The sequence below is a fragment of the Vidua chalybeata genome, chromosome 6, assembly GCF_026979565.1.
Source record: "Vidua chalybeata isolate OUT-0048 chromosome 6, bVidCha1 merged haplotype, whole genome shotgun sequence".
In the NCBI taxonomy this organism is placed as follows: domain Eukaryota; kingdom Metazoa; phylum Chordata; class Aves; order Passeriformes; family Viduidae; genus Vidua; species Vidua chalybeata.
In genome coordinates this window covers 43,326,849-43,448,744 of record NC_071535.1, presented here as the reverse complement: position 1 = coordinate 43,448,744, position 121,896 = coordinate 43,326,849, and the positions used below count along the sequence as shown (strand labels likewise).

Below are 121,896 nucleotides of genomic sequence, written 5' to 3'. Positions count from 1 at the left end.
TGTCTTTACCCAATGCTTAATCTAATCCACTGTTTGTCTATATCAACATAGCTGTCCTCCTTTGCCTGGGGTTTACAGCAAGGAGAAGAAATTGTTCAAGATCTGGACCTCTCGCATCTTTTTTCTTTTTCCCCCTGATGAACAGTTGTGGTTAGCTGATTGACTCACAGAGCTGGTGATGCCTTCAGAGGGCAGCAGCAACCTCTCTCTACTCCTTCTCTGGCTTGAGAGTACTTACCAAGACTCAGCTCTACATGAAACAGAGAGTGAAGGTCCATTCAGCAGTAGACACTGCTGTTTGTAGGGACTGTGGAGAGACCAGTGGAGCAGAACTAGGCCTTTGAGGGAGTGACTTTTTACTTTGCAGATGTGTTCTTCCTACATTGCTTGTTTGGGATTGCCCTTATTGGGGAAGCCTCCAATGGGCTTTTGAGAATCTTAGAGGAAAGCAAATTTGTCCCTGTCTCTTACCCTCCAATCCTGCCCTCCCTTCCCGAGGCTCTGCCTGGGACAGTGGCACTCCTCACCTCCATCCCCACTGTGTGTATTGGGTGCTGTGGGGCCTCTGGCTTGGGTTGTACCTGCAGAAAATGTGGGTTTGGGAAGAGGAGGACAGCAGAACCCATGGGCCAAGCTCTGACAGTCTTTTCTGCAGTGAGGAGTCCAAAACTGAACACAGGATTAGAGATGTGGCTCAAAGGAACTATGAGTTAGTACAATTCCATGGGAGAAAGACTTTTACCCTTTCTCATTTTGGCAAGGACATGTGATGGTGTTGGATGCACAGTTCTGGCTCAAAAACCTGCGGATAGTTGGACTGGGGCAATTTTTGTTAGATTTTATTTTTCTTATCTTCGTATAGATACATTATTATGTATTATACATGATCTATTTATAGCATACATTTGTATATATTTAATACAGTACATCAATATAATACTACACTTAATTTAAACATGTCTTTTTATGTATATAATATCTTTTTAATTTTTTATTGAGTTTTTGTAATCTTTATAATTATTTATCTGAGACTATTATAACTGGACTGAGAATATATAGGAACCAGAAATAGGCAGAGGTTAAAATATGGTTCCTTTGCATTCACACCTTGGTTTCCACTGCTGTTTGAAAGCAGCTAAGGAACCAAGTAATTCACTGTGGCTGTTCATCACTGTCCTGGCTGTTTGGTGGTCTGACCTCCCTTTTCCCAACAGTACTAACTTACCTTTCAGGATAATTATGTTTCTACCCATAAAAAGTCTAAATCCCTTCCATTCCCAGAGGATCCAAAAGCATACACTGTACAGACCACCAAGATTAATTAAAAATATTCAGTCCCTGCATTTTATCTAGAAGGATGTATACAGGCACATGCCTCTATAAAGGACTTTTGCATGAAGAAACTCAAGCTCAGGGGGTTGTTTCTAGAAAGTGAATCACACTGGAGGCACTTTCTTAGGCAAGTCTCAACTCCACACTGTGAAGTTTATCACACGTAGGTGTGATACTGAAACTAGGAACACTTGTATGTGTCACTTTTCCCTGGCAGTACCTTCGCTCCTTAACACTGTTAGCAAAGGCCAAGGTCATACCTGGCTGAAACTATTCCTTTATTAAAGGCAGAAACAGAAACAAAGTTCAATCTTGGACAGAAACAGGTCCATGCAAGCAGGAATACCAGAATGGAAATACAAGTGCTAACTAAGCATACTGTTGTAGGATTTAACAGGTCAAACTCCTGGACTTGACACCTTCACTTGACACCTGCTGTGTGAGCACACAGCGAGAGCAGCAGCTGCTGCTGAAGACAGAATGGAAAACCAGCAAGTTACTAATACTGGTCTGTAGCAGGAGTCAGGATTCTGCACATCAGGTGAGACAAGATTTGTGTTGTTGCCTTTTTTTTTTTTTTCTCCAGTGTGTCAATTATCTGCTGAGTTCCGTGGAAATCAGGTTCTGTCTGAGAGGACTAAGAAACTGAAACCTCACATTTTTGGACAGTTTATCACAGTGCTAGAAAGATATCTGTCCTGCTTCTAATCAGCTAAGAAGAATGGAGGAGGGGTTTTCTTCAAAATTGTCAGTACCAAACTGCAAAAACACTGTTCTGTTTATGCACTGCTCCCTTCACTGATGAGTGGGATAAATCTCTGGCCAAAAGCCATCAGAAAACACAGCCTACGAATCCATTCTGCCCCAGGCCAACACCTGTCAAGTCTGGCCAAGTCAAGTCAAACTTGCTTGGTGCCTCAGTGAGAAGCTCTCAGCTGGAATATTCAGGACCAGGGGGTAGACCAGGGCTTTTCCCCTGCTTCATCAGCAGGTGACTGGCTGCAATAACCACCCCCCTGGTGTGGCAGAGCAGCCAGCTCCTGAAGGCAACAAAGGAGCAGCAGGAAATCACTGAACTTGGGAACACTCGTGCTGCATGGCCTCAGAGATCAGTCAGAGCACAAACCAAAAGGAAAAGAAGGCTCATTAGTTGAGGCTGGGACTGTAGCTAATAACTTATTTTCCTATTGCACAATCTCCTCCTCGCACACAGTTTCATGAAATTTCCTATTCCATCGGAGAGGAAAACTCCCAGCCAAAATGCAACTTTCAGAGTGTGAAATGCAAGTGGTTGTTTCAGTGGAGCAAACATGTTCAAAGAACATGATCACCAGAAGAGCAGACAGGGAAGCAGGGCCCCAGCATTTGAGCAGAAAGATTATTTTCATGATGCTGTAGCTCAGTCTTTATTTGCTCTGCATTCAGCATACACTAGCAAGGTAAATTATTTTTTACAGTTTTTTTTTTTTTAACTGAAAGAATTGCAATTTTTTAGAAGGGTTGAGAAGTGGTGGCAACAGGTCCACTTGGGATGAAATATGGATGAGGAGGGACTCAAGATATGACCACTACTTCAGAATCTTTCTGTTTCTGTGCAGACAAAAGGAAATGCAAAAAAAGAGAGGACAGGAGAAACAAAGATAGTTCTGGCTGGGAGTTGGATTTTTTAATGCTGTTGCAAACTGGAAAAGACTGCAGAACTACCATGAACTCTTCACCCATTCTGAGCCCTGACAAGCTTAAAATAACTTAAGCATGTATCTACCTGTGTGTTCAGAGATGTATATTTATCAAGGTGGTTAGTTTAATTGTAAAAACTTAAAACCAGTAAAGGAAAAAGACTTGAAGGCCACAGCTCCTGACATTTGGTACTTCAAGTTTACTAAGACTGTCAGGTCTTGTGAGGGTGTTGATGGCACTCAGTCCAGTGTGGTCAAGCTCTCCCTTCCAGATGGAGTGGACAAAGGCTCAGTGGTGGTAAATGACGAGGGTGAGACCAGTGCCAGGGAAGTGTTTCCTTTGGTAAGCTTTTGTGCTAGCATAAAAATTTCCTATTTGAGTGGTATGAGATTATTATTATTATTTTTTAATCCAAGATGAGTAACAGGCAGAATTCATCAGCCCTCTTACTCATTTCATCCACACGGGCTTTAGATTCCCTCCTCACCATTTTTGGTCGATTAACCTCCCCTTGTATTGCCTTCTATTTGCTGTGTATGCCAATACCACGCTTGACCTTTTTCAGGGCTAATTCAGGAAGTTTTTTTGACTTCTGTAAATGCTGTCTTGGAACAGGCTAAATAGTCACAGTTCCTAAATGAGAGACAGCACAGAAGAGCTGAAGTTTAGCTGAGTGTAGTAAGGAATGGCACAGAGACTTTCTCTTTCCAGCCAGAACAGCTGGAGTGCTGGTCTCCTGCTTTTTGGGGATGAGGAAGGTAGCAAAGCAACTGGTTTGGCACTACTTAAGGATTTTAGCTAGAAGAAGCACATTCTTCTTGTGAAGTCACTGCAATGAACTAGTATTTGTTCAGGAAAATATCCCATCAGAGTATCCTGGTCCATATCTACTTCAGCCATTTTTTTTTCAGAAAGGTACATGTACATTTGTACTTACACAGGTGTGAACATGCTCCTATATTGCTGCTTTTCTGCTTCCGCACATGGACTTTCCATTCATTCCTGGGGCAGCTGCAAATGCCAGCTTTTCCTGCTTAAAGAAAGGTCATTATTATCTCACCAAAAGATTTTAGTGCGCTTAAAATATGGAACACTAAAAATGGATTAACACAACAGATAACCAATATCTGAGCAAGCCTTCCTACCATGGAAACTATTAGGACCAACCTGGATGAAAGACAAAGTCATAATTAACTTGGCATTAACAGCACATTACTGCAATTACCACTAATGTTACTCAGAAAAATCTTAAGATTTTGAATATCCCTTCCTGCAGATGCTATTAAAAACAGATCCAGATTGAGATAAATCAGAGATTGCAATAAAATCTGTACCCCTCTTACTGATAGGGATTCCCTCTGGTTTCTGATCTCAATCTCCTGCAACAAAGTTTCAGCCCATAGTTGCTTTTATGACAAAAAAAACAAGCAAGCAGATGTGGCCAGAGAGCTGATAGTGCAGCTTTTTTTAGAGTTACATCTTAAATTACAGGATGATTATGGGAACACTTACTTTATTGTCTATTACATGAACTGTATCTTTCAGTAATTAATAAAGCTATCAACACTATAAATGCCAGAAGTTTTTTATCTTGAAATATATTCTTTGCCTTCTTGATGCTGTATGATATCATCCACCTCTGAAACCCACAGGACAGAGAAACTACCACAGCAGTCCTGTATCAGTTAATATTTTTTAATAGACCTCCATATGAATAAAGATGCAACATGCAGTGCACAGTTTAATTAGTTTATTTTTTAAAGTTCTGTCAGAAATATAGCTGTGCATTAATTACAAAATATATTAAACTATCAATCAATTAATCCAAGGGAACAGGAATACTTCCATTTTGTTCAAATGCAAACTAATACAAACCTTTAACATTGACACAGAATAATCATTTGCATCCATCATCAATGTATTTGGTCTGCTGCCCTCTCTAAATAAGAACAGAAAGGTCACCCTGATTTCATTTCATTAGCAAGTTTAATCCCTTGATAGCAAACATGACGAGACACATCATGAGACTGCTTAAAAAACAACTCTATACATCTCACACTATATGAGCTCCCACATATACATTACATACCAACATTTTTAGCAAAATAATTTTCCCTGCCCTGCAGGGGAAGACATTCAGAGGCAAAGAGATAACACATTCATCATATATTATAATTGGAAAATTTGTGCCATAGCAGCTTTGCAAATACACGTACTAAGAGTCGGTGACTTAAACCATGTTAAAGACAACAGAAATTTGGAAGATAAAAGAAGCGAAGCCATTTTTTAAACCACCTTGAGATCTAGTAAAGCATTGGTTTACAGAACGAAACCCCACTGCTGAACAAATTACACAGGACATGGGTTAATTAAAATATTTCTTTGATTCAGCGACAACTCAATGCTGCAGACCTTTCTCCTTCCATTTAAATAGTTCTATCAATTATACCTCAGTCCACCATAGTAAAACAAGTTCTCAAAAGAAGATTTGAATAAAGGGAAAAGAGGAAAATGGAACAAGTACATGAATAAATATTTCATTAACATTTATAATCTTTTTATGACAGTAAGATTTAACTGATACTTAGAAAATTATCTCTGACAGTCTCTCATGTAATACTCTGATATTACAGTAATTTGTCATCACTCAGAGTTCTAGTCGCTAATATAAAAATACAAAACTAGTAGAATAGCAGCAGTGAATAAAGCATCCATATTACTGTGGCCAATACAGAATTATACATGCAGTAGCCTTCTATTCCCTATTGGCTTGTGCTATTGTACAATTTTAACCTGAATCATTTAAACCCTGCCACCACAAGGAGCTTCCTCCTCAGAGGCAGAAGTACATCAGATCTAGCAGATAAGGCTCAAAGCAAAAATTCCATTCAAAATGCAAATCATCAAAAGCAAAGAAAGTGTTAATGCATTTAGTGGGTCTTGGGTGTAAATTATCTGAACAGAGAATAAGGACATTTTTCTTATTTCTAGGGTTGAGGAAGGACCTGGAGTAGGAAGAAGCTCTCAAATGACAAATGTTTTTTCTGACTGCCTCCCCCTCCCTCCCCTCCAAAAAACAAGAAGGGACACAAAAGAGAATGGCAGTTTTTGAGCATCTTGAAAAAACACAGGTAACACAGCCTGAAAGTGGAGAACTCATGTACAGTGCCTTCTGTGCAGAGTGGCTCCGTGCACTGCCATGGATATTGACAGCTCTTGGCTAAGAATGGCTTCACTGGGAATGCTCCAACTGAAGACACTCCAGAACAATTCAGCTGATAGGATGAGGCTATTCATTATAAAATCTGCTTTGGTTTTAAAGCTGAGATCTTTCCCTGTTTTGAGTAACATATGCTCACCTCTCCCCTAATGACAGAGAATGAACTAAAGTCACCAACAACTAACTGCATTTACCATTAATCGGGAAGTTCATGTTTCAGTAGTGACAATACTCCATTGAACGCAATCCCTCTTCTATCTAATTTCTACAAGCATGTTCTAATAGGTTCTACTAGCAGAAGAAATTTTACTCATCTGGATATGATGAACAAAGTGGTAGGTTGGGTCCTGGAACTTTTACCTCTCATGCAGGCAGGCAGAGTATCCTCCCAAACCACTAAAGTATAGTAGTCTTTCTTTAGTCTTGTTTATATTAAGCAATGTGCCCTTTTCCCCACTGGTATTGCTTTGATCATGCCAAATAGTTGGACCACTCTTCAGTATCTCTTAAGCTGCAGTGTCTCCAGTCTTTATGTTGTTCCACTAGCCTGGATAATGCATCATTTAGTTCTTTCTTCAGTATCTGGACATGTACTTAGATTATGGGGTGAACAAAACTTTTTTCTTCCCTCCTTTTAAAGACAAGATTCAGAACTTTATCAGCACCATGAAAGTTAAAATTTTTAGCACCAGTGAACTTGAACTATTCAGCTTTGACTGGTCAAAACTAACATTTACATGGCATACAATCAGTACAGAAAACAATACACACAGCATTAGGAACCTTTTTGACACAGTGAATCTAGTGTTTGATAAATGAGTATCTATGAAAGCCAGATGTTGTTCCAAAAAGCAAACAGGATTACTATTTTTCCTCACACTGCTGAATTAATAGGCTTTCCTTACCATCCATATTGCTGAGTTGGCCCAGTTCCAATTGTCTAAAGGGACAGGTAATACCCACAGCAGTTGGATGCTGATATGGCCAGCTGCCCACAGAGAATTCACAGGGGATGACCTGGGTACATCACCCACAACACCAACAGATCACTTGAACAGATGCAGGTCAAGAGTTCAGCTTTGGTACAAATTCGGGTTTCAACAACAGAAAACAAATTCTGCATCACCCTCTCTGTTTAGTACATCCCTTTGCTCATGTGTGCACTCACAACCTGAAACATGTCCAGCACTAGGAGATCCCACCAGCACAAAGGGATTTCATTCAAATGCTAAACTTTCATATCTCTTGATGATCGTGGTTAACATTCTGGGCCTAGAGCACACACTTATAGAAAGATTTATCAAAATAAAGAGAATTAGGGAGGCACATTCAGACCACACTACAAGTATTTCTTCAGTGAACTCAGCTCCCAGTCATTTAGCCTTCTCCACAACACTACCTTGCACCTTTTGGAAATACCACCATTAACTCTGCATCAACATGCAAATTCCTGAAGGAGGAAAGGGTCAAAGCATACCTGAACCTTTGGTGACATGAACAAAGTCTTAACCCTAACTTCAAACTTCAGGAGACACACAGCCAATGCAAAATTCTAGATAAGTCAATATAGAAACTCTCTCAGCTTTCTCAAGCAATTGTGAAAAAAAAAAAGAAAAAAAGAAAAAATCCCTCATCTTTATTAATTTTGTTCCTTCCTTGCAACAGCATCTATTCCAAGGCACTGAGGTGAAAAGACTTAGAGGTCTATTCGATATGACTAAAGTTTTACCAAGCTGAGATGCACAGGTTCTGCAATAGGATTTTCCTATAGGCAGTTAAGTTTTGATTAACACTTCATTTATTTAACTTGCTGCAGAAGTAGTTTATTATTTTAAGAGAGAACCTTACCAAATATTTAAACATAGAACCTCATATAGAGAAAAAAATACCAGCAACAACAAAGGTCCATTCAGGTGAAGATCAACTGTGTTGGCAACTATGATCTTTTACAAAACCATTGTGGACAATGAAGCACTTTTGTGATCCGTGTGGAAAAACATGAGTAAGGCACCATTGCCCTGGTTAAGACTTGCAGGCTACATGGCTCCATCAGTACTGCGGGGCTGGAACCCTTCTCTGCGGACACTGTTCAAGTCCAGGCGCGTGAGGACCTCACAGCGCACCAGGAGTGTGTCATCCTTGATGAAGGTTCTCTGTTTCAAGGTCTCCAGGTGCATGAAAGTCACATATCCAAAACCTTTCGGATTGCGGTGAACTGTCGGTCTCTGGAAGGCCAGTAGCTCTGGCTTGGCTTCCATCACCTCTTCATGGTTCTGCCTTTCTGGGCCTTCTGATTGATCCAAAATAGAAAGTCGAATGGTGCCTTGGAAAGGCCAGGGCAGGTGGCTGTCATATTCCCCTTGCATAGTGTGCACAAACAGAGAGATAAAATTAGCACAGCGCTGAGCATTTGGTAACTGGATATGCAGGCGCAAGCACAGCTTGTAGCCAGGCTTCCCGGTATAGAAGCCAGGACTGTGCAACACTACAGGTCTCTCTTCTTCCTGGGCTTTTTGCAATCCACTGAAGTTCTCAATCTTCCAGATATAAATACCATTACATTGTTGTGCCTCCATTTCAGTAATCTTTCCCTCTAAATTGCGGATAGTACGTTTGAGTTCTGCCATGTGAGTGTTCTGAGTCTCCATTTTAGCAATGAGTTCCCTGATTTGGTGATCTTGTCTCACCAGACGACCTTCCAACTGCTGAATAGTTTCCTTGAAGTTTTCAACTTCTGGATTGCAGTTGTATGCAGCATGTGACACGTGTGAGAAGAGGGCAGGCTCAAAGGGTAGGCCATTGATGAAGGGTACAGGATTTGCAGCAGTAACACTGATATTTTGAAAACTCTGAGCCATCATCCTCATGTGAACCTGAGTGAACTCCTGCATATGTCGTGCCAGTTCATTCCTTTGCATCTAGGATTTAAGAGATATGGCATTAGGAACACATCAAACATCTGCAATCACATTTTAAATGTGGCTCTGAAGAAAGTCAAACAAGTAGCTGCTTTTGTCATGTGAGAAAAGCGGCAGTGTGAATCAAGGACAAAGGTGTGACAAAACAGCACTTTACCAACAGAGAGCTCCAAATTTAAGATCACTGTTAGGAAAATGGAAAAAGAAGTTCAAACACTAGCGGGCAAATCACAGAATCATTTAGGTTGGAAAAGCCCTTTAAGATCTTTGTGTCTTTGGCGTGATGTTGATACAGCTAGGGTTCAACAAAAGCATAGATATGAGGTGATTGCAGCACAGAATTGTTAACCTGAGAAGTTAAGATAGAACTGACATACATGACTGCAATATAAATCAGATATGTGCATTATTGTTTTTGTTGGTGTGGGACTTTGGGATGTCACATATTCTTGTTAGAATATTTATCATTAGTAATAGCATATTGTATAGTTGCATAATTCTATGTAATGTTTTAATAATGGAACCTTTGATTGTATTTTTACAGAAGCTGCAGCATCTCCAGGAAAACAACAAAATTTAAGTTCTCCGGAAAAGACTGAGAACAACTTCTTACTAAAGACCAACACCCACACTTCAAATGGAGGCAATTCTGAGTAAAAAGTTGAAGTATTTCAGTAGTTCATACAGTGAGAAATAGGAACAGTATATTTCAAACTGTGCACCTGAAAGTAAAAGCAAGATATGAAGAAATATGGAGTATTTTATACTGAAAGCATTCTAGTCAAATATTCCAAAGGGCTGTATTCAGGGTCACCTTCTTGTTAATGAGCATTCATGATAAAAAAATCCAGGTTTTGTAGGAGTGAAAATTTCCCAATGAATCCATCATTAATTATGGTGCACATTCTTAGTAACACTGTTCAACTCAAAATGAAGACATGGTGAAAGACTGTTAGTGATAAATATACATAGATTTTTTCTGTGTTTTAAATCTGTATTCCCTTCACTGATTTGCTAAAATGCTCCATAGTACCAAATAGTGTATGAAAACTGATGTGGAAATGAAGGGGAAAGACCCATTTTTACCAAGAGGTATTAAAAACTAGAAATAAGAGTATCTAGATTAATAATTTTAGAATTTAATAAAATTTCTTTATGGAGCTCTAGGAGTCATAAGTGTATCTGGCCACAACTTTGGAAGAAATGCTAGAAGCTACTTTATTGACGTGAAAGCTGAGAAAGCATGAAATAATAAAAGCAAGGTCATCAAGCAAATTGTTCACAGAGCTTTTTAACTTTGAAAAAGCAATTTTGAAATGAAATGTATCAACATGCATTGTTTCAGAATTAAGATAACTCAAAAGAAAAAACCCACAACCATAAATCACTGAAGATTTTGGGTTGGTGAATGAGACAAGAATAGGAAAGCACATTACAAAAGCAACAGACAAAATCATGCAGAAGGTTTGCAATTCAGAAGGTACTGATCAAAAGCTTACCTTTTCAGGACACCCAAAGGCACTGTAAAAACATGGCACTGGGGCAGTAGGACAATCATTGTCATAATGGTTAGGCATCTAAAACAAATCAGATTTGATATTACTTCTCCCTCAAGAGTATTCTCTTATCCAGAAAGGATACAGCTGGATGGATTTTGAACAGGTACCTGAAGTCAGATCAGTTTATACCTACATAAGTTCTTAAGGGAATATGGAAGTTTTGAACAGAAATGTTAGCTGATGATAAAAATTATACATCCCACTTGTATGTACTGTAACAATTCATTGACTTTGTTCTTATGTTAGGTCTCAGAAAGCATTCAGGTTTCCTTGCTAGACCAAACACTTTTTGTTTCTAGCCTATCCTCCAGCCAGGTCACGTTCAATTCCTTCCCTTCTGAAGGACTACTTGCACATACTTATTGTGTCCCTCTTTATTATCATCTTCCTCAAAAAGTTCAAGTTACTTCAATTTTTTTTTTGTGGTCCATGTTTTCCAGATCCAGATCAATCATCTCACTGCTCTGGATCCTCCCTATCCACCCTCCCTCAAAAGCACAACAACTTCAGCTGATGCCTTATGAGCCCTAAACAGAGCAAAGGATAATTCGGTATTTCACAGGCAGAACCCCTATTTATATAACCCCAGGTGTTTGCCTTGTTTAAATATCATGATGAAGCACAAGGCTAATAAAGATCAGCTATTATTACAAATGTTTAGCATTCTCTGTTCCCCACTTCTTCAATTCATTATTCTACCTAACAACAGACTTTTTCTTTGTTATTATTAAGCTCAGTCCTGTTTGTCAGAGTACTTGTGCAATTTTACAAGATCATTCTTTATTTTAACCCAGGCCATCAACATAATTGCCATCCCAAATTAAACAAATCAATATTTATCATTTTCATGCCAGTGAAGTTATTATTGAACAGAAGAAATAATAATGGCTATGATATCAGTAATGGACAAGCAGAATTCCAGCCAGCATCCCAGTTTGATAGTGAATTTACTTATAGCTACTTTGCAATAGTGGCTTTCCAAGTACAAAAACTCCTCCTCTCTGCCCAAATCAAAGTCTCTTCTTGTAATGTCAGCCATAACCACTGGCAGTTGTTGGTATTTTTTCAACTCCATTCAAGATCAAAGACGTGACGTGGCTCCTGTCAAGAAGCAGTAGAGCTGAACAATGTGATGTGCAGCCAAAATCCTACAGAGGTTTGCCAGACTGCAACTGCAAGCTGGAGCAGCATTTAAGGGAGTATCACATCTGCACTGGACACTTTCAGAGAGAGGCAGGTAGTGATTTAGCAGCTAGTAGACAAACTGTATCTCCAAGTTTAATTTCAGATTAAAGAAGCAATGTAAAAACAAAGTATCTTACTTGGAATAAACAGAGAAAAAGGAGATCTCTTACCTGCTCTCTGATGAGCACCGTGTTGCAATATTCACAATATATATTGGCAAGTGGGCAAGTTTGGTCATGAAGCTTAAGTGATCAAACAGAAAAAAGGAAGGGAAGAAAGCATCAGTAAAGGTTACCCAATTTAAGAGAGGGCTAATCACCCTTGATCAGACATAAGATTTTTATTAATATACCTAATTTTGCATTTAGCAATATGCAACCGTGAAACAAAGAGAATCCCTTTACCCTGAACAGTATGTTTTCTGTTACTGCTTTTTCCTGGACTTACATAAGAGCTTCATAAAGTTGCAGGTATTTTATTTCCTAAAGCTCTTTTGCTTCAAAGAAATCTGATTTTAACCATAAGTTTCTAAAATTCATGTTCAAGTGTACTGGAACTATATGAAAGCACTTTTTTTGTTTGTTTTTAATTGTATTGTTGGACTGTATGAGGTACATTTGATTGACAATTCACAATATTAATATCCAAGAACATTCAATAGTCACTGAGATAAAACACATCCATATATAGATAAAGAAATGGTAACAGTAAAAGTAAAGTATTATCCTCACTATCACCCAAGTGAAAAATGCAGAGCCAGGAGAAGAAATCAGAAATTATCTTGGTCTTGTGTGGTAGCAGATATCCCCAAAATATTTACTTCCTGATACATTCTCTCTCCCAGGAATAAAAACTGCACATGTAAATTCTGCTTTTTGTGTTCCATGGGCAGTAGATACAGACTGTCTGATGGCAAGGTCAGAAATCAGTGGTTCTTACACAAGTCCACGAGTCTCCTCACACCACGTGGTTCCAAATAAGTTTGTATTTAAGGACAATCTCTCCCCAGCTTTTGCCTGTTCCAGGCTCATGTCCTGAGTTTGCAGCTTCTCAGCTGTGTAGCAGCACAAAGAGCTCTTCTAGACCAAAACCTTTTACTTTTTTTTTTTTTTTTAACTACTGTTCCCTTTCCAAGCAAACCCATGTGAATGCAGGTTGACAAACTGACACTCCTGCTAAATACCTCTTTATCTTCATAGGCCATAGATGTGGCACAGTTTGGGCAACACACTTGACGCCTCGGACACTCTTGGGTCATGTGCTCTTTCAGATGGTTCTTTGGGAAGGTTCCTTGGCACTGTAGGCATTCCACAGTGGAAAAATCACACTGCAGCTGGTGGTCCTGCAGAAGGGCAGAAGAGGGATTTGATACTTCAAATAAGAACTATCATCTCATCTGTTTTCAAGAGAAAGGACAGTACAAGACAAATGAATCCAAATCTTTCCTTCATGCAAGGAAATCCTTATACACTTATGCTGTTTCTACCAACAGCCTGTTACTATCCCACTACTAAGGTCAGGGTTTCATGTATTCAGAGCTTTAAGAAAGCTCTCAGTAAAAATTTAGTTTTATATTTATTCTTTTAACTGCATATATTATTTTCCAAAACAGTTATTTCAACTAATATATGTAGCTACTTTGAGAGACTATTCAATTGACTTTAATAAACTTGTGTGAAGCATGGTCATAGCTGATCAAAAGGCAGACATGCAGAAAGCTGCATTAGTACAAGTGTGGTGCACTGTGATGCTCCCTTGAGAATCACCTAACTACAACTAAATACAAATATGTGTAACTACAGTCTTGAAAGAAAAATGCATGGAGTCAGCATAAATGAGTATCAGGTATGACCATCTATATAAGTTATTTCAGATTTTTACTTGCCCATGAAAACAAGGTTCCATATTTTCAAAGTTACTTCTTACCTCTAAGTGCCTGAGCTCCATCTTCATGCTGCAGCCCTTGTTGGGACATTTGACCATTAATGAAAGGATTTCCCGTTTGGCAAAGTTGTCAGGAAAAAGTTGATTTTCAAGCAGAATTTCATTGTCTACAGGACATTTGTGACCTGCATCTCTAGAATGTGGAAAAGCAAGAAAAGATATTCCAATATTATCAACAGATTTCCAAGCACTTAATTTAAAATATTTTTACACCAGCAAGACATTAGTGGCCAAATAATAACACAGCAAAAAGATCTTTAAAAACAATGCTATTTATGTGGCATAATCAGAAAATATAAAATGTATTTCAGAAAAATTGAAAACACACAGTTTCACTGGAGGTGGCATGACTGGGGTTGCAGCACTACTCAAACACATTTTATTTGTACAAATGGCATGTTAAGTACTCTAGAAATAAACTTGAGGAGTATGCAAAGACACTAAGAATTTACAGTCCTGTTTCTGCAAGTACTTCACATAGCTCCAACATCAAAAAATAGTTCACATACTACTTCAAAGCAATTATTTAAACTTTCTTAGACCTCCTCTCATTTCTTTCTCATTTTATAAACAGCCAAGGTGATCACAGCTATGAAAAAAAGCACAACTGTCTTTTTTTTCCAGATTGACTTCATCTGTCTGGCATTACATTACACACTGCTCAGTTTGCTGGTTTTGTTATACAACCATTTGATCAGCTGGTCATCCTTCAATTTCACTATACAGCAAACAGGGTGAAAACCTCCAGACACAAAAATTATTAGTAACTATGAAAATTACACTGGACTTGGAACTGAGTGTTGCATCTGAAGCCATTTCAACAGCAAACAGACTGGAAGTCAGTGCTAACTGGTGAAGGTTTGGAATCTGATGGAACATGGATGCCTGCAACCTGCACAAGGTAACTAACAGCCTGCTCCAGTTCATCAGGTTCTGTCACCTGCATGTATATACAAACATCATTAGACATGGAGTAAAAAAGGGGATCACCACCATCAAACTTTCCAGTATCAGCTCATTCTGAAAGCAGTAGGCCAACATATTGATTCACAATTAAGTAATGCAGTTAAAGAGGCATGAGGGATCAAAGCTCCTGAATGCTAATGGAAACAGCAATAAAATGGAAAAATACATGGGGTGGAAAAATGTCAAAGAGCACTTGTGGTGCAAGGCTCAAAGGCCAGATCACCATCACTGCCTGCAAGCACAAGGGGAAATAGAACCTAGTGGGCTGTGGAGACCAGGGAGGAATTTATGTTCTTTGTTGGAAAAGGAAATAATTGCTCAGCAACTCCATCAGCAATGCTGCTAGAGGAAGTGGAGGTAAAGTTGCCACTTCAAAAAGAAGTAATGAACTTCCTTTCACAAGTTTTGCTTGCAGAGCAAGCTCACCACATGCCTGAGAATCATACTCCTAAACAAGTAGAAGAAAGAAAACACCTAGCTTGCCTTGTTTCAGAGTTCCCTGAGCTATGACCAGTGTGATCTTTGTCACAAGCTAGAAATGTTCCCTCACTTCACAACCTACAGGAAATCAGTTTTCACAGGTATAGCTTGGTTACAAACACCCTGTTTAGTGGAGCATGAAGACAGCTCAATAGGCCTGCTGATAAGACAGCAGCTTTATTTCTACAGAGAAAAGCTAATCATAAATAAGAGCGAGCAGCCAACAACAGATTAATTTGGAATAATGATTACCAAATCCCCAGTTTAAATAACTAGCAGATAAAGGGCAAAATAAGAATGAAATGCATTTTTCCAAAGTAGGAAAGTGTAGTAAGGAAAAAACAGTAACTCATTTTAGGATATTAAACAGGCTTCAAAAACTATTTACAAGGATCAGGATTGTGTTTAAAACACTGCTAAGGTCCATCTACAGACAAAGATGTTGCTACATATTTCCTGTGACAGAACTGAGTTTATGCACCTCAGTTCTAGCTTACATTACATTGAAGGTTTTCTTATGCTGGAATTTTTTATCACACTGCACTCTGCCACTCACAACAGTACCTGTGAAACAATGGCCATCTGCTACAAAGTACAATGAATAGTCCTGTAAATTCCCTTCAGATTAAAATACAGGTATCAAAAGTAAAGCCAGAATAATTTTGAAAGAAAAGCCTGCTCTGTGATTTTAACAAGTGAGCGGTTTAGCCGAGAAGCTGAGACATTTGGCAGAGGCTTTAACTGCAGCCATGCCAGCTGCTGGATGAACTGCCAGCACCCAAAGATGTCCCTGCTGCCCCTTGGTACCTCACAACTCTGCTTTTCCAATAAACAGAGGTTCTGATATTTGGCAAGCTCTACTACAAACCCTAAGTCAGCCTTGCCCTAAGATACAGGAGAAGACATGAGCGAATTGAATTAGCTACTGCACCTGCAGTTAGTTCTTCTAAAATTTCCAGCAATATATTTTGTTGACAAGTAACATTCATAAACACATTTGTAGTTATTTCTCTTCCATGAATTATAACACTTCAAAGCACTTCAGACAGCTTTATTTAAAAAGCTGCCAAGATTTTCTGGGAGGCAAACGTTTACTGTGATCAAATCTCATCTAATCATGTCCTTCACACTGTAAGATCGAAGAGTCCAGTTTTTAAAAGGTTTTCCATTTTTTTTTCTAGTTGCAGACACAACTCCTTCCACACAAACAACTACAATTGTTTGTGTAAGTCATAAGAAGCAATTACTCAAAAAATGCTTTTGCATCCTTCATCATTTAAAATCCTTAATCTCTGTGTTCACTTGAGTTAAGACAGTGGAGAAATGAGGAATAAAGAGAAGCAATTTTTCCTGATCAAATGAAGGCTGTGACAATCAAGTGAAAAAAAAGCAGTATTTAGAGAATATAAAATATCCCTTTCTGTTTTCATTTTAGTTCTGTAGAAGCTTCTCAATACCTCAATCAATCTGGTACTGTAGACAGTACATACTGCAAATCAATACCATACTGTAGACACTACATAATTCAAATCAATAGCTTGAACTATGGATGCCAATTAAGCATGCAGTTCAGCCCTTCAGGGATTCAGAGAGATCTGGCACTTCAAGCTGTCCTCCCTGCTTTCACAGTCACTCAAACTGCCCTCCAAAGACAGGGTTCAGTGGGGAATGAGGGAAAACTTTTACTAGCAATGAAACATCTGAAATATTACACTGATGATCTACAGTCTCAAAAGAAAAAAATGCTTTCCATCTTGTTTAGTATTCACTGAAACAGTCATCACTATTCACAGAAATGAAGTATAATACAGAAAAGGTATAAAAGAAGCAGAAACTTCTGGTCATGGTCCTTTCCATGGAGAAATTCTTCCAGAGAATTTATGTAGCAGAAACTACAGAGAAGCCCACAAAACACTGTATTCAGAGAACATCCAGGTTTAAGGCAAGTGCTCTCTACAAGGTACTCTCTGCCCTTTCTTGCCCTTTCAATAATCCATTTTTATAAGCCTAGCCTGTTATTTATTGCCTTTGTATCTTATTCCCAGGCCCTCATATGCCACCCGGTTTCCTCTCTCAGTGCTTTGTTCAAAACTATTCCCTCATCACATTCTCTCTTCCAGCTCAAGAAGGAAGCAGCTAATTTCAAGTGAAGAACTGAAAGCGTGAATTGCCTTATCTGCACCAAGAAATCAAGTTGGCTGTAGTTTCCTGTAGTTATCAAGAGAAACAATCATTGGCAAAAGACAGGTAGTTATATAATCCTGAGCTGGAAATGGAACTTATTTGGGGGACTTGTCTACCTTTCCTTTTTTAATTATTATTTGAAGTTTAATCAATTTTTTAGATTCATAACCTGGTTAAATTTGTGAAAATGGCAAACCATCTAAAACTCATAAAACTTCCAAACTTGTGACATTCTGGCCATATATAGCACCTTTAATGAATAATAAATTTCCAGAGTTCTATTAGCACCCACTCGTAATGCATCTTGGGCAGCTCTATTCAGTTTATATTGACCTTAAACTGCTCTGCTACATGAATTTTTTCTTAAAAACACCTTCCACAAGTTTTCCTTTACCTTATTGATTTGACAATGCAGCCTTTGCAGAAACGGTGGCCACACGGTGTCTGCACTGCTTCCCGGAGAGCCATCAAGCAGATGGGACACTCATATTTACTTTCCAGCGGCGGATCGAACTCCACGTCATATCCCTGCGTCTCCTCGGTGAAGGAGCCAGGCGCGTTGCCAGCACCACTGCCCACGCTGGAGCTCTCCTCCTTGGCTGTGGCGCTGCAGGCGCTGGCCATGGCTGCGCAGCAGCCGCTCTCCCCGTCTCGGCCTCCACAGCTGCTGTCACTGTGCAGCAAGCTCATGGCAGCTGAGCGACGGCTACACGGCAGTGTGCTGCAACAAGGCAAAAAGATGTATTAATTTAAAGCACTTCAAACCCTCTCTCCCAGGCAAGAACAATATTTATTGCCAACCAGAAATACTGGAACAGAGTTACAGAGATTTGGTTCTACTCAAAATCACTTTTGTTTTGTCCGCATTATCTTTTTTTGCTTATCTTGTGATATGTAGGAAAGGATACTGAATCCTGTCAGCGTAGTTCAAACACACCCCCCCACCCCTTCTGTAATCTCTTTCATACGACTATCTGATTTCTGTAAAAAGAGAAATCATTCCTCTTTGTCCTTGCTATGTCTACTGTTTCTTTACCCCTTCCATATTATTTACTTCTAAGACATTCAGATAGATTTTATGTGGAAAAAAATACTGTACAGAATCAAGTTTTCTTGGAGGACAACAGCTCAATTCCATATTTTCCTTGCAGTGTATATATGCTATTTAGCATTTTCTTTATCGAGCAATTCACAACATAGATTTCAAACCGACTTAACTGCAGGAACACAAATAAAATATAAGTCCAAGTACCTAAACCAAGCAGCTGATGTGCTGTAAATGAAATTCAAATATACAGCACTGCTGATAACTGCCAGTAAGACTTTAAATTGAGTAAGAAGCTACAAAGGAGATAAGGATAATAATTCCACAGCTCAAAAGCTATCTACAAATTACTAGTCTACTCAGAGCTCTTGCTCTCCTTTCCCTCTTGCAGGCTAGCTGGCAGGAAGGACAAGGGACATGATTGTAAGAACAGAAGAAAAAAAGTTCCCTTTCCCTGAAGAGTGGTGGGTGGCATACTAAAGCCTGCTTTTACAAGAGTCCTCCAAAGCAGGGTGAACTCATAGGTATGAAATGAAAAAGTGCAGGTATCCCCAAACAGGTTGCTAGTGTTCCAACACAGAATGAGAGAACCTTTAAAAAAGGTCTTAACAACAAATACAAATTCTAAAGACCAAGAAACCTTCCTCTCTCCTGTTTTTTTTTTTTTTTTTTTAATGTTTTTTAATTTTTTTTTTTACAATAATTTTCTTAGAATCCTGCTGTGGTTAGTTTTCTATAAATTACATTTCTTTGAAACACAGAGATTATCACCAGGTGCAAGGCAGTATGAGTAGTCTGAGGGTTATGGAGCCAGGGATGCAAAACAAGCCCAGTAAGCCCAGATTTGATAAACTTTTGCAAAGCAGCATAGGCAAAAGTCTCTTGCAGTGTTCACCTAATGAATTCACTGTAATAACATTATGTCATTTAAAATATATTACGGATGGAAATCCAATCAAGAGACGAATCATACATCACTATTTATCTACATCACTACTACAGATGCTGAATACAGAAGAATGAATAGGATTACCTTGACCATGAACTCACAAAACTGAAAACTTGCTTGCCTATATCAGAATTTGAGTATCTGAACTCATTTTTACAAAACGTTCATGGAGGAGGAGGACATACAGGTAGTTTTATTTGCATATTTATTTTATGACATCTTTAGTGTTATAAAATTAACAGAAATATTAATCACACAAGGTCTCAACTAGCATTTATGGGAAACATATTTTGAACACACGCAAAAATCACAGGGATGTGCTTTAGGCCATTTACATGATAAACAACTGGCAATACTGCCCATGATAACACACTATGAGCTATTTTTTCCAGCTACCCAGACCAAAAAAAGAGGCATATCTATCTAAAGAAAAATAAAATTACCATATTTTGGTTAGATATAGTTACAATAATCAAACCAGAACTTTTATTCTGCTGTATAAATATATGACTTTCCATCTTGTTGGGGTATGCAGGAGTATGAGAAGTATCTGAAAAGCAACATTCTTGACATTTCCAAAATACCATTAAGGTACAGAGCCTCAATGCACAGGCTGACAGTCCTGAGTTCAGTACTGAACTCACCAGCAGTGCTCCCTTTCTGCAGAAATAACTCTAGAGCAGAACTGTCTGGAACTGCAGCCAAAGAGTGCTGCTCATTTCCACTCCTGTTTTCCACCTCAATGTACTGACCCTATACATTATCCACCACAGCAGGCTTTAACACTGAGGCTCCTAAACACAACAGCAATACAAACTAAACACTGAGCGTGCTCCCAGAAGCCGCTCCAGCCATAGTCCAGACATGAGCAGTTTAATCCCAAAAAGGCACCAGCTCCCCCAGTGACTTAGAATGGATGCAGAGGAATCAGTGCTTAGAAAGATGCTCTGTGTGATTTTTTTTTAGCCTGCCATCAGTAGATATATTCTCTCCAGAGAAGAAACCCAGCTTTTTTCCACTGTTAAACTAACACAACTTATTTAACAACTGCTGCAGAGGATGATCAGTCCATGGGCCACATTTCATGAAAAATCACAGGAACTAAATTGGGTCAATGGAGTGGGAATGTTGGTATGCAGGACATTAGAATCCGCAGGCCAGCCTAGGACTGAAAAATCCACATTACTCTAAGCCACAGGGATATATTTAGTGAGACTAAGAAAGGGAAGAGGAACATACGTCCCTTTAGCAATGTCACAAAGGAATTCAGGAAGTCACAAGAAGAAATATAAAACAACTTTAGTCAAATTCAGCTGTCACATTAATTGCAAAGAAGTGCATGACTCTTCTCTTGGGCTGTTCCCAGGAAAAAAAATCCCATACTATTTACAATTCTGTTCTTATAAAGAAAAAGCCATGATCTGACTTGGTATAATCTAGTGAGTTGAACACTTTGTAGATTTAAATGCTATGCAAGCAGTGCCTCTTTGGCCATTTGAACTGTTTCTACAGACATAGCAGGTATGTATATTCAGTCTACAGAAACAAACTGCCATACTAGAGTCAGTTAATGAACGAGTCACTGCAATCAGTCAACATCCCAGTCTGACACAAAAACCCCCTTATTCAGTGATATACTCCACTCCTACATGAAGCTTTTTATCTACATATGACCAAGTGGTTCACAAAAAAAGAAGTGCAAGTATCTTTTTAACTTGGGAAATTCAGGCACAAAGAGACAACTTAAGATGATTAAGAGCCAGATTTTAAACTTTGTTCATATTTTATCTAAGATAGGATTCTTGCTACTACTCTTATCCATTTCATCTTATCTGTGAGAAAAATCCTCCTTCCTCCACACATATTTTAGTTGCGGGGCAAGGCACAACTTTCCAAATCAAAATCCACACTGCTGTTACTTAGACAATTAACCAAGGCCTTATTACTCCAGCACAGTTTAAACAAATTTCTCTATATGTTGTAAGTTCTGTACTAGGACTTAGACCTATCTCTTGTGGAAGTTACTTTATCCTCCAAGAGTAGAACATAGGTTTAATCTTTTTGGACAGAGCAGTGCTAGGACAAAAACAGCCATAGGAAAGAGTACTTTGAATAGTAATGACAAGTCTTTTCCTCAGTGAAGGTAGAGCAGACAATCTGTGAGCTTACTGTAGCAGTTTTTCACCTTCCTCTTGCGGGGAATTCAAAAAATGCTTAGGCTGGAAAAGGATGGATTTTAAACCTCAAACTAGGATATACCCCAAAATTCAAATCAATTCAAAGACTACATCAGTTTTTCTTCTTATTGATAATAGTTGCTATTCTTCCTCTGTGCTGAACAAAACTAAGTCAAATGCAAGTACAGGAATATCCAAATATTAATTTAAATACCTTGCGTACACCACAGCATTGAGAACTTATCCTTTTTTAAAAAATGTTAGTAGTTTAACACATTAAACACTTTTCTAGACTGCTCTCTGTACCTTTTTTGTTTCCACAACATTCGGCTTTCAGAATCAGGAATAACAGCAATTAAACTGGATCATTACATGGTAATTCTTGCTTTTGCTAGTGTGAAGTTTCTAAGGCAGAGAAAGTCTTAAACTACATTTGGTAATGTACCTGAAATGCTCTTTTCTAGAGCTAGGAAGTGCTGCCAGACCTGCTGACACTGGAGATAATGGGCTTTAGCTTGGGCACAGAGGTACGCAGGCCTTGGGCTGGCAAAGGTGGATTTCGCTCTCCAAGGCAACAGCTGTGTTGTTTGCCAACAGAAAGGAAGGTGCTTTCCATGCCAAGTGGTAATGGACAGAACTTGTTTGATCATTACCTGTGCTGCAGAAGTCTGGGAATGCCCTAAGGATGAAACTTTCATGCCCAGGAAAGACAGTTAAAGGACAGTTAAAAGAAAAGGAGTTCCCATTCCACTCTTCCAACTTTGAATCATAATGACACCTTTCTTCACTAAGTAACCTGTACTCTGCTGCTATTTACACTGCTACACTACACCGTGATTAGGCTGATGTGAGATAGCACAGTCAGGCAGAAGAGCAAACTCCTGCAAGAATAATGTACCTTATGATGGAAAAAAACTAATTCAAAACAGAATTTAAACTGCCCATATTTTAAATTAATGCATGCAACAAAGCTCAGTACTCTGATTTTTCAACTCCCATAGTATAATGAAGTTGAAGTAGGACTTACAGATTTTCAAATGCCAAACTCCTCTAAATTAAAAAAAAAAAAAAAAAAAAATCACTGGTATCAGAAAGTATCTTCAGATTGCCTGTAAAATCCCACTATCATTAAGAGCATTAGGGAGGAAGTAAAAGTAGTCATTGTATACTATTTACACTGAAATATAAAATCATATTTTCAAGCATTAACTTAAGGAATACTGTGCAAGGAAGTATCAGTTGCGATATGAGAAATTTTTTATTATAAATCAGGAAGTACTTAATACAATTAATTTCCACATGACCTTTTCTGGAAAATTGACACTTGACTACCCATATAAATAATGAATCAATACAGAAGACTATTCCAAATCCTTTTCCTTACTCAAAGTTCACAAATATAATTAATTTCCTTGCAGCCTGGACAGCACACACCCAGCAGGGGAAATGCCTTTAGCACTGCATTGACAGAAAAACTGGCCAAACTTTTCTCTCTTCAGCTGCCTTGTATATGTATGTATAGATTTCTGGGTCATGAGACTGACAGACCAGTGGAGTGACTTTGGATAATTTGTTTATGGAGTAATACTTGCAACACTTATTCCCAGGCACATTAATCAATGGTCTACTGATAACTGATAAGCACCATATGTTTCCACTAGGAGGTTTCTAGCTATCATCACTATGGTCTCATCCAGGCAGAACACATGGAATTATGCTAATGACTTTTAATTAATACCTATAAAACACTTCCATTTCAAAGCTATCAAATGGCTAGACAAGCTGAGGCAATAGGAGATTCAGGCAGAACTTTTAACTGCAAAAACTAAATTCTTATTTTTTGTAAGAGTCTGCTTATTTTGTTGAGATACAAACTTTCTTTTTTTCTAATAGCAGCAACCTTTCAGGCATCCAAGTCTTTTGGACAATCACCACGCTCATATCATTTTAACATGTGAACCTAAAGACTTGAAAGAAGAATTTTTCTTTGAGGAAAAATCAAACAGCATTCAGAGCTCACTAGACTATCAAGAGCTCCTGACTAGAGCAGAGCAGCCCTTGGGAAGCTTTCCAGGTGATTTCTCTTTATTTGTAAAGAATGCTGTCAGGCTTTAATAATTTTCATGCTTGAATGTTACTTAGGAGACTAGATGGTGGCACACTCACAGTTGCATTCATATTTTGTCCTATTTAAGTATGTCAAAACAAATTTAATTTTAGTGAGCTGTGGAAGCATACTATACTGCATTTAAGACCAAGATATTCCATGGGTTTTTCCATAACCAAAAAACAAACCCAGGCTAAAATTCCCTGAAACTTTCTTCAGTTTATTAACTTTTAGATAGAATTTACTGGGAACTATTCAGAATAACAAATACAAGGAAAGCACTGTTAGTGAGAAGAACAGTACTATTTAACTCTTTACTTTGGCAGTGACTCTGGCTTCTGTTCTCCCTTTGCACACTGAGAACACATTGAGATATGCATTATTTCTTTCTATACCCCTCAGTAGATCTACAGAGAATGTAAGATGCTGCCCTAGTGGGGACAAAGTAAACATCCATAAAGCACTTCAAAAAACAGGCAGGGAGAGGTATGGCTGTGAACAAATGTGATTTCCACAAGGCACAGGCTCCAGGCTACACTTAATTACCATCCACCTCTACAGGCATGAGGCTTGTATGGGGCATTAGTAAAATGATCTGAGACCCTGGGAAAACAAACAGTGAATTAAAGACACATTCTGAAACAACTAAAACATTACTCCTTTTCACTCCACCTTACATTTACTTCTGTTTTCTTTTTGACATGCTTTATACCCGGAAAATTTTATAGCCAGTTTTCACAGCCTGGATCTAAAACTTTTCTTTTTTAACATGTGCTTAGATAATCTGTGCTACTGAGATACAAAAGTTCCTCTTCTTGACATAGTAAACTCATGGAAGTTCAATGGGTGAAGAAAAGAATGCATGTTCACCATGATATTTTTTCATCCTGAAGTTCTATCAGCATAGGTACCTATTGTGTGTCTTGTCTTTCTAAATACAGTAGCAGTTTTCTAAGATAGAAAGCAGTACTGCAGTGTTGCAATACTACAAAACTTAAAAATTCACTTATGTCTTGACAAGTTCTCAATTCAACAGAGTCTGACCGAACTCCATGAATCTTTACTCAATGGGAAAAGCTGTAGGTAATGTGGAATATGCAGAAGAATTATGCCCAGAATTATACCATGAAAAAAATTCAAGTGCTTTTATCAGTATACTTCTGTGACTTTTTCCCCCCTTTCTTGTATTAGAAGGAGATGTTTAATGGCCTTTTCATTCTACGGGAAGATAAAGCAGTTTGCCTGCAAGTCATTTAACAGCTGGTGAACACAGTGCAAAATTCACCCAAAACTTCAAATCAATACTTTATTAATCACTCACAGTGGTATCTAAGACACCACAAATCCACACAGCTGAGGGGCAGCGTGCAGAAGGTGTCAGAGGCAAACATGGGGGAATACTTTCAGCAAGCTTTAATGACTAGGTCTAGGGGATATAATTAGAACATTTTCCTCCCACTTACAGCTGAGATTTCCGTTTAAGTACGAAAAGACTCAGCGCGACCTGAGACAGACGAAACTGATGGAAATTACTACTGAAGTCATAATTTATTACTCGTGTACATAAAGATACCGTAAATATTAAATACTGCCAGACTCTACTAGAAAAAAAGGAGCTATCGGGTTTAGAAACAGTAGCTTGTCTTGCAAATTACCCTTTAAGGCGTTCCCGAATTATTTACTGAGTGTCTCTATTTCACCCCGGGAAAACAGAGCCCAAGTTCAGCTGATGTGCTCGAGACAAGCGGGAGTACAGCTCCAAGTTCCCGCTGCTCACGCTCCCGCCGCTGTGCGATGGCAGGACAGTCATTCCGGCCAGGCTCCCACCCGCCAGGCCAGCCGGCGTGCCTGGAGCCCCGGGCCGGCCGGGCTCAGCCCCGCTGCTCTGGCCGCGCCGCGGTTTCAATTCCGGAGCAGCGCAGGCCGGCGCCCCAGCCCCACCAGCGCCCTGCCCCAGCGCAGGCCGCGCTCCCCCGCACCCCCGGCCCGGCCCGGCCCGGCTATGCGCCGAGCCCCGATCTCGGTGGAACGGGGCGCAGGGCTCCGCGGGGCAGGGCAGGAGGCGGCTCTGCTCCCCAGCCGGCAGCCCCAGCACGGGGAAAAACGCTCCGCGCCGGGCGCCGCCACAAGCCCGCAGCGGCCCGAGTCCAGCCGGGCCCCCGCTCCCCGAGTCCGGCGTCCGGGCCCGTCGCAGCACCCGCCCTCTCGGCCGCCCCGCGCGTCCCGCCGGACTCACCGCGACCCGCGGCCGCTCCCAGTCCGCCGCCGCTTCCGCTTCTGCTCGGGAAGCGCCGGAGCAGCCGCTCGGAGCGAGCGCGGCCTCCTGGGCACCACGGCCGCTGCAGCGCCCTCCGCCGCCGCGGAGGGGCAGCGCCGGCGGGGCGGGCTCGCAGGGCCGCGGGCGCTGCGGTGTCTCTGTCCCCCGTCCCCAACGCACACAAAACTGTCACCATCGGCGGCTGAGCCTTCCTGCCGGGGCCGTGTTCGCTCCGCGCTGCGGATGCTTCTATGAAGAGCCATTCGGATGCGCTCCGCTGCGTCCTGAGCGCCGTTAAAAACGAGGCGCGGAGAGCCGGGGCTCGGTGGGGGTGGTATGCGTGGGACTCACGGCTTGGGAGTCACCAAAAAGCCCTTTCTAAATGCAAACCAAACGCTCCCGAGAAACGATTTCCTCTGCCCGCCCCAGCTGTGCCGCGGGGAGTCCTGCAGGCACCGAAGCCGGGTGCGCTGCCTCCCCCGGGGGCTGTGGCCAGGACAGCAGGCAATTGTAAGAAAGTGAAATACCGGGACAGTGTGAACGCAGACAGCTTCATTGCCTTAGGAACGAACGAGGGGAATTTGGTTGGTTGCATTAGGCATTTTCTTGGGAAGAATCTCTGATTAACACACATTTAAATCCAACAAACTGTTCCCACTGTTTGGGGGGATATAAGGGGTGTGTGTTGTGTGTGTGTGATTTGCTGGGGGGCACAGTTTTCCAGGGATTTTCAGTGTTTCTGTCTGCATGCCATGCTCCCTGGGAGTTGCAAACCAGTGGATTGTTCCATGGCTAGAGTACCTGTCTCCCTCTGCAGGGTGCTGCTCCCACAGGCAAGGCCATGCCAGACCCTAATGCACCCTTCCAAGCACTGCTTGTGCCCAAAACATACCTACATTTTTTTGTTAGGACCTGCCAGGAAGCTAAAGAGGGAGAGAAATACCTGGGCCATCAGATAGGGCTCCAAAGAATCACAATAAAGAAGCAACAACATTAAGGACAAATAAATAAATTGAAACTTTGTGGACCTGCTCCTGGACAACTGGACAAATTTCTCCTGCCAAGTAAACATACTGTATACTGCTTTCATGAGCTGTAAAATGAGGAAGCTTACCATGGCATGGCTTTGTAAAACAGATATCCTTAGATGGAGGGCTTTGTATGTCTGAAAAATACTATTTTTTTGTAATCTGCAAGCTGTCAAGGACACTGATGTCCAACCTATTTTAACTGAGAATTCAAGGAATTTAGCTGGAGTTTTTATTCCAAGAATAAATGAATTCTTTTATTCAGAAGGATTTCCAAATCTGTAAGGCTTAGGCCCATTCTCACGTCTTAATTTCCATGCTGTAACAGAGACAAATGCAAAAATGCTTTTCTCCACTCGGTGGTGCTAGCTGCACAGGGAAAACATTTTCCAGTACAAGATCTGTGCAGCTCAGACTGTTCAGCAATTGTGCTTTTATGGACACAAAACACACCCAAAGCTGTAGCAATTTGAGATTAATTAAAATCTTTAGCTGCCTGCTCTATCCCTACAAGACAATATTTTTCCAAGGTGTACTTTTCTTCCTGTGTACTTGGAAGAAAAGCACTTGACTAGCTTATCTATGCTCATGTGGTTCCTTTGATAAGGAAGCTGATGCCTGTACAGTGGGGTTTTGCACTTTTTGCATGGGAACTCAGGCTCCCGAGGGGACAGGACAGGCAGCCAGCCACCTGAGTGAAGTTTTGAATAAGCACCCCAGAGGGAGAGATCTGCCAAACTTTTCAAAGAGCCTCAAATTCCTCAATCCTAACAATGCACATTGTCAGGGAACTGTGCCTGGCATTTCAAGATAAGAGAAGGAATCAGTCTGTGACTGCAGAGAGTGATTTTGATTGATATCTGGCATTGCAGCTCGACTGATTTTTTTTTTTTAAAGGTCTCTCCAAGTGCTAGGGAGTGAATAGTAAAATAGGTAGGTTGTTAGGAAGTTCAGGCAAAACAGCAGAGTAGTGAGTTCAGGCCCTAGCCATCTAACGTTCTCAGATGTCCAGAAATGCCTCAGCCATGACATCCTTGTCTCACACTGCCTTGGCCTGGAATGACATCTAGGGCTTCTGTTCTACTTAATCCTGACACTCCCATTTAGATGTTTCTGATTGGGATTTATTTCATATTAGGATTTTGTGTGTATCAGAATCTCAGCAAGAATATCAACATTTGTCTCTAAACCCTTTTACTTTCTCCATGTATTGCATATTCCATAAACACTTTGTTTCCTTTCTCCATACATTACTTGCTTCAGCATGAATCTTTACACTGGTTTGCAGGTGCTGTTAGCCTCTCATGCGGCAGAAACACTCAGAACTAACCACTTCTCCAAGACATCATCTAACAAGAGCAGCTTGAGTCAGAATAGCTGGAAAAGGACCTGGAAGTGCTGGTTGACAGCTCAAAATGAGCCAGCAGTGCCCAGGTGGCAAAGAAAGTCAATGATATCCTGGCCTGAGTCAGCAATAGTGTGGCTTGCAGGACCAGGAAAGTGGTTGTTGCTCTGCACTGGGCACTGGTGAGGCTGCACCTTGAATCTTGTTCAGTTTTGGATGTCTCACTACAAGAAAGACATTGCTGGGGCAATGAGAGTGGTGAAGGGTCTAGAAAACAGCTCTTATGAGGAGCAGCTGATGCAGCTGCAGTGGTTGTTTAGCCTGGAGAAAAGGAAGCTCAGGGGAGACCTTACTGTTCTCTCCAACTGCCTTTCCTTCAAGGACATTGTACCAAGGTGGGCTCGGGCTATTTCCCAAGCAACAAATGATTGGACAAGAGGAAATGGCCTCAAGTTCCACCAGGAGAGGTTTAGATTGGATATTAGTTCTTCACCCAAGTTCTTCACCAAAAGGGTTGAAGAGTATTGGAACAATCTGGCAACAGAAGTTGTTGAGTCACCATTCCAAGGGGATATTTAAAACACATGCAGATGTGTCACTTAGGGACAAGATTTAGTGGTGGACTCAGCCGTGTTAGGTTTGTGGTTAGACCTAATGATCTTAAGAGCCTTTTCCAACCTAGAGGCTTCTATGATTCTAAGAACTGAAAGCATTGTAAGATCAGAGTAGATAAAAGAGTATGAGTCCTCTCACCTATTTTAGCTATAGTAAATATCAAGTATTACAACTTTTGCTGATTTTCCTCCTGGCTGACATCAGATGCTGTCAAGTAAGAGGTGCATTAACTGGGATATCCTGAGCCACAATGTAAGCCTCCCTCAGCCACCTTCTCAGGGAAAAGTGTGCAAGTCAGAAGTGGATTTTAAGTCCTGCAGGATCACAAAGTCTCCAGAAAAAGGGAAATGCCTGGGTGTTTATGTAATTTTTCTGCTCTTGCAAATTCCTGCTTCTGGAGTATGAACTTATGTTCATGTTTGAAAGGACCTGATGGATCACTAGAATTTTTGCACAATGTTGTGTGTGGAGATTGAAAACTTTCAGGGTGCTGTTATACAACAGCATCTTTCCACTTTGAGTCAGTTTTTGAGATAGTTGCTTTCTGGAAGTTTTCTTCTTGGAGAGATAGTTGCTTTCTGGAAGTTTTCTTCTTGGACTTTCAGGAAAAAGACTCTACTGGCCGCTGTTTGTGGTCACCTATGGCCCATACCTGCTGTAATACATACCAGTTGCTCAATAAGTAGGTAACTATCTTTTATATTGATGATTTGTCCTGCCTGCTTAGGGCCTTCAAGACTCTAGATACACATTACTAAAGAGGTAATAGCCATTAAAATTAAATACTGGTATCAGAAGCATGGACATTTTGTGGTCCCTGTTGTCATTCACCCAAACTGCAGAAGGCTGGCTGGGGAAGTGAGACATTGGTCTTCAATGAAATAGCTTTGATGTGGAACACTAGGGTGATGAAGACTAGATTCTCCTCTCAGAGAGTTAACAGTGAAGAAATCAGTTATGAAACTATAAAGAAGAAAGCTAAATGCAAACTTTGTGTTAAAAAACAGTGCAGGTGCTCCTCAGAGAGAGTCTGCATACTTATCTCAGAGCCCAGGAGTCTCACACAAGACGACCTTGTTTATATGAATTTTGTGGTTAAGCCTCATAAATTGCCAGGTGCCACCTGGATTTGAGAGTTCTGTATTGTGTTCAGTTCAAATAAACTGTGGTTAGCACCAGTGTTGTACGGGGAACTCAGAGGGAGAAGGATAAGTGAGATAAACAGCACTGCAGTGTCTTTAAAAAGCAGAGGGAACACAGAAAGAGTGAGAGCACGCTTGAGAGACAGCAAACAAGCTTGACATTTGGAACAAACTGGGCAGGCACCGCAGCAGCTCTACAAACTCACAACGAGCTGAAGGTAGGCTAGCAGTATTAATGACAGCATCCCAGATGCTTGCAGGACATCCCAGTGTTGGTTTCTTGTCCTGGTTTAATGGGCAGGTCAGTGATTTTATATGTGCTTCCTCACTTCAGAGGTTGTTCTGTTCATTTTGGTGAGCTTTTTTATAAAGTAAAGTCTTCCTTGGTGTGAAGAAAAGTATTGCAATCTTGCTCGTCTTCAGAACTGTATGAAATACTGTGATCTGGGGGGAAAAAAGGGATTTCTTTTCCCTTTTCAAGAGAAAAAGAGGTGAAACTGAACACAGCTGTTTGAGTTGATTAAATAACCATGGCTGGAGATTCATGCCTGGGGCTCCCTCTGTAAGAATCTAAGTGGGGTAGGCAGGGTGAAAAAACATTGTTCAGCATGACCCCCAACTAGAATAACAGAACACGGGCATTTTGCATGAGTAGCAGGAAATTCCTAACACTGGGAAAATTTCTTGCTCTCCCAAGAGAGCTGCTGTAATCTCCACTGCCTAGAAGCTAGACAATTCAACAGCATTTGATGAATAGCCTGTTGGCAACAATTAACCACTGCAGAAGGTGAAGGTCTGGTAACCTGAGAGCGCATCTTTGTCATTCATTTCTTCCAAGACATGTTCAATGGAAGAGGAAAAGAAAAATCTGCTTGAACTTTCATTTAGCATGGGTAAACCCTGTGGGATTCATTTGAGCTGGTGATTAGTAGCAAGAGTCAGGTCATGGCTTTGGAGATGAGTGTGGCACTGCAGTGGCACTTACTCAAAGGGTCAGAAGAGCAGAGAAAGTATTAAATATTTTGCATTAAATGTATTCCGTGTTGGCTGTTTCTTTACAATGACTTTGATGTTGTCCTGTAGAGGCATTACTCATGGTTTAAGAGATTCTGAAAGTGTTGCTGGTGATGGTGAAATTACACTAAACTGCATAGGGTGTTATGTAGAAGAGAAGGATCTGTGGGCAGTATAGGGCAAGTAGGTATTCAATTACTCTGCAGGTGGTAGGAGCACAGAACTATTCAGGGAAAATGGGTTACTGGTCAGAGCATAGATTTCACCAAGTCTGTCATAAGATGCAGAAAAGAATGTGAGACAGTAGTAATGCTCTGAATACATCTGTGCACAGCTGCACCTCACAGATCTGTGAACAGCAGAATACAAGCACGCTCATTGCCAGGCTGGATCAGCAATGGACAGCAGGGGACTGCAGTGCAGACAGAGAAATTTAGGAGTATAGGCAGCTGGACAGAGCAATGTGGGCAGATGGGGACAGTGGTATGGGCAGCTTGTTCTCAGTGGGATGGAGTGAAGAGAAGCGGGGAAGAAAACAAACCTAAAATTTTAGTTGCCAAACCTAATGAATTATTTTAAAGTAAAACTCAGCTCTTCAGGAAAGAGCTAATCAGACTGGTATGTTATTCTGGATGTGGAACTTAATTAATGCATGCAGTCCTTTCCCAACAGATTCTGAAGGGTTGTACTGAAATGATGCTTTATTGAAAGGTTATAGATGAAATAATCTCAGAAACCCTGGGCATCATCACTTTGGACCTTGACTTGGATGTATTACCTAATGAAGGACACTTTCTGAAAAGACACCAAACTGAGATTTCTAGCAAGTTATGTGGATTACTAAGTGCTGATAACATTAGTAACAGAAATCACAGCTATGTAATTTCTAGTTCTAGTGCATTGTCTTAAGGTAGAGTCTTCCTCATTTTTTATTACTCACACCAACCAGAGCAGTAAAACCAAAATAAATCAGAAAACATAACTGAATTTGCTCTATAATGTTTGTTTACCTTGTGCACTTCTCATGCCAGGTAATGAAAAAATAGGGTAGTCACTCTTGTTGTTTCTATACAATTTTATTTTCTGGGTCTGATGCAGTAGCAAAAAGTTTCTATGTTTGAGGTGAAAGTCTTGTATTTATTTTTATACACACCATATTTCCATGGAAACCACATTAATATTACTTTTGGCTGCACCTCTATGAAAGCTAAAATTAGGGTCAAATTTACACAGACATTTTCAGATTTCCAGTACCAGCAATCCTTATAGAGAGATCTCAGCAAGGTACTTAAATGAATGACTAATATACAGTGTATAAATATTATCTCACAATCAAATCTGAAGCCAGTATTCATTGCTATATCCCCTGTGGAGTTCAGGGAACTGTAGTGCTTTGCATCAACAGAGGACACACTCCTCCTGCTTTAATGGAGCTATTCATTAAGCACATGCTAAAGTACCTTACAAATCTGGGGCCTAAATAAAGTCTACACTGGCATTGAGTAGTATGTGCTGCTCTGCCCATGTGGAATGCTGTGTATGAAACACTTCTGACCAGATTCAAAACTAACAAGGAACGTGAGAGCAGTGGGTTTGCAGATTTAAGATAATACAGCATGAGCACACAAAATTCTACTTTTCAGACACCAGTTGAGTTCAGTTTCACATTAAAAAAAATCACCAGCTTCCAGAATGTAATGCTGTTGTCTATAGTAGCTTTACTTATGGTAAGCTCCATCAAGCAAAAGAAGGATGGGGCAGATTTGGATGTTTACTACAGGATGAATAATGGCTTCATTGATGTTTACTATAGGATGAATAATGGCTCACACAGGTGAGCAAATAGACATGTGATGCCTCAGGATCAAAGTCAAAATAAATTTGGAAATTCATCTCATATATTGAGTGGACAGCCTTTTAATTTGGAAATTAAGCTAACTTACATCTTTCTGTTTCTCAGGTGATCTGGTTTCTGTGAGACTGCAGATGTCAGGAGCATCACAAATGGACCTACCTGAAGAACTTCAGCATACATATACAAAATTTTCTGAATGGAAATTCAAGCTCTTTAAATTGCGATCATTTGAAAAAACACCCTCTGATGGCAACCAGCACATACACAAAGATCAAGCAGAAGAGCCTGTTTCTTCAAACAAAGAAATAATCCTAAATAAAGATGAAGCAGTGCCAAGAGGAGAAAAGATGGAGTTAACCAGCAATAGGCAGGGACTTGAGGAAGATGCCCATGCCATGAAAACACAAGACAATAGAGCTCATCAGAACAATCTGAAGCAACTCTGTCGCATCTGTGGGATTTCATTTAAAACTGATTATTCCAAGAGAACTTACCCAGTGCATGGGCCAGTGGATGACGAAACTCTGTGTGTTCTGAGAAAGAAAGAAAAAACAGCAACCTCTTGGCCAGATCTTATTGCTAAGGTTTTCAAGATTGATGTGCGAGGGGATGTTGACACCATCCATCCCACTCAATTTTGTCACAACTGTTGGAATATTATACATAGAAAATTCAGTAATACTCTATGTGAAGTGTATTTTCCTAGGAACAGCACAATGGAGTGGCAACCCCATTCCCCAAACTGTGATGTCTGCCATACTACCAGACGAGGAGTCAAGAGAAAAAGCCAGCTCCCAAGTGTGCAACGTGGCAAACATGTCAAAACCACTGGGGAACGTTCTCAGCTAAACAGAGGTGTAAAGAACCAACAACTCAAACAAGCACAGATAAATAACAAAAATTTAATGAAAGAGATTGTAAATTGTAAGGATATACATCTCAGCACCAAGCTGCTTGCAGTTGATTACCCAGTAGATTTCATTAAATCTATTTATTGCCAGATTTGTGATCATATTTTGGCAGATCCAGTGGAAACAACATGCAGACACTTATTTTGCAGAACTTGCATCCTTAAATGTATCAGGGTTATGGGCAGCTATTGCCCCTCCTGCTGGTATCCTTGCTTTCCTACTGATCTGGTAACCCCAGTGAAATCCTTCCTGAACATCCTTGATAATCTGAGTTTAAGATGCCCTGTAAAGGAATGTGATGAAGAGATCTCACATGGAAAATATGGTCAACACCTCTCTGGCCACAAGGAGATGAAAGGAGAGCTGTATAGCTACATCAATAAAGGTGGCCGACCAAGGCAGCACCTCCTGTCTTTGACGAGGAGAGCTCAGAAACATCGTCTGAGGGAACTGAAACGTCAAGTCAAGGCTTTTGCTGAGAAAGAAGAGGGCGGTGACATAAAGGCTGTATGCATGACTTTGTTCCTGCTAGCTTTGAGAGCAAAAAATGAACACAAACAAGCAGATGAACTGGAGGCTATAATGCAAGGGAGAGGATCTGGACTTCATCCTGCTGTCTGTCTGGCCATCCGAATTAACACGTTTCTCAGCTGTAGTCAGTATCATAAAATGTATAGAACAGTAAAAGCTGTCACTGGGAGGCAGATCTTCCAGCCTTTGCATGCTCTTCGCACTGCTGAGAAAGCCCTCCTGCCAGGTTATCACCCATTTGAGTGGAAACCTCCCCTGAAAAATGTATCCACTAACACAGAAGTGGGAATTATAGATGGACTATCAGGACTGCCACTCTCAATTGATGATTACCCAGTAGACACGATTGCAAAGAGATTCCGATACGATGCAGCCTTAGTTTGTGCCTTAAAGGACATGGAGGAGGAGATCTTGGAAGGCATGAAAGCAAAAAATCTGGACGACTATTTGAATGGCCCCTTCACTGTGGTAGTAAAAGAGTCCTGTGATGGAATGGGAGATGTCAGTGAGAAGCATGGAAGTGGGCCTGCTGTCCCAGAGAAGGCTGTTCGCTTTTCTTTCACAGTCATGAACATTTCTCTAGCACATGGGAATGAAAGCAAGAGAATCTTTGAGGAAGTAAAGCCCAATTCAGAGTTGTGCTGTAAGCCCTTGTGCCTTATGCTGGCTGATGAATCAGATCATGAAACTCTGACAGCAATCCTGAGCCCCCTCATAGCAGAAAGAGAGGCTATGAAAAACAGCGAACTGCTGCTTGATATGGGAGGCATCCTAAGAACATTTAGATTTGTCTTTAGAGGTACGGGATATGATGAGAAACTCTTGCGGGAAGTGGAAGGGCTGGAGGCCTCAGGTTCCACTTATATTTGTACCCTGTGTGATACAACCCGCTTGGAGGCATCCCAGAATCTGGTCTTCCACACCATAACCAGAAGTCATGCTGAAAATCTGGAGCGATATGAAATATGGAGGTCCAACCCATATCACGAGTCTGTTGATGAGCTCCGTGACAGAGTGAAGGGTGTTTCAGCCAAACCTTTTATTGAGACTGTTCCCTCCATAGATGCATTGCACTGCGACATTGGCAATGCAACAGAATTCTACAGGATTTTCCAGATGGAGATTGGTGAACTTTACAAGAATCCTGATGTTTCTAAAGAGGAGAGGAAGAGATGGCAGTTGACTCTTGACAAACATCTCAGGAAGAAGATGAACTTGAAGCCTATGCTGAAGATGAGTGGGAATTTTGCTAGAAAGCTCATGTCCAAAGAGACTGTAGAGGCAGTATGTGAATTAATTAAGTGTGAGGAAAGGCATGAAGCTCTAAAAGAACTAATGGACCTTTATCTGAAGATGAAACCAGTGTGGCGATCCTCGTGCCCTGCCAAGGAGTGTCCAGAACTTCTGTGCCAGTATAGCTACAATTCACAGCGTTTTGCAGAGCTCTTATCTACAAAGTTCAAGTACAGATATGAGGGCAAGATTACAAATTATTTCCACAAAACACTTGCTCATGTTCCTGAAATCATCGAAAGAGATGGGTCCATTGGGGCCTGGGCAAGTGAAGGAAATGAGTCTGGAAACAAATTGTTTAGGAGATTCCGAAAAATGAATGCCAGGCAGTCTAAGGTCTATGAGATGGAGGATGTCTTGAAGCACCACTGGCTGTATACCTCCAAGTACCTCCAGAAGTTCATGAATGCTCATAAAACATTAAAAAGCCAGAGCTTCAGCATTGATTCAGGGTGTAGTTTAGGTGACTCCTTGCCACTGGAAGTCTTGGAAAACCGTGATTCAGCAGAACTCTAAATGTACAGCACCTTTGGTGTTGGGTTTGTGATGGTGTGTCCCTGCAAGGAATCAGATTCTTCTGTAGAGGTACAGAGAAGTCTGAAATTTACACTCCCTCTTAAGCTGCTGAGAGGAGTTAGTTTAATAAACACCATGTGTGTTGGGCATTCTCCAAGAGGCAATGCACTGGTGCATTTACCAGTTGTTATATGAGATGAAAGCAGAAAAAATTGCAAAGAAGGGTCTTTGTTTTGTTCTGGTCATATTGTTTCTAAGGGATAAAATCAAAGTAAACAAGGTTTTATAGCAAGTTTTAGTTGGGAGGGAATATGATTGTGGAGAGTTGTGACAGTTGCTGCAAAGGAGCATTGCTGTTTGTTTTGTTTGCATTTAGTTGAATATTTTGTTATTTACATTTAAAGAGGGCTTGATTATTTTCGTGATGGTTCTTTGGGTTTTATAAGTAAAGATTCGTCAGTGAGACAGATGGATAATTGTTTTGGATAAAGTTCAGTTATTTTTGTAGAAAATACTAAAAATGCAAGCTTTGATGTCACATACTCCAGGAATATTATTATTTAACATATATATTGTAGTACTGCTTAGGATCAGATGATGGTATCATCATGCTAATTTACTGTATGAAGATATAGGAAAGGTAGCTGAAGTTTTTAGAAGACATTTTTATCACAGCCTGTTTACTCTGAAAGGCAAACTTGTGCTCCTAAATCAGGATTTACAGCACCTTGTGGTTATCTCATTATATAAAATACATTCAAGCTCTGCTGTGTGGCTTGTTGCTTCATGAGCATTTGCTTCTATGGTAACTTCAGTATATAGTACAATTTACATTTGTACAGTTTTATTGAATGAATTCCTGGCCTCACTGAAGTCACCAGTAAATCCTCATTAATACCAGTAGGTGCACAGTTTCACCAAGTGACTTTAGTCACAGCAGTCCTATTTCTCAGGAGATGGTTTTTACCCTGATCAGATACATGCCAGTAGGATATTTCCCTGACTGCTGCTGCTGTACTCCAGCTGTATCTGATAGCAAACTTTTTCTTACCTGGGATATACCTCATTTTCCAAATCTGTAAAAGAGGGATAATATTTATTAATCGCAAAGATAGTTGCTTACATGACTAGTTAAAAAGCAATAAGCTCTCTTGAAAATTCTGCATGCCATATTTTTCACCATTACAGCAGTGTTTAGTTGGTATTTGTTTCTGAAGTGATACATAGTACATTCATAATTCATAAAATTATGACTTTAATTCACTGACGTATTCATGAAACATACTCAATCTCATACCTGAGATGCCTCCAAATCATCCAGCCTTTCAGATCTGCATCTGTGGCTAGGGTGTTACTGTCTTTGCAGTAATGTTTCTGAAACAAGATTAAATGTGGAAACAATCAAAGCACAGATCTAAAAGAATCCACTTTTTTTTTTTTCATTTTGATGTGGCAGAAGTTGGTTTCTGAGTATAAGTGAACAATTAATTTAAAATAATTAATGGTCTGAGCTTTGTTCTCTAGTATCTTGTTCCTGTTGTTTACTATATCTTTAAGGGTCTGGCATTTACCATTTATGGACAATTAAAAATAGAATTAAGAGCTAGTAATTAGTACAAATATTAATGTAATTCTAATTTTGCTTTTCTTTTGGTTTCAACTAATTAAACCACCATTTTAAAAATAGTCTAATTTAGGATTTTAATTTAACATGATTTCTTTAAACATAGTTTAACACAATGTCAAAATCTGCAGTTGGAAAGAATGTCTTTTTTCTAAGCAGTCATAAGTGCTACAGAATTTTCTGTTTGGTGTATCATATATATCTGCACTTACTAAGTGTTCATTTCTAGATTAGTATTTTTTAAATTTTTTTGAAAACAAGTATTTCCTATATAGCATAAAAATAGTTTTGCATAACTATCATTCTTTACCAATAAATGCAGACCACAAATAGACCTGTTTCCTAGGGTGTATAAATAGTAGGTATAAAGAACATTCTCTAGTAGTTATAGTTCTGCAGATATAGTTTTCATATTTGGTCAGCATTTATTTCATTATAGAAATAGTGGCACACTTTTCTTTTTTTCTCTGTATGTATATTTGGGACAGCTGTTTTACCTTGTTTTGTATCCTTGGGTTTGCTTGAATGAATTAGGGGTTTGTTTAACAATCTTGACTCATCTCATGGTGATTTTCACTCCATTTAAGTGGTATATATAGTTTTCATTACCTTTTGAACAGGAATGGATTTCAAGTAATGCAAAGTCATCCATAGCAATCCATTGTTACTGATATGCATTTGTGTCATGGAGGGACCAGACTTTGTTAATTTTGTACATGTAATTTCAGTGACTCTAACTGAAACATGGTCAAATTCCAAATTCAATTTAACAGACTGCTGATACTGATATAATAGCAAGTGATTGGTCTCACTGTCTATGAAAGGGCTGAGTAAGTTTGATCCTTGTACATATGGCTTCTTAAGACAAGCTTTACATCCTGGGGTAACTCATCAAAGTGAACAAAATGTAAGTGGGGACAGAGGAACTCAATGTCATGTGGCAGTATTCTTTTGTGAGTTATTTTAAGCTATAAGGTCATATTTCACACTCTACCAGCTCCAGGCAGGATAGCTGACACAGAGAGGTCCTACTATGTTTTCCCCCTTTTGTGTTTTTTCAGACTTGAATCTAGTTTAATCTTCTATTTCCCCATTGTTGACATCTTTCTGTAAATCAGTTGAGAATTCTGAGCTCATTAGAACAAACACTGAAAGGGTAGGTACCTGGAAGTGAAGCTTTTGTAAACAGAGCTGAAATAATGATGCTGCATGCACAAAGCCATGCACTGGAAGACCAACAAATCCTGACTGCAGACAGGTGCAGTTTTTGGTTATGCAGCCTGTTGTTAAGCTTGCTGACTTTGAAGAGGCTTTAGACATATGGAGAGACTTATATTCGTGGTACTCTTTCAAACCTTCACAGTCTCTTTTTTACATTAATAATTGGTACAAATCCTTCAGTAATTCCAGTAAATAATTACCACCTTGTTCTGAAATTGTATTGACTGTAGTTTTCATACAATCACATTACGTATCTTGTTTTGTTTGGTTTTGTTTTATTCCAGGGTTTGGTATTGTGAATTGCCATGTTATAAATGATGTGAACTATGTTAGAAGCCACTATTCTGCTATCACATGTTCTTCTTCCTCACGGGAATAATTATATTGTCTTTACATAAATTAGCTTTGATTTTTAATCAAGTAGCTCAGAAACAAACTCTAGATATTTAAAGGATCCTAATTTCTGAATACACTGAGTTATTTGCTTTGTTTCACTGCATAATTTTCCTTTTTATTAATGTATTACAGTTTCTTATTTCATCAAACCATTTTAAAATAAAGGTCTTATAAATACTTACGTTTCTAACTTTTTATTTCTTACAGTTTTTCAATGATGCACATAATTTCCTGGTGGTAGTCTTAGTTTTCATTTAAATTGTGGATACTTTTAACAGGCTGTTCTAATACCCAGAGGCAACTGTGATTCCAGCCCTCTTCTGGAAGTCACCAATTTAACAAATGAAGATTACTCTGTGAATCTCAACAGTCCTTTCAGCACCCTTCCTCACAGGCAAATTTTGACAGAACACTAAACTGATATAAAACCAGTTTTATTTAGTCTGTAAATGTCTTTTGGTTCACTTGCAAATACCATCACAGATTTTTTTTGTAAAATCAGCCTTGCACTGTTATCACCATGCTAATACACTAAGTATCTTTTGCATCAAAGTTTGGCTCCTCACTAGAGGTTAAGCTGTAAAGTTTAGTTCCAATCTACCTTTCAGTCCATTATTTGTAGCTAGCTTTATTCTACTTCAGAAAAACCCTTCTTTCTTCGTTAAAATGATATCTACAGGTTAAGAGATTTATGTGAACGAACTGGTTTGAATGGAACTAATGATAAGCAAATTAAGCTACCTGATTTCCTGTGTAATCAGATAACCAGACATCTAATATCTATCTGGACTTTATATCACCAACTCAGCTTTTTCATCTGGCCTCAATTAAAAAAATTGTTGGATGGAGAAAAACAGAGCCCATATAAAGCAAAAAGCTAAGCCTCAGACTGTTTTCTAGTAAATTAGGATGATATAACTCCTTAACTCCTAAATCTGTAATAACTGACTGAATTTTACTTTCCATGTACTTCTGTGGAGATAAGATGAAGAACAATGAGGCCTGTCACAGCTCTTCAGAGTACTGCTTTAGGGGACTGAATATGGTGTAATGGTCAAGCAGCTGACCAGCAGCAACTACTAAGTGTTTCCTTAAGTGTTTAAGGAGCTTTTATACCTTTTTCATCAAGCTTGATATTGTCCATGATACAAAAAGACACATTAGGGAGGATTTAATTAGCAGCTTTTCTAGCAGCATCAGGAGAGAGGTCAAGAGGTGCATTTTTAATACTCCTTCTCTGGAGATGAGCATTCTGAGCAAGTGGACAAATAACTACCACCTCTACAAAGGAGGTCTTGCACATCTGTGGAGTGGCCAGAGCCCCGTTCTTCCTGTACATGTTCATGTATTGAGAAACTGGAGAGTTTATAAGGTTATTTTCTTGCTTTTTTCCCAAAGTAAAAATGAACTCCATAGTGCCACAGTTTTCGAGGTAGAGACAACAAATTGGGAGTTTAACTTTCAAAGGCTCAAGCATTTCCCAAAAGTTAGTCATGTTTGAAATGGAATAAGATAGGAAATCAAATATAGAGGGAGCTGAAGCCACCAATCATGAAAAAGAAGTAAGCCAATCCTTCTGTCTTTAATACATAGGGTACAGCAGTAAATAACTCAAGAAATTCCTTTTCAATCTGAATTCAATATTTTCCTTTTGCTTTTGGCTCTCACTTGCATTATTTCCACTCCTTTCAAAGGTCCATTGGTGCAATGAGTCACTCTGAACTACAACACATGCTTTAGTGCTACCAGTAAAGTTTGTGCTGTGCTCTTCCTGTAAATTAATCAGGTACTTCAAGTTCCAAGCACCTTTCAATAGCAGTAAAATCCATATATTCTTCTCTTAGAAGCTGATAATAGCAACACAGTTTTACTAAAATGTGTCTGGGAACCATGATGCTGCTTACTGTGGTTACAAAACACACAGGTCAATTGGATGCAGATATAATAGATATTTATTTCTGCACTTAAATCTACTTCATCTTATCTGTTAATTATAACCTGCCTGAGCAAGAAACATCTTGTATTGATTAGCTGGTTTTGAAGACAATGAATGCTTTTGAAGTACCTGTCTCAGGAAATTAGGTGCTTTCTGCAGTCTTGAATGCTATGTCAAATATCTTCTTTACAGGCTGAAGTTTGTATATCTTTATGTTCAAGTCCTTTCAAATATTTTGTGTTTTACTTATTACTTCTTTTTCCTGCAGTAGCTACAGTCTCTGAGATGTGATTTAATGCTGCTTGTACAGCCTTTCACTGTGAAGCTGGGACGTGCTTTAACCAAGCAATTTTCCCCTCCTACTCAAATAAACCATACATTTAAAAAAACCAGCTCAAATACACAGTACACTTATGTTATGGGCCCAGTGAGGTATAACATAAAGTCTGACTGTGAATTGCTTTTGTCATAGACACAGTGTTAAGTAAAGAACAACAGCTCAGGTAAGAACTGGAAGGTTCCACACAGTGTGCTTGTGCTCCCAGGGATTCAGGGACTGCAGTCACTGCAGCTGCCGGAGTCAGTTCTGGAAATACAGAGTTGCTCCCAAGATCCTGCAACCACACCACCAGTGCCTGAGCCACAAGGCTTTATCTCAGGCTACATGTCACTTCTCTTAGGCCAGTGTCAAGCTTTCCCACTACAAAATATTTCCATTTTTTTGGTCTGTATGACAAATTTGTCATACAGTGTGCTGTCCAAGGAACTTGAGATAATGGCAGTAACTGAGAGAGGTAACAGGCACAAACTCAGACTGGGTATTGCCAGGGAATTCAATAGTTATGGGCAGCCCAGTAATTCTGGGGAGTCCTTTGTTGTTGAAAAATGGCAAAGTGGCAAGGGGGGAGTTTTGTTGTATGAGTATATTGTCCCTTTTTGTTGGTGTTGAGATGATGTGGCTTTAATGTAGGTGTGGATTTTTTTGGTTGATGTAAATAAGTGCATGATGAAGACATATTTTAATGACAATTCAGCTCTCTAAGACCTATGACTAACCTACAAAAGGGGACATTGACTATTTAATTTCATCAGTTTGAAGGGACTTTACCTGAACATGATATTAACTTACTCCTTGGAAAAACATATAGCAGTATATACTATGAGCTTACATAAAGTAACATAACAAAGGAAATGGGAAGCTGGCATTGAAATCTATGAATTTATACCCATATACAGGCTGTAGAGAGGGCAGTCAAGTTGATATACTTCCCCTTTAGAAGCTCAATCCAAACTTTAAGCTCCCTCAGCACATGAAAAGTTTATAAATGGAAACTTTTTATGGTTGCCCATTACTTTTCTTTGCTGTTCACTTGGGGTGCTAAGGCTTTAAGGGGAGTACTGTGCAGACACATCTGTGTTGACAGGAATACTGTGCTCTACACACTGCTTTGTAAAGGAGTGGTTGCTCGGGGTCTGCACATAGTGATCAAATAGCTGACAGCTGCTCCTGTTTTTCTTTTTATTCAGGGATCCAGCATAAGAGTTGGACTGTGAATACTAAGCTATTATTGTTGGCTCACAAATGTTGAGCTGCTGGTATTGATTTTCTGAAAAGATGTTTGGAGCAATAATAAAAATAAAAAATAATGTCAAGAATGATGAGGCTTCATAAATAGCCAACAAAAAAATCCACAAAAATCTTAGTAAACTCTTTGGCTATTCAACCTTGACATTGTCCTTTTCAATCTGAATCCAATCTTCTCCTCATGTTTTCAGAAGCCAACTGCATTTGTTTTTACCCTCACAGTGCTCCACTGGCTCAATGAATCACTCTGAGACACAGTTTGCACTTCTAAGCTTTAACACTCTACATAGTCACCCTGGGAAAGCAGAGAAATAAATGGGTAGTGGAGGACCCGGAGTAAATGATAAAAGTCCTGTTCATCAGAAGGAATTTCTTCTGAAGTCAATGGGAGCTCACAGCATGGGCTGGCTGTCAAGCTAGACCCCTCATCAGGCTTCATATGGACCTCCCAAGCATATGTGCTGTCCTTTTGTAAACTTTAGGATTTACAGTATTTGATTTACCCGTGAATACATGAAAAAAACCTGCAGTCATTTTCATTATAAACTTTATTATCCTACTAAATTTTTAAAAATACAAACACAAAGAGAAGTTGATGATCACAGTAGTTTAAAAAAAGCAATTTAATTTTTACTGTGAGATGATATTCTCAACTGTAGCCAAAACTGACATATAATCATTCCATAACTCTCAAAATAAAAAATTAATTATCCAGAATTAAATGCTCCATATGTAAGCTTTCCATAATGGAAGTCCCTGAAGAAAACTGACCCTCAGTATCTGAATATTTCATTATTTCTGACACAAGGGACTTAAAACCACTACTTTTGTTTAAAACCAGAATAATTAGTCTCATTTTCTTTCATTACACCAACATAAAACTAGAGTAATGCAGCTATAAATTAGGTCAAATATTTCTAGAACTACTGACTAAGATAAAAAATTTAAATGGGCAATATAATGTTCTCAATGGAGAGAGGGTAACAGCACTGACTACATGGGACAATGTCTTACCCTACCAGCAGCTCCATTAAACATACTGGAGAGTAAGTTATAGCCTAAAATTCAGCACACAGTTTACCAGAGTCTGGCTGTGTGTTTGCACAGTGCCCTCTAAGTTGGGGTCCCTATCTGGGTATTACAAAAATACACATAAGAGACAGAATAAAATAATGTGGTTTGAAATGTAACAAAAACACTGAGAAAACTGAAATAAGAAGATCTCTTCAAGATCAAATAACCCACTTTGCTTCAAGCATTGTTGCCTTTGCCTATGATTTCATTTCCTCCCAGGTGAATACAAATCAGCAGTGTAAATCTATTCAAAAAGTCTCCGAAGAAAGGACTTTTTCGTCGATGTTGATAACTTCATGGTTTTCTTTTTGCGCAGTGGTTTCATAGGTGGCTTTTTCAGGCACATCACCTTTTGGGGAGTTTGTAGCCCTTTATTAAGGTCAATGTGCTCGTTGCAGAAATACTTGACATTTGCTTCTGAGAGACGTAGAAGCATGGTCTCTGAGAGATCCATACACTGTGCGTGGACCCAGTGGCCAGCCCCACTGGAACACAGGATCATTGCAGGCTTGTTGAGTTCTGTTGAATAGAAAGGGACCCAGGTGTTGATGTCAATATTGCAACTGGCACAGCAGGTGATCCAGTAGCCTGTTTCTGATTCATCTTCTTCATCATCTTCATTGTAAGTATCAGCATCATCAGCATCAAAACTATTGGCTTCCACACTAAAACAAAACTCCTCCAAATCTTCAAATGGAGTGGAGTCTCCAGGGTCTTCACTTGATGTCTGACTGCAGGTTTGTGTTATCAATTCTTCTTCCTTGTCTTCTGCTCCTTTGCATCTCAAAATGTAAAAGTAGTTTGCATCTGGGATTATTTGTTTGTTGGCCCCTGGAATGCCCAGCAAAACAGACCCTTTACCCATATCACAGCCAAACCACATTCTGCAGTGTTTAATATCTGGTGTCCATTCTGGACCCACAGTTTCAACAATCTCTATCTTACTATCTTCCAGAACTATGGTGTTACACGCCAGCCGTTTCTGGTTGTCTGAGTGGTAGCCACCAACAAGGACAAATTCATTGTCACTGATCTGGCTCACTATAGCACTTGACACTGATATCCCCCCTGGCAGGATGGTGCAGGTCACAGCTGGGCTGCCCAGGGGCAGATCAATTTTTAGCCTGTACAAGTTTGGGGACCTGGTGTTATTTTGAAGTGAGTGGCCTCCCAAGATGTAGATTGTATCATCTCTGGCAATTGAAACGTGGAAAGAAAGTCCATCTTGAAGCTCTGGAACTAAGTATGATGTACAGCATCCAAACTCAAAATCAATGAGAAACACAGATGGCAAACAGTCGACTACGCTGTTCCATGTTTCCGTGGTTCTTTGTGCAAGAGGAGTATACGACCTCCCTCCAAACAGAACACTCATGCTTTTTCCCCGGCTATGAACTATATTCATTGTATGCCCATATCTAGCTTCAGGGACATCTCCACCTAGGTCTTTCTCAGTGCATTGGAACGTAATTTTCTTGCTAGTTTTGCTTACCAAACTTATAAAATAAATCTTATCAGAAAGGTCATTGTTAGGTGTTTTACCACCATGGATGATATACTGGTACTCATCAGCCCTTGCATCGCTTCTGAGTGTGCACAGAGCAGGGTAGCGAAGAGGGGGAAGGTAACATGAGTCTTTAGAGAAGAAGACAGGTTTCATTTTGAGCTCATCCTGCTTTATATCGAGGAGGAAAACACCAGTGGGACAGGATCTCTTTGGCCATCCTTTCTGACCAAAAAAGAAAACATGCCCATCAAAATTTAGGAGAGAGAAGCCCGGCTGAAGCAAGGATGAGTTACTGACAGTGGATACCATCTGCAGCAACATTTTGTCTGTTGACTGGGCCATGCCGTGGCTGAGAAAATAAAAAAGACAAAACAAACAGATCAATTAGATCCTATCACAATTATTGTGATTAGATCCTATCATTATTATTTAACACAACTTGAACAAATCCTATGGAAGCTGCGCAGCAGTTCACTCTCTGAAACTCATAAAGGCACGCTTCTCTGCGTCTCAAGACACGAATCAAGCATAAGGTGTGCACCACTTCCGCGGTATTTTGGGGATTTTCTGCACACCACGGGATCTTGGCATACGGACCCTACACGCAGAACGGCCGCAGGTTGCGCTGCTGCGCCTTCCCGGAGCGGGCGCGGCCGCTCCCACGGGAACGTGGGCCTGCAGGCTGCTGGGGCCAGTAGTTCTCGCTGGGTGCCCGGCCCGGCCCGGCCCGACCTGCGCTTCCTTGTCCCGGCCGTGGGGAATCGAGACCGGCGGGCTCAGAGAGCCGGCGGCGGTGAGTGCGGCCGGGGGGGTCGGGGCCGGGCTGCTGGCTCAGCCCCGGCGCGCCCGAGGCGGAGAGAGCGGCGCCGGAGATGCCGCAAGCCGAGATTTCCTGCCCGTTTGTCGCCCCGAGGCGGCCGGGGATGCCGGGCTGGAGCCCTCCGGCCGCCGCAGGGCCGGACCCCGAGTGCGGGAGCCTCGTCCGGCGGGGCTCGGGCTCGCCCGGGGCGGCAGGAGGCTCCCGGCCGGGAACCTGCCCCAGGGCCCCGCAGCCAGCGGGCTGGAGGACCGGCGTGCTCGGAAACATGAGATACACGTTATGTTTACAAGGCAAACGTCAGGATTTGTTGAGTGCCTTTAGAAGGAGGAGGTGCCCGCTGTCTTTGCAGCCGCGCAGGGCTGGCTGGAGCGGCGGGGCCCGGGGTGAATCGCAGAACAGCCCAGTCGGGATGCCGGGCTTGCGAGTCCCGCTGCCGCGGGGCTTCAGGGGGCGCGAATCCTTTGTCTTTCATCTTTGCGCTTGCTTATGCTTTCATGAGTAGGTTTCAAGGGGTGTCTTTTACTCTCAGAAACATGTTTGTTTGAAGACAGAAAGGAGTTCATATAATCAACCTGGATATTGACTGTGAAAGAGATTTGAAGAGCACAGATACTAGGGGGAGAAATAACTGGCTGATTCATTTGCAGTGTCCTTTGGTGACAGTAGACTGGCACCTTTAGCAAATGTCTAAGTTTCCTGTCTCAGCCTTTGCCAAATCCCCAGAATTTAAAATTTAAAATATTAAGAAAAACCCACTAAAGTCTATATTTTAAAATGTAATAACTTTAAAAAATATTTAGGATTCATATTTTCATAGTTGCTGCTTTTCATTTTGCTGTGACAACAAAATCAAGACACATAGGGTTTCTTTTTTAAGGAAGGATTGGTATCTTCTAGTTATGTGATGTCAAAACCTGGGGGGATCTGAACAATGTCCTGTAGAGGAAGAGTTGCTGTAAAAACATGGGAACTGATGACGGTGACTACATCAATTGCCATGTTGTACCATATTGCTGCACTGCTTGCCTGTAAACTGGTATGGAGACTGCTGTGCTAAAATAGGGATCTGCCATGGAATATTTTTCAATTTTGAGATGTTTTCGGGCCAGAGCACACATATAGGGTAGGCATAGCCATTACTGAGTCTATTTGAAAAACAATCCATGGAATGGTTGTCTTACCTTGTGGAATCTTCCAAAGTTCATGGTTGAGTTCTTTTCACTATATAGCTTAATGCCTCTGCCCTGAGTTTTTTTCTACATTTAAATTTCTTTTTAGAAGTACTAGTTTTTTTTTACATTTAAATTTCTTTTTAGAAGTACTGTACTTCTAAAGTTCAGGTTATAAGTTAATTAAATTCGTGAACCTTTTTCTGAGCATGTCGGTATACACAGCAGGTTGTGTCCTTATTATGCATGAAGAAAGACTTATGAATTTATTTGCCTTCAGGTGATACGCTAAACAGGAATCTGCTGCTTGTTTCTTACAAGCATTCAAAAATGGCATCATCAGAGGAGCTTGCACTAAGTTAGGTGTACTTGATTAGATGTCATTTGTCTCTTCTTTCATATTGTCTGGTTACTTAGCTTATTTGGTTTTTTACAGGATCTTTAGAAAAGTAAAATGCCTTCTGTACTGAAGATGCTGTAAGAAAATTTCTGTTCTATATGAGAAAATTAGAGTTCTTTATCTTCTACCTCTTCTGTTCTACATTTGACTGCTGGTTTATATTTGAAGTCAGATGAGGGTATTAAAAGTGGCAATCAATTTAACTGACATACTGGTAGGCATCTTACATTTTTACATATACTTAAAGAATCTCCAAATAGGGCAATTATTAGTGTCCACAATGTCACAAACTATTTCCCAGATATTGAGTAGTACTCACTTCTGAAGAGTTCACTATCTGAAGAGTCTGCAGATACAGAGTGGAGAAAAGATCAGTGAAAATTTTTTGATTGGTAGACACACAGAACATACTGGGTAAAAACACTTAAACACACTTCCTTGTCTCATAATATTTCTTGAACTTTCCATAAGCAAACAATTCAGTATGTAATGGAGGGAATGTTTATCTGAGATTTTTGGACAGAAGTAGCTCCTTAGGCACTGGCTGGAATTGCTTTGGCTTTTCATGTATTTTCCTGTTAATTATAGTGTGTCAATACAGTGTGGTTGCTCTTTGGCTATGCTGACCTCCAACTCTAACCTTCCAATAGCACTGATTCCTTTGGGCTGTGGCTCATCTAACCCTGAACAGCTTCGGGGAGCCCAGAAGATCTAACCTTATAACAAAGAGTTTGAAGTGCTTTTTTTGTGGCTTTATGCTCAAAACTGGAGTTGGATTAGCAGTATAGCTAGTGTAGAAGGAAACAGACAAATGCCTTTGTTGTGGTGCAACACAGGATACCGGGGAAGAGACACTGCAAGGAGTAAAGACAAATAAGAAGAGAAGGGGGGAATTACATAAACAATTGCCAATTATGATGACTTGAGTCATGCTTCATCATATTTAGTGGTTTTTAGAAGGTTAAACTGTAAGGATTATACAAGTAAATGAGAATCTCAGCATTACTTTTATAAGCCCCCTAATTGGGAAGCAGTAGAGACCTGAGCTAGAAACTAATCTAACAGAAAGAAAAAAAAACAACAACCCACTGATATTCTCCCTGTGTTTATTTTAAAATCAAACAATATTTTGAGCAGGTTTTTCAGGTAAGAGTTGTTTATATGGCAAGAAGAGATTATAAGGAATTCAGGTTTTGATGGATGCATTGGGAGATACATTTATAGAAGGATCAAATGAAGACAGAAGGTGTTTTTTAAAAACACTAGTTAATGTAATTTGAAATGTGCTTGCTATGGAAATAGATGGACAAAGTTACAATTTTGGGTGATGTACCATTTCAGAAATCCTATTAGGTGTTCATGGAGAAGTGCAGGATGAACATCTTTTAGAGGCAAGGGGTAGCACTGAATGACCTAAACAGCAACTGACATTTCATATACCTTTGGATAGTCTTCTTTGTCTTCTAGCTTCTCCTATGGAAGCAAGTCTACCATTGTTACATGTCCTACACCCTAGTAAATGTAGGATTTATGAAATGTCACTAGATGACAGTGTGGCACTGAGTCACTCACAAACTGTGTTTATTAGTTAGTGTCCTCTTTGACCCTATGCAGAAATGGTTTGTTCACCTATGTGCTTTGCCTGTTACCTGTTAGTTAGGCAACAAAAATATTCTAATCAGGAGAACAATGACTAATCAGTGCTGCTGTTTAGTGTGACATATTTTTCAGCATTGAAAGTATTATTTGTAACAATTTCACAGTAATTTGAATGCTGCAAAATAATGAATGACTAATGAGTTGATCTTATGAACTGTAGCAAATACAAAGAACCTTTTTCATTTATACAAAAATAAGATATTTGAGCTGTACTGATTGGACAATGAGAGAATGAAATGCAGGATATCATGGAGTCTTAGCTGGTAAACACCCATTGCTGACCATTAATTAGTTTGCAATTATTTTGATGAGAACATAGATACCTAGTATAGAATTAAATTGTTTTTGCAGTATTGTGGTTGTTTTTCTTTGACAGATCTGTTTTTTCATTTCCAAAATGGAAAAGCGTACCCCTGAAAAGCAAGTGCTGTTTCCATATTATCCACAATCAAAATCATATCCAGACGCACAGAGAAGTTTGAAGTCCTCCATAGAGATGCTTAAGGAAGGAAATTTTTTATATAGTATTTCTCAAAACATTTTCTAAGTGTATCAACAAAGTTTGCTTTGGGCAAAACAGTAATTTAGACGTACCTGGCTGATAGCAGTTTTTTGTGTCCTCTGTAATCTTTCTGTGTAATTGGGATTCAAATGTGAGGAATCTTCTGTGACAGCCCAGGGGGTCTCGTGGCGTAGAGAGACAGCCTGATAGAGGGGATTCTATATGCTTAATTTGCAGATGTGCTCCTGAGAACTCAATCTACTCTGGCTAACTGGCTGTGACTGGTTTGTTTCCTTTCCTCTCTTGTCTTCAGATGGCACAACAAGAAACCCACCAGCCTCCAGAAGCTTTAACTCTTTGCTGTGGAAGAAGCTCAGAGTGACAGCAGGTGCCTCTTAGGTTGTAAATATCTGCAGCATAAGCTTCTTTATGGTTGAGTTTTTTTGAGCTTTTTTCTTTTACACCTATCAACCTTGTGATCAACTTCAGAATTTTTCAGTGCTATTTTAAAATGCAATTTAAAATAAATTTTGAGTTAAAAAATAATTTCAATAGGTAGTTAAAGAAAACAGCTGTTGCTGATTGGCATACTACTTTACCCAGGAATGCTACAAGTGGGCAATGACATTGAAACAGAGCAAAGGAAATGACAAATGCATGCAGTTCACTGAGTGAGGGCTAACTAAAAAGTCCAACTCAAAGTCCACTGAAGTAATTAGAAGTGTCTTTTTTTCTCCTTTGGTGGCCTTCTGATCAGACCTTGAAAGACTAATAAAACTTTGCACCCTTCTGTGACATTTTTCATCAGTTTTGCAGTGCTTTTCTCCAACACCAAATAAATAATGAGACGCTGGGAAGTCCTCTGGGAACATATCCTTTCAACAGCTAGCAGTGCTGGGGCACGAGGATAAGCCACTTACATAATACAGCACAACAGACAGAAAAACCTGGAAAACAATTTACTCTTCATAGCTCCCTGCTTTTGTTTTCCTGGCCCTACTTCACCCACTCCTGAGTTACAACATCTGCTGCACAGTATTTTAGAAATATCTCAACTCCCATTTGAAACTGCTGTGAGAATAGAAATAGAAGGAACTTGCAATGGAATTTGATTAGTACAGCAAAGCAAACACACCAAATGTTTGTGATAATTGTCTTGAGACAGTGAATAACTGTAATGCAGATAGGATGTAGTGATGTTTCTCATCTGAAATACAGCAGTGCTAAGGCACTGTGCCCTGTAGCATCCATATGGGCCTTTTCTACTGAAACAAAGATAAAAGGAACCTGTAGTGCAGAGTTGAATGCTGAAGAACTTCCCCCAAAATTAAGGGCATTCAGATCACATCTATTTGTATTTTCAGTAGGGCCTAGATAATACTCAACAGCTTTTTATCAAAGTGTTTGATGTATTCTGACCCTTGTTTGGGTCTACGGTCAAAGATCTACTGGCAAAAAAAAAAAAAAAAAAAAAAAAAACCAAAAAAACCACACAACCAAAAAATCCAAGAAATATTTAAGTGATAAATCCAGTCCCCCAGTTGTGTCACTTTAATATTTTACATTCATTTTAGACTTTTTTTCTACCAGTTGACATGCCTTATCTTTAGAAATTCTTTTTCTAATTACTGTAGTTGAGAAGATAGAGAAATTAATTTTTTTTTGGCAACAGCATGTCATTTTTGGATGAGGACATGGTCTGTCTAAGCTGATCTCTGTCAATGACACAGGGCTTTGGAGAAGCTGCAGCAAATAGCTTCAGAATAATGTATCTACATGGCAGGGAAATTATGTTCAAAACTGTCCTGGTCATAGCAAGAAGGTCTTGGATTTCCATCCTAAATTTAACTGGCAGAGAACCCATGTGAAAAGGAATAAATAGACTTTTCCTTCACAATTTCTATTTTAATAACATGGACAGAGCTTGTATGTTTTCAGCAGATTGCTCACTGTTACGGAAATGCTTTATTTCACTTGGTTGTCTTCTTCTACAATTAATTTCTTAAAATAATGTATTGTTTGCATCTTCTTAATCCCAAATCATTCTAAATTGCATTGAGATATTTCCAGGCTTTTCAGCATATTTTCTGCCAGTACGCAGTCATCTCTGAGCTGAAATGTAGCTGGCTTCCTGTGGGTTGCAGTAATGCACTCCAGCTCAGCAGGAAAAGGGAAGGCTGCCTTACTCATTTGTGTAGGGTTTGCCAGCCAGAATGGAAATATGCTGGATACTTAGCCAGGACCCACAGGCTGAAACCTATAAAAAAGGGCACAGGGAGTCCAGCATCCTACAGTTTTCAATTTTCTGTCTCATCTAAAACTGACAGTAAACAGTATTTAACTTGTGAGGGAGAGGGTTTTATTTGGAGGGCTTATCTAAAATATCTGATTGAATCCAGCTGTGCTTTGACTGTCAGATCCTGGACAATTGCATTCCAGGGGGCAGTGGCTGCAGCAGTTTGGATGAAATGTTAGCCTTACCATGGGCCTACAGGTTGTCTTTAAAGGAAGCAGTACTCCTGAAGCCATTGAAAATTCATAAAAAAAAATTCTGCTCAGGTATGGGACTGGCCTAATAGCACTGAAATCCAAAAGGATCAATATGCTTGCTTGCAATTAAAGCCCTCCGATATATCCTTTAAAAGCTCATATGAGCTGGGCATGAGAGGCACATGTTTTTGTCCATCTAAAGGTCAGCTCTCAGGCTCAGTAATGCACTCAGGCAAGCAGATGCAGCTCCCATCCACACAAATTGCTGATGCATTAAGTGTTTGCCCTTAAGGCCTCCTGCTGAAGGCAATGGCAAACATCCAGTTGATTTTAACAGGATTAGCTGTCATAGATCACGTTTCCATCTCACATGAATTGCGAGATATTGGAAGGAACCTCATCTGAAAGTTTTTGTCCTTTGTAACTTTTAGTTTTTTCCTCCAGCTGGGTTGGCCTGCACCTGCTTGTGGCCAGAACTTTGTGCCTTTGTGTTTGCTTCTGGAGCTCTGCCTCCCCACAGGTGGTGCTTGCAGGGAGGAGGAGGGAGAAAAGTAGGGCAGGACAGTAGAGAAGGGAGAGCTTTCTTCTGTAAGTGTAAATTTGCAGATGTCTAGACAAGAAGGAGGCAATTTTCTGCCTGCAGGAAAATCGGTAACTGCTTGACTCAAAATGTTCTATATCTTTTTCAAGCAGGAATTCCCAGAATCACACCTTTCACCTGGCCTACTTTTAAAGCAAGGTCCTGGGATGTTTGTTAAGGCAGCAACCTCGGTGCATAGCTAACAACAAGCATTTGTTAAGGACAGGCTTGAGTTCCAGCTTTGCCTGCCTCTTTGCTCCATGGGGGCTGATGATCTGGAGCACTGCAAGCTCCAGCTCAGCACGGTGGGTGTAGGAGTGCCCTGCTGACATCTGCTTTTGCAGTGTGGAGGAGGCACAGCTTTCTGGGCCATTTGTAAGGGTGTTTCTGATGAGGCCGTGCTTTCAGGGTTGCATAAGCAACTATGACAAGCTGCCAAAAGGGAAATCCTGCATCCTTCGCTTGCCCATATTGCACATTCCCATTGTCCCCTTGTATGGGCAATCATGATCATAGAGGTGAAAGGCAGATTGGAAAATATATCTTTAAAACAGAATAATATATGCATTTGCTCTGTTTACTCTCAGGTTTTGTATTGGTAGTTTATTTTGTCTGCCCAAGAGATGGACTGGAGTGGTAGACCAGGAGGTGAAGAGGAAGTAAAGGTGGTGGCAGCCTTTTTGGGAGCAGCCAGAACCTAGATAGACTTAAATTGATTCTGAGTGTACTTGTCTGCTAAAATCTCATTCTTTTTGCAAAGCTGCTACCTCATTCTTCATTGCTGCAACAATTTTGTTAAAGATGTAGTTACTGTGATAGTTCTATAGGGAAAAAAGATGGGGCATTGTCCAGTGGTAATAGAGTATACGATTTAAAAATAGTGTATTTATGTTCAATCTGATTTTTGCAGACATAGATTATAAAATCTTGATAACAGGTGTACCTAGTGGATATTTTCCATGAACCTATGGTTGAACTATTAAAAAACCTCATTTATTAATCAGCCTTTTTTTAAATTTGAGAATGACTTCTAGGAGAACAAATCCATAGTGTGAAAACCTGACTTGAAGCTATGCTAGAAGTGCTAGTAATGACTTTTTTTCCCTGAAAAATAAAATTACATAAGATTTTATTGAGTTTGTAGAGACAATTAGCTTTACTTCTCTTTCCTTAAAAAAATTCATAATCTTGATTTTTCTTTCATTGCCTCTATTGTATTTTAAAGAAACATAAAGCACTTAAAATGCAACATAAACCAGGAAGTTTTTATTCCACCACATTTTGTGTTGTTTAATAGAATTAATCACTGTATAATTGAAATAATGCTAATACTCACTTGACCTGCCTCTGTGATTCAATGCAGAGACTTCTGATTTGTCTTAAACTGCTCAGAAGAAGACTGTGTTTCGATAAATAAAATTGATTTTGCACAATCTGCTGATGATCAGCAAGGCTTAATGAGTGATCGCCTCAAGAAACTTCATTAAAGTCATTTGGATGGATAAGCAGGAGTGAATTGCAAAAAGAAGAAAGCATGGTTCCTGCTTGAATGCATCACTTACTGATATTTGACTCTAGAAGTTTCCAAAGCTAGCACAAGGAAAGGATCAGATACCCTTGCTTTACTTTCCTTGACACTTCCAAGTTAGTTTGATTCCTTTGGGGAAAAAAGAAGATACATTTTTGATTTTAGTAGTATCTATTCTCTACCAGAACACTGCAGTAATTTCATTCCTTGAAGTGTCATTGTATCAACTTTTTAAATTGTGGAGGATTCCAATCCATTGCTGTGTATTTTTTCTTTTTTTTGGGATAGTTTAAAAAAGTAATTTCCTTGAGGCTGTGAATTCGGTGAAACCTTTTCCTTATGTAGAATTTACTGGTTAGCTCCTTAGCAAAGGTGAGAGTCTTCTGACCAGAAGCCTGGTTTCATCTGTTCACCTCACAAAACTTTTCTGTGGCTGACACAGTGTGGTGATCATTTAAGAGAGACTCTGGAATAAAGTAGGTGGGAAGCAGCAGAAAACAAAGTAGAATGAAAATGAAAAAAATACCAAAGCCTTGATGGGTTGAAATAAATTTTTGAACAGCCTTCTTGTACCATCCATCCTAAGCACATGTTCAGTTTCAGGGGTAGTAGATACTTCCCACATACCATCATCTGCACTTGCTGTTATTTAGGGCCATGCTACAGCACCAGGCAGTTCTTGAAAATGATTGCAAACAGGGAACAGGTAGTTCTGGCTGCCAGTCTCTCCTTTTCTGTTGTCTGAGAGAGTGGCTGTTTTTCTGACAGAATCTAGGCTTTCATTAGGACCTTGCTGGTTTTTCCTCTCCATGAGGAGATGATTCTGTAGACCTCAATAACAGCTGTGCAGGGGAATATCTGAAGTGAAGTTTCCCACATTCTGTAGGAAGTAGAAGCTGCACAGCAGAGTAAGAATCGAAATACATGATTTTGGTACCACCTGGTCTGGGTGCTGAATCTCAGGCTGGTGATCTGGTGGCTGTAGAGCGTGGCTTTCACAGAGAAAGCTGTCATGCAGATAGTTAAGGATATGATTATGCCCCCAAAATGCATACTAATTTTCTAGTTGCCTAGAGCATTTTAGAGTTAATTAATGTAAGATTGGCCATCAACCCTCCACTAACCTATTTTTAAATAATTTATATATCTGGTGACTCATTTTTTTTAATCTGTTATTGGAATAGTATTTGTTTTCTCTTCCTTATGGGAATATTTTTAAGTTTATTATGTTAGTGTTTGTAAGGGAGTTGGAGATCCTAGACACCAGACTTCAAAGAAAAACAAAGTAATTAACTTTTTCTTGATTAGATATGTATATTTGCTCTTTTACGGTAGCCTTACAAATCACAGCACTATTTCAAGTAATGATTTTAATAATGATAATGAGGAGTAGAAGGCACTGCTTGCCTCTCAAAGCCCTGTAATAGACATAAACAATGCTGAGAGTCTGGTGAGTTATATTCTGCTTTGTCAGTCCACAGAGAGATTAATAATGATTGGAATTTTGTAAAACATTAGAAAGCTTAAACTTTAGGTCATATGGGTATGCATGTATTTTGATATCTTCAGAACATTAGTCTTCCTTGGTAGCAGGCAGTGCAACAAAATTAGTGTTTTATGTTAGAAGTCATGCTTTATTTTCTCTCTGGTCTCCAAACAATTCTTCAATCTTAACTTCAGTATGAGGTTGGCAGCCTTTCCTTAGTATCATTGAAGTTTTGGTGAAGAATTAAGCTTTCATTCCCAAAATCTACTTCTTAGTGTTGTGGTAAATCAGGAGAGGAAACAGAGGAACACATGCAAATCAAGCACTTTGTGTATAATGCGTTCCTGCATCTTGATCAGGTTTATGTGTGCAAACTGATTCTATTAGTGTGGACCTATGTGTATGAAAAATAAGTAATACTGGTAAGTGTTTAGCATCATGCAGGTGTTAACATGCATTTACACAGATTTTATGAGTTAGGAGCAAGGTTAACTTCAGCAGGCTTCACCAAGGGCTGTTCAGGACCTATAGATACTGGTTTAGTGATGAAGGTGGGCTGCAGAGCTGTTGCTGTGTGACCGGAGAGTGGAGCTTCTTTCCTTCAGCTCTCAGCATTTGTTCCCTTCTCAAGAGTGGTCCTCACATTCCTGCATGGCTGTCCAGCTCCAGCATGCTCTCCCTGTCCTGTGTGCTGCCTCAGCATACACACACACAGACAGACATGTGTCATTGTGATTTAACATATGGTCCAAAATCTGGGTTTGTGGCTTTGATGGTACAGTGAGCGGTGCACCTGAAGATGATGGATTCAGTCCAAAATTTGAATGTACAGCTGTGTCCTGATTGTTAAATACAACATGCTGATGAGGGGTGTCACTGTTTCTGGAAAGAAGGCAGGGTTTGAAAGACTGAACAACTTAAGGAAATGAACAACACCAAGAGAAGTTGGCACTTCTGTGGTCCATATTACTCAAGGTCATAAATTTCAGGCATAAATGATCACAATTTCTCCCTTTGTACTTAAAATTTTTATGTCCACATGAATTTTGGGGGAAATATTTACTTGAGTAAAGTTCCACTGACGAGATCAGAACTTCACAAGAAGAGAAGAAAAATTATACTTTCTAGTGCCCATCTATGTGAACTAGGGACTTTTCTGTTGATTTGTTTTCTGCCTGCAGGTGTATATAGCTCTTTTCTTTCTATTGCAGAAGCAGCCTACAAAAACAGATATACCTATTCGACTTTCAAGGTGTGGATGATCATGGGAGAACAACTGTTAAAGAACAGCATCCTTGATCAATTTATTAGTAGCCATGAGCAGTCATATGAGGAGTTTCTAAATACATTCACATATCTTTTGAAAGGTATGTAATTTCCCAAATCTCCTGTTAGATACCACAGACAGAAGGAAAGATAAAAAGCAGTGGTATTTGGTGTCATTGTGCTACTCACCTGCTTTGTGACTTCAGGCAAATCTTTCTGATGCTTTTGTTTTTCCACTCAGTAGTGGGAACCCTAAGGACAACTTTCTACAGATTGTTTCCCGGGCTGCTGTGTCTCTACAGGTGGTTAGCCATTTATGCTTGCTTTAGGGAGGCAGGGGGAACATGCACTCTTTGGAAGGATAGATGTTTTCTAAGTACATCTTGCATTGTTTTGCTTGAAAAGTCTCCATAAAAGAAGAGCCTAAGGAAAGTACTTAATAGTGTGAGATGGCCTGAGATTAGGAGTGTGCAATTTGGGTACTTTTACAGCTTTACTAACACTAGCCCAGTGTGCTGTGCCTGTATGTGTGCCTTCTACAAAGTGATTGCCTTCTGTGATGAAACAGCTACCTGCAGGGATGAATATATTGTCTAAATTGATTTCAACAAGGCTTTCAACACTGTCCTTCACAAAATCCTTGTAGGCAAACTCAGGAATTGAGAGCTGGATTAATGGACAGTGAGGTGCATTGAGAACTGGCTGAGTGGCAGATCCCTTAGGGTCATGATCAGCAGCACAGGGTATGGATGGAGCCCTGTCACTGGTGGTGTCCCCCAGGGTTCAATACTGGGCCCAGTCTGGTTTACCTAATTCATCAATGACTTGGAGGAAGGGGCAGAGGCCTCCTCAGCAAGCTCCCTGCTGACTCAAAGCCAGGAGGAGTGGCCCATACCCCAGAGTGCTGTGCCACCCTTCAGAAGGGCTTCGACAGCTTGGAGAGATGGGCAGAAAGGGACCTTCTGAAATTGAACCAAGGCAGGTGCAGGTCCTGCTCCTGGGGGAGGAATAACCCCCTGCACCAGCACAGGCTGGGGGCTGAGCTCTTGGAAAGCAGCTCTGTGGAGAAGGACCTGGGGGTCCTGGTGGAAAACAAGCTGTCCATGGCCAGCAGTGGCCAAGAAGGCCAATGGGATCCTGGGGTGTATTTGGAACTGCATTGCTAGCAGGTCAAGGGAAATGATCCTGCCCCTCTCCTCAGCCCTGGTGAGGCCCATCTGGAGTTCTGTGTCCAGTTCTGGGCTCCTCAGGACTAGAGAGACTTGGAGCTCCTGGAGAAGGTCCAGCAGAGGGCTACAGAGATTATTAAGGAACTGGAGCATCTCACTTAGGAGGAAAGGCTGAGGCAGCCTGGCCTGTTCAGCCTCCAGAAGAGATGAATGAGAGGGGACCTTATCAATGTCTATAGGTATGTGACAGGAGGGTGTCAGAGGATGGAGCCAGGCCTTTCTCAGTGATGCCAAGCAATAGGACAAGAGGCAATGGGCAGAAACTGATGCACAGAAGTTCCACCTGAACATGAGGAAGAACTTCTTTACTGTAAGGGTAAACGAGCACTGGAACAGGCTGCCCAAAGAAGGTGTGGAGTCTCCTTCAATGGAGATACTCAAGATCTCTCTGGATACAATCCTGTGCAAGGTGCTTTATGATGACCCTGCTTGAGCAGGGAGATTGGACCAGGTGACTCACTGTGGTCACTTCCAACCTGACCCATCCTGTGCCAAGCTAACAGGTAACTTGGGTGAAGGTACAGCAGGACATCAGATAGATAATTAGGCTGAAAAGATCTCATGCTCTGCAGATGAAATAAAAAGTGGAGCTTAACCTTGATCTGAGTGTTGCTGAATTACAGAATTCCAATTCTGTAGCTCAGGTTCACATTTTTTAACCATGTTCTGACAGGTGCCATAAAAATAAGTGCAAGCTACATATTACTCACAATTCTCTTTACCACTGCTTTGCACTAGAAGTGATGTCCTCATACTATTGCAGAAGCACTGTATTTTTCAATTATGGCATGTGGCATGCCCCATTGATTGGTACTCAGAAGTCTGTCCTGTTCTTATCCTTCAGGCAGAGCTAAGTGTCAGTCACAGAAAACCAATGGGGGAGCTGAAGCTGCCCAGAAATAATCTTGTGGCAACTTTCTATCTCTCCTGGCTATAAAATATAGAAGAGAAAGGAGACCCTGAGGGATAAGAGGATTGAAAATATGGTTCTGGTCTTATGTATGATTGATACACTGGGGACAGCTCCTATCATAGAGGCATGCTGCATATCATGATGCTACTTGCAAAAAGCCTCAGTATGTATTTCAGTCACTTTCACTGTCACTGTAGGCATTTGCCACTAAAATCATATAAAAGGTAGAGCTTTACCTGAATCAAATGCTTAGAAATGCAGGTTCTTATGATGGTATGAACTGAACAGCTCAACTTGTTTTCCTCCCACTTTCATTTTCCTTTAAAAGTACCCAACATGCTGGTTTGCATTGTAAACTAGTGACCTGCAAAAATTCTACTTAAAGCATAAAACATACATTATCATCTGATAAATTTTGGCTGTCATAACACTGGAAACAGAAAACACACAAAACTAATTGGATCCCATTGATTTCACAGAATAATGTATTTACAGAAGGTGATTTTCACTTGTGCATGAATTTATACTAGGTGTGGCATCGCAAGGATATTTTCAGCTGAAGTTTCTGTGTTATTCTTGAAAGCATCTGATAAGAATCTGATACCCTAGTGATTTTTAAATTTTTATTCATATGTTAAATTTACAGACAGTGAAGCTATAAGGAATATACCTGGAGTAGAAAGACCCAAGCATCCTTGGCTGTTCTGGCCTAGCTAAAAAGAACTTTTTGAGGCTCTAAACAGGGTGGAGTGACCCCCCGTGAACACATTAGGACCTTCTGCTGAGAGTATAGTTTCATTCTTAAAAATGTGGGAAACGGGATTAATGAATTTTTACATTTCTGACTTCAATTTGTCTTTTTAAGAATTGCTAATATCCCAGTCAAGAAAACCACATTTTTAGAATGTTGTCTTTTTATTGTGTCTGAATTTGTGATATTACCTTTGACTACTTCTATTCTTCCTTGTGTATTTGGAAAGATACTCTCTTAGTTCACATAGAATAAGATCTGGAGTGAAAATAAGTCCTTCTAAATTCTATGTAATTGGTTTCATGATGTGTGTTTGGTTTATCTAGCACAGAGATATGTTGTAACTTAGCTGGACCATAAAATTACATCTTTGATATGGGATTTTTTTAAATCTTACAGATTTTAGTTTTCCTAAAAATCCAAGTGGTTCTGTTTTTTAAAATGTGCTTGGTGCAGTGAGAAAATGAGAGTTCATGGACTAATTGACAAGTAAATCCTATAGTAAGACTATTACTTCACGTCTACAAATCTGATGGAGAATGGATAAACATATGTAAATATATTTTAAAAACTCTGACTTCAGCATATAAAACATACTGCTCCAACAGGACATGACCTATATAGCTTAAATAAATAATATTTTAAGATTATAGGAGTACTTCCTCCATAAGAGGAATTTTTTTAAAACCTTTTTAATTGATTCTGTAATGGATGGGCATTTGATGGCTAGGTTCAGATTCTAGTTAAGTCTCTTTATTTTTCCTTTTTAGAGTATCCAAAGTATGTTTTTTTGTCATAGGGATAATAGGAACTAGATGAATATATGGGCAAAAGGACTGATGAACCCATGGGAATGTAGTTTAGTAAATTAGAGCATGAGTCCAGGAAGATGAAATCTTTCATACTCGCTGTAAAGCTTTGCAGTTGAAGGAGTCTCAAAAGAGCTGAATTTATAGAGGAGTGGGTGATACAGATTTCTGCAGGTATGGTCAATGAGTGGTATGTTCAGAGCTACACACTTTCTAGAAAAACTTTGGACAAAATCTCATGGAAATCTATCCAACCCTGCTTTTGAAAAAATTGCCAGAGGAGAAAAGCCTCTTTCAAATCTTAGGGAGAGTGTTTGAAATCTGGTGCAGAGCTATGATGCTCAAAATCAGAAGGCAGCATCTGCTCATTTTTTAAAACTCAGAGGGAAAATGCGAAATTCACTGGAGCATAAAATATCTCATTTGACCTTGTACAAAAAATACAGAAAAACCCCCCCCAAATGTTCCAAGCTTCAAAAATTTCATCTAGATTTTAAATTACTCCTCTTTCACTTATAAAAATATGGGATTAGGGATCATTCAGCTGGATAAGAAAATGCTACCATGGACAAATTTTTTACCGGAATCCAAGTTAAGATTTGCATTTTTTTTTTCATGATTCTGGGCATTTGACCACTAGTATTAAATGAATTCCATTCCTGCTGTTAATTTTGCTGTATTTCATATACCTCTCACTGCCTCCCAGTGTGATGAAGTCCAGGGATCTTGTTTAGACCCATCTAAGCAAGCCACATTTTGGATTGAAACTTCTTAGCCTTGGTGCTGTTGTTTTGATGCTTCTGTGCTGAACAAACTGTCAAGTGGAGGAAGTTTGGAAGTGACTGATCACTTCTGTGCTTACAGGTGGCATGCCAGGGCCATATTCTGTGTTGTGCTCAGATTAACTTAATTCCCCAGTGAAAGCTGGGCAAGGTATTCAGTTCACAGTCCATTTGACTGTAGCTGTCTGCTTCCTTTTTACTTTAACCACATTTAGGAAAAACAACAACTTTAAACTTCCTATATAAGTGTTAGTGGGGGCACTTTACAAACATCAGTCTTCACAGCAGAAAGCATAGCACAGAACTATATGAGAAGTGACAGTGAGTGCACTTTTGTTTTAAAAATGGACCAGTAGGACAATGGTAACCCCAAGAGAAATTTCAACCTATGAGTAGATTTGCCAATAAAAGCAACTAGACAATTCAGTAAAACAAATTAAATTAATCTATCATCCCCAGGGAACTTAAACAGGGAATGAAATAGGGAAACAGCATCAATTCAGAGCTTTTTATTGATGTGTTGTGCTTGATCATTTGATTGAATTGGTTGGGAGACAAAATTTGCAATTTTCAATTGATCATAAATTCAGTAGCTATCTCTGTGTAGCCTTTATTCAATATAGTATGAAATCAAATACCATACAGAGCCCCTAAATGTAGAAAAAATCCCAGACATAGAAATGCAAACTTAATAGATTATTTTTGAAATAATAATAACTGATCTATTTTATGGATATTTGTTGTCCCAGTATTTGCTCTGCAAGATACTTCATCTCAATTGTATAGACAGAAGAAAATAGGCTGAAAGAAGGCAAATGACTTGTCCATTTGCAGAGTAGCTCAGTGGCAGCACCAGATAAGTATAGAGGCACTCAGACTCCTGGAAACTTGAACAGCCCTTGAACAGTAGTGCTTCCCTAATAGCAATTCTTTGTTTTCTGTGATGCCATTATTACTGAACAATTTCTGAAGAGTATTTCAGATTAAAAAAAAAAAATGTGTTTTCATTCTCTTGCATAACTGAGATTCTTTAGAACATCAAAAGGGAAATATTTAGTAATTTTGCTGTTGATACTTTGGTAGAGGTTCTATCCTATAGTGGCATATTGGCAGTGATTGAATTCTGCTAATACAAAAAGTAGTAACACTGAGTAAATTCTGCTGTACCTCATCACCTTGTCTAGAAAGGCATCGAAGTGCACTAAATGCAGCTCTTGGCTTAGTTTCGTCTGTTGCAGTGAGCCTTCTTTCCACATGTGGGAAGGATACAAAGCAAATAATGTCAGAGATCAGAGCTATGTATAAGTGACTCAACAGGACAATCAGGAACAGAAGTTCCAATTTAGTGCTGAATGCTTTGTAGAATTGGGTACTTTTCAGTGTTCAGTATAAAATTAAATAGAAGTGCCTAATTTCAAGAAAGTAGGCACTTGCCTTTAAAAATTAAGTCAGGCATTTTAGGGATGCCTTAATGTTGTGATTATAATGTCCATATTCCAGCATTTTCAAAACTCTTGGGCCTTCTGACATTTTATTTTGTTCCCACCTGCTGTCACCTTTTTTACATTACTTGTTAAGAAAGGAATACTTTGTATGAAGATGTCAGATGCTTTTCATTATATACAATTTGCTTGTTTCTTACAGCACTTACTTACTTGTCTCTTAGTGCTGAATTCTTCTAGGATGCAAGCACACAGAAAGTCTTCAAGATTGATTCTGCCCTGATTTATTGGTACATCACATGCTCTTTTAAAGTGCTCCCAACATATGTATTTAATGTAGTTTCCTTGTGCTGAGGAGATCTTTAAGCAAACTTGCGGTTTCTTTGACTGTAAAAAAAAAAAAATCAAAACCCCAAGCATTTAAGAAATAAACTCAAAAGGTTCAAAGTATGGCTTCGTATAACCCAAACTCAGAATGAAGTGCAGAGTTCTTGTACATCTGTTGAAAGAAACAGGATTTTGCTTGTACAAGCTACTGAAATGATGAAGTGCACATTTGCCTTGCTATTTAACTCCCAGCATTAGTATTCAAATGGAGAAGGTATCCAGGAACAACACTGCTGAGCTGTCAAAGAATCATATGAATTTTTAAATGATCAGATGGGATGAACGAGGAATAAACAGGAAATACCACTCCTTTTCTAACACTGAGACTATCAAAAGAGATAGATATGGATACAGATAAACACTACATAAAACCAGAACACATACTTTCCATTAAGTACAAAAGGAGAGATACTGGTACAATAAAAAAACAGCTAAATTTTTGAAAATTAGGAGCTCAGTAAATTTTAGAGAAGTATTGCTGTACATTAAGCTAGAGCAGGTCTGTGAGAGTGGCTGAAATACACTTGAAGTAGCAGTCATTCATCATTCCCCTGAAGGAGTGCATAATAAAGTTCTCTCCTGACTTATTTTTAAACATAAGTATCCAAAAATGGCAGTCAAAAGTAACTATTAGGACTTAAGAGTTTATCCTTTTAGGTTAGAGTTAGTCCCACTGAAATTACTTGTCCCAGTCCATGGAATAGGTATCCTGGCTGAGGAGATAATACAGTGGAATTTTCTTCCTTCCTTCCTTAAGAAATTTTCCTTAAGAAATTTAAATTAAAAAATCAAGCCCATATTACTGATTATAGTGAAACTTGACCTCTTCTGAAGGGAAAAAAAAAAAGCTAAACTATACTTTGTGCTGATTGTTTGTCGTTTAATCAGAATAAGATCAAAGACTTTAGGGGAAAAGGCTGCACCAGCTGAATTTTTGTGTTACAAATATTAATTTGCACACTGAGGTAAATGTTTTAGGCAAGTTATTTGCTGTAAAGGAGTTCTGCTTGCTCAGTATTACTGTGAGATCTCTGCCATTGAAATTAGTGTGGATTTTGATGGAGTAAGATAGGAATGGACCTTACAGGAGTTCAGATAGTAATGAGATAGACAATGCAGATGCTGAGTGTGGGCAAATATGGTACAATATCTGTAAAACATCCACTGCCTTTTTGGGTGGCATCAGGAGGCTAAGCCCTTAGACTCTTAAAACAGGGACTACATGATGAAGTTTAGGTGCCTGAATTACATCTGAATTGCTCCTAATTTTGGACAGGTGTGTGGAACTCTAATACTGAAATCCTCCAGGTGCATACTATATGGTATAATTCTTGTTTTGAAAAGTCAAACTGCATTGATATACAGCAATTTATACATAGAAATACATGGAAACAGAAAGGTATCTGGTTGACATAAATCAGAATGGCTTTTTTAGGCTAAGTAACTTCAAAATACTATGTATTGTATATTGAATTCCCAGCAGGACAATATACAAGCATAGAGAGGCTGCAAATTTTGTTAGGGTTACTGTGTCATAGGGATACTGCAGGAAATGTGAAAGGTACTTTGATTGAGTTAACAAAAATCAAGAAAAGGTTCTAAAAATTACTTTCTCAGCAAAATGGATTTTTAACCTTGAAATTCCTTGTTTTCCTATTACAGCTTGTAATTTAGGGTAAATGAATGCAGTAGTATTTGGCTTGTAATTTAGGGTAAATGAATGCTTGTAATTTAGGGTAAATGAATGCAATTGTGAACATGTCGAAGTGATATTTTATGGAAACATTTCAGTGACAGCCTTTTTTCTTGTTTTAAAATGTTTGCTGATGGTGTGTTTGAAGAATGGAGAAAGTGAATGAACATGACATTTGTATTTGTTATCTCTGCTCAAGACAGTTATTATTGTACTGTGAGTAAATTTTTTTTTTTTTTTTTTTTTGTTCAGCGGTCCTGGAGAAAGTCACTGTAATATTTGAATTCCAGGTTTTCAATCAAAGCATAACTTGGAAGAGATTTAAGGGATTCATAGGCCTTCTGCTGGCCCTCAGTCCAGGATTTGAGGACAAAAAAGTAAACCGGAACTTAAAATAGTAGCTTTGCTGTATTTGTTGTTGTTGTTCTTGGTGGTGTTGTTTTATAGCTAAAGGGGCCTGTTTTTAAATCTCAACAAGTTTTTATTTTTGAAATGAGTTAATCCAATTGAAAAAAGTGGGAAATACTTGTTAGTTTGAATTGTTTTGTCCAGTGTATTATCCCAAGCCAGGTATTCTATGGTATGTTTTTGGTTCCTATGTCTGGTCTGGCTTTGAAATGCTTCAGACCATGAGAATTTTATCATTCTTCTGAGGCTGCTATGTCATCTGAGAGATTTCACTGACAGTAAGTTTTTCCTGATAATACAGATAGCTCTCTTCTTTGGTTTTGTGATAAGTGACTCCATTACTCTTTGAAATATGTGGTAATCACTAGACATTCTCAAAAAATTCCCATCCAAATTGGAAGACAAAGAGAATTTTAGGCAATATAGAGGATAGATAGCAGGAGAGAAAAAAATTTATCAAGTCGGATATCCTTTTTGATTGAAACATGTTTCTGAAATCTGCACCATACTTGTAGTGATACTCAATTATGATGGATAGTGCTCTTGAGAGACTCAGATGTACTTTTCTAGAGATCTAAGTTGGCTTGTTATTTCATTTTTAAGATACTGACAGTGAAATGACTAAAAAGTGAGACAGAATCTGTCTGCAGAATAAATATGTGAATCTTTATATCATTTCAGCTTTCTTCCTCTGCTACATTTTGTTGTGTTTGTATCCCTTATTTTTGATTTTTATCACATATTGTGAAGGCCAGTGTTCTACAACAGGATCTTGGCAGGTTGAGAGCTGTGACTCTGAATCAATGAGTCCATTATCACTTAGTCAGGGGAAAGGCAGAGTGATCCTCTTGCTGGCTTGAATGTGATCTTTCCTTCTTCCCCTTCTCTTCAAAAAGTAAGGACAGAAGTGGTTGAAATTCAGAACACTATCAAAGAAATACAGCTGTGATGCTTGTCTTCAGATTGTAGTTTCTTTAACTTCAAAACAACTTTTGTGTGTTTTTTTTTTAATAATATTTTTAAAGTTCATTACTGTTACTGTTTCAAAGGGGCCAGTTATGTGGTGAATGCATTGGGAGACTGTAGGTGTCAAGAGTTGCTTTGGGCAGCTGAAGTTGGCTCTTACAGGTCCTGAGGGACTGTGCTCAAGGCTGGCAGCAAAATGTTTAAATCACCTGCCCCCCTTTAATTCATATGGCATGGCCTCATTATGCACATGGTTGCATAGCTGATATTCTGTCCACAGGATTGCATTTAACAGCTGCTTTGGGTTGCTTAGACATTTTTCTTCTGAATTTTTCTTCACAAGCAGTCATGAATCTAGTATCACATTGCAGTGCTGAATGTTTCATCGAATGTATTGTTTAATATTCTCTAACCCAATAAGTTTGCAATTGTCTTAACTAGAAAAAGGTTTCTGTCAAAAGTTTATGACTGATCTCTTAGGAAAAGGGACAGTGCTTCTAAGCTGTAGTCTGGGATTGGTAAATGGCACATAAATACTCTGAATGCAGTTGATTTCTTACTAGCTCGTTTAATCTATCTAGCTTTTTAGCTGTGACAATAGCTCAGGTGTCCAGAAAATATATAACCTAATAAAACAAGTTTGTCAGCTTATATGTGTGCCTAATTATAACTGCCCAACTATATATCATAGGTCTTTTCATGTTAAGAGTGGTATTATTTTCTCTGGAGAATTCAGAAACTATATTTTTGAGAAGGATGATCCAATTTATAGCCCAGAAGAATGACCACAGTGGTATACAAGAAAAGCATGGGCTAGTGTAGGAATATCATGTTTACTCAGAGTCTGTTGGCTCTATGAATTATGCTTCTGATCATTCCAGTGATGATTTCTTTTGTCTCTCTGTTGGTCTGGTGAGAAAAGTGTATGGCTTCCAGAATTTTTTTATCACTTCTCATACAGAAATTCTCCTGAGGAGAGACCCTGGGTTGGTCCTCAGACCCTGTTGGTACTCTGCTGCTCTGCAGATGTTCGGCTGCGTTATTTGCCAATAAAAATTTGCCCCAAAATACATTAATTTTTTTTTTGTGGCTTATCAGTCTTTATGATAAAGCTTGCAAGTTCTTAGGGTAAAACAGGAAGCCCATCGTGTTTTACTGCTAAAGTAAAAAAAGATGGAAATTTTTTGAGCTAGCCATCTAGTTCTTCCTGTAAAGTAGGGTGACAATGAAATTATCTTCAAATAGTGGGTGACCGTTTTACCAGTCAAGAATTTAAAAGAGAGTTTCATGTCTAATACTGCTTCATTTCCATGGCTTAAAAAGAGAGTATGTTGGAAAAAAGTGATGGCTCATATATACTGCCGTATCCAAATACTGTTTTAGGAAAACACTTGCAAAAGAAGCAGGGAGAAGCAAGATGTTACAGAGACCTGGGACTTAGGAATTACGCAGAAGATCCATCTGTTATCTGAGCATTGAAACGTGTTTGCTGGATTGCTCTGGTGTGGTGCAGTTTGCTTTCTATGAACCCTGACTCTTGTGAGTGTGTACTTCAGGCTATGGCCAGCCTGCCAGCCCTTTCTGCGTGTCACAGAACTGCAGCACAGAGCTGTCCCAGGGGATTAATAATTCTTTGCTGTATGGCTTAACATAGCAACCCCAAAGGCATCATTAAAACTCTCCACAAGAGTTACTTCAATGCTTATAATACATAATTAGGCTTTAGAAATGCAGCACAGTGTTTCTTATTGTTGCAAAGTAAATTTTTCAAACTAAACCCAAAAAGCTTAATTAAATGAGCATTTATTTTTCATTAAGAACATGTGTGAAGTTCATTTTAATTGACTGACCTATAACTGCTCCTTTTTTGATAATGGGACTTTTAAAATAAAAAGTACTGCATTTTTATTTTGGCTGTGATTACTTTATTTTTTGCCAGGTTGAAGGAAAAAAACCCAACTATTCAGTGTGGGTTTGGAAATCCATACTTCCATGTACATAGTAGTCAGCTTCTAGACGCAGTAAGGTGTAACCTTACTGTCTTGCTTTTTGGGGTATTTATATTCTTGGTTGATTTTCTGAAGTTTTCTGTATCTTGCATAAGCTTTTGTGATAATGAATTCTTCTGTATTGAGGAATAGGTGAGACTCTGTGCAATTGAAGTTCAAACTGCATATTCAGTTTTATGGTAATGTCTGGTAAAGTTTTATGCTAAAGTTTTATTTTATACTTAAAATACATGTATATGTTGTACATGGAAGCTTTCATGAGAGGAAAAGTTAATGTGTAAAAAAGTCAATATTAAATGTAATTAAATACATGCTTTTCTTTTTCTTGAATTGTGCATTATGTTATCTGATCTGGTGTGATTCTGCTTGCAGAGAAAGAAGGAAAGACAATTCAGGGAAGTAAAGTGGACTCCTTAAGAAAAAGAAGTTTTACTTCTGAATTACCAAACAGAAATAAACGGGATGGCTTGCCTGAAAGAAGCAAAGAAATGTGGATGTCATTTCCACCACGGATGCCAAATGAGAAGGAGGTAATGAGTTAACATTTGTCCATGTGGACAAGCACCACATTTAAACAGATGAAAATATGGAGAGATACACTGTCCAAATGTTAGAGGCTAGTGGTATTTATCCTATGTGAGGCAAATATTTAAAATGCTACCTAAGTGTTAAATACTTAGAGAGGCACCTGCAGAGATTGTGTTTGGCAGTGGCATTTGCCCTGCTGAAGAGCTGCCGTAATCTGACTAACAAATAAGGCACCCTGCAATGAGCTAAGTAATGCTTTCACTGGAGACTGCAGTTTGTGGTAGAGGTTGGCAAAAAAGAAAAAAAAATCCTGAGAGTATGGATGCCACCAGCATGGACAGATTTATTTGTTTCTTGTAGGTTTTAGGAAGTACAGAGTTCTGTGTTCCTGAAGCTATGTTACTGCCTGAAGTAAACAGTAGACAGGCCAGAGGCATTTTTGATCTTCTGAAACATAAGGGATTAGGGATTTAATGTGTAGGGACAAGAAAAAAACAGACATCATCTGGAAGGGAGGGAGATGGAAATCTGAGTCAACTTGTTAAGAACTTCTGCCTTCCTGCCCGAATAACAAATAATTAGGCTGTGATCTAGTCTGTACTCAAAATTGCCCTTCATTAAACTTTTATTAAAAAAGAAATAGCAGGTCCTTTTATGAAATACACAGAGTAACACACTGGAGTGCTTTGAAATGATGGGCCTGCCAGGCCTCAGAGCATAAGCTGCCACTTTCCTCCTTGCTAGGACATGTCTTTGAGGTAGAATCAAGCAAGGCTTTTAAAACAATTATGTTCTGTCAGTTGATTTTGTAATAATAATGACAATATTTTTTGCCATTTTTTTCATAAGAAGTATTGTTTCCCCATTGGTATTAATTTGTCTTTGTGTCTCTTACTTTAGCCACATTGAATTGTCTTTCTGCCACATAAAGCAACATACAACTTCCATTATCTTTTATGCGATGGAACTTCCATAAACCTTTATGTGTGTTTTTGTTTTTAAAGAAGAAAAAGCTTCAGACATGCCTGCACATTTTTGTCACATTAGCAGTTTAAGAAGCAAATACAATAATAGTAGAATGCTGCAGAAAAATTGCAGTGTAGTAGCAGGAAGCGGCCATGATGCATTAAGTTGACCACTGTAACCTTTAAGCCTGACCTGAGAAAGGAAAAGGGGGAAAATACTGCTATTGAAAACAGTGCTACTATTCTAAATGTTGCTTTTTAGACATGCTATGATTACTTGCACTGTTGTTCCAATTGATTCAGTCAGGTCCTGTGTAGGTTTTCGGAGAATTAACCGTACCTGTTCTGTTTTCAGGAGCATTCCATTAACTTCTTAAAAATTTTTATATACAACATCTATAGAGCTGAGGAATGTGTTCTAGGGGACCCTTCTTGAGCAGGGACAAGGTGACCTGCAGTGCTGCCTTCCAACCTTACCCATTCTGTGATTCTGTGAACTGTGTATAAATCAGTAGGAGCTTTGGTTGTGATTTTGATTCTGTTTCATGCATGTAAGTATTTCTGCCCATCTATCTACAGACAGTGATGAGTGAGAGCTCAACAGCTGGTGTCTTGGATGCAAATAATCTCAGTTTGTCTGAAAGAGTGAAGGTGAGGTTTTCTTTGATTTTCTTCAAAGTGGGGATTATGAGTAGAACATGACTGATTTTTCCTGTACTAGTTTACAAATTACTTGCAATTTGTTGATGTATTTCCCATCTGTGGGAAAAAGAATGAGAGCAGTCCAAATTTTTTTCTAATGTTAGTGAGTACTTTTAAATTGTAAAAGTTATGTAAGTCTTGAGACTGTTTTCAAACCAGGTTGGAAAAAAATTATCTGAGAGCATCTTTAATTACTTCATGAAAACACAGAAGAAAATTCAGGGCATGTAGTCAATCCTCCATGGTAACACTATTTGCAGATAGGCTGGGAAAAACCTTTCATTCTCACCCTGTGCATCCATTCAGAATGATACCTGAAATGAAAAATGTCTTGTCTTTGGGTATGTTTTAAATAGTTTAGCGTGTTCAAGGGACATTAGCCTGAGAAAACAGTTGAGTAAAGCCCCAGGTGAAGTATTAGCAATGTAATAATTCTTAGGGTTTTTTTTTCCTAATCAATTCACCATTAGTGAAGGATCAAGCTCTAGTTTGCCTACAGCATGTATTCTCTTTGTGCCATATGAAATGAGCTTGCAAAATTGCATAGTAAATTATGCATCATTTTCCTATGAAAATATTTTACTTCTCCATCTTCCCACTAACTCCCTGAGAAAGTTACTGTACACCTTGAGCTTCCTTTCCATCACTTAAGCTGATACATGGCAATTTTGGCAGTAAAACTTTGACTATACCTAAAAGTATTTCCTTTGGGTTGCACCTTTCAGAGAAAACTCATATGCTTTCTTGGAAAAATGCAGGGGAAAATGGAGAAGATGAAGTAGACAATTTAATGCATTTTTGCTATGCTCTAGATTGTACTATAAGGAATGGAACTGATATACTTTTATCTATTTTCTGATTTGGGTTTTCATGGCAGGTGGACAAATACTTAAACTTGGAAGATGTAGACACAGATGAAGAGATGTGCAATGGTAGGTTCCCCCCTTCGTATTCACCATCGTTTTCTGTCTTTGAATGTAAGTGTGTGAACATTGATTAAAGAACTGCTTCTCCCCTAAAAGAGATGATCGTGCTCAGTTCTTCTATTGCTTGAAAATTCCCCACATTGCCCCAGTTCCCCAAACTGAAGTACTAATTTCCTCACTCTAAGAGGTAATGAAACAATAAATTAAGGGGAATATTTATTGTACTTCGTCCTGGTGAAGATTTTTTTTCAAGCTTTTCTAGAAGTGCAGAGAGCTTCTTGTTAGCTACATCTCTCCATATTAATGCATTTCTGTTTTGTATTGAAATTACTGTCATTACAAAAGTTGTTTTTTGTAAAGTAATGTGGGTGCTAAGAGACAGTGCTGTAAATATTTAATGAAAAGGCTGTCCCTACCTATTAAAACAACTTCATCCTGGGCTTAAAATAGATTAGACTAATTTTGAATTCACAGTGAACTTCTTTAAAAATTCCAATTAGGAGCATTTTGAGTTGTCTTGAACTGTTATGTACATCTATAATAATTTTAACTCTTCCACCTCCAAAAAGTAAATGGAATGCTAATGTCTATACTTATTTGTCTATCATAGGTCCATCCTTGTATGGTCTTTATTCCAACCAGAAGTGACAACCTTTTAGTGTTTAAATTCATTTTCCTCATCTATACCTGTGACTGTACAAGGAAACCAGGCCACACAGATTAAGGGATTTACCTGAGGTCACAGACGGAAGCTTGCAGGGCTTTGATGCTTGGTTTCTTAGTTATTGCCACTTGATTGATCTCTGTTGCATCCTGGAGTTTGGGTTTAGATTAGGGTTTTTAATTTATGTTAAAGTAAGTCAAGTTCTGTAATCCCGCGCTTCCCCCGAGTTGTTTCCCCCCCGCGGTTTCTGGCCCCACGCTGCCTGCTGCCGGATCTTCCCCCTGTAACCACCCCGCCGTCCGGCCCCGGGAAACCCCATGCCTGCCACCCCAATCCACACGATCCCACTCAGCCCGAGGCTCGGTGCCCGCCCCTGCGGAGTTCTCTGGTTGGTCGCTGTTGCTGGCGTCACCGCCACGGCAGCCGCCCCTATTGGCCGGCAGGCCGTGGATCCTCTCGCTCCGCCCCTCCATAAAGCCCTATCCCGCCGGCAGTCAGACGCCGTTTTCTCCCATGCGAGTGCCGGGAGCGGTTGCATCTTTCCATCGAACCGCGCCACGTGACCAATAAACCGTTCCTGCCAAGCAAGGAGTAAATGACAAATTTCTTACCTCTTTACCAGATCCCTAGCGCACGGTAACAGCGGCTGGCCAGCCCACGCGCCTGAGACACGGAGCTGTGTCCAGGAACCCGTGGCAGCAAACCCCGGCAGCACGTGGAAGCTACGCCACAGCCGGGCTCCCAAGAGCCGTGTGCAGCCGGGGAGAGCGAAAACCCATGCCGCAGATCTCTCCACTCTAACAGTAAAGTTTTGATTAATCTTTCCTTTCTGAGTGTCCTGAATTCCTGTGAGGTCTGAGGGCTTAAAGACTTCCAGTATCTCACAAGAAAATAATAAACCAATGTAAGTCAGGTTTATGGCAAATATTCTTTCTCCAACTTTTCAGAAAGGAGGTAGTAAAACAGCAGTCCCAGATCAGGTACAGATGTCAAAGATTTTTTTTTTTTAGTGTAATGTTCAAATGTGCCCATTTTTCACTTTGGAGGGCATTGTTCTGTGTGTATGACTTAAATTCTGGCATTACCTATTAAAAAACCCCTGGAGTTTACTGGTGGAAGCACAAACCCACATTTCACTTGTGTCATAATGAAAGGAGAAATGCCTATATCCATTTCATTAAAGTATTGTTAGATATCTCTAGTTCCAAACAGGCCACAAATTGGTTGATGAAAATAAAGCCCAACGCTTTACCAAGCAGAACAGTGAGGAAAAAGAACTCTGCTTAAGCTTGAGGATAATTTAGTGCATTCAGTACTGTGACAGACCTTGCCTTTCTCCAGCTTTTGGGTCATTTCTGTATATTTGTGTCCAAGAGTAAATGTTAATCACATACATATGGAAAACCCTTTAAAACACGCTTCATTTGAGGCAGACTGCCTCAGTGAAGAATAAGACTATATCAACAATGCTCACTAACAACGTTAGGCTTTTAGATTGTATTTTCTAACATTGAAACATGCCTAGCCAGAAGTTAATTTTTCCTTCTAAATGCTGCAAGGAGAGTAAGCAGCATCCAAATTTATACCTGGGAAATGCACAGCCTGGGTCTTTGAAGATAGTGGTTGAGTTAGGCTAAAAATTTTCTCCTTGACTCTTAAGTGCAGAAAATAGCACTTATGGTTTGATAGTTGTCTTACATGTCAAAATCCACTCAATAGCTTCATACTAAGAGAGGTAAAATCTTAGTACTGTAGAAACCTTAGCAACAAAACGCAATTTAAAATATAAAATTATGTCACTTCTATTGCCTGTTAAAGTAATCTAGAACAATATCACTAGTGAATATCATAATAGAAGAATAATTCTGAAGAATTCCAGTTAGTTTATAAATGAGGTAAATTGTGACACAAATTAGAGACATTCTGTTGTTGACCTTTTTAAATGCCGCCACCTTATGTCAGAACAAGTGATTGATTTAAGACTTCATATGGTCAAAACAAGCTTAAAAATATCATAGTTTATTTTACCCAGTAAAAAATACCTTGCTAGTAAATTGCAACAAGCCTTTATCTCTCCTTGTTCTTGGCAGCATTTCAATATCTCTGTGCTTCACTTGGCTTTAAAGGGCAGATCAGTTAGCTGAGTTAGCAACTGTACATTAATACAATAAATATTCACACTTAAGGGCAACTGGCTCAAAGCTGACAGTGTGAGAAGCATGGTAGAAAATAGGTGTTAAAACATCCCATCCAACCAGTGCTGTTTGGCAGATGTCCTGGAAGAGTCATTCTAGTGATGTTTTTTGGGTATTTTGGGGGGGGTTTAGGGTTTTTTTCCAATTTATCTGGCAAGTTCAGTGTCTTTTAAGGTGTGAATGAATGTGACTGCTTCTTCAGAGTAGGAAAAGCAGCCCATAGATTTGGCCAGTATGCAAATTCATTGTAGCTGCTTTTGTTTGACAGCACTGGGCTGAAAGCTTGAAACGGGGGCAGTGCTTTGCATTGTGGGACTTTAGCACCATAAACCATGATTGGCAAAGTGAAATTGCTGCCCTAAACCACAGCCTTAATGCATCGTGTAGAGACAGCGTGGGCATGGTGTACTGTAATCACTCTCCCTGAATTTAATCTCTAACTGTAAGGAGCTTAAGGCAACAATAGAGATGATTAGGCTTTCTCCAGGGATGGATGGATGCTGCCTAGTGCCTATGTTTTGGCAACAGGATTTTCCGGGACTGTGTACAAATTTCTTACTGCAGGGCTTGAGGGGTAGCTTGGTAATAATAGGTAATATTTGAGTAAAGTACCAAATATGTTAAAAAATGTCTGGAGATCTTGAGTGTGCTATTGTTTAAATACAAGAGAAAATTAAAACAGGACCAATTAAATGTGTGGGTGAGGCTTCATAGGCAAGGATATAATTGTCTCATCCTAATCCAGCATGGGGCACTGAAGTACTGCAAACTTGTCTTTTCAAGGTCCCAGTTGTCTGTAACCCCCCCAGAGACTGAGGAGAACCTGATTGACTCAGTTACTTTGAAGCTGAGGCCAAGCATAACTACTGATTATTTAATTTTTTTTTTTTGGCAAATTGTATCACCATCTGTTATTTTTCATAATCTGTGCCTCTCCATTTATATTTTGAGCCTATCCTTATATCCAGAAAAATCATGTTGAGGAAGAGGATTCAGAGTTAAATGAGGCGGAATTTTTGAAGTATGGGGCTCCCCCCCAGCTGGTGAATCCCTTTCTTGTTTTTCTTCTCTAGTCTCTGCAATCCATTTAACACTGCCTTGAGATGATTTCACACTAGGCAGCTCTTTGGGACTAACAGCCTGAAGCATGAGAATTAGGGGAGACTGCAAAATTCAGCTTTTAAGCTTTTTTTGTTATCACTCTCTTCTCAACTCCCCATCAACAGCATTTTTGTGAAATGTAGTGTCTGAAAGTGGTAAAACCTGTGTCAGTGTATATATAGCTGTCAGTGTATATATAGCTGGGCATCATTTGGCTACAGTAAAGTTATAGACAAAACTTTGAACTTGCTCACTCTTGAAAGTTAAAAGCAAACTTGTGCCAGTAGATTATTTTTTTCTGTACTCAAAATTGATGTCGATGGTACACAATAAGGAAAAAACTCCAACTCAGCAGTGTTGACAGATTTAGTAATCACTTTCTGGGATGTGGTAGGGAGGGACTAAAGAGTGTTGTTCACTTTCCAAATATGCTGTTATTAAAGTATGCTGGACTTGAGTAAAATTGTCAGCCATATCATCCAGGGAGTTGATTCTTCATGGTATGAGAGGTGCATTTCAAAATATCTTCTGCGTTTTTTTGGTATCACTGCCTGTTGAGTTATCTCTATATATGGTGCCGTTGGCAGTATCCAAGGCTCTCCTGTTGCTAATTAGTCACCTCCACTGAGAACATAATTAGCAGCTTAATTAGGATCATCCAGTAGTACTGTAGCAGCAGCTTAAACAAGCTTTGAGGTACTGGCTAGAACTTACAATGGCCTGGAGTTCCTTTGGGTGCCCCCACTGAGAAGGACGACTGTCAAAACTCTCTAATTTTTTCTCACTGAAGGGGTTTCTCTATTAAACATTATCAGGGAAAGCAGTGTTTACCAATTAGACTTTCATATGCTGTCACACAGCCAGCATAGAGACAAAGCTCATTTCTGGCATGTCTACTGGCAAACAAAGGTTGATTACATTCTTACAGGGTGATTGAAGGGAATTTGAAACATTGTTTGCATTACTAACAAGCCTTAAAAAGTGGAATTGACATTCTGAGTATGACAAGCACTTCTTGCTAAAAGCAAAAATAAATTTCCTTCTGTTGTCCTAATTCTTAAGAGTTATCTTTCTGAGCCATTGCCAGGCTGTTGCATAACAGTGCTTCCTCCTCATCTTCTCTCTGCAGATTGGTCTGTTGAGGGGGAAAAGCTCTTAGTGCAGAAATAATCAGTGTTTATATCAGTAGGTGATAAAAACGTCTTGATGTACAGACTTCCCTTACTTTAGTAAGGATGTAGATCTAGGTTGCCAGTTTGAAACAATAGTGGAAGATGCCATTGTCTTTAAATGAGCATTCACATCTTCCTTCTGTCCTATAAATACTTTTGACCCAAATGATGAAAAAAAGCAGCTGCAGAGCATGTGTAGACATAGCCTGTGGATTGTACTGTCCTTTTCAGAAAGTTTTCTCATATAACTGGTCTGAACAGATGCTATGCTGAGAACAAGGACTGAAAGCACTTACATGGCTGGAGACAGACATAAGCAACCAAGAGAATAGGGATGAAAACAAACCCACTTACCACGAAACAAGAGACAAAAATCCAGAAATTAAATACTCAAGGGAACTAATTCAACTGTTTTAAAAAGAACATTCTACTTTGCAATTTGAAGCCCTGCTGGCTTTTAAATAGTACACTATTCCCAGAAGAAAATGAAATTAAGAATTTGATCATGGATTTTTTATGAAGATCTAGCTAGGAAATCTTTATTTCCAAATGCAGGTTTACAGGGGAATGAGAGGTCCATAACTCCACTACTGTGGTAAAATTGTGCAGGTAGAGATAAATAGACACTATCTGTTTCACCCTGGATCTATGTCCTCTCTTGTTGCTTCCATTAAAGTAACATTTAAGCAGTGCTTTGAAAATTTATTCTGAGATTACAAGATAAATGTAAATGCAGTATAAAACTGTAAAGAAACTTGTGTATCAGCTGAAAAAAATGGTAGGTAGATTTACATAATCCTTTGACTAAATTGCAAGACATATGGTCCCCTTTGTCGCCTTCTGGTGAGAAGGCGGGCGACCTGGTTCCAAGATACAGCATGGCGACCCGGCCTCCCCCAGGTCACTCAGTCCACTGACATGCACAGACACCAATGTGGTGGATGGTCAAATGGCGTTTATTATCTCATCTTGTGGGGTTAAATAGTCAAGGGGGCTTTCCTACGTCAAAAGGGGATGGTGGGTCTGGCTAGGGTTAGTAAGGAGTGGAAAACTACAGAGTTAGGAGGGTCTGCATGCTTCAGGGGTGATTGATTACCTATAGCAGGAAGAAGGGGGGGAAGGGTCTTGCTTTCCGTCACATCCTGAGATTTTCCGTTCGCCTGTCCCTATCTACCACATCTCCCCCCCTCTTTTTTACTAATGAATGAGGTAGTTATAAACATAGGCACTAAGGTGAGGTACAAAGTTATAATATGATAAGGGAAAAGGGGTTTTTGGTAAACCTGAGTAATCTTCGCAAGGGAAGTTTAGAGAACCTTTGCGACTGGCAGTGTCCTCGGTTTTTGGTTCACAGCATTTGTTGCTGACCTATAAACAGGATGTTGGCCCGTTCTAGGCGAGCTTGAACAAATGAGACCAGCCTGTTCAGCAAGCATGGTCCGAATGTGAAGGTTAAAAGCAGTATCGCTAGCGGACCTATTAGGGTGGAAATTAGAGTGGTGAGCCATGGTGATTGATTGAACCAGGACTCGAACCAGCTCTGTTGGGTTTCCCTGTCTTTCTTTCTTTGAGCCAGTCTATCTCGGAGTTCTGCCATGGAGTCTTTAACGACTCCTGTGTGGTCCGCGTAGAAGCAGCATTCCTCCTTCAAGGCGGCACACAGACCTCCTTGCTGCATGAACAAGAGGTCCAGTCCTTGCCTGTTTTGTAAGACCACCTCTGAAAGCGAGGAAACTGATTTCTCTAGAAAGGAAATGGATTTCTTGATCCTTGGTAGGTCCTCATCGATGGTCATTTGCAGCTGAGCAAGCCCTTGGTGTCAGGTCGCGAGGGCCGAGACACCTGTGGCTGTGCCAGCTGCTCCCAGGCCGAGCAGCATTGCGATAGTCACTCCTGTTATTATTTCTCTTTTGTGGAGTCGGCCGGGCTCTTCAAAGATGTGGTATACCTCCTCGTCTGAGTGGTACAGGACTCTAGGAACAATCAGAACTTGGACACAGAAGTCAATAGCGTCATTGAACTTGGCAAGGAACACGCAAGGACTCACCCCAGATCTCTGACAAACCCACATCCCAGATGCGGATGGGACCGCCCACTTGTTGACCTTTCTGTTGGGCTTGACGACTTCGGTGCAGAAGTTGCCTTTCTGCTTTGCTAAGGCTGCATTGCCAAAGCATTTGCCCTGGCCTGTGACTTGACTCAGGGTGATTCCCCTACGGGGAGTGTCCCATCTGCACTGGTGAGGGGCTTTGGCTGTGGAGTAACTGAAGGGGGTGTCTAGAGCAACTCCTTCGTAGAAAGGAGGTTTAACATCGTAGCAAAGCCAGCAGGAATTGGTTAGGTTCGGGTTGGGTTCGTTCAAGGATAGAAAGGTAGCCTCTAGCATACGGAAGATTGGGTCTGAGTCCGACTCGGCTAAGTGGCCTATTTGGAAGGCATCCGCATGGCTGGTCGGGATATCAGTGGCCTTTGTGGGTAGTGGTTTGGGATGGGTTATGTTTCTCCCTTTCAGCACATCCTTGATAACCTTATTGGGTCCTACTGGTCGGGGTGCCGGTGGTTGGAGCCTGATAATTCGCACATTCACCCACTCTTTTGGCCCCTTGAGAACTACCGTCCACGTTCTGCCTGTGGCCCAACTAGGGTGTTCTGGCTGCAGAACCGTCATGTTATAGTCTGTGCACTTCCGATATTTGGGTTGTGTATGATGGTTGCTATAGACCCCTCCCTTGAAGGCGGGCTTTTTACAGCCGGTAGGTGCCCAGGTGAACTGCAAGAATCTATCGGGCTCCTGTGGTTTCCACCCTTCTCCCGATGGTCTGGCATCTGTGACAATGGTTTCACAGCCCCAGTGTCTGCAATATCCCCACCCCGGGTAGTTACAGTACTTCTTCCCAGGGTTGGAGGCGGGACACCAGTAGGACAGGTACATGTGCATGATGTGTGGGTGTTGGGGTCGTATTTTTGGTCGTCCTGGAAACAGGTCGGCGATATGGAACACGAAGGATGGGGTGCCTGCTGTGGTGATTTCTTTGAACACCTTGTCGCCTGAAAGATGTTGCATGACCCACCTGAACGGCTGATGGGGGTAATAGTCTGGGTTGGCTCACCCCTCGGCGACGAGCCCTAATAGCAAGATCACACAAAGCCACCGTTGCTGTCTGGGTCTCACCGGTGTAGGACTCTTGGGTGCTGTCTGGCGTTTCGGTGGTTCGTCACTTTCCTCTGGAACTGGGATGTACGCGTTATGGGGACGACCCACGAGCATGTCCTGTAAACAGAAACTCGCAATTCTCGTTAGTCTCATTCTGAAGGTCTGGCTTGATTGACTTAAGTGGGCACCACCTGATCTTGCCCTCTTTTTTAACCACCACATACCCTCGTCCCGTGAGCACCAGTCTCCAGCCCCGTTCCCATTCGCCCAGCTCGTTTTTGATTACAACCTGCGGGCCCTCCTCTAGGGCTTGGGTGACCCAGTGCTTTCGAACAGGACTGTCTGCCTCATCTCCTCTAGGGAACTGATTCAGTGCTAGCAAAGCTGTTGCCAGTATACGCGCTTGGTCCCCTGGGGGAACGGAATTGGCAAAACCCTCCGCCTTTGCCAATACTTCTAGCTTAGCTTTCAGGGTCTGGTTTGCTCGCTCAACTATGGCCTGCCCGGTGCTGTTATACGGGATACCTTGTACTAAGGTGATGCCCCATTTCGAGGTGAATTCTTGCACTGGTTTGGAAATGAAATTGGAACCGTTGTCGGTTTTGATTTGCTTGGGGATACCAAGCCATGCCATAGCTGTCAGCCAGTGCTGTACCGTGGCCTTAGAGTTAGCTTTGGGGTGCTGTGTGGCCACGATCGCTCTGCTGTAGGTGTCCACCGTCACTGCAAGCCATGCTCGGGGCTTTAGCAGTTGACATAAGGTGAAGTCCGACTGCCAGATTCCCGAGGCCTTGAGACCTCTTGGGTTGACCCCACTGGTCCACAGGGGTGACTTCTGGCAGTGAGGGCAAGTGGCCACTACATGTTTTGCGTCCACGGTCGAGATCCCGCATCTCTTCGCCAGTGCTTTGGCTCCGATGTGGAGCGACTCGTGCAGCTGCCGAGCTTCCTGCAGTGTCCACACTCCCTTTGCTGCGGTGTCCGCTTTGTCATTGCTGGTCTGGAAGAAGCCTTTGACTGGGTTGTGGCTGTTGACGTGAATGACAGACACGGTGCCCCGTCGCGAGGAGAGCGCCTCCTCCAGCATTGAGGCCGCTGCCGGCGTTGACACGCCTGGTCCTGACATGGCCAGGCAAAGCCTTGCCACGAATATAGAGTCCGTTACGATGTTGAGGTGTTCGTCTTGGAAGAGTCCGCACGCCAAGACCACTGCTGCTGCTTCCAACTGTTGCACTGACAGTGTGGGGTCACTTGTTTTGACGCAATGCCATTGCTCTCCTGCCTGCCACACTGCCGCTGCAGTAGAAGTTGTGGAGGAAGCGTCTGTGAAGACCGTCAGTCCCGGCTGTGGTCGGTCCACGACCTTTGGTGGCATGTCTATATCGACAATGGTCAGCAGCTGAGTCCAAGGTGGCCTGGTGGCGTAGGAGATTTCTCCTCCGAAGCCGGTGAGAGCAAGGGCCAGGTGCTCCGATATTGCGGTCGACTCCGTGGTTGGCCATTTGCGAAAGGGGAGGTGGATTCTTGTCGGCTCGGTTCCCAGGTGTCTCAGGGCGAGTCTCCCGGGGAAAACGCACGAGTTGGTCTTCCGAGGACCACCCATTGGATTGGCCGGGACTTTTCGGAAGGTCCTTGGGCTAGCGCTCCCACTCCTCCCTTTTGTGTGAAGTGGACGTATAGATCGAGTGGCGCATCTGGGTCCCACCTGGCAAGCGTGCCAGTAGACATCTGGTGCTCGATGAAGTCGAGGGAGCTCGCTGCTTGCGGCGTCAGCTCCTTGGGGTCCCAGGGGTGCTTTCCTTTCAGGAGGTCATATAGGGGTTCCATGACCTCGGGTGGAATCAGGATGATGTTGCGGAGCCACTGCAGAGAACCCACAAGGCGCTGCATGTCATGGAGCGTCTTGATGTCTTGGCGGACCTTCACCTTGGGAGGTGTCACGTAGGAGTCCGTGATCCCCACTCCCAGGAAGGTCACGCAGGGTCCTCTCTTGATCTTCGTGTTCGCGATCTCAAAGCCATTGGTCTGGAGAGTTTCCGTGATCGCAGTCACCAGGTGATCCACTTGTCTCGCCGATGGTGCAGCGATGAGGATGTCATCCATGTATTGAATGATGGTCGCAGTGGGGTAGGACTGTCGGACTGGCGTCAGTGCTCTGTCCACGGTGATCTGGCATATGGTCGGGCTGTCCACGAGACCTTGCAGCAGCACCTTCCATTGGAAGCGGAGGTTAGGTCGCTCGCCGTTTGGGAACACAATGGAAAAGGTGAACCGTTCCTTGTCCTCAGCGTGCAGGGGTATTGAAAAGAAGCAGTCCTTGATGTCCAGCACTGCGCATGGCTGCCCTTTGGGGATAGCTGAGTTCGTGGGCAGCAGTGTCTGAACTGGACCCATGGGTTGGATTGCCCTGTTCACCTCCCTCAGCTCGTGGATGAGGCAATGACCCTCTCCGGACCTTTTGGGGATTACAAATACAGGGGTGTTCCACGGGCTGGTGGAGGGTTCTATGTGACCCTTCTGCAGCTCGCAGCTGACCAGTTCCAGCAAGGCTGCCATTCGAGGCTTTGACAGGGGCCACTGCTCGACCCATATGGGGTCTGACGATTTCCAGGTCAGTCTGATTGGCAGCGGTGGGTGTACGGCAGTGGCCCTCAGGATAAATTTGTGATCCTGACCCCTAACATAGCGAGGACATCCCTTCCTATCAAGGGTGGAGAGCTTTGTAGAATGTAGGGGTAGATTGCCACCGTCTGTTCCGGTCCCTTTTTCGTGTGGAGTGTTATAGCCACCAGCTGGGTGCTTTTCCACGCCCGGGATGGCCCTTCCACTCCGTTCACTGGGGGGACCTCTTTACATTGCCAATGCTGAGGCCAAAGAGCCTGGGGAAAAACTGAGCAGTCTGATCTCGTGTCCGCCCAGAACTGAAGCCCTATGACGTGGGGATCCTGATTGCCATAAAGGCGGCATGTCCCCCACATCTTCAGGGGCTCCTTCCCTATTTTCATGGCCAAGGCCACCCAGGGGTTCCGTTCTGGGGCGTCCCCTGCTGGCCCTGTGGCACAGGCGCGGCTTGTGGCGGTGGTGGGTACGAGGGTGCCACTGGCGGCACTGCAAAGCTCTGTGATTGTGTCGCTGGTGGGGGTGCGAAGCTGGCTGCCTCCTGTGGGGGCATGGGGTATGAGGGCCCCCCGCCCCACTGGGGTTTGACATAAATGAGCCGCTTCGCATTCACAGCGGGAGGAGGCTGAGTGCGGCCAGTGCGCCCCCTCCCTTTCCCGTTTCCCTGAGGCTGGGACCTGCAGTCCTTAGCGAAATGCCCCTTCTTCCCACAGCTCCAGCAGGGCCCTCTCGGGCGTGCTTGAGGTGGGGGCACCGCCGTGGACTGCTGTGCCGGCTGGGGACAGCTCACTGCAATGTGGCCTGCCTGACCGCACTTGAAGCACGCCATGGCACTGGTTAGGGTGCGAACGGCTGCTTGGACGGGTGTTAGGTGTTCCTCTCTTACGACGTGCCTGATCATGTCGGCTAGGCTGGCCCCAGCTGGCAGGGAGCGCAGGATGTCTTTGGTGACGGAGTTGCATTGCTGACGCAAGCAGTCTGCTACCACGGGACCCTTTGCCTCTGAAGGCAGGGTAGAGGAGTCTACTGCCGCCTGCAGGCGGTCTACGAACTGCGTGAAGCTTTCGCTCTCTGCCTGTCTTATAGTGGACCACGGTGACGGCTTGGCCACGACCAGAGAGGCAGCCCGAATAGCCTCCCTAGCAGCTCGAGTGGTGGCCCTGACTTCCTCAGCTCGCATCTGTGCGGCTTGTTGCTGAGGTGTAACCATCTCGTCTTGTTTCCCCAGCAGCCTGGATAGGCTCGAGCCGTGCAGTGGCTGCCCCGCCCCGGAAGCCTGGGCTAGAGCTCTTGTACAATTATCTTCCCATTCCTGCTTAAACACGATCATTCCCGCACCACCGAGTATCATGCGGCTTATTTGTTTGATATCAAAGGGGAGCAAGTCGTCATTGCCAAAGAGGCCTTCCACGAGGGTGGAGACCATAGCCGAGTTGATCCCTTTCTCTGAGATCGCTTTGACAATTGCCTGTACGTCTTTGGGGTTTACCAGATTATATATCCTCTGTTGATTCCCCTCTGGCCCGGTGATCCTAACCAGGAAAGCTTGGACTGCACCTGAAGGAGCCCACTCTGCACAGGCTATCTTTATCCTAGCCCAGTCGGTAAACTGGACTGGTTCGCATTGTGATTGCCTTTTGATGTGGCTTAAGGCTTTATTAGTTTTTGTTTTAAACCGTGTTAGCTCCGCTTTTTCCGTTTCTGAGTCCCCGTCGGCATCCGTCAGCTCTCCCGAGCTGTCAGAGCTGGTGGAGCTGGTCTCAGAGCCGGAAGTCGAATGCCAGCGCATTTCCGGGTCGCGGTGCCTTTTCGTGCGGCTCCGGCCCCGTCCCTCCCCCTCCCTTCGGGGGTGGTGCCGTTCCCGCCCCCTGGGCTTGCCCTGTCGCCCGCAGGGGGAGGTCTCTCCCTTAAATGGTAGCAGCGCTGAGTGCGGCTCCCAATTGGGCATGCGCTCTCCGCCGCCCCCCTCCTCCTCTTTTCCTCGCGGATGCGCACTAGCAAGAATCCGGGTCTCTGGATTCTTCCCGCCGAGAGTTTCCGTGCCCCGCCCATCCCTTTGGTTGCCGGCGCCATGTTCGGCTGGGTATGGCGGCGGAGCCGCCCGTCCCTCTGCATCTCTGGCTTCCCTTGCCAGTTCCTCCCAAAAGGACTGCGCGCGCTGCTGCGCCCCTGGCGCCGAATTGCTGATCTGTGGTGAAGGGACAGATGGGTGGTCCGCGGGTTTCTCGGGAGGTCCTGTGGGTTTTTCGGGAAGTCCCGCGGGGGGGGGTTGGGCTTGGGCTCGGGGAGGGGGGGAACGCGCCCGATCCCCCCGGGTCCCCGCTCCTGGGTACCTCGCTTTCGGGGGCGGTCTGCATTGCCGCTCCTACCCCCAGCTTGGGTGTTGCTAATAAACATGCGCTTGCCGCACTCCATGTTTCTTGCTCCTCTAGCGCCTTGCGCAGGGCCCACTCGACCTTTCCCCAAGCCTTAAGGCTTTTCCCGCTGCCTGAGGTCTTTGTTTCCTCGGCTAGTGCGGCCGTGCATCTCCCCCACACCTCCGGGTGTAATATTTCCACGGGACGTTCAATCGCCCCAAGCTCTAAGAGTCTCACAATAGTGAGGTAAAAATCCTTGAGCTTACATTTAATTCCCCACTGCTTATAAACTGAACTCACGACCTTCGCGATGGCCTCCATGATGATCGCTGGTCCGGAGACATCTCCCCCGCCAAGAATCGGTCCAGCCGTTCTGGCCGCTGTCTCTCGTCCAGGAGATACCCGCTACCCTAGGGTTTCGGCACCATATGTCGCCTTCTGGTGAGAAGGCGGGCGACCTGGTTCCAAGATACAGCATGGCGACCCGGCCTCCCCCAGGTCACTCAGTCCACTGACATGCACAGACACCAATGTGGTGGATGGTCAAATGGCGTTTATTATCTCATCTTGTGGGGTTAAATAGTCAAGGGGGCTTTCCTATGTCAAAAGGGGATGGTGGGTCTGGCTAGGGTTAGTAAGGAGTGGAAAACTACAGAGTTAGGAGGGTCTGCATGCTTCAGGGGTGATTGATTACCTATAGCAGGAAGAAGGGGGGGAAGGGTCTTGCTTTCCGTCACATCCTGAGATTTTCCGTTCGCCTGTCCCTATCTACCACACCCCTTAAGTTCTTTCATAAAAACATTACTGAGACTCGATGGACACATCTGTGCTGTGGCAGAGCTGAGATTGATTCATGTTAGAAGATATTTCTCAACCTAAGGCATATCCTTCTGATCTATCACAGAATGCAAACCCACTGGTCCCTGTATGAATGTTTTGCTGAATTTTGTAAAAGAAAAGTGATTCAGAAAAGCTGTTCATTTGTGAGCTGTGGAACAAATCCTGGCTGTATGGAAAGGTTACATGTCACTCCATCCCAGACAGGGGGAAGTCCTCTCAAGTACCTTTTTTGGAAAGCTCAGGGAGAAACAAACGTCCATGAAATACCCTTAGACAAGAGAGTCATCTGGCACTGCAGTGGGGAATATTAGTTGTTTTACCAGGTATTTTTACTTAATGTTTTTTGAGAGTCATACTAAGATGCTTTGCAATGATTCTTTATGCCCAGTGTACAGGTGGTGAAGCTCTTGCTAAAGAGAAATGAATGAGCCTGCTCAGCTCATCAATGGCAGACAAGGTGTTTTATAACTTCTACTGCAGACATCTCTGCTGAGGACCTTCCATCTTTGTTCTGAAAAAAAGGAATGTAATCCCAGGTGCTCTCTGAGTTTAAGAGCATATGCATCCAGATTTCAATTCAGCACCTTTAAGAAAGAAGAGGTACCAGACATGTTTGATTTTTCCTTAGTACAGTATTGCTACCTATATTTTATCTCAGGACTGCGTGGATCTGTTTTAATGATAGCTTATGCAACAATAGCTACATCACACTCTAACAAGCTACTTCCCATGTCTGAGCACTACAGGATTTTAGCAGGATTTTGCTAATTTATGCATTGAGTGGAAGGTTAAGGTTGACTCTCTTTTATTCAGCAGGATCATTAGTTCTTCCAGGAGAGGTGGAAGAGACAGTGGCTTGCTGTACACCCTCCTTTGATAAGCCTATTCAGCCGAAGTTCAGAGCCTGGTCAGTTCCCCAGCCATCAGAAAGCAAAGCCCAAGAGGTATGAGGTCAGATGTATTCATTCAAACTTTGGGGGTTTGGAGTACTGTTATTTTTCCTGTTGGCTTCTACTGTTATTTCCACAAAACCAGAGGGATATAGATGTAGTATGTGGAACTGCTGTGAGTTAACAAGTCATATTATTAATTTTTAAATGAATAATGAATTCTTAAATATGTTAAGAATTGAAACACTGCTACTATATAAACTTACATTTTCAAAATGTGCACTTCAATACTTCAAGTGGTATGTGGGCTTTTTAATATTTAATTTGTGTAACTCACAGAATATTCAAGTAAGCCTTTGCCCTTTAAGCCTTTTAGCTACCCTTGCTTATGTGGAATGATGGACCATTTAATTTTCCAGTGATCTCATGATCTTATGGCATACTCATTGGCTTAGTATAGGAGACATTTTCTGCAGCAGGGAGGTAGTGAATGATCCCTTTAACATGACACTTCAAAGAAAAAATAGATTTTAGAATATATTGTGGTCAGAATAAAGATCTGGTCCCTTGGAAATGAGTAGTACCAAGATGCTGCTGAGAAGGTGCATTGTCAAGGTCTGATGTGGAGAGGTTTGCTTTATGGCCTCTGAGCCTTTTAATCAGACACAGTCAGTGCAAGCTTTAATTTAGAATTGCTGTCTTCCTTCAGAAATTCAGTTCTTCTCAAACTGCAGCAGCAGGTGTGGATTGCTTACAGGCTTATTTTAAGTCATTAAGCTTCCTATCCAAACAGTCTGTGTGAGCATTAACTTTGGGGATGTTTCTATTGCAGAGGATTCTTCACTGCTCTTTTCCCCTGCCTGATCATTGCAATTGAAGCTGAAGTTAGCTTCCAGCTAAAGTGGGCCAGTTTTGATAGTTTCACATGCTTATTGATGTTCCCGTGAGGATTAAATCAAGTTTATAAATGACGCGTGACCAGTGAAGGGTTGGTGTTATAGCTCTGCATATGGTGTCTCCTTTCCTGGGCTCAGTTGTGTTTAGTTCCTTGCAATAAACTCTTTACTATAAGGAACAAGTCTGCTTTGGGAAAAAGTAGATGTTCTAAAATGACCTTTCAAGCTTTAATACCTACCATTCTGTGAATAAAAATACTCACTCTTTTCGCAAAGGATTGACATAATTCAAGGTTTTGCCTTTAGATATATCCATTGGACACAAAATAACACCCAAAAAACTAGAATGAGGCTCTATAGCTTTCTCATTTCATAACTTCTCTAGAGAAGAAGGGTTGTAGCAGCCTGCAGTGTTCATAAAGGACTGGATATGATTCTTTAAACTATAGTTCATGAAAAATAGATAAAGATATGACTGCATGCAAAATTCATTTCCATTTGAGGGAAATTTGGGTTATGAAAGAAACTGAGTATTATTACATTGGCTAAGAGTTGCTGCATTTTTCAAGAAGAAAGACAATTTCCACAACCATTTGGTTGGTGCCAGGCTACTTAAAACGAAAGCAGCCTTTCCTCTAAATTATAAACATATTTTTGCCTTCATTTAGATACTATAACCGTGGCCTGATTTTTAGAACCATCAGGACTGAACAGGTCCATTTTAAAGTCCCTCAGTGCTTCAAATTGTCATTGCCTTGAAAATTAAGTCTTGCATTGCTTATGGCAGGACTAGTTTTGAAAGAGAAAAAGATTTTCCCTGGAGACATCTCTGCTTTAAAATGAGACTGTTCTCTGTCCATCAAAACAAATCTGTTAGGGCAGGGCAACATAATGTGGCTGCCTAATTGGTTTTCTTAGAGAATGGAATAGAGAATTCTGTAGGAAAAATGGCAGGAGGAGAAATGTCTGTGCTATGGAAACACTTGTGAGGCACTTTAGGGTAAATTGTGTATCTCTCAACATATTGCTAGGGAAAGTTTAAAAAAAGAAGCTCTGCTAAGACCCAGTTTATAAGTTGGATAATTGTTGAAGAACAACTTGTCTCCCTGAAAATGTTTTTCTGTTCAAAAGCTTGTTAGAAAGTGGCTTAGTGAATGACACAGCAAATTATTTGTGTTGTCCACCAGTGTTGTTTCATCTTTCTTTCCTCTCTTTAGACATAAATGTATTTCAGGATTTTACTATTGACAGTGGAGCATACATGACCTCCCACAGGCCACTGCAAATTGAATCAGCATTCATTCTATGTTTGAAGTACATTATCACAGAACATTTCCCTCCCCTACCCAGAAATTTATTTTCTCCTTTATTTCTACTTAATATATTTTTTCATAAAAGATATTATAGTATTTTTATGTCTTAATTCCTGCTTCCTTGTGTCTTTATTCATTCTTATTTCCTTCTCTGCGTACACATGAGTGCAGTTGATGCATACTTTTCATCCACTTGCTACAATCATGCATTCAAAGTGGGATTCATCTCACCTAACTTCAGCTTTAAATGTAGTTTTAGTCCTCCAGTCACCAAGAGGCAGAAATAAGCAACTCCAGAAACTGATTAATCCCACTTGCTGTAGGAATTTGTTGTAAGATGTAATGTATCTCCATCCAATATAGCTCAGGCTGGGCTATTTTTGGCTAATTGACTACCTTAGTCTAGAAACCTAATTTTTGTATGGCTCCAATTAGGAAAGAAGAAATCTGTCCTTTTATTCTCTTTTATTTGTCTGTAGTTTGAGCATTCAGAAAAGTACTTAGCATATCTGTAATTTTATCTTAATCTGTGGCATAGCAGCATTTATCCCCTAAAATACAATTTCCATTGAGTTCCTTTGGTTAAAGTTTTACTGCTAGGCATCACCTGAGGTTTGTTTCTGCTACATGCTATGCATAAATGCAACAACAACGCGGAAGAACTTAAAGACAAGATTGACGAAGTCAAAGAAGATGGAAGAGTTATATCTTCTCAGAGGCCAGTAAAGACACAGAGATTGAATGACTTGTCCAAAATGATGAAGCAGAAGTGGAAAATTGGCCAAGATTTATTGACTTCTAGTCCAGTGCCCCAAGCTCAAATAAGCTTTTTTTCTCCCAGGTACTCCAGGATATAGTAAGCTTATATGAGATCATAGCATATATGCCTTCCCCACACTTTTTTTTTTTACTTATTTATTGTTAGTGAACTAGTTAGTTTTCCCTTGAGCATGTAATGAAATCACTGGTGAGTGTACATGCAAGCTTTACATAAGTTGAACAAATGAATCATAGAGTGCCATAATTACACAGAAATACAAGTTTAGAAGGAGAGAGACAAGCTGTTTAGCTAAGTGTAACTCCTCACAGATTAATAAAAGAACCAAGTTGCCAATTATTAATAGACTTCTGAAAACATCAACTTTAAGGTATTTTATTTACAATATTACTTGGTAGAACAACCTCTAGCAATATATTTCAGTTGTTAATATGAATATTGCATTCTTTCCCTCCTTTAATTTGGACATGGAAATGTAAATGAAAGTGATTTTTTTCTTCAGAGAGTAAATCACAGAAGCAATCTTAAGCAAACTGGCAATTTTCTAATAGATTAGGATTCTATTCCCAGAGAGTTCTCAAAAAGATTTCAATTAGATGTTAAATTAGACACCTGAAATTCACATATTTCTCTCAGCTCCTTAGGCAAAAATAACAAGATAATAACTTGATCAGCTCAGAGAATTCAGTATTCTACTGTAAAATGTCTTCCTTTTGACATAGAATAAAATTGCAGTTTGCAGTATATAAGTTTTAGATTGCTTGTCTTCATGGAAATTTGAAGTCAATGACTTCTTGGAAGAAGAAGAAGAAGAAAAAAAGGAATCCCTAATGCTTTGAGTATTCATTTGAGAGATGAAGCACACTGATAAATAAATATGCAGTATGAATAAACTTTTCAAATGTGCAATGAGTGGGTAACAGAGAAATCGTTAACAGAGTGAAGTTGGGTATGTTTTATTTTGGCATCTTATTTCAGTTAGCACTGTAGGGTCGAGTTTTGTAAACAAAAGTTTTTCCAGTATTATGCTGTGTCTGCATAAAATGTTCATGGAATGACATAAGGCCAAGACAAGGTCAGAGTGAATGTGTGTATACTTTCTGTAACTCTATTGAGAGGGGAAAATAGATTTGCTTTTGTAAAATCCCTATAAAAGCTTACTGTACTTTGAACTCTTCTTAGCTCAGTTACCTTAAATGTGTGTTGTGGTTTAACCCTGGGCGGACACCAAGCCCCACAGCCACTCACTTGCTCTCCACCAACAGGATTGGGAGAGAATCTTAAGGGTAAACTGGAAAACTCATGGGTTGAGATAAAGACAGTTTAATAGGGAAAGTAAAAGCCTCACACATAAGCACAGCAAACCTAGGAGTTAATTTGTTGCTTCCCACGGGTGAGCAGGTGCTCACCACCTCCAGGAGAGCAGGGCCCCACCCCACGTGACAGTCACTTGGGAAGACAAAGAACATCACTCCAAATTCCCCTTTTCTCCTTCTTCCTCCCAGTTTATGCCCTGATGACATATCATGTAATGTGGAATATCCCTTTGGTCAGTTGGGGTCACCTGTCCCAGCTGTGTCTCCTCCCCTGCACCCCCAGCTCCCTCACCACCGTGGCTGTACAAGAAGCAGAAAAGGCCTTGACTCCGTATGAGCCCTGCTCAGCAATAATAAAAACATCTCTGTATTACCAACCCTTTGTTCAGCACAAATCCAAAATACAGCCCCCTACCCGCCACTGTGACAGAAATTAACTCTACCCCAGTCAAAACCAGCACAATGTTGTAAAAAATATTGTTACAACCAAAATAACTGAAAAATATTAATACCTTGCATTGCATTTTAGAAGAGTGCTTTGGATTTCTGCAAATGAAAGACAGGTAGTAGAACCCTGGTTGCTGCTACCATTTGTTACACAGTTGCTGGTAATCATACTGACAAGGAATTGTACAAGGCTCTGCCTGTGGAAGAGATGGAAATGAGCATGAATATGCTGAGGAGGTCAAGGAGTTGGCTTTATCTCTAATGGGGATGAGAGTTTGTGTGCAAGCTTTATCTCCTGTTAACATTTTTCAAGTGGGCTATTTATAAAAGTTAATGATGGTTTACCTGAAGTAGTCTATGGACATAGGCTAGATAATCTGTGTGTGCAGAATTAATAGTTTTTTTATAGACCAACTCTATCTACAGGGTTTTTCCCATTTATAAATGCCCATGATCTACTCATCTGCATCCAGGATTATTTGGCAGCTCCAACATGTAAGCCAGATCCCTAGAAAACTGAGCAATATAGATGATTAATAAAATTATATAACCCCATAAAAACTATTTCCTGATTAGTCATGCAAATTACAGTTTATTAATAAAGGATATAGATACTACCCAGATGCTCTCTGCCATGTCTATCGGGTACTTGGCCACCAGAGAGGAACCCAGTTACTAATTGTCTGACTTACTAGATGGCATTAACTGTGTCAATGCTTCTTCTTACCAAAATATCACATCAAATTGTGCAGGATTGTGCCTTCTAAACTGAGCAGTGATCATAGGATGCTGAGTGTTCTTCCTGCTTTTCAAGTACATGTATTCTTAATTTCATGGGCTTCATCAAAGACTTGTCAAAAGCTTGGAAAAATAAGCATGTGTTTAAACATTTTGCTAATTTGGTGCTGAAATATTTAAATCTTTGAAACACATTTCTAGACAATTTATATTAACTTCTCAAGGGATAGGGAGCATTCCTACACAGTTTTAATACTGAAGATGTGTCTCCTGTGTTGTCCTGGAATTCATTTTATGTAACTGCTTACCATAAACCTTTCTTGTCATGGTCCCCTGCAGTTTCTTATCAGCATGGAGCCTGCCATAGTTATTTGTTTTCATTGGTTTATTTTATAGGCAGAGTGGTTATTCTAAGATATTTCAACCAGAAGCAATGCAGAAATGCTATACAGTATGTCAACAAAGCACATATTGGCAAATGCAGTAAGATTCTTATGTTCGTCATGCAAGAAATGCAAACTAGCCAATTCCGTGTCTCTGAGATGGTGAAGAAAATTATTGGAGTCTGAAAATTGATTATGTGTCATTTTGTTCATTGCAGGCCTTTCCGTCACTGAAACTGTGTTCAGGGAAGCATGTTACATTAGTATCAGATGCATGTATGCTGCAGCTTTATGTAATACTAACCCAAATTTTGATGATATGGAATCTGTCTTTGAAATTTAACATAGCTGCATATAACATGTCCATATCCCCACAGCCTTGATGCTACAAGTGGCAGGAATGTAATAGATGTGTGCAAGGGAAGTTTCTAGATTCCTTGCCTTGAGCAAAATTAGTTAATGATATTCATCCAGATACAGTACAGTACAAATGTGGCACATTAAATGGCTTAAATTAGGTCAAATTGAATAATTGAATTTATTCTTTTACTTAAAAAGAACTTAATCAGCTGAGAGTGTTAGAGTCAGAAAAAGACAGTTTAATTAAATATTAATTAGAAGTTTATATTTTGAGCTTCCTTGTTATCACTTGCAGCACTATTATTTATGTATCTGTTGTTCCTCATTACAGCTACTGGGCGATGATGTTCAACCATTCTCATTTGATGAAGAATTTGATTATGACAATGTGGCATTGACCCCGAAGTTCTCTGAAGCTGAGCTGAAGGCCATTATAGAGTTGTCTGAAGAGAAAATGGGTACAAATGTCAAATCAGCACAAGCTGAAGACTGAGTCAGAGGTGTTATGTGCAGGGCTGTTGGAATTACTTTTTTATGGGAGGAATGTAGCTCCTCTTTGTACCTTTATTTGGTGTTCTTATCTGCATGGCCAGTAAATGGCATCCCTGAGATTTGTCATTTATTCTGTCAAGGTGCCTTGGATCCTGTATTGGCTCAGGGTAGGTGTGCTGGAGTGACTTCTCCATGGGAGCAAAACAAGCTGGTGGATTTCAGAATAGCATCGTGGCTACTCTTGCTTATATCTGGTACTCACCCAGTTCCTGTGTAGTACAAAGCTGGTCCTAAAGCTTACCTTGTTCTTTCAGTAAAGCAATTAAATTTTTTTAACAGCTGACAAAACAGTTTATGAACTCTTTAAATGTATAGAGATATATGAGTGAATAAATCTGGGAATATGTTTTTTTTTCCTCTATCTTTTGAGTTACTTCAGTTCTGCAAAAAATAAACATTCCAGTTTCCAACAAACTTCTTGTCTTGATCAAAATTGACATGGTACAACTCATAAAATTAAAACAGTAACTGGTCAAACCACCTGCCGCCACCTTCCACACAGAGGAAAAAATAGCGATCTCATCCATTAAAGGAATTGGCATTGAAAGGCTGTCAGATTTTAGATTTTTTCACAAGAGATGATTCCAAATAACAACTTATAGCTTACACTCTGCATCACTGAAATACAGCAAGCTGGAGTTGAGTAAAGGTCAGCTATATGGGTGGAAGAGAAGAGTGTGGCACCTCTGACACAAGGTAGTATGTACTCCTGCTCTGAAGAGTTCAGAATCCTTTGTTTTCAGTAACTGTAGAAGCTTTGCCAGTTGAGGCTTCGTTTAAAATCGCAATGCTGCATTGTATTTTTGGTCGTTTTCTGATATAACTGCATTCACTAAAGTTTACTGACCAGCATTTTGTCCTTGACCTCTCTCTATTATTTCTGAAGGGGGTGATTAGCAGGATAAATGCAGGAAGAGTGCCCAAGCAGACTGACAGGGCACCAAACCATAGGTTTGTTTAAAGGCTGTGGATGAATTTACTGTGGCTGGTGGGCTGCTTCATTGACAGTAATTTATGAAAGCAAAGAAAGATCTTCTGATGTTCCAAAGGAGATTTTCTGGATTAGTGATTTTGTAAACCATAATAATGCTCCACTGAAATCTGAGTAGCATTGGTTTTGAGGAATGGTATTTGAGGAATGGTACCTTGATTAGGGGATATAATTTAAGGGTGAGATTCAAAAAAAAAAAAAAACAGAAAAGAAAGAGCTCTCACAGAAGATATTTAAGGAGACTGATACAAAATTACAAGTATGTTGTATAGAAAAACTGGTTTGTACAGGACCTTGCTGGTAGAAGGTATTGGGAATTTTTTTTAACATCCGCATTCAAAAAATTGCCTGTGCTGTAGTTAAAATGCTTTTAAAAATGTAATTGGCTGTGTAGCAGATTCTGGTGGGTTTTCTGAAACTTTTTTTAAATGTGAATTTATTTTAATTCAATAAAGTGTTTTGTTGGACCCAAGGTATTTTAAATTAAATGGTTTAGATGCAACTGGAGTTTTCCACTGAAACCTTAAAGTTAAAAATTTCTGAACAGATGTAATTATTAATTCATCTTCTGAAGGATACAGATAATGTGTATAAATTAGAAGGATAAGAAGTAAGTTCTGGAAGAGCTCCATCACAAATCTGGGAGAAAGAAATGGAGAAGTGCTGTATAATGATAGCAAGGTCAACCTTTGAAAGCCTCAACAGAAAAATAAGGGAGACCTCATTAAAATATGTATGTATATATATGTCTGAGAGACCTCTCTGTAAAGAGTTTGTTATCCTGCAGACAAGGAATCAGCCATAAATTTGAACATTTGTGGCTTTGTGGAATGGTGAAGTAGGGCTTCTTGTGTGTGTTTTTTTAGCAAGGCGAGTCACACAAACAAGAGATCAGTCCTGTGGGAATCCTATCGCGTTTAGAGTCGATGAGAAAACTTACTGAGTGGTTTATAATATTCTTCAGGCCACATCAGCTCTGGAATCTCTTAAGTGCCTTTTCTATTCATTTCATTATCAATTTTTCACTGTACATTAGGGATACATCCAGCCATTCAGTTCCTTCTCTCATAAGAAGATGATTCTTACCAAATGTTCGGGGTACCTACTGTGCTTCGTAAGTGTCATTCAGTATAGTCATTATATGGTTTCCTTTGATATGAAGAAACACTTTGCTGCAGAATACCCAGCAAATCTGGAACTCTTTAGTGACAGTTATCTTACACAGAGAAATGGGAATAATTCACTTACATTTACACCACTCATGAGTTATTTTTACTCTTTGTTAACAGGCATGAATATCACAGTGAAGATTAGGCAATATAGGCTACATTTTCTGTACGCGACATTTTACTGGCCTGCCCCTGTGGTTGTTTTTGGCTTGTACCTTTCATTTGATTACCTTTCACAGAGGAGGCATATTTTACTCTTAGCCATTACCAGGTTGTCATTTTTAAGAACATACTTTATGTGCATGTTAAATTTTATACTTGCTCATGGAGTTAGTTACCTGGAATTGTTTTAGTGTTTGTGAGGTGGTTTGAAGTCTGAATAATATATATCTTTTCCTCTTGTAGCTTGTATTCTGTTTAATATTTAATATTTTCAGCAGGGGCTGGCTAGGGACATGAATCTTTTCTATTTATGGCCTTTTCTAAACATTTTTCCTGTTTTCCGAAATAATTAAAGGCAAAACTCTCACATGGAACAGGAAATTTGGAGTGCTACTTGGGATCGACTTAGGGCTGCTGCAGTAGGGAACAGCTTTCTCCCTACCACACTGACAAGGATTTTGAACTGCAAAATCTCTGACACTGAGTGAACTCCTGGGGAGTGAAGGCTGTGTGATGCATCTCCCAATCCCTTTGTACTAATGATTTCATTGATGTCTAAAGTGCAACAGAGATGTGCATCCTTATCAGTCAGTGAGTTTATCTGTTGAACTTGTGACTGCCCTTGGTGTTGCCAGATGGATACTGTTTCTCTCCACAGTCTTGATGTATCCTCAGTTATGGGGAGGGACTATTTGTTTTAGTAACTCTTTGAATTTTATGAGGAGTAAAATAATTTTTCCACTGGGGATGGAAACTGAAGTGTTGTTTCCTTGGCTGGCTGAGGTGAAAGTTTGATATTGCTAATGTTCAGGGTTAATGTTCACTTCTCACGACTGTAAAGGGAACTGTAATTATTTGTTGAGATAATGGTTGTGGAAGAACGAGATAAAGACTGAAGAAATGAAAACATATGTAGGCAAATCTGACTCAGACAGTTATGGGTATATTTCTATTAATGCACAGAGGTATCCTGGTATACACTTATGTACACACAATGCCACTGAAGGAAAATAATTTTATGGAGGGTACCCACCAGGTAATTCAGAACCTTATGAAGAAGATGGTATGGAAACAAATCCCTGCTCTTATGGAAAAGACTGATCCTCTGGCCTTCATTTTTCTGCTGCTATAAACAGGCAGAACTCTACTGAGGCCATTTGTTTTCACACAGAGCAGACAGGAGTCTGGTATTTACAGTCTTAGCTGAAATAATATGGAGCCAAATCAATTCCTGGTTTAACTTCACTGAATATATAGTTATGTATATGACCCATTATCATTATGGGAAAAGATTTAAATGAAGAGCCAATGCAAATGAAATAGAAAAAACATATCTTGTAACTGTTCAAATACTACACAGGTTCTTTTGAAGTTTCTGTGGTTGTATGTGCTTAGAACATTGCTTTTGGCTTTTATAAAACATATATTAACAAAACATAACATACATGTTCAAGTCCTGTGCAAATCATGAAGCTTGTTTACATACATAACTACATAAAGATTCTGATCTCTGTTTGTGTGGTTTTTCCCCTCTGCATATTGACAAGGATTGGAAGTGGACTTTGCTTTATCTTGGAATTGTTTTTAAAATATCTGATGTCTTTTGTAAAAACATGCACTTTCTTATAAAGGTAGACTCTCAGTGGTGCTACTCTAAATGCAGAAGTAAAAATAGAACCAAATTCCTGGTTGCTCAGCAACTTCATTTACATCATACTGTGGGTAAACAGACATTTGGTGTAAAAGTCTTGGATAGCAGGCTGATTTATATCCTGTTGTCCTCCACCTTGAATTCTCTTTGGGAGTCTAAGCAGTAACTCGGTCCCACCAGGATCTGAGTGTTCACAGCCCTGCAAGGAGACCACAAGACAATTTAGTGACACTGACCAAAGCAGCTGAAGCAGCAGCCTTGTGCTGGGGCTCCATGCCTGCTCTGCTGCAGTTCAACCAAGTGTGGCTATTCACCTCTGTTCAGCGGAGATTTGTGTTCTTGCAGCAGTGAATGTGCTGCTCCTGAGGACAAGGCTTTGCACAGAGGTTCCTTGGGCTCCATTCCCTTTTGGGGCTGTGCTGAGCAGGCAGCTTGCTGCCCTCCTTCCCGGGCTGCAGCTCAGCCCCTGCGTTTCCAAACACCCAATTGAGGCCTAACCCCCTGCCCAGGGTTCTCCTGGCCTCAGGAAGCGGCTCCTTGCCCGCAGAGCCAAGCGCTGCTGCCAGCCAGGGCATTCCCACCGTGGAGCGCTTTCTTGTGGCAACTGTCAGTTAGCACAGCTGGGCTCAAGGGCCACATCTGTCCTGGGCTCCTCTTGCTGGGAGCTGGCTACCTTTGCCAGTCCCGAGCACACGGAGCGCTCCCAGGTGCTGAATGTCTGCACATCCCTTGGGAAAACAAGGCAGACAGTTTTCTCTGCCGTGGTGTTAAGTTGTAGAACATCTCAAAAGATGATGAATTTGGTACGTTTGTGATTGCTGGCTGTTGGAGGTGGCACCTTGTGTTTTGCTGGCAAGATACTGTAAGCCAAGGTTGCAGGTGTATGGGCTGTGAAATACCACAAATTAGACTGAGAATGCTTTTAGTGCTTGTCTGTGAGAAGTTTGTAAGAAGAACAGCAAGTGCTAAAAGGTACTGTCATTTTTATAGACAAGCTACTTTATTTGCAATTGCAGTGCCCCACAGTTAAAATGAAAATCAATTTTAATGCCTTATGAAAATGTAGAAATATTTGTCTCATTTACAGCACTTCCAAAACGGACAGATAATAAAATGATCTATAATTTTATGTACTCTGTGGTATCTTGTTCAGTACATCTCTCCACATAAACATTCCAAAAGAATGAAGAAAGATAGATCTGAACAACATTCCTGAATCTAACTTCACACTGAATTTCAGATTCAGTAGAAAACTCTCTCTCTATATTGAAAGCTCTCTTTGATCTGAATATTCCCAAATTTTGGGGAAGTAGATGCTTAACTTTAAAAATCACTAATCAAACATTTCTCTAACAACCACATACTACTGATCTGGACTAAAAACCAAAAGCAATAAGGGACCTGCCTATATAAAAAGAATCAATGAAATGTGAAAATTGGCATAATGCACTCTGTATGAAGATTGTTGATAAAAGGACTCTAGAGATAGTAGAATTAAATGAAAAATGTTATTTTTCTGAAGAGTGAACCATACTAAAATATTCTGTTGACTTAATGCAATTCTTGAAAACCTTTGAATGGCCAACTGAAAAATTAGTGTAATCATTTTGTAATTCATGTGGATATACACAACAGTTATCTCTTGAGCCATTAAAACAAGATTAAAATTTGTGTGAGATTCTTCAGTAGATTTTGTGGCAGTGCCATAAATTAAGGCTTTAGCCTCATTCTATCATATGTTACAACAAAGTTTGTTCTTCTGTGGCCGTTGTGGTTGAGGATTCTTGTGGCAGTTTCTGGAGAGCAGGTGTGAACTTGTAGCAAGTAAGCTCTAAGTTTTTTGAATACATCTGCTTTTATGTCCAGGTGTATAAAAACTTGAAAGGTGCAATATGATGTGCATATTTCTTAGAAATAAGCAAGTGTCATTTATGATGTTGCTTATGCTCCTCAGAATAACTTAGCAAGAGGAAAAATTCTACTTATTACCTAAAGTCTTGATTCTCCCATTTAGATTTGCTGCAGATAGTACATTTGGTGTTTGAGAGAGAAATGCTGGAGTGCATTTTTCATCCTCTTTTCCTTATATTTGATTTTGTCTTTCCTATGTCAATTCTGCAACTAGCTTTCCAGAAGTTGACACTACATCAATCCGATGAGCTACTTTCCTGCTGGATAAAATTTTAAAGTAAAAAAGATAGAAGGCTGGTGTGTGGGCCAGGAAGCATCAAAGCATGGTTAGCATTTCATGCTCAAGCTTAGCATTTGCAAAGCTGTCAAAACAATCAGGAAGATACAAATAATGGTCAGCCTACTTATTGAATGAAAATTTAATTCCAAATTGTCTTTGTTTAAATCAGCTGCTTACACTTTGTCTCCTCTGCTTACCAAGGATTCTGTTAACTAACATTTTTCAAAACCCAGACTGCCAAAAATATTGACAGCTTTCATTAGCTGAACAACATTTCCCACAACAAGATAGTGATCCATTTAAGGCTCTTTGCTTTGGGTTGTGACACACTGCCTGAATTCCACGGATTTATTCCCCATTCATGAACATTAGTGATGTAAATTGTACAAAACCCCAGTGGCCCAGTGGATATCCTTCTGCTGACAGCAGGAAGAAGAGATGTAGTGGGAACAGAGCTTGGCTAAGCAGCCAAACGTTGCTTGTGCTCCAAATGCGATGCTTGATATTTTACTTTTGATTCTTTTGCAATGTGTGTGTGAGAATCTTGGTTGTCAAAAGCCAGCTGAATAACACCCCTCCGCACTGCGCCCCCAAGCCCCACTGTATGAAGGTGCTGGCAAGCAAGCTAACCAGATTCAGCTGGCTACTGTTTCAAGGGCAATAGGGTTACATGTATTACAGGGCGTGTTTTACAAGGTGCTGGCAACCAATACCATTTCCTAACTGACAGGATTGGGCTCTGCTCACAAATGTGCAAATGAATGTTTATCTGGCACTGCTTGTAATCCTATGCTTCCCAAAACTTAATTTTTGAAATGTATATTGTTTTGATACTTTTGACTCACTGATCCAGAATCAACAGATCAAGGACATCCTTCAAAGATGATACTAAAAAAATAATGACTTCGAGTGCTCTGAAGTGATGAAATTAAGAATGAAATAAAATTGGGTAATGTTAAATTTAGGAAAAAACATCATGCTGAAATTCAGATTCACTAGACTCTGCAAGTACTACAAACAGAAGTTGATGGAGCTGTTTTGCTAAGGTAAATTAAAAGAAATCTGGAAATAAATATTGGAGAATATGCTATAGGGACACAGTAGCACATCATCCAGGAGCTGTATTTTGTTAATATTTTTCCTCTAAGATTAAGGTACATGAGAATGAATGGTTGAGGTTTGAAGAACTTTGCTTGTTAAGGTTGTCTTGTCTTGAGTTCCAATTCCTGTAATGGAAGAAAGGGTGGTTCAGTTTAGTGAAGCAGGTTCAGTCTGATTGTTTTAGTTCCGGAGCATCTCTACTCTTGATTTGTACACAGGCTGGCAGCCCATTTGTGAAACATCACTGCCAGCATTTGCAAAAATGAGCAATGATATATTATTTAAATATTCTGCTTTTTTTGAGCAGTCTCTCTGCATTACAATTGCACAGTAAGATAGGAGAAATGGCTTTTTTAAAATGTTCTTAAAAGGCAACTTAGATTAGAATTTAGAACTGGAATGTTGGATCAGAACCCCATCAGGGCTTTGTGAAAACCTGTGTCTATATGTAGGTCTTTGGTTCATGACTGCATGGCTCAGCTTTGAGCTCTTTGCCAAAGTAAATTACATCACATTTGATCTTACTTTGGAATAAGGGAAGTGATTTTTTTTTTTTCCCCCAGAATCCAAAATGTCTGTCAGATCTATATTTGCAGGGCATTCTTCTTTTACTGTTTCCTCTACTTGCCTTCACTGGTCTCAGCTGCTACTATACAGCAATCAGTATAATATAGGGTACAGAGAACAAGCCAAGGCATTGCTACATTTTTCAATAAGAAAAGGGAATCTTCCCCATATTGAGAGCTGAAGAAGCTGTTGAAACCCTTTGGCTGACCATCTGTAAATTTGAATAGATGCACATTGGAATAAGCTGGTATTTTTGTGAAGCATTTGTTCTGCCCAAATCAGGGAGGTGCTGCTGGTTGAAATAATTCAGAGCAAAACTCAGGTCAGTCAACTTCAAAATTGTCTTTTGGTCATTACAAATTCCTCTTGATACTCCCATTCCACTTTATCTCTATCAGAATCCATACAGCAAACTCATGGACACTCCCTGTCTTTTTCAGTTGGGCTCCTATATAATGCTGCCTATTCTCTGGGACACTTCCAGGGAGCTGCAGCTTATCAAGACACTCTCCAGAGGAGCATGGAGTTTTTATTTATTTTTTGTTTCAAAAAAGCCTCCATGCAATCCTTCCTCACCCTGCCCTCCCTGAAGGAATGACTAGGGGAGAATGCCAGCATCTAGATTGATTACTACTTGTTGGTGCAACAGTGTTCAGTTTTGCTTTTCAGTTCACCTTCCCCAGCCTTTCCTTTCCAGATGGAATTTTTCCTCTGGTGCCAAGTACTGAGGAAACAAAAACGTGTGTTTCTTCAAACCACCCCTATATTATTAAGATTCAGAAAGATGTTTCCTGATGTATTCAACAGGAGAGGAAACTGATTGCTACCTCACAGTAAAGTTTCTCTGCTATAAATGTTAATTGTTTTAAGCACTCTGGAATTTTCTGTGACCTCTAGGCAATTTTTTTTTTCAGTGATTGTTGATACAATCTCTCAGAAGAAGGAGAGAAAAGAAGTGCTTTTCTGGCTAGTTTCAGTAAGCTCTAAAAGTTCAAGTGGACCAATTACACGTAAAAGAGCAACAACTTCTAAACAAAGATTCATTTGAATCCCAAAGGGGAAAAATGATAGAAAATCAATTAAATTTCTACATGAATAGCTCATATTGCAAAGCTTTCCTTGCATAGCTTTCTGATTATGTTTGGAAGCAAATTGCCTTGATTGTACCTTTGACGGGAAGGAAAGTCTTTTAATTAATTTAATACATGCTATAGCGATACTAAATTTATCATGGAACAATTAAGTGGGTCTACACTGATATTTTTTGCCCTGTTGAAAATGGATATTGCTCACTTAGTGAGTCATGCTCCTGCTGGGTTGACGCAATTATCCATTCATCGCAGAGCATGTGACCAAAAAGTTATTAGGACCTTTTATATAGGAGAGAGGCTGAATGGAGTAAACAAAAAGCCTATTTCAGTGAAGAGTCAGTAAAAGTTCAGAGCCTGTCCCCACACTGGTGGCTGAACCCAAACCCTCAAGCCCTAAGACAGCCCCTCCTTTGGGTATATTCACGCTTCAGGTGTATTTTCTCTCTTGGACTGAAATGAGGAGTGGAAGTGATTGTCTGTTATGTACTGACATGATCCTCAAAATCATGTGCAGCTAAGAACAATTGATAGCTAATTTGTAGTAGCATCTAGGGTAGTTGCTGCACTAGCTGCTTCTGAAACCAATTTTTACCTCAAGCTGAAAAAGATTTTGTTGTGTTTGCTGATAATAGGATTTTTAAATGACAATTTTAATTTAAATGTTCTAAATATGGCATGAGACAACACTGTTGATTTCTTTTTTTTTTTTTTTTTTTTTGCAAATCATGCATGTTCTTATAATGATGTTACATTATGTAGTTGAAAGAAAATAACATTAGGAATCTTCTTGATATGTCTGTTTAATACTGGACACATTCTTGTCTTGCTGAACTAGTATAACTGGGTCGCATCACTTTCTCTGATGGATCTTGTCTGCTGGAAATGTATTTGCCTGCATCCTGCTTTTCATGCTGAGGTGGGCTAGGTCTTTTCTGGTGAGTTGTAGAATCAAATATCCAAGAGCTGAGTAATAAAGGAAAGACTCCATCACCAGAGAATGTCTCATGAATTAACTCATAACTGTCTAAAGTCAGATAAAATATTATCACAGATTTTTATAATGTCTCAAGGCCATAAACAATGAAAAATAAAAAGCTGCACAAAAGAGGAACAGTACTGTCATTGCATGCTCTCTGATCTTTCTGTGTTCTTAGAGAAGGGCCAGCTGATGAGGGATTTGTTTATAAAAGGAAGCTAGTAGCTATGATTATGGAGAGACTTGAGATGGGATAAGAAGATTTCTAGCAGCAGTGTGAAGGAGAATCTGTTCTAGAAATTAATTTCAGAGGTGCAAAATTGTGGCTGTGAGCTCTGTACCATGGGACTGGTAAGTTCTGATTTAGTATATTCTTCATTATTTAGTGATTTAATTTTATTAGAAGTCTTAGATTTCATAATTAACATTTTGAATTGTGACAGAATTGGGCTGGAAAACAACAGTAAGCAAGGAGGGCTGTCAGATGTACTTTCTAGTCTTGTTTACCAATAAAAATATTTAATGTTGAGCAGAATGGCAAAGCCAGGTACCAATATGGCTGCATGACATGCCTGGCATTAGGTAGAGAGATGCAATTTGTGCCAGTTAATTCAGTAAAGATTCACTTCCTTGAGGATACAGTTCAAATTTGCTTGTGGCTCACTGAGAGTGTCCATAGGGTGAAAGGGCCAGCTCAGTACCTGTCCCTTCCTAGTTCCAGCAGGTTTGCTGCCCATCTCCTGGACCAGCTGAGCACTGTGGCTTCAGTGACCTTGACCATGGTGGTCAGGCTTAATTGACTGTGTGTAGTCAGTAAATGTATCCAGACTGCTGGTACAATCACATATTGGCTTTTTCCAACTCTGGCATGAATGGTTCAATGTAGCCCTTCACCTTCCCATCAACTGAGATTATGAAACAAAAAAAAAAATCTTGTTTCTTCTTTGTTATTTAAATTTGCCTTTCCCACCATCACAGACACTATACATTTATGTGAAAAATACCAAAAACATAGCATGTCTTCACTCTACTGTAGCTTGATTGCACTAAGGTTCTATGTTTAATGTTAAGCCTTTTTCATCAAGAGGAAAAAAAAATACATTCTAGCCTTGTTGAAAGGCAAAGATTGTTTGTGAATTCTATTAGTGCTGAGATCAGCATCACACTTACTCAAGACCTAGTCCCTCTGAAAAAGAACAAGATTGTGTCAAAGGTGATTGAAAATGTCAGTGATCCTGAAAGACAATAATGTATGGCTAATAATTCCCAGTGTAACTAGAATGTGATTTTCATTGGATTACTCTAGGAAAGATGCTGCTTGGCAGTTTCAGCAAAACTGTTAAAGAACTATGGTATTTTTAGAAAAAGACACTCCCTCCTGATCTATTTCAGTTCTTGAATTTTCCACTTAAGCCTGGGATCATTAATTCCTAATGCAATTCGTGTGCCCCACGAGAACAACAGACCAATAGGAGGCTCCCAAGTGTGCTGCCTGCTGGCTGACTCTGTAAAGAGCCTGGTGGCTGATGAGCAATGCTCCAGACATAGTTTCCCAGTGCCTAAATCACAGTAAAACAGAAATTTTTGTTGGGGAGAAATTACTTACCCTTAATTTCCCCCCCCCCCCCCCCCCTTTTTTTCCAAGATAACTCAGAAAGAAAGGTAACTGTATTGACTCCATAAAACCAGTTCTGGGTGCAGAGCACATGGTGGCAATGTTGCGCCACTCCTGAGCAGCTCTCATGTGGCACTTACCCAACCCATATTCATTTACTGTGCAATAAATAGATAGATGCAGTAGAGTGCTGCTTTACCCCGGGAATATTATACATGGTGGCACTGATTGTGTTTTCTGGTAAAATAAAGAGTAAGGTATAGGAAAAAATATTTTTTCTTCCCTTCACTTTACCACTTCTGTATTATTTGCATGCATCCTAGGCACAGAGATACAGTTTAAGTTTTGCAGAAATAATGTGGCTGGTATTGGAAAAAGATATGACAATTTAGTTTCGTTCCATAAACCAAGTACACCTGCCTTAGAGGAGCACTTAGGATAATAAAACCTCTACCCATCATGCACACAGAAAAATCGGAACCTGAAGGTTTCTCACTTTCAAAAGAAGGCTTTACTATTTAAACAAGCTAGACATGAACTCTCTCTTTGAAAAACATCTCTAGCCTAAATATAACGTTTCCTAAATGTCTTCAAAGAAGTGGAAGGAAACTTTTCCTTAGCTGGAGAAATGTATTGACGGAGGAAACTTAAGTGCCATACAATTATTTTTCAAATGTGTAACATAGCCCGTATTTTATGATCATTATTTCTACTGTCAATATTAGAAAGAGAAATAAATAAGAAGAAATGGCCATGGTAATGAATTTTCTCAAAATGTGTTGTCATTGAGTGATTCAGCTGGAACTGTAAAGGTCCCAATTCAACCTGTGCACACAAACCAGACCTGCTGCCTGTGCCACTGACTCCCTGGGCCAGACAGACACAGTTCCTAATCTTTCAATCCTATTACCCACCCTCTCTGTGTTGCTGGTGAAGTTTCTTGTGACTCGCCATGTTCCCTGCCTCAGAAATGCTATGATAGCTCCCAGTGTTTATTTTAGTTCATTTAATTTCTCCCTATTCAGCCTCTGCCAAGTCCCCACTTGCCCAGCACTTGTCAATAGTGTCGGGGTTGTACTACTTTGTGTGATTTTCTGTGCTCTTTGCTTTACAGCCCACACTGCTGGAAATTAACAATGCAATGAAATTTCATTAGGAGCCCTTGGCCTAGCTGCCTGCAGTCACAAGGCAAAGAAATGCACCACCCTGTTTCCCTCAGAGATTTAGTTTAACTTCATCTTTCTGTTTTGGTTTTAAATTGAGTTTGAACATGACAGAAACAAACTCAAACACTACTAGGGAGAAAATGATAAATCCCTCTGTAAAAATTATTATCTGTGAAGTGCAGAGAAATAGCTAAGCTAAACATTTGTAATTTAGGAAGAACGATATTAAGACCTTTAAAAACTGTTGCTGGCTTTTGCTTGTTTTCTCACATGTAAGTAAAATATCTGTTTGCTAATCTCAAACAAGTGCTAAAAGCCCAAGCATTTGTCAGTTGCCCCAAAAAAATTTGTGCTTTTGCCACTTTGCATCAATGGTATGGTGATCTTCTGCATCATTTTCTGCCAATTTTTTTTAAAAGCCCGTACAAGTGTTATTTTTGCAGTCAAGGCCTTAAGTCCCTAGGAGTCTTAGCAAGGCTTCATTGGTGTGCAGATTTATTTCTACTGAGCAGCCAGAAGTATTTCAGCAAGGAAAAGATGCTGAAGAGAAATGCAGTAGCTATAGATAGTAAAGGCAGACGCTGTGGAGTACTGACTGAGGGCTAGAAAGTTACAGAAATTGTGATATTTAATGCTCATCACTAGTTCAGAGATGGTATATCTTTTCCTCCTACCTTGATAATATTTTACTTGGTCAAGGTCTGATGGTAACAAGCAACAAACTCCATAGTACATCATATATTTTGTCTTCTTCAGGAGAAGCACATGGAAAAAGTGTGAACATCACATTTACATGTTGAAATAAGTCCTGCTTCCATGAAGTGCACCATAGAAGGGATTAATTGTGTGAGTTTCACATGTGATATGAGCTCCTTTAGAAGCAAAAACACAGAGTAGTTTAGACAGGACCATGGAAATACAATTGTCCAGCTTGCCCAGAAACTAACCCCAGTTGGTCCTCATAGGGAGTGACACAGGCTAGAAAATGATTAGTGGAGACAATGGCTCTGCTATCCTGATTATCTCACTTTATTCTTCTCTACCACCCTGCAACCACTGGGCAATCTGTTTTGTAGCAAACAATATTTGAGATCTCATTGTCTTTGGGGAACTTCCTTTTCATGTTTTATTACTTCTCAAGCTACTTGTTTTGGGTGGTCTGGGCATGTGCAGCAGTATAGCAGAGCTACAAGATGCTTAAAGTATATTCCAACATTTTCCATGCTGTTCTGTGACAGATGTTTTGTCCAGTCATATTAACCTATTATCTTGAAAATAAGTTCCTATTAGAGAAAATGCAGACCTCATTTCCCCCCCTCTTACTTCAAAAATCTGTTCTAGTATGCTATTGGGGTCAGAGTAGTGAAGCAGCCGTAGCATGCAGTAATTTTTACCCCTTCCATAAAGGTATTATCTTTCTGTTTGCAGTCATATAATATTTTCCAAATTGAAAATGTATTAAAAATCCTTACTACCCAGCTTGTGACTCAATCTGTTTTTGTTTCTTGCTGTTCTGAGATTAAGTGTATCTGGTTCACTTTACTGTGGTCACTGGGTGTTTCTTTCTTTCCCAGAAGCTGTTATTTAGAGATTCTCAGTTCCAGGAGCAATCATGCTTTTGACCTCATGTTCAACATTGTTGGTGCTACTGAAAAAAATATGAGGTTTTACTTTGTGGGCTATAAAACCAGTGTTTTTGATCTCCCTGTCAGATTCCTTGCCTACCACATGATGATCCCATTTTTTCTTTAATTAATATCTAATACAAAATAATGTATCTGATACTGAAATTTACTGGTGGCAATGCTGGGAAGTGCTTTAAATGTAGAAAAGGGCCAGAACACCACTCAGAGGACAATGTTTTCCCTTGAAAATAGAATCATCATGAATTAGATGAAATTCAGAAATACAGAGAGAAAGGAAATTCACATGAGGAGGGATTTGCCGGTAGCCAGCTCTCCTGGGGATTCACCAGACTTCTGTCAAGAATGGGGACTTTGATATTGTCAACATAACAGAAATTCAGCCCAGCTTGAAGTCTTCTATCTTGTCCCTTTAAAATGTAGGCTTCCTTAACAAATAACATCTTGGACAATAACAAAGAAATAATGTATTTTTTTCCATGATAATATAAACCCACTTATCTCTTAATTTAATTTATTAATGTCTTGTTGGTGTCTTTGCAATAGATTTTTGCCATTCCAAACATTTGAAAAACAGAAAGAAAATTATATTATCTAGGTTTTAGTTTTCTTTAAATGTTATCTCTGAAGGCACATGTATTTGCTTGAAAATAATTGCAAAATGGCATAACTCTGATTTAAACCTGTGTCACCTGAATTGCAGTGATAGGAGCACTTAAGTTGCTGGTAAACTTCAGCCTAGAAATGCTCTGGCCTTTTCAGTTCTTAAAACATATTTCATAAACAGCATTTCCCTTCTAGCCTGCAGCAACAGGATTTGATATTTTTATACTGCCCCACACATACATCACATAATACTGCCAGATTCTTTATGAATAACTGATACAATTGACTTCTGAGATAAAAAGAAATTTATGTGGGAGAATCCACAGAATCAAACAAAGTTGTGATTGTATTCCAAAGCTGAACCAAGAAAGGGAGGAAATAGATCTTTGCTGAGGATGAGCATTCCTTCAGGAAAGTGAGTGTAAGAGAAGCCACTGCATCAATACTGGTGAGAAGCAAGGGCATTCCAAATTTATCCCACACCTTGGCAGCGTGGCAGATCAATGTATCACAGAGAATGCAGGAAAATACAGAGCAGACATCAAGGAGGTCACAGCAGGTAAGTAGCATTCTCCAACTTGGCAAGAAGTCTTCTGCCCCTAGGAAGGACTGAGTCCTTATTTTTGGAGTAGAGTTTCACTACTGGAGTATTAAACTTAGCAGTGTCACTCTATACTACAAGAGCTCATTCTACATTTTTGTGGGAATTCAAAAAAATGGGAAACAGAAACAGCAGCCTTCGGACAGTGGTGCAAGTGTAGCACACAAGAAATCAGACAGGAGAGCAGCCGTTTGAACATTAAGAATATTTCAGATCTTATTGCAGCTATGATGAAAAAGAAAAGGCTTTTGTTGGCATCCAGAAGACTTTATGGCTCTGCCTGCAACTCTTGCCTTTTACCACTGTATGCCTGAACGTGTCAGGATGAATGCAATTTTCTTGTTTGCTTGATGATGGAAGGGTTTCAAATTATCCAGAAAACAGCTTTTGTTGAGTAATTTAATTTTCCCACTGGAACATGGTGTGATTCTAAAAAACTTATCTTCCTGATGAGGACAAACTCTGAGATCCCACAGTTCCAGAGGGAGGATCAGTAAGGCTGGGGTAATCTGTATCTAGGGAGTGGTGTGCTGTGCCTCCAGTTTGAAGGGTAGAGAAAGTCTACCTAACTTTTCTCACTGCATATATTAAGAGCTCCTTGTTTTGTTTTATATCACTACTGTGGTTTGCAAGGAGTGACAGACACTGTGTGAACCCCCACTACTTAGTATTTCAACTACAGAACTGAACTTCAGCAGAGATAAATAAGAATACTTCAAAAACTATAGCAACTTGTTGTTCTTGTGTTAATAGAAGAAAACTGAACAAAGGAAGGAATAACACAGGAAAGATTAAGTGACTCCTTATCTCATAGCACAGTGACATTTTCCTATCCTTCTTAGAATTCATGGCCAGCTCTAGGAGTTGGGTTAGTAAACTTATATATTAAAATTCCAACTACTTGCTGAACTTTAAAATATTTTCCCTAATGCCCATTAGATTGAAAAGAAATCTTCATTATTCCTCTATTTGTGAATGGCTTCCTTCTGTCAATGTTATTTTGTGAGGCAGCAGTGGCTGAGGCATTGCTTTACCTTTATTTATGATGGTTGGAAATACAGAGTTATACATACTACAAAGCAAGCAATAATTTATGACAAGGTGTGCAGTATGCAAAATGTCATGTAGTTTGCAGAGATTAATGCACAAGCCAAGTGCAAATACATTAACTTAACCAACTATCTGGAAAGCAAGCTTAATGAAAGAGGGAAATGAATGCAAAATATGAAGAAAAAACCCCTATGAATTGACTCATCTCTGAGTCAAGTACACATGTATGTGGCAGGGACAGTTGTGTAAATCAGAACAGGCCAGTTATGCCTGACAATCAAAAACAGCACAGGAGTCTGAGTTCAGCAAATCTTAGTCTGTTCCTGTGTTAGGGGTGTCACACATCTAAGTATAGCATTTCAAACTGTGTTTCTACCACATTTTAAATCAAATGTCCATGTCTCATCCTGCTAAGTCCCATTTCTGCAATATGGATTAGTAGAAAAGGTAAAGCGACTCAGTGTCTTTGAGTCTGGGCATTCATTCCTAAGGAATGCTGCATGTTGTGAGCTTTGGGAAAGGCATCCTTATCCCGTCAGGCACACATGTAAAACCATGACCAGAAATTTTATCAGTACCTATCTGTGGTCCATCCCTAAGTCAGCTTTAAAAGACTGTAGGTTACACTCTTGGTTACACTCTAAAGCTGCTGTGCCAACACCAGAATTTACACTGTAAAACTGTTGACCTTCAAGTCACGTGTTTTCTCTGAAGTCTTCTGTGTTGACACTGCTTGCCTTACTGTTTGCTGTGATTGGCACACATGAATTGCAGCCTGTGCAGACACCAGTAGTAACCTTAGGCTTAATGGAGGCCATCAGAATCCCAAAAAATTCCACCACCAGAAACATAGACCTGCCATCTTACTGTCTCTTCCTATAGCATCTGACACTTTTTCACTTCAAGACTTCTACCTTCAAGTGCTACATCTCGTTGGGCTGCAGAAGAAGCTAGTCTGTATATTCTTGTGGCTGCAGGCCCACAACATGCAGACTTTTATGTGAGAGCAGCAAAGACGTGACAGAAAGTGGCTTGAAGACATAGGTTTAGAGGGAAGCATCCATTCTGGTTGATCCCCTCCTTCTGTTCCAGAAGCTGTGGCAGTCCTGTCCTGTGCACACGGCAGGCTCTTCTGCTGAGGCTTCTGAAGCTCATTCCAAACTGCCATGGGTGATAAAGATTACTAGCTATGTATTTATTCCTGCAGAGTGGGTTACACTGTGAAATTTAAGAGCCCCTCAATATATAGAAGTCCAACTAGATGATTGAATGGGCCTTTCTAGTACCATGAGTTTCTGTCTGTGTATATATATATATATATATATAAAACCATTAGGATCCTGCTTTCTGTCGGCTGCACCATTAAATTTATGGGACTTGGCAGTATGCAGAGGTAGCTGCCATTCTGTGAGACAGAACATATGCTGCCTGCTACACTGAAATGCACACTACATTGTTCTGAAAGTGCTGGTAGTTCATATGAGTCTAAAATAACTCATTTGTTGAAAATATACCGTGATTTTAGGGGCAAGGAAAAATATAATGCAGTCTTGTTTGACTTCTCTCCGTTTGAATTTGGAACAAAAATCATCAAACTGTAACTGGAAGAAGTGATGAGAATTCAAGAAAGGATTCCTTACTGGGTCTTTGCCTATAGTTTTATTTCCACAGTTTCTATTTAGAATGAAATCTTATACTTAGCCATTCAAATACAGGCTCTCTTGTCAGACAATATTCTCAAAAACCGCTTATGGAAAAGACTGTCACAATGTCTGTGATAAAATTAAGATGTTCTTAACTTGCATATGAAAAAATAAAAGTATTAAATCTCACTAATCACTTAGACAGTGATTGTTCATGTTTCAGGAAAGAATACAATTTTAAAATTTTGTATGCATAATTAAAAAAAAACAGCAAGAAATAGTTTTCTATCTTAATTCTTTATTTCAACTGACAATAGCTAGAACTTATGACAACAGGAACTATTTTCCCTGTAACTAGCAGAAAAGTAAGTGCTATATATGGAATAGGAGTGTATTATACACTGGAAATTCTATCTTTTTAGCAAAACATACCTTGGAAACCATTAACTAAAATGAAGTATTTCTTAGTCACTAAGTATGTGTGTGGTATTCTTTTTAAGTATCTTATTCACAATTTCCCTAGATAATTTCTTGGTTAATATGATAAAGAAAAAAAAGAAGATATTCTAGTTCCTTTTTTATCCTTTCATAGCACATGTCTATAGCATGCATTGAAAAACACATGAAAAAAAGCCATGTCTTCTGTTCTGTCTTTGCTTTGGGGACTTAGAGGGCATTTGTAAGGAACAATAGTAGCTGCTAAATTGGCTTGCATGTGGATGAACCAGAGTCACCTTGGCTAATGTCAAACACTGGTTCTGAAGTTTATAACCAGCCCCTTTTTGGACTCAATATTCAAGGAAGTCCCTTCAGTCAAAGTAATTTATGAATTATTTTTCTCTCCTCACCAATTAAAGAATTCTATATATCCTGCATTCACAGCTGTCACTAAGTTAATATATCTCAAAAGTTTTTGTGCATATTAGAAAAAAAGGTCATATTCCTCTTAAATGCACTCTGAAGGCTACCTTTTGTAGGCTACCTCACTGTTAGAAAATTAATTAATTGGCTTTTTCCTAACAATGCATTCTCTCATGCCTTTTATTGTGTACACTGACTGTTTCAATTGTATCTAATCATAATTTTCAAGCATTGTTCAAGCCACAAGGGAGAAACTGTACTGACAATAGCACTAAGTGTTTGCTTCTGGCAATCTGGAGAGATTTGATGGTTCATTTCTTTTCCCCACAGTAACCTCATGATATCCATGCTGCCTGATAGTTCTATAAAGAAGAACATCAAAAAATACCTCCTCTTAAACTTCAAGTTGAGCCTGTTTACCTCATTATTTCCTTTTGCATCCTTCTCCTTGGAGTAACTCTTAACCTGTCTTTAAACTCCTTTTGGTTATTGTTGTATATATTTAGGATGCAGAAGGCTCTTTGAAGAACCTGGGAATGATATATAAAGGGACTTGAGCCATATATATTTATGGATGAAAATCCATGACATATCTTTTATTAATTTATGCCTATTGATGTTCTGTTTGTTCAATTTTGTCAAACAAACATGGTACACTGAATCCTGCCATTTTTAATTATGCTGCATCCTTACACTTACTGTGCTTTTCCTTCAGGTTTGGGTCTGGGGCTCTCCCAGAAGAGGCTCTCTGCTCAGCTGGGGATGCTGTGCTCCTGTCTTAGGAGGCAGTGGTGGTGGAGCAGCTGGGGCTAGGCTGCTTTGTGTAGAACACTGAAGGTGACACTGGGCTGTAGGCAGGGCAGAAGGAGGAGGAAGGAGGCTCAAATGGGGAGAAGGACTCAAAGGGAGGAATGGGGACTCACTCTGAAGTGAGACACTCCTCCAGTGTCTTGCTCCAAATCATAGTGATGGAACCACTCAGCCCTCTTGGGGAGGACAAACCCTACTGTAACCACTTGGGCAAGGTTTGCTGAAGGGACCCCATCCTATTTTGTCTGGATGGCTTTCAGTTTTCCTAGTGGCTTATAAACACCCAAAAGCCCTATATTCATCCTCAGGGGATGTTTCCTTAGCTCTCCCCTGGCACACAGGTGAGTTAGGGTGAAGAGAGCCATCTGGATCAAATAGCTACTCTTCATAATCAGGCTACAGGGACATACTAATGGACCCAGCTATGTATGAGATCTGTATCTGCATTAATGAGTTAAGACAGTGCTTAACAGGTACAATTTGAAGACCCATTAGGCATTTCTACTTGGTAAATTTTGGAACAGCCTCTGGGTTTGATTATATAGTTACACTTTTTGCTTTTGATATCCATTTGCTTCTTGCAAGATTTGTGATATCAGATGCCATTCACAGAGGTGACATTAACAATGAGGAAAAATACTAGTTTCTTTTATCTTCTACTAAGTAAATGCATTGTGATTTTTCCAAATTTAATGGACCAATAAATGATATAGCTAAGCTAGTTCTGCTAATTTTCTGATGTATAAATTTTTGATCTTATTATGTTTAACTATATCCATTATAAAGTGAATCATCATCTGCAGTTGCATCTTTGCACTCTAGACCTGTATAGTATTTATTCCACAATCTGTGGTTCATGTGAATTTTGGTATATAGCTATCCACCAGTTCCTTCTGCTTCTTGAGGAATAATAGTGAAAAATACTGGAAGAGAACTTTTATTTCAATTATCTCTCTTTTGTCTGCTAAGAAAAAGGAAAACTGCTTCAGGTAAATATTTTATTACTTGTTCCTTTAATTCCTGTAAAATCAGTCTATGAGAGAGAACTGTATACCTCAGTCCTCTTTGTTTCTGTTCAAATATATCCAGGGTACTAATACCGTCTCTATTCCTTCCACTTAGGTTCAGAACTTTTCTTTCATGTCATTTATCTTATAGCCAGAAATTGAGCCATATTCCTTTATTATTTTGAATTGTTCTCAGATTGATTTTGAGGGGATTGAAATATCCTATAAAGCAGCATCCACATGAAAAGGAAATTTTATGAATGACATTTCCTAGTTTTACTGCTCTTGTTTCTTCTTCCTCTCTCTTAGACTATCAGTGGTTCTTCTGACATGATAAAAGGTGCCAACAGATACCCCACTGTGGATAGGGCTCTGCATAAATAACTGAGCTGTATGTGAAATATCCCCGCTCTTCCTTTCATCATCCTTCTTCCCTCCAAACAAAAAAACTATGGAGCAAAACATAGGAAATGCTGGGAGTTATGTTTTTGAAAGACAGTAGAGATAATAGAGGGAACTAGGTTTTCTATATGGATGAGGCATAAGGTGTATAGGAAGGGGGTGACCTTCCCTACAATCTCCAAATTTGAGAAAGAAAGTCAGAGCCAGAGGGGAGAAATCTTAATCTCAGAAGATCCCCTGGGAAAGATATTTTGTGTTTATCCTGCACTAGCAGGTGGTAAAGCGTGTTAATTCACCACTCGTTTGCCACAATATTCTTTCCTCCTTTCGGACTGAAGCCAGCTCTGCAACTAGCTAAAAATCTGCACCCTTTCAACGACACTGAAACACAAATAATGGAGGTTCTGCTATTTTCAAAAAGAGTTCACAGCCTGCAGAAAATCTATGATTTCAGTCTAATGTATATCTTTATATTTCTCTCTCCTTCCAAATCTTACAGACACCACTGCAAAATCTTTCTTGCTCAAAAAGAAATCAGGCAGTCATAAATAAGAACACAGAGTTTGAGTCAAGTAGGTGTCAGGACATCTGGCTTCTTACATGTTTTATAATATTTTATGGTACAATGTTCTTTCATGTAATGGTGCAAAGAACTGCTTGTGACATGACTTTTGAAAGCTGTGATGTTCCACAGTGTATCACAATTACTGAAAAACTTCTGGCTAAATAATCAAGACCTTAGAATTCTTCATACCATGTCTCTTGTGTGATGGTTTATTTGGTAGTGTAAATCAGGAACAGAAATGGAAACCACTAAAATTACACTCTCACAAAGCTATTGGTGAGATGCCCCAGTCCTTTAATCATCTTTGTTGCCTTCTACTGCATGCAGGAGCTCCAAGTCTCTCTAGTCCTGAGGAGCCCAGAACTGGACACAGAACTCCAGATGGGCCTCACCAGGGCTGAGGAGAGGGGCAGGATCATTTCCCTCGACCTGCTGTCAATGCGGTTCCAAATGCACCCCAGGATCCCATTGGCCTTCTTGGCCACTGCTGGCCATGGACAGCTTGTTTTCCACCAGGACCCCCAGGTCCTTCTCCACAGAGCTGCTTTCCAAGAGCTCAGCCTCCAGCCTGTGCTGGTGCAGGGGGTTATTCCTCCCCCAGGAGCAGAACCCCGCACCTTCTTTTGTTCAATTTCAGACAGTTCTTCTTTGTCCATGGGTCATAAGCAATACTGTTTATCAGACATACTTTTTTAGATGCAGTGGTGGCAGCCTATGTTGAAGAGCCCATTTCTCACTCACAGACTACTTGGAATAAAGCTTATTTCAAAAAGAAAAGCCTGGATTGCAGCATGGTGCATGGGCTGCATACCCAGTAACACACACATCAATTGAGTGGTAATCCGTCCTTTTAGAAAACACAGGGTCTTATGCATTAATCACAGTTGAGTGAAAGATGTACTATTGGATTTTACTAATCAGAGGTGGTTTGTTTCTCAGATTATTCAGCAATTGTAACAGCCTTCTAGCAAAAATTTAGGTACTTAGAAAGGTATACTGTGTAACCCAGGTTTGTCATTGTACTGTGTGGAAGAGAAGAGAAAAAGAGAAGAGAAGAGAAGAGAAGAGAAGAGAAGAGAAGAGAAGAGAAGAGAAGAGAAGAGAAAGAGAAGAGAAGAGAAGAGAAGAGAAGAGAAGAGAAGAGAAGAGAAGAGAAGAGAAGAGAAGAGGGCAGAGCAAGGGGAGGAAAAGAAAGGAGAAAGGATACTTGGTCAGCTATTTTTTCAGTCATTTTCTCAGATCCAGCTCTAACTTAAAAAGAAGGGAACATTCACAAAAATGGGACTTTCATTTATGGGCACAAAGCTGAATTGGGATGACTGAAATTCAGTCCTTATTCTTTCTGGAAAATAGTTACATTTGACATAGTCCAATGAAAGGGACAGTGATGTAAGGACAGATGGGTATGAAGGCTGTGAAAGAGCTGGTGGGTGGGTAGAGCAGATGGAGGGCTTCAGCAAAAAGTGTCACTGGGAAATGTCACTGATGGGTAGGGTTAGAGTGGAAACAAAATGTGCACAAAAACCAAACATGTGGGGTTTTGTGGCTTTGTCATCCAGTTTCCAGCTGATAAATTATATTTTGCACTCCTGCCAATCTCACTGTCCTGCCAAGGCCATTGTGGTCCAAAGTAAGTGTATGCAAATAAGTACTATATAGTCTCTCTGATTCACACTCAGCTCACTGTCAGGATTGGGACTGATTAACCATTGCCACAGACTTTTCTCTGAAATCACAGAATATTCTGATTTTGAAGGGACCTGAAATGATCATCAAGTCCAACTCTTAGGTGAATGGCCCATATGGGGATTAAACCCAAAATTCAAAAAACCCTCAGTTGGTTTTTAGCAGCATGCTTTAATCAACTGATCTAATCTCAGTGGCTAAATGTTAAACTCCCAGACTCCAAATGAGAACAAAACAGGAGGAGCAGCTTGGGGAGCTGAGGTATTTTAGCTTGGAGAAAAGGAGGCTCAGGGATGACCTTATCACTTTACAACTACCTGAAGGAGGTGGTAGCTATGTGGAGGTCAGTCTCTTTTCTCAAATAGTAAGTGGTAGAGCAAGAGGAAATGACTTCAAGTAGCATGAGGAGAGGTTCAGAATAGCTATTAGGAAAAAAACTCTTCGCTGAAAGTGTGCTCAGGCGTTGGAACAGGCTTCTGAGGAAGTGGTTGAGTCATTATCCCTGGGGATATTGAAAAATGGAGCACGTAAGGACATAGTTTAGAGGTGTACTCGGCAGAGCTGCATAAATGGTTGGACTTGATGATCTTAAATGAGTCTATGATCAAAATGATTCCATGAATGTGCCATCCCAGCACCTGTCAAGTAGGCTTGGAAATGAGAGTGAAGCCCTTGTGTGGGCTGAAGACTGTAACCCTCTGTGCTTCCTTGGAAGCCACAGTGAAGCCAAAAAGCAGATGGGCAGTGAAAACCCACTGCCCGTTCCTCTGTGATCTGGCTCTGCAGGAACGAAACCATTTGAGGAGCATGGCAGCCTTTGTGCTGGCACCATCTTTGTACTGTGCTGTGTGCCGAGGTGCAGCCAAATGGGCACAAACATTGCCAGCCTGCAAAGAGCTGCTCTGAAAGGGAACCTCCGACTTACTTCTCTAAAGACATCTGTTCTCTTTCTGCTGGGAAGAACAGCCTTTTCTATATTTAATAGCAATGCATAGGGAAAATGTAGCTGTGGTGAAGACATTAAGGGAGAGAGGAAGGAAGTGTGGAAGGAAGTGCGGAAGGAAGGAAGGAAGGAAGTACGGAAGGAAGTGCAGAAGGAAGTGCGGAAGTGCAGAAGGAAGGAAGTGCGGAAGGAAGGAAGTGCGGAAGTGTGGAAGTGTGGAAGGAAGGAAGTAAGTACGGAAGGAAGGAAGTGCGGAAGGAAGTGCGGAAGGAAGTGTGGAAGGAACTGTGGAAGTGCGGAAGGAAGTGTGGAAGTGCGGAAGTGCGGAAGTGCGGAAGTGCGGAAGGAAGGGAGGAAGGGAGGAAGGAAGGGAGGAAGGGAGGAAGGAAAGACGGACATTTGCAATGGAAAATCATTAGATCTGTTAGACCTTTTCAGCGAGCAGGTAAATTTCATGCTTTCAAACCTAATGTTAGAGGCTTTGCTTCATAAATAAGCCCCCCTTGCATAACCTGGTGCAGTTACTGCCTGAATTTATGCACATAATAAACCCAGGCTTTGCTTCAGATAATAAAATCTCTACATGGCACAAGGAATAATCCTAAGGTGGTGGCTAAGTCTGGTTTGTGGATGATCTGAGGGGAGGATTGGGAATGGCCCCCCAAAATGAGCAATTGGTTAATGGCCTGGGAAATTATTAATAGCCTGGGAAAGCAGAAAATCAAGCATTCTTCTGTGTTTGCCTCCAGGTGATGAAGCATTCAAAGTTAGGAACTATGTCAACACAAAACACTTGTGGCTTTCTATATATCTTGCCTTTCCCAAAAGTGGCTATATGACAGATGAAGCTGGGTAGTCTGAATTGATCTGTAGAGGTTATCTAGGCATTCTGGATGCCACAGTGTAACTTGACTTCCTTCCCCATACTGTAAATTGCAATCCCTAAATGTGCTGAGGAAGTACTTGAATATTATAAACAAAGAAGGTGAGACAATAAATGGAAAGAAGAGGTATAGCTGGGCTCAGCACTGCCATCAACAAATCCTGGCTGTGACTGGAAGTGCCTATAAGGTCTAAAAACCAAATTGTTCTTTAACAGATAGGAGAAAAAAAATCCCCTTCAACAGAGTTGAGGAGGAGATGAGAATAATTCTTAATTATAAGTTTGGTTCTTCATCTGATTACTAATACAGTTTAATTTAACACATATTCTTAGGAAAAGCAAGTGAAAAATGCAACTGTGGTAAGGGATAAAAGATACTCCCTGGGCAAGCAACATCAGGAAAACAAAAGAAAAGAGTTGCTGATTATGAATTGGCAGGGCAAAGCTCAAATAAGTAATCAAAGTAAAAGGCAACCCTTGAAAAAACTAATGAAGTACAGAACATCTCTCTGAAAGCATAGTGGTGGTGTAAAGACACTATTCCTGGTACTCATGATACTCAAAAGTGAGCTCTTGGAGCTCTGGGGAGTGCCTGGCTGGGGAGTTCTGCCACAGAAGAAGTACAAACCTACTGATGCAGATGCAGTTAGAAATATTATGAGATATAACACCGCTTTGTCCCATACCTATTGTAGTGTTATTTTAGCAGACTGAATCCTATAGGTCACCTTAAAAGGAAGAAAGCCCTCCAAAATACTAAACAAAACAACCCAACAAAAAACCAACCACCAAACAAAGGATTTCTGCATAGGAAAGTGTCTGTAAAATGATAAATTCACTGTGAGTTTATTACTCTTTGTGAGTCTTGCAAACTGAGCTACTGAACATGGGGCAATTTACATCACCCACCTTTGCAAAATGCAAGAGTACGTGAGCAGTGCATGGAGACCATGCATAGAACCAACAGAATTCATTCTTCCAGTACATTCATTTCAGAAGGCCATGCATTTTTATTGCGAAGTTGATGCATTAGCTTTCCATAATGCAAATGGAAGTGGATGTGTCAAGGAACACAACTGTATTTTACCAGTAGTTAGGAGATCGGAATTACTAATAGGCTTATATCCCAGGACAGATTTACTCTGTTTAATTTTGTCTGTTGCAAAGGAGAGGTTAAATCTAGATACATTATTAAGCAGATAAAGCAACTTTTTATACAGTGCTTAGAAGAGCAGCATCTGTTCCTGGGAGATTTGTCATCCTGCATAGACAAGCCACATGTTTATCAAACAGCTCCTGGAGCAGTCTTATTAGCTAGAGGTGTTATTTATTTATTTATGTATTCATTAATTTATTCATTTATAATAGCAGATCTGAATAGGAAGACAGTTTTCAGTCATTCCAAACTCAAACACTTTATTTTTTTCTTCTTTTCTTGCCGAAGGTATTTTTCCCTCCGTTTTTTGTGTGTTTTTTTTTTTTCTTTTTTTTTTTTTTTTTTTTTGTTTTGTTTTGTTTTGTTTTGTTTTGTTTTGTTTTTCACGGTGGTAAGGAGAGGGGAGAAAGATGCAGAAAAAGAGATGAGAAGCAAACTCAACAAGAGCCCTGTAGTTAGAATTGTTTCCTGGGCTCAGCTTCTCCCTGAATGTGAAGGTACTCAGAACATGCCTTTTACACAGGAGAATGAAAAAGTTGAGCACCTGGCTCTGAGGTAACATCACTTACAAAAAATATTACACCTGATCTGAAGATGAATCAAAATTAAGTCTTTTCTGTGCCGTCACAATGAATTAATATGCCCATATAGCTAAATCAAACTTTGTGGCAGAAAGCAGGGAGCTGCCACCAGGACAAAGTCCTGGAAGTTGGAAGAAAGGGCAGGATATTGCCACCATGTGCTGTGACTACCTGGGTAATGGCTCTATAATGCACAGTTTTCTCTATGGTCTTCTCAAGTGCATAGCACAGTTGTAGATATTTGAAGCATTTTTTTCCCTTTTCAACATATTTGTTCCCCAGATAACAACAATTAGTTTGTTGAGCTTGATCTTTTCTGTGGCAAAATTAATTTTTATCTGTTTTTCAGACCTGAGCTGTTCATAAACTTAGAGGTCAAATTTGCTGCTCATACAGAGGACTGTTATTTCTGAGCACACAAAATATTTCCCATCTTCACACTGGCACTCAGGCACTGAGGAGAGACAGCTTTAGTTTAGCCTATCCTCCTCTTCTTATCTCTTTCAGGCTTATTAACTATTCCACAGCAGACACAAGGAGTGTTTCTATATTTCTGAGTGTTTCCACAAAGCTGAAAGATGAACATTAATAGTGGCTTCATAAAATTCATGTCAGATTGTTGCTATGTTTTATTTGTCAGAGTTGCTGAGCTTGTGACATCCAGAGGGCTCAGAATATATCACAGTCTTCCCTGGGAGTGCAAAAAAAAAAAGCATTTGCCAAAACAGAGTGCCTGCTGTCTCCCCTGCCTGCACAGCCAACTTCTTTTTGATGCTGAGGGAGATGAAGACACATATCAAAGGGATGGACTGATGCCCTACAAGTTTATAAGGCTTGGGGCCAAAGATAAAAAAGCATCAGAAGGCACCAAGTTGTAAATAAACAAACACTATTGACATTGACTTTCAGCATACATTGAACTGTGTACGTCACTGTGTAATAAAGAATAGAAAAAACCAAAATGTAAATCAGTGTTGAAGCTACTGCGCTGTTTATAA

The 121,896-nt window shown here is 40.3% G+C and overlaps 4 protein-coding genes across 6 annotated transcripts; 2 read left to right on the top strand and 2 right to left on the bottom strand.

Annotated features, from left to right (window-relative positions):
- Positions 1–4,747: 4,747 nt before the first annotated feature.
- TRAF6 (TNF receptor associated factor 6) lies at positions 4,748–26,066 on the bottom strand. Of its 2 annotated transcripts, none has more exons than XM_053945978.1 (7): positions 25,983–26,066; positions 17,863–18,189; positions 13,821–13,971; positions 13,078–13,236; positions 12,065–12,136; positions 10,650–10,727; positions 4,748–9,150 (listed from the first exon to the last, which is right to left on the bottom strand). In XM_053945978.1, exons 2-7 carry the CDS (start codon positions 18,156–18,158, stop codon positions 8,269–8,271), a joined length of 1,638 nt encoding a protein of 545 aa, XP_053801953.1. In that variant the 5' UTR covers positions 18,159–18,189; positions 25,983–26,066; the 3' UTR covers positions 4,748–8,268. The 2 variants fall into 2 exon arrangements, with proteins under 2 accessions (XP_053801953.1, XP_053801952.1); XM_053945977.1 differs by lacking the exon at positions 25,983–26,066 and adding an exon at positions 25,402–25,423.
- Positions 26,067–33,133: 7,067 nt separating this feature from the next.
- Positions 33,134–36,253, top strand: RAG1 (recombination activating 1). The gene has a single exon (XM_053945578.1). It carries the CDS (start codon positions 33,134–33,136, stop codon positions 36,251–36,253), a length of 3,120 nt encoding a protein of 1,039 aa, XP_053801553.1.
- Positions 36,254–43,711: 7,458 nt separating this feature from the next.
- On the bottom strand, positions 43,712–46,380 carry RAG2 (recombination activating 2). 2 transcript variants are annotated; one of them, XM_053946790.1, is made up of 2 exons: positions 46,365–46,380; positions 43,712–45,922 (listed from the first exon to the last, which is right to left on the bottom strand). In XM_053946790.1, exon 2 carries the CDS (start codon positions 45,915–45,917, stop codon positions 44,334–44,336), a length of 1,584 nt encoding a protein of 527 aa, XP_053802765.1. In that variant the 5' UTR covers positions 45,918–45,922; positions 46,365–46,380; the 3' UTR covers positions 43,712–44,333. The 2 variants fall into 2 exon arrangements, with proteins under 2 accessions (XP_053802765.1, XP_053802764.1); XM_053946789.1 differs by lacking the exon at positions 46,365–46,380 and having other exon boundaries at positions 43,712–45,938.
- Positions 46,193–95,239, top strand: IFTAP (intraflagellar transport associated protein). Its single transcript, XM_053946791.1, is given in 9 exon segments — positions 46,193–46,389; positions 50,460–50,534; positions 57,442–57,597; positions 69,258–69,415; positions 70,958–71,029; positions 71,958–72,012; positions 86,922–87,052; positions 93,561–93,685; positions 93,687–95,239. Coding segments are annotated over 7 exon segments (789 nt in total). The 5' UTR covers positions 46,193–46,389; positions 50,460–50,534; positions 57,442–57,488; the 3' UTR covers positions 93,826–95,239.
- The last annotated feature ends 26,657 nt before the right edge of the window (positions 95,240–121,896 follow it).

Coding starts and splice junctions, on each gene's coding strand:
- TRAF6 (XM_053945978.1), bottom strand. CDS start 18,158: ATGAGCTTGCTGCACAGTGACAGCAGCTGTGGAGGCCGAGACGGGGAG. Junction 13,237..13,820: donor TGGAGCTCAGGCACTTAGAG/GTAAGAAGTAAC, acceptor GCCCTTCTGCAG/GACCACCAGCTGCAGTGTGA. Junction 9,151..10,649: donor CCTTTGGGTGTCCTGAAAAG/GTAAGCTTTTGA, acceptor CTTAAATCCTAG/ATGCAAAGGAATGAACTGGC.
- RAG1 (XM_053945578.1), top strand. CDS start 33,134: ATGTCAGGAGCATCACAAATGGACCTACCTGAAGAACTTCAGCATACA.
- RAG2 (XM_053946789.1), bottom strand. CDS start 45,938: ATGGCCCAGTCAACAGACAAAATGTTGCTGCAGATGGTATCCACTGTC.